This window comes from Elgaria multicarinata, chromosome 6, assembly GCF_023053635.1.
Source record: "Elgaria multicarinata webbii isolate HBS135686 ecotype San Diego chromosome 6, rElgMul1.1.pri, whole genome shotgun sequence".
NCBI lineage: Eukaryota > Metazoa > Chordata > Lepidosauria > Squamata > Anguidae > Elgaria > Elgaria multicarinata.
In genome coordinates, this window is record NC_086176.1 from 26,911,770 (window position 1) to 27,041,067 (window position 129,298).

General features: G+C 40.8%; 2 protein-coding genes across 5 annotated transcripts; one reads left to right on the plus strand and one right to left on the minus strand.

Moving 5' to 3' along the window:
• Nucleotides 1-4,273: 4,273 nt before the first annotated feature.
• On the minus strand, nucleotides 4,274-37,917 carry HSDL2 (hydroxysteroid dehydrogenase like 2). The gene is made up of 11 exons (XM_063129178.1): nucleotides 37,811-37,917; nucleotides 32,315-32,478; nucleotides 30,242-30,340; nucleotides 29,943-30,057; nucleotides 18,952-19,055; nucleotides 15,391-15,489; nucleotides 12,291-12,485; nucleotides 10,386-10,457; nucleotides 9,082-9,303; nucleotides 7,447-7,575; nucleotides 4,274-5,312 (listed from the first exon to the last, which is right to left on the minus strand). Exons 1-11 carry the CDS (start codon nucleotides 37,825-37,827, stop codon nucleotides 5,200-5,202), a joined length of 1,329 nt encoding a protein of 442 aa, XP_062985248.1. The 5' UTR covers nucleotides 37,828-37,917; the 3' UTR covers nucleotides 4,274-5,199.
• Nucleotides 37,918-58,140: 20,223 nt separating this feature from the next.
• On the plus strand, nucleotides 58,141-108,795 carry PTBP3 (polypyrimidine tract binding protein 3). Of its 4 annotated transcripts, none has more exons than XM_063129174.1 (16): nucleotides 58,189-58,232; nucleotides 68,322-68,355; nucleotides 73,818-73,911; nucleotides 80,929-81,004; nucleotides 83,302-83,471; nucleotides 86,566-86,712; nucleotides 88,814-88,978; nucleotides 89,752-89,862; nucleotides 90,613-90,787; nucleotides 94,359-94,436; nucleotides 99,259-99,398; nucleotides 99,699-99,732; nucleotides 100,424-100,516; nucleotides 101,097-101,313; nucleotides 102,340-102,417; nucleotides 102,935-108,795. In XM_063129174.1, the coding sequence occupies exons 3-16, from the start codon at nucleotides 73,858-73,860 to the stop codon at nucleotides 103,065-103,067; spliced, it is 1,671 nt and encodes a 556-aa protein (XP_062985244.1). In that variant the 5' UTR covers nucleotides 58,189-58,232; nucleotides 68,322-68,355; nucleotides 73,818-73,857; the 3' UTR covers nucleotides 103,068-108,795. The 4 variants fall into 4 exon arrangements, with proteins under 4 accessions (XP_062985247.1, XP_062985245.1, XP_062985244.1 ...); XM_063129176.1 differs by having other exon boundaries at nucleotides 99,274-99,398; XM_063129175.1 differs by lacking the exon at nucleotides 73,818-73,911 and having other exon boundaries at nucleotides 58,155-58,232.
• Nucleotides 108,796-129,298: the final 20,503 nt, after the last annotated feature.

A 129,298-nucleotide genomic window follows, 5' to 3' on the forward strand; every position in this document is an offset into this window, starting at 1 on the left:
CAGGGCTCTTAAGGGAAAAAAATCTCACCAGTATTTCTGGCAGCCCTGTGCCCACATTATGCTTTTTGCTTCCAAAGCTCATATCTGCTATGGTTTGGGCCAAGACTTTGAGCCTTTCTGTTATGCTTTGCTGTCCCTTGTTCTGGTACTGGAGCCTTTCTGAGCCTCTTCCATCACACTTGCCTTGCTTATCCTGCACCCTATACATTTTTGTTCTTTTTGCTCTGTCCTAAAGCTGAGCTCATGTTTTGCATTCCGCCTTGAAGACCTAGCCAATGTATATCATGGCCTGAAGCCTGTTTCCACCACGTTCACACCTGTCCTCCAATCCTTCTCCACCCAGATTCTTGTCCCAATCTAATTTACCCTGGAATTCTTCATCGAGTCCTGCTGTACTGTGTGCTGGCCAAAAACTCAATTTTTCTAGCCTGAATTTACGTTAAGTCAGCCTTCCCAAACCTTGTGCCCTCTAGATGTTTGACTTCAATTCCCATCTGTCTTAGCCAGCATATAGTCTGAAACATCTAGAGGGCACTAGGTTGGGTAAGGTTGACATAAATGTTGAGTATGGTTGACCCTAGTCCATTCTCATCATTCAGACATCTTGCCCCCCCCCCCTCGCTGCACATTTAAGACTCATATTTGGCTGCTAACACAGGACTAATTTTTCTATGACAATCCTCTCTCTCTCTCTCTCTCTCTCTCTCTCTCTTTCTGATCGGCCCACAACTAATTATAAAGACATACAGTAGGATACAGATCCTGGTATTTTATAGTCAATTGTTTTTGACTTGTTTTGAAATCGTTTTAAATTGTTGAATGTTTGATCATGCTGTGAACTGCCCAGAGCTTTGGCTATTGGGTGGTATAGAAATGTAGTAAGTGAAACAATTAAGCACACCCTAGCAGCAAAAGAGGCTGCTGCGGAAACCCTTCACTACTTGTAAATTTAATAGGCACAAACAACACAATCCCACCTGGAAGCTTTGCAGGAGAGGAAATTGTTCCTTCTTGCCCCTTTCTTCCTTTCCCTGCACCACACTGCTGACCCTAATCTGAATTCACATTGGTACATTTGTCTTTTGTTTTTTATAATCAGATTTAACATTAAGCAGGAAGGGAAGAACCAGATAAATCCATCTGAGGACAACACACACATGAAACGCAGACTGCACTTTGTCTTGCAGTATCATGGAAGTCACCAGACTCCAAGTGAAATGCAACCCACCCACCCCCACAGTGGAAGTCTAAAGCTATATCGCTGGGCACGTCTCTTCGAAAAAGGTCATCGCTATTCTTCCGGCAAACACAAAATGTTCAGAGTACATAAACATCACATGCACAAGTTACAAAAGGGTTATTCATGGGAAAACCACCACTATTTAGAGCTCAGATAATCCCCCTGAAGAGAACTACTTCACAGCTTTAATTGAACATAAATTGTCACTTTTTACAAGCACCCAGTTATAGAGGACTGCAAGAAGCAGCATTAACATATAAAAACATATAAACTAGAAAAACAAATAAAAAACCCACTAGGGTTCTTCAGTCAACTAGAAGAGTTGCATTCAGCGAACCATTTCAACATTAACATTTATTGCATGTTTGCCACAAGAAGCAGAGGTTTCTGGGGCATGTTGTGAGCCACCCATCTAGCTCATGTGGTTGAACGGGCCAGTCATGCTGGATCTCATTGTTGCTCTGTGTGAACTAAGAGCACATCTAAGAAGGCATCCAACATTCTCCTGGGGCTGCACATTGTGGGTTCAGATCAGTAATAAGGGTCAAGGTACCTTTCGGAGAATTGCCTATCATTAATTGATCTTATCGAGAAGCTTCTGATAATAATAAATACTATTGTTTTATTACATTGATATCTCAACTTTTTTCCCACTTACAAGAAACTCAAGGTGACCCACATGGTCTTCCTCCTCTCCACTTATCCTGACAACAACCCAGTTATGCTGGGAGTCAGGGACTGGGCCGAAGACAGCCAGTGAACTTCATGGCCAAGAGGGGACTAGAACCCAGATCTCCAAGAACCAGTCCAACACTCTAACCACTACATCACGTTGGACTGGTGCTTCATATGTATTATTTAGTTATAATGTTTATAATAAACTTATAAGGAATGTCAATATTATCATTTCCATATTGCAGATGGGAAGACCAAGGCTGCGATGGAATGGTTTAACTCACCACTATGCGAGTACATGACAGAGCTGAGATTCAAACCAAGAACTTTCTAATTCATAGCTGTCTTTCCCACTACACCACATTAGCATTTACTAGAACAGTCTGGAAATTCCTAAACTTGTAAATATAAACTACCCTATTTCTTCGATTCTAAGACACATTTTTTCCCATATAAACATCTCTAAAAATGGGGTGTGTCTTAGAATCGCGGGTGCGTCTTAGGGGTTTTTTTTTCCTGTTGGTGGTACTGAAATTAGTGTGCGTCTTACAATCGATGGTGTCTTACAATCGAAGAAATTGTTTTTTCTTTCTTTTGCAATGATTGATACATTCTTAACCACTTGGTACATTTCACTTTACAAATTCGACCTACAGACAAAAATTAGGACAAGCTAACACTATTCTTTTGCAGCCACATATGCTTCCAAGATCATGTTTGATATGTTATGTCATTAACAGTGCAATCGTGTACACGACTACTCAGAAATTCAGTGTAACCCTATACCTGGCTATTCAGAATTCAGTGGAACCTACTCTTAGGTAAGTGGACAGATTGCAGCCTTAAGTACTGCGTAGTTTGTCATTCGTTTTGCCAAGTAGCTTTTTGCTAAGTTACTAATGTAAAACACAATATATTCAAAAAATCATGTTTGAAGTGACAGGACTTTAGTCATTACTATACTTTACAGGGAAACTCCATATTATTTTATCAAAAAATGTTTTAACCCACTCTATGATCTGGATGGTATTTTCAGGTGTGGACATCAATACCCTAATAGTACAATCTTATACATATCTACTAAGAAACCAGTCCTACTGAATCCAATGGGACTTACATCTAGGTTCTTCCTGGAGATGCAAATCTGTACCCCCTTTTTTAGGATTATGTCCCATTAAATCCAACAGGACTGACTTCTGAGGAGACATGAATAGGATTGCACTGTTAAGTCACCTACCTTTTAACAGATCAATTACCTTTAATTAACTCTGTAAATTACTCAAACCCTCAGCATACATGCCATTGAGATATTGAAGGAAGTGTTACAGTTTTACAAACAAAAACTGCCATTCCCTAATAGAAGACAAAGCCACATGATATTTACTTTGACATGGCCTATTACTGTAATAAATCAAAACAGCTTTAGAAAGCCTTCACTAATTAAAATGGACCCAACCAATCTAATCCACAAAAGCTTTAGTGAATCATCTACTGGCCCCCTAAAAACGAAGAGCAATAGCTTCTTGGCTTGAGCTTTCTTTTGTACCTTGTTTCGATTTTAGTAAACCACATCTCGTAAAGGAGGAGTGCACAATCTTTTTGGTTCCAAGGGCTACATTGGGCAGCACCAAGGAGCCACAGATGTGCGCACGTCTGGGAATTCCCTTGCTTGTACTAAGCAAGGGAATCCCTTATTTCCAGTCTTTCATCGGGGTTCGGATAAGACAGGGTTTCCCTTGCCAGCGCTAGCGTGGAAAATCCCAGGCATGGGGTCAGTTGAGCCATCAGAAATGGTTTGGCAGGCTGCACGCAGCCTGCAGACCTCACATGTTGTATCCCTGGTATAAATCGATGTTACCTTGGAGAAGGTCTAGGGAGTAATTACCCAGGACATCTATCCTCCTTTTAGGAGATGATGCCCTAAAAAGGAAGTGGGCAGCCCTTCCCCTGCATACTGAAGTGGACAATCCATGCTCCCATCTTATTCTGCTGGATGCATTGACCATATCATGTTGATTGAGTGAGCTGTTCTTTAGGCCAAGACTGTAGGTGGGCACCATTTCTTTGAAACTCATCTCTCAAACACAAGCACATTCAAGATGTTCTGTTTGTTGAAGCTGAGAAACAATAAATATGACTGACCGTAGAAGTGAGATGGAGAGCCAGGCTCTGAAAAAGATACCTTCATACCCAGTATTACAGGTATTGTGCCAGAAGAAAACCTCTTCCTCTTAAAAACATTTAAAATTATATCAAGAATACCCAGAACCCTTTAATACCATTTCCCCACATTACAGCAAAGTGTCTGAAAACAAATCACACAGCACATATGGTTCATAGATTGTAAGTAAACAGGCATACACACAGAAAGATACATTTTATTTCAGCTATCTTTGTACATACAGTTTGGCAGGAACTTACGTTTTCACAGCAACAAATGCATTTAAAAATATTTTATTCTAAAATATTACCGAGATAGTCACATAGTAATTAAGGTAAATACTGGTTGTTTGGGTTTGCTTTTAAATCCTTTAGCACCTGAGCTTGGTTCAAAAGAGTTATAATTCCTTAAGGAAATAAGTGATTCTGTAATTGAAACTCATATAGGTACTGGTGGGTTTAAAAAAACACAAAAAACATGAAAAGGCACCTGTGCTTCCAAAGCATCAATACCATGAACAAAAAGACAGAAGAGGCAATAAATCTGCCATTTAACACTAGTGTACTCCTGTAAAGTTTTTCAGTCTTAATGATTCTAATAAAAGTTTGCAATGTCAGGCCTAGGTTTTGAAAAGTAACAGGGCAAAGGATCAAGTTTCCCTTCCTGGGATTTGCCTAGCTTATAGCCATGCAAATCAATGCAATTCATTTTGTGTAATCATTAGTGAATTATTTTTAAGAGAATCCAGCACTTAAGAAAACAGAAACATTGATGGGTCAGAAAAAAGAAAATAAAAGGGCAACATTTTCTAGTCCAGCACCTCTATGAATGAGAGAAAGTTGTTTTATACAATGATGGTGTATTGATTCTCATCAGAAAAGTAATGTGCCCCACCTTGATCCTGAACACTCTTCCTAGGAAATACATCTCACTTTATTCAACAGGATTTCATTCAAAGTAAATCAAGTTAGAAAAGGGCCCCAGGTATCCCACAAAAGCCACGTGCCTAGGAAACTATGTTTTAAATCATAATGTGTTAAAGAGCAGGCACTGGTATCTTGAACAGCAAAGCATTGTGTATTTATTGGAAGTTCAATGTTACACATGAATCACCCATTTATAATCACAGTTTGGCAGTGAACTGACCCATCAGTTTTTCCAACTTGATTGCTAAGGCCATGTCACCCTTGATGGTCAGCTTTCCAGACATGAAAGCCATGGTTGGCTTTAGTTTGCCTGAAAGGAGAGGAGACTTTAAGGCATCATAAAAATATTGCAACAACACCCACCCCTTTCACTGCATTTAATAATAAAAACTCTGCCAGGTTTTTCACTTGAAACTTCTCTACTTTAAAAAACAAATAATGACATAGAAAGCTTTAAATGTGATTTGAGAATTTAGACCAGGGGTGTACAATGTCCAGCCTGTGGGCTGTATGTGGTCTCAACTGCTTTAAGGAGGAGAGCCAGTGTGGTGTAGTGGTTAAAGTGTTGGACTGGGAGTGGGGAGATCCAGGTTCTAGTCCCCATTCAGCCATGGAAACCCACTGGGTGACTTTGGGCCAGTCACACACTCTCACCCCAACCCACCTCACAGGGTTGTTGTGAGGATAAAATGGAGAGGAGGAGGATTATGTACACCGTCTTGGGTTCCTTGGAGAAAAAAAGGCAGGATATAAATGCAAAAATAAATAAATAAATAAATTGCCCGTTGCACTCCCCCCAAATTTTTACAAAATAAGTCCCCCCATGGCGTTCATGGTGGCTATGGAGTGCCAAAATGGCCAGATGTGGCTGGTGGTGGTGGGAGAGGAAGAGGAAGTGAATGTGGCAGGGAAAGGAGGAAGCAAAAGCAGCAGCAGAAGCAGCAGGAATGGGAGGTAGGCAGTGTGGGGAGGTAGGTATGGGGGGTGTCTGGCAGGCATTGCTGTGGGTGCGACATTGCCCACCCCTCATCTCAGTAAATATGCATAGAATTACACTGCAATAGCTCATAATAACAACAGTGAGAAGAGCTCTCACAGAGCAGGTTGATCATCTGTATCATCTTGCTATGAACTTTACCACACATAAAGTTGCAGCGTTGTTGTTGTTGTTTTAAAGAAGATGTACAGTAAAATATACAAGAATTTATGTCCTCCCAAATATAACCCTAGGTTGTTTCTACCAACACTCTTTTGTCCTAGCTGACTTTTAGTCCTCCTGTCAACAGTATGTTTACAAACAGGAAGTGGAGCAAAGAAGTCAGAGGCTGCGGACAACACAATAGTCAATGGTGGATGAATAGTCAACTCCACGGTTATTGTCAAGGGAGTACTCCCCACACATGATTATAATCAACCGTGGTGTGGATTAAGGCCAGCGTCAACTTATTAGTCAACGGTGTGTTTGACTGACACATCCCCCACCCTCAGTCCTCCCGCTGCTATCCCATCAGCCATTGCGAATTCTGCCAGGTGGACTAGAGTGGCAGTTGCCACTTTGGACTAACTTGCCAGGGGACTCTGTAGTTGATGAAAATAACCAACTGTGTGCACCAAAATAGTCGACGGTGCCTGATACACAACACGATAACCAATGGTTGTTCAAATAATCAACTCTGCCTAGCGTTGGTTATTTGTGATGGTTATTTCAGCAGAATAACCAACCATGGTGTGAAAAAGTACCAACAGATGGCACAATAACCTACCATTGACTATTTAACCCATTGTTGACTTTTTAACCCACTGTTGGTTAATGTGTCATCTGAACCCAGTCAGAGTTATTTAACTAAGGACTTCGGAAGTCACCTTTCTTGGAGTAGATAGTCAGATCTGTATGGAGGAGTGCCCTGAAAGCGTCTTAGAATTATATTAAGAAATAAAGAGTAAAATATAGGGCAATATCCAACAATGCGGCTCCTCTTTCACTAATGACATTATTGCTAGCATACACAATCTCTAGCAGTACGCCAATTGCATAAGCTGGCATGATGGATTTTCTGGGGAAACTTATTATTATTATTATTATTATTATTATTATTATTATTATATTTATACTGCCCCACAACCTAAACTCTCTGGGCAGTTTACAAATAAAACCATAAAATCTAGATTAAAACTTTAAAATCACATAAAACCAGAATAAATTACACTACAATAAATTGCACCATCTTACACTGTGGGCATATCACTAGAGGTTCTTTTATGCTAGTAGTACAACAATAGCATAAGTGGACCAGAAGTGTTGGATACTGCCCAAAAAAGTCTACATGATCGCCAAAATTTATTAGTGTAAACAGCTGTAAGAGCAGTAAACACTTCAGTTAGTAAAACCCCAACTGAACAGAAATACATTTGGCTAAACAAGGACAGATATTTTCATCACCTACCTGAAAACATTTTTACAAAGTCACTACTAGACATGGTCATAACCACATCAACTTTTCCAGGTGGTTCTCCACTTCCTGCACTGCCACCTTGGCTTTTAAGATCAATATACCACGTTCCTCCTTCTTCACCTAAGACAAGAGTGACAAATTTAAATTATGCCATGTAAATTAGCCACGTATTTATTTCATTTACAAATCAAATAGAGATTTTGAAGTTTAAAGCTACCGCTTCAATGAAATATTTTTTAGGAAGAGAGAACTTTGGAAAAAGCCAGCATGAGATACAGTATACAGATATGGCTTAATGTATGTGTGTGATCCTGCTTCAGTTGAAGGTTAGCTAGATAGTTACTGAATCTCTTTCATCTCTCTCATTGGATTTCTCTCTGTAACTAATAGCCTACTCTTAGGACAAGTTAAAGAATCTTCCAAACACAGTCAGCATAGACCAACTAAACCCAGTAACTGAATGAAACTGACAATGTACAAGTTTTGATCCAGATTTAGTAATGTTTAGAACAGACCTAATGAAAACAAGGAGACCTAAGATAGTCTACCCTATATGGTGGGTACACGATCGGTCTACTCTGAGCATTTCTAAGTCTGGACTCACTCAATGGGTTTTTGAAATAAACATGAATAGATCCGGATCCAATCCATAGTATTTATATATCATTTTTTCTTAAGTGTTCAAAAACCTGTAAGGCAAGCTAATATTACCATATTTCTTTGATTCTAAGACACACTTTTTCCCCCATATAAACATCTCTAAAAATGAGGTGCGTCTTAGAATCGCGGGTGTGTTTATTATTTCTTAGAATCAAAGCTTTTTTTCCTGTTGGTGGTACTGAAATTAGTGTGTGTCTTACAATTGATGGCGTCTTAGAATTGAAGAAATACGGTATTATTTTCCTATCACTGATGCAAGCTGATGTTGGGAGATGGTGATTTGCTAAAGTCCACCCAGCATGTTTGTGGTTGGAGGGCTTCCTAACCACATCTCATTCTCTTAACTACTACATTAGGGTGTCCTACAACCTTCACTCCCACTCACATTACTCTGACCAGCAGGGGAAGAGATGGACTGAAGTTGAAGAGCAAGAGTTAGCCTGGTGGTAAATAGAATTTTTGTCTCATTTATCACAAATGACTTTACTTGGAAAAAGAACAGGCAAGTGTTTTCTTGTAAGAACTACACAAAATGATCTCCGTGTACCCAAGTGAACATTCACAAATAAAGTATCTCCACAAGTGTATGTTAAGTACTTTATCATGTTTATCTTTTTCTGCTCAGAAAAAAGAGAAACAGGTTCTCAGGATGCAAAATATTTATTTTCACAAAGCCCATTATTTTCATGAATATTTTGCATCCTAAGAAACCTGTTTCTCTTTTTTTTCTAACCTGTTTTGGATGCTCTTCTCTTTTTGTTTTTGGTTTTATCTTTTTCTGCTGACATAGGAGACTACACTAAGAGTGGATTATCTGATAACTGTCACAAGCGTGAAGATGTTTTGCATCTTTCCGTTAATCACAAGTGCTAGACACTACTGAATACAGAATTCTTGACTAAGTAAGGTTTCTAAGCCCGCTTGATAGAATCTTAATTAACTCTTAAATATATGCAAGACTCTTACCAGATAATTCAAACCGATAGACTCCTTGAATTGACTTTATGACGTCTTCAGTAATTGCTCCTTTTATAACTTTAAAAGTCTCTGCCACAGGCCCTGCAACATTTTCCGCAGCAAAATGCACATGAAGCTTGGTTCTCTCAGGACCGTCAGGTTTAGTTTTGTCAGGACCTTCATGCTTGGAAACATCTTGCATTTTCCCCTCTCTGAATGTCGGAGAAGCTCCTGTAGGAGCAACATTGATCAGAGGAGTCAATACATATCCGGAAGTACTAGAATCTGAAACACATGATGGCTCAAATTCTCTCAGGCAGATCTGCTCCCAGCTCCACCCCTCACCGAACAGGAACCAGATTTTCTCCAGAAATTCAAGTCTGTGCCTAGTAACTCATACTGAACAGGGAGAAAGGGTCAGCAATCATGAAAACTAAGGTGAGGAAACATACTGGATCAAGGAGTCATAGTTCACTGATACAGCGGACGCTTTGAATGCGTAAGGTCCCAAATTTAATCCATGGCAAATAGGAGAAATCAATGATTTGAATCCAGATGTGTCCATCCACCTGAGGAACAGCCATCACTGGTGGAACTGTTTCCCCCTTCCCCTTGCAGCCCACTATGCATGTCCAAATCTGTTCTGGAGGGTTGGAAACCCTCTGGAGCAGATTTTGGGGTCATGGGGTGGTGGGCAGGGAGAAGGAGAGGAAGGGGAAGCCCCGTTGTACAAGCAAGTATCTGCTCACACGACTTTGGATGGAAATCAATTAACTATTCCCAGATGTTTGAACTTAACAAAACTTGTAGAGAACATTATTTCCTTAATGTCAGGGAATGTCAGCTAATTAAGTCTGTTTGGAATTAATTTTGCAATGAAAACCGTATTGCCACATGCTTCTTTGTAGGGGTACAAGGAGAAAACTAGATACAAGCTTTTGGGGAGGGGCATATTTGTGGCCCTTAAATTACAGAACGTTGTTCTAAAAGTATGGGTTTTCAAAAGTTAACATATAAGGTTTCTGCTGAAGTTTGCATATTATACATTTCAGTTGGATATCTAGTTTCAGTAATTGGTGAAGCTCTGAAAACCCTACAAAGCCTGAGTACATTTGCTATATTGGCCTGCAATGGAAGCACAGAAGGGGCTGCAATCCAAAAACCTGTTGTAGTGGAGGGCAAGATGCTTTCTCCTGGCTTCAGATCCTAAGGCAGCCTTCACCCATCTTGAGTCCACCAGATACCTTGGACTGCAACTCCCACCCAGCACGGCCAGCAAGATCTCAGTAGGAGGCCGGGGAGTAAGTTCTCACCTTGTGCTTCCATTTTCATTGCTAACATCTCAGGATCCACATCTAAAAAGAAATCTGGCAGCAAAGGGTGACCTAAAATACAGAGTGAAATAATAAATTAAAGAAGGCATGCTTTTTATACGGTAATATCAGCTTGTGCATTTAAACAGATTTAAAAAGCAATTTAGAGCACTGCCACACCTTAGTCACAGCAGCAAATACTGGTGTTATCTCCTGCAAGAACATAACTTGTGAACATCTTTAAACACATGTACACATCCATTTGAGAAACGTGATTGGGTTTCCAGATGCAAGCACACAGATACATAAACTCTACATATTACATTTGTTGCAGGGAACACAAATGCAACGTCCGTGTTTTGTGAAGCACTTTTTAAGGTGTGCAGAAAACCCTTAGAAAAGGCACGTCAATAGCATAATGAAACACACAAACTTATTTCTTTGCTTCAAGTGGTTTTCACAGTTGTCTTTTCTCCAGATGCAGATGTTACATTCAGAAAGTTTTTGTGCAGTACTGGAAAGGGACTTCATTCACTTTGGCTCGGTACATTATTTTGGAGTGCGGGGGAAATGCACAGGCAGAGAAGTATTATAAAAGGAAAGTTGCATTTTGCGGGAGAGCCATCAAAGGAAGTCCCTTCTCAGCTTGCTTTAGTGGACAAACGTCTCACATGTTACAGCATTCCTAAACTGTGATGTCCAAGTGCAGGATCATAACATGTGCAAATTGCCAATTGCAGCTTCCCAGTGTGCAAATGCCACAAACGCACACAGCAACATACACTGGTAAAGTTGTCATGAACTACATACGCCTTCTATACAAGGGAATTGCAGAAGTGAGACAGATCACACTTGAAGCAGCTCTACAGTGAGAACTAACTGGCAAGGACCTTCTCCAAAATCTCCCTCAAAGATGGTGGCTCTGCACTATTCCTATTGTGAAGCATTTACTCCTATCTTAGATATCATGGGGACCTGAACTGAGAAACGAAGGAAGGCCAGAGTATGTAGGTGTCTGTGGATTGACCTTGAAGCATTAGCAAGACACAAAGTCCAGTGAAGGGATGGCATTTCAGAGGTATCACAGCAGCATTCAGTCACCCCCCCCCCCATATCGAGCCAAGGTCTCAAATCAAACTTTCCCTCCCATATAAACATACAGATTGGGCCATTCCCATCCCCACTGCAATATGAGAAGGGCCATAGCTCAGCAGTACATATGCTTTGCATGCAGAAGGTCTCAGGTTCAATCCCAAGCATCTCCAGGTAGGGCTGGGGAAAACCCCTGTCTGCCAACCTAGAGAGTTGCTGCCAGTCAGTGTCGACAATACTGGTCTAGGTGGACCAAATGCCCTGTATTGGCATAAGGCAGCTTCGGATGTTCCAGTAGCAGAAGCTTGTCCCTGCATAGCTCTTTTATCACCATTCCCTTGCAGACTCACATTCCACATACCCACCCTAATAAGAACAAAGTACACATTAGGCGAGATTAGGGAAAAGAGGACAGCATTTCCCCAGAAGCAAAATACTGCACACCCTGGGGAAACACATTACCACTGCAGCAGATGTGCATCCATGAAAGACATGCAAGCGGTGCACTACAAGAAAGACACAAAAGTAAATGTACTGCATGGTAAATTGGCCATCTAGAAAGAGGGTTTATTAATTCATGGTATTACAAGTAGAAATACCTACGGTTGGATCCAGACTTAATCATACGCAGAGTACACCCATTGAAACCAGTGGGACTTAAATTAGTCATGACTAACTTAAGTCCCATTTATTTCAATTGGTCTGCTCGTGAGTATTATTAAGTTTGAATCTAACCCATAGTCTACAGTTATGCATTTGCAGAACTGCAATTTTCCTTTTCTAAACACATTAAGAAAATTAAATCTAGTTTACCTGGGGCAACTGCATATGCATCAAAATTCTTGATTCCTTCTTCTCTCAACAAATTTTCATCAATAACGAAGTTTCCAGTGAAACTTTTGGGCTTTGATAAAATGCAATATGCTGCATCGGCTAGAATATCCGTTTTCCGGCACTGTTTCTCCACACCAGCTCCTCCCAACATATCCATTGCAGAAGTATATATAGCTAAAAAAAAAAACCAAGCACATAAGAAAATGGGGATTAGTTCCATGCACTGAGCAGAGGCTTAGACAAGATGGCCTATAAGGACCCTTCCAACTCTATGGGTGGAATCCCGCAAAAGTCCTGCTTAGAATACATCCACTGAAATGAATGTGGCTTAAGTTACTCGTGTCCCATTCATTTCAATGGGGAGAGTCTAAGTAGGACTTATGCTAGATTTTATGATTCTATGTTTTGATATCATCGTCTTTGTCCTATCAATGTGCAATGCTCTTATAAAGTTTGTCATTCGCTTTTAGTGCAAGAAGTGAATTCTACGGCCTCTTCATATATTATGATTTTAAACACACACCTAAAATTGTGAAATGAAAATGCAAGAAATGTGAACCGTCCAGAAAGCTTCAGCTTTAAATAAATAATTTGCCGGCTCAGGCATCATACAAATTACGCTGCTGAGTGTACACTCTGTGGCCAACCCAGGATTGCCCTTGTCATGTGTGAAAAGGGCCCTTAAAATTAAGGAATTAGTAAAGCCAACAACAAAGGTCAAGTTGGATCAACAAGAGGACATAGTTTGAGTGTTCAAAATTCAGACATATTTTTGTTTGCTACTCCTTGTGCATAAGAGAGGAGAAGGGATTTGAAGAAAATAAGACTGCTGTATATTCCATGAGCAGTATTTTCACCATGAGCAGTATTTTCAAACTGCAATCAAAGGATGATACAGCATCAATTTTTTCCATGGGAAGAGAAAGGAATCGGGATTCAGGTGACCAACACCCTCATGGCTGAAGATCCCAGGGGAAAGTGCTTATCGTTAGTGCACACGCTGGTAACTTCGAGGCTCGACTTCTGCAATGCGCTCTCCATGGGGTTACCTTTGTGCCTAGTCTGGAAAAATCAACTAGTGCAAAATATGGCAGCCAGGCTGGTCACCGGTAAACCTAGGAGGGACCACATTACACCAGTTTTAAAATCTCTTCACTGGCTGCCAATTAGTTTCCGGGCGAAGTATAAAGTGTTGGTTATCACCTTTAAAGCCCTATATGGTTTGGGTCCAGGCTACCTGCGGGATCGCCTTCTCCCGTACAATCCGCCTCGCACACTCAGGTCCTCTGGGAAGAATCTACTTCAGTCAGCCAAAACTGGGCTGAAAGAGGACCGTCTATTCTGCTGCTCCCAGACAGTGGAATAGCCTGCTGAAGGAGACTCATCACCTTGACAGTCTTTTAGCATTTAAAAAAGCAATAAAGACTGATCTATTCTGGCAGGCCTATCCAGTGGAATTTTAGAATGATTTTAGGATGTTTTAAGGATGTTTTAATCATGTATACTATGTCTTTAATCAGTTTTTATGTGTTTTATATTCACTGTTGTTCCCCGCCTCAGTCCAAGTGGAGAGGTGGGTGAGAAATAAATTATTATTATTATTATTATTATTATTATTATTATTATTATTATTATTATCTGGGCCTACAAAAGAAGTGGTGTGTGTATGTTAACTACAGTGCTACCTATTTCTTAAGAGAATTACAAAAGATCTTTCTTTGGGATGGGACGACGTGAGAGGTCCAAGGTGGCATCAATTCCCATTTTTGTGCTCAAACACAACATACTATATCAGCAAGCCCTTCACCACCAGCAGGAGCAACCATGAAAGTGGGATAGCTGCCCAGTTCAGAACAATTCTGCAAGCGATTCTGCAAAAACAGATGCTATTTATTTCAGAAGCACCTGTTTTTGTCCAGTGGTATCCAGAAGGTCTGCATTGAGGACCTCAATGGAAATGTTTACCATCACATATACACTATAATAGCATGCACTTTATTTTGTTTGGTAGGGGGGAGGTGTTACACAGTGTTAAGAGAAGAGTAGCACCAAAACACTTAGATTAATACTTGTTAACCATGTATAAGGCCCTGCATTGCTTGGGTCCTGGATACCGGAGTACTCGCCTTTCTCCTGTGTCTCACCATTGGCAGACTCGCTCTCAGGAGCAGGGTGCCCTGATGGTCCCCGCTACAAATTAGAATGTGCGGAGGGGCCAGGGCCTTTTCAGTGGCTGGCCCCCGGTTATGGAACAATGTGCCACTGGAGATTAGACAGGCTCCCACTCTCAATTCTTTCAAAAGCCTTTGTAAGGCGTTCTTATTTTCACAAGAGTTTGGGGAGGGGGTGGTTTAAACTGGTTTGAGGGCTTTTAATGGATTGAGGATGAGGGTTTTTAATGGAATTGTCTAATGTGGGTTGAGGGTTATTAATGGAATTGTTTTATATGGGATTGTAAAGCGCCACGATACCAGAAATGGTAAGGTGGCGCTATAAAAATGCTTTAAATAAATAAATATATAAATAAATAAATAAGATCTGCTCTTCTGTTCTTCATTAAAATGACAATATTTAAAGAATTAAATTTAGACACTAGGTAGCTATGAACTACTTTCTGCACATCTGGTAAAAACAATTTTAAAAAATCCTTACCACATTATTATTCCATGCACATAAGAGTACAAAGGTTTATTGCCACCATATCAGTAACCTAGGGTTCCAAGTCTATGTGGATTTACTTGATATTATGTTTAATTCAGTGGCACACATTCCCAAGTAAACTTGCATAGGAATGGGTTGCATGTCAAATAAGTAACTATTCTGAAAGAGGTCTATTCAAATGTGTACGTTTTTCACAGTCTGATGAAAACAAATTACTCTGGAGAACTAAGGAAGATTAAAAATAAACCACAAACTGCACAAGACATGAATACTGCATGGAAACTACATTGTAAACAAACTAAGAAATCATATTCCAACATGAAATTGTTTAGATCAAAACCTGGTCGATAACAGAAACAGAACAAAACACACACACACCAAGCATTATAAAGTTTAAGGTTTAAAGGGAATCAAAAACCTGTTTGAGGCCATAAAGCATTCACTGCAACATCTCCTCTAAATTCTTCTGCCATGCCCAGCACGCACATGGACATTCCATATTTAGAAATGGTATACGCTGGAATAGAACGTAAACGTATGATCTAGTTATTTTAAATAATTGCAAATATTAATTAATTTACCCCAGTATACAAACACTATATTTCAGGGGAAAGAATCCCAACGTGGGGAAAATAAAAAAAACTGGCAAGAGAGGAACGGGGGAGGGAGGGAGAGAGGGAGAGAGAGAGGAAGAATGCACGCACATGCGATAAACATCTGGTTAGGAAACAGAACCCTGGACAACATGGGCCTTTGGTCTGATCCAGCAGGGCTGCTCTCATCTACACTGGTTTTTCAAAACGGGTTTTCCTCATTTGAATGTTGCAAATGCAGTGATGATCTCATAGGTTGACCCTCTACTGTGTGCAATGCTAGTGCAGAACCCAAAAGCCTGTGAAAGGGATGAATAGACTCCTGGCACCTAAGGTACTCTAGCCCTGACTTTATCATTGGCATTAGATACCTGCCACCAGTGTTTGGGCTGTAAGTTCCAATGCACGCAAGGAAAGAAGAACCAGAGCTCATTGCTAGGTTCAATCCCTGGCTTCTCCAATGGAAAAACAAATCAAGTAGGAGGTGATGGAAAAGCCACTGCCAATCAGAATTGCCAATACTGGGATAGATGGACAAATAGACTGAAGTGGTTATAAGGCGGCTTCCTATGTCTCCCCTATGCCCAAGAAGAATCTCTCTTTTCTGCCTTTGTCTTTGATGCATGATCTCTCTTCTCTGTCATTCCCCTCCCTGCCCCTCCACACCTTCAGAGGCATCTCTGCTTTATTTCATAGGTTGGCAGCAGCAGTTCTTCTCCAGGGGAGGAGCCAATGGGCGTCCTTCCCCTCCTCTGGGCATCTCAAACAATGCAGGAGCCAGGCTCCCCATCCCTTTGCCCAGCTGCACAGAGACCAGTTTCTCCATGCACACACCACCGATGAAGGAAGAAAAAACTGCAGGACCCGGGAGCAGAGGCCTCTGCACAAGCTGCTCTGTGGAATCATAGCTAGCTTACACATTCTTGGAGGGGAAGACAGAAGATGCAAGAACAGTCAACTCGTGCCTTCCAGCTTCAACCTCCATAATCCCAGCCAGCACAGTTAATACCCAGGGATTAAGGGTTGTGGACCAAAACATCTGGAAGATACAAGCTTGACAAATCCTATATGCTCTTCTCTTCCCTCCCCCGCCCCGCCCCTTGCCCTTTCTCCTTTCTCTGATCCTCCTCCCTGGTGCTCCACGTGTCTCCAAGCTTCATCACCAACACACGATAATACAAGATTAAACATGGATGGTGACCCCCCAGGATGCTCTTTCTACTGTATTGGAGGCTGAAAATTACTGAAGAAGCAAGGAAAGGATTGGCTGGGACAGGTTAGGAAGACAGCTATAGAACACAACAGGCTTTGGCACAGCAGCAGGATCTGAACTGGCAGAATTCTCTAGGGTCCCAGATTAGGGAAGTATGGATTTTGTTAAAATTTGTTAAAACTGTCCCATCTCGGATTCACAGACCTTTCCTTCCATTATCCACTCACTGATGGTATCATTTTTTTTTTAAGGATGTACAAGACTTTTGTTCCACAGGTGCAAATTCGCACAAATCCCGCCCCCCAAAGTAAAAAAAATAATCCCAACTTGCAAGTCTGCATGACTCAGAGAATGCCATCCCACTGCCGAATCCGTAGGGTGAATTCACAGAAACCCAAATTTATTTGAATCCATTGTGGCTTTCTTCAACATCCCTATCCCAGACCCATAACCTTCCCAGGTCCCCACTGTAACTATTTGTGCTGGCACAATATTTCTGGTAGATTTGGGAATTGTTCTTCCCTTGTTATCTCCACGACCTCCTGGAATCACCCATGCAAGCAGCAGGCTGTCCAGCCCTTACATATTGTCTGCCGTTTTGTCATTTGAATGACATTCAAATGACAAATGAGCCAGCTTGATATATGCAGTCAGGAATCTGAATATACAGAATCTCCCTACAACGGTGTTAATTTAGTATTCCTCTTGTACATCTAAGAATTAAATTGCAGTGCTACTGCAGGTCCGTTCAACCATGCCAAATGTGAGAAAAGGCCACTATCATTTTCTGACCTTTCAATTAGGAAGTTAAATCAGCCTGGTGACTTTATGGGATACCTCTGTAATCAGCAATAAACAGTTTGCAAACAGTATGCCATACATAGGGGATGGCCAACTTCTGAAGCTTGGGGTGGGGATGGAGAGAGGGAGCATATGCATGAGTTACACAGAACTCAGGCAGCAGATCTTATATTGTAACTAACTCTGTGATCCCATTAAATGATTGTAAACTGCTTTGGGATCCAATCTTGGCTGAAAAATAGGGTATGAATCTGAGTGTCATCACATGGGGGTGAATCGCGTTTCCTTACTGTCGCTTTTCCACACTTCCTCATTCTTCCCAGAGGGGAAAGAGGAAGTAAACAAAGACCATGTGGCCCATTCAGAGGCTGTTTTTATCGTGCCGCTTTTCCTGCACAGAGCAGGAGACCACAGCACATTCCGTTTAAAAAATGTCGGATTAAAAAGGGTGTTTTTTTGCTACGGAAAAACGAGCGGGAAGCGGACGGCGACATCTAAAGGACGTGCGCACAACTGTAAGTGGACAGTAGCGAGCGTGCGATAAAACGCTCATCTGATGAACCTCTATAACAAGCAACATGCATGAGCAAACAGTTACTTGGGGGGGGGAATCATTTGCACACTCTACAAGGTAGGTAGGACCTGTTATAATACCAAGAAGTCACGATTACTCTCTTGCCTTCTAGAAGAGAGCAATCAAGCCTTCTAGAAATTGGGGAGGGGGATGGCTCACTATGCAAGCTCAAAGAAGAGGTTTCTGCCATAAGAACAGGAAGGACACATCTCCAGGATGCAGCCAAGATGGCACTAGCCACAGTCAGAACACCCACATTTCTCAGAAATCACTTTTTGAAATTGTTTAAATCAAACTGAATCTACAAAACAATCTCAGGAGCCACCAGCTGGCCATTTCTGCCATATGTGAAGACCCAATCGAGCAACAGAGCCTGCCACTCACATACTAGGAAAGCCTTCTGGGGAATGGCATGCAATGATGCAACACACTGGAAGGAGAAGCTTGCAGAAGTAGTACTGTGTGTGTTTGTGTGTACTTAAAAAAGGTGCTGGTAGCTATGTCTCCCCAGCAACGCAAAAAGAAGCTTAGTGCAAAAATAGTAAAGCTAGGTTTGTCCATTTCAGAACACTTCAATGGCAAAGAGGAGGGATAGGGGCAAACGCACCCTCCTTCCACTCTGTGCTTGGACAGCTGGTGGTATGAACCCAAGGTGCAACAACGTAAGAGACATCTGCCCCAACTATCAGGATAAGGGATACAAGGAGAGGAAAAGAAGGGGGAGAGGAGGACCAACGGCCACACGTCCTTGACTTTCAGAGAGCTTTAATATAAGTGAGCTCTAAAAAGTATACTTACCACAGTGGTTTTTGAACCAGACTGGATTTAAATTTATTGGCGGGCTGATATTAAGGATATGACCAATCTTACTCTTTTTCAAGTAAGGAAGGCATATTTTAGATCTGAAGATGTAAACAAACACAAGGAGATCATTAGACTTGCTTGTAAACATACTCATCATCAGCTCTGGTTAATGTTTGTCCCCACCCCATCCCACCCTTCCATCCTACATATATATATATATATATATATATATATATATGTGCTTAAAGTTGGCATAGTTTTATTACAGTTCTATTCCACTTCTCTTTAGAAAGCTATACATAGTTTATATTCAGACTTACTTGGGGAGGTTGGAGTAAGTAAGACATAATGCCCAGCAAGAAACCTCTTCTCCAGCTCCAACAATGCATTGACAAATTTCACACAAAACACTAACCCATGGTTAACCCATGGTTTGTTGCTCTATCCAAGGTTCGCCTGACACATGATCAAACAAACCAGTTTGTTTACTTAATCCTGGGGCTATTATTATTATTATTATTATTGTTGTTGTTGTTGTTGTTGTTGTTGTTGTTTGTATCCCGCCTTTTGCCCAATGCTGGGCCTCAAGGCAGACTTACAAAGTTTAAAATATACATGGAGGGGGGGGGAACAAAACCAAAAACATTTAAAATACACAACAAAATTATAAGACATTAACATAGATGGAGGGCCAGATTATTCTCCAAAGGCCTGCTGGAACAAAAAAGTTTTAGCCTGCTTCCGAAAGCCCATCAAGGAGGGAGCCAGCCTAGCTTCCCCGGGAAGAGAGTTCCAGAGCACCGGAGCAGCCACCGAGAAGGCCCTCTCCCATGTTCCCACCAAGCATGCCTGTGAAGAAGGTGGGACTGAAAGAAGGGCTTCTCCAGAAGATCTCAAAGCATGGGCAGGCTCATAAGGGAGAATACGTTCTTTCAAATAACCTGGACCCACCCTTCCTGTATCCCAAATGCCTCACAGTGCTGTGGTACTAGCATATAGAGTGTTTGGATTTATTTATTTTTAGCCACTCTTGCTCGCTGCCTCCGTAGCCTGATGAAACGACTCATGAACAACCTATGGTTTGTAGTTGACACATAATGACAACCCATGGTTTAAACAACTCAAGAGTTCACAACCCAACGACGAAGTATAGGTTTGCTTTCTGGATGTTCATGGTTATCAAACCAAGCTTTGTTAGCACAGTTGCATTCTAGAGAAGAGGGAATTTCAGCAGATGTAGCTTGTAATGCATTGAACATTTGCTGAAATTCTCTCTTCTATACAACTGTCTTCTTTTGCAACTGGCTATCCTAACTCCAGCATGTGCATTTCCAGCATGTAGTATTATTTATTTATTTTATTTATTAGTTAAATTTATATACCACCTCAAAGCCGAAGCTTTCTGGGCAGTTTACAAAAGTTAAAAACAGTGAACATTAAAAAGTATACAACATTTAAAACCATCAGAAATATTAAAACAACAGTATAAAACAACAGTATCCATTTAAACAACAACAGTTCTGGGGTCCATTAAAAAACAAACAAGCTTAGCATATGTTGTTGAAAGGAAAGGAACCTCTTGTGCAAGCACTGAGTAATTGCTGACTCTTGGAGGGACGCCAGGTTTCGCTGACGTTTTCTTGGCAGGCCTTATAGCGGGGTGGTTTGCCATTGCCTTCCCCGGCTATGATTACCTTTCCCCCAGCTAACTGGGTACTCATTTTACCGACCTCGGGAGGATGGAAGGCTGAGTCGACCCGAACCGGCTGCCTGAAACCAGCTTCCGCTGGGATCGAACTCAGGCCATGGGGAGAGTTTCGGCTGCAGAAACTGCTGCTTTACTGCTCTGCGCCACACGAGGCTGTTGTTAAATGATGTTAAATGCCTGGGAGTATCTTGTATCCTGTACTAATGGCATCTAGGCAGTTCTCAGAGCTGGGCAAGTTTCGCATGCAGATTGTATGCTGCTCATTGTACTGGTAAGCTTTTTTTTAAAAAAAAAATTTTTTAAAAAAAAATCCTGTGCAGGATATCAGTTATGGCTCAAAGTCTGGGAAACAGTCTCATACAAAAAGTCAGAAAGGAAAACTCAAGTCACAATCAAGTCACACGTATCTCCTTAATTTGCACATTCAGAAACTAGAGAAGTAGTTTGTTTCTATACATTCACCCTAAATACTCCCTATCCGCCATTAATGGACAAATTATTCCGACTGACACTGCGTGTGGCAAGGGGGTCTGTTCTGACCATGTACTGATGTTCCATAATTTCACTGTTCCATCATTTCCCTAGTACAAAGAGTATTCATATGATGTTGTAGTACTAAGTATTCGTGGCACAATGCTTGTATTTAGAATGACCGCGTATATCATCATCATCATCATCATATTTGTTTGTTACCCGCCTCTCCCTCTGGATCGAGAAAAAATCCACTTCAAGAATAACCTGCATCCCTTGAAAGCAAAAGGATGCAGAAATATGCAAGTACACTATAGCCAAAGTTAAGATGCAATTCTATACATGCTTTCCCAGTGGGCCTTACTTCTGAGGATTGTGCTGTTAAGCACTTTGAAGGCCACCAATTTCAATTAGAGAGTTGGGCATGTCCTAAACTGTCTGCTATTGAAACAGATGGGACTTCTAAGTGCTTCACTTGGCTGGACCATTCCCTTTAAAAATGTAATTAAAATAAAATAAAAATAAAAGTACATACAGATTTCTGAGCCATGTGCCAAGACAAAGTATCTGACAGAAACCAAATTAATGGTTTCTAGTGAGAAGTGGTTCGAGTGGAACAGTAAACAGGGACTAGGCAAAGGCTCTGACCCAGATTTACACAGACCTATTCATGTGTTTGTCTTTGTTAATAGAAAAACTGGCACGCGCCTGCCGCTTTATAAGCAAAGAGCCTTTCAACCGTAGATCCTGGGATGCAAAAACCACCACGGGGACACAGCAACCAACTGGATAGAAAAACTTAGTCCCATTGTGGTGATAAAACCTTAAAAAAGAGGTTTAGGTGCTAAGCGCCAGCTGAACATCTAACCACACTTTAATACAAAAGGCCTTTCTTCAGTGTCTAATTTCACCTTCACATCTTCCACTATTTATAAATTAGAATATAACAGCAATACCACCGGTGACTGTACCATTTCATACTTTTATGTTAACAGGCAATGAACGGTTTCTTATTTTCGTTATAAAGTAATAGTTTTAGCTCTTCCTATGCACAACTACAGTACATAAATGCTGCAAGTTTATTCATCGACATTATATGCCAGAAATTCCTGGGTCACTCCTCCATCAAGGGCTTTTCCTTCTTTTTCCACTTTTGGTCCATGATCGAGTTACCTAATATTCTCTGCATTTCTTTTGAATCTATTGTCTAATATTAACTTACTTACACATACACACACACGGTGGCTGGAATGGAGACTAAGCCCCTATTATCTCTTTAACAGCAACAAAGACCTCCCCGCAAGACTCCTTTATTAGTTTTCAATGCCACTAGCTATGTAAGAAAGTTCTCTCTCTTGTTTAACACCATTAGCACTTCCCTAATGCATTACTAATTTAGTTTTTGTTCCTAGGCAGAATGTAGCACCACATCGTGTAAACTGGGATAGGCATATGGTGCAATCCTGTCTACTCAGAGTAAGTCCCATAGAATTCAATGGGACTTAATCCCAGGTAAGTGTGTATAGGATTGAAACCTTAGTTACCCTTAGAGAAGACCCAGGGCCTTGCTAGACGAGGCCTTAGCGCGCTTTGAGGCCCGGTTTCCCTGCTGTGCGTCCAGATGACGCACAGGGGAATCCGGGGTCAAGCCGTGCTCAGACCTCCCTCAACGCGCCATAAGCGAATTCACTTATGGCGCGCCTTTTCCGCAGCCCCGGCCTCAGGCTGGGGCTGCGGAACGTCTAGCAAGGTTCATGGCTTTTTGCGGCTACTCACTTACTCGCGAGTAGCCAGGAAAAGCCACGGACTGGGCACAGCGCTCATACGAGCGCTGTGCCCATCAGGCCGGGGGGATCCCGGGGGGGGAGATGGGGGGAAGGTCGGACCGGCAGGAGAGGGGGAGGGCCAAGGGTGGCACAGATCGGGGACGGGACGGAGGGGGGAAGGCCGGACCGGCAGGAGAGGGTGGAGGGTGGCACAGACACGGGAGGGAGGGCCGAGGGTGGCAGAGATCGGGGACAGGACGGAGGGTGGAGGGTGGCACAGGTATGGGAGGGAGGGCCGAGGGTGGCACAGACACGGGAGGGAGGGCCGAGGGTGGCACAGATCGGGGACAGGACGGACGGCGGAGGTGGCACAGGTACGGGAGGGAGGGCCGAGGGTGGCACAGACACGGGAGGGAGGGCCGAGGGTGGCACAGATCAGGGACAGGACGGAGAAAGAGTGGGCAGGAGGCATGGGAGGGGATCAGGAGCGGATGGGGGGGCTTAAGTAAAAAAAAACAACACTTACCTTGTCCGGAGTCTTCGGGGCGCACGTGGCCCCTTTAACAACAACAAAAAATGGCCGACGCTGCAGGGCTTCCATAGTCCCTGTGCGTCGTGCGTCTAGGAGGCGGGGCAGCGTGCGCTAAAGTTAGCGCGCCGTCGCCCCGCCTCCCTGCCGGCTTATCCGGCATCGTCTAGTAAGGCCCCCAGTGAAAGTAGTGGGTCTAAATTAAATCTCATTGATTTTAATGGGTCTACTCTAAGATCAACCAAGTCTGGATGCAACCCATGTTGTTTAAGAGCTACATTAGGTTAAATGAACTACTGGATCCATTTCAGAGATTAATTCCTTTATTTTTCTGAGATTGGAAAAGAGACCCAGCTCACCTCCATTTTGGGTTGCCACAAAAGTCTTCATTTTGTCTGGAAACATCAGTGGTAAGGTCTAGTGAGTTTGGACAGCACTTCCCACTGACACCCACTATTGAAATGGAAAAGGCGTGACACCACCTTCTGCTGGCCATGAATTCACTAATGCCTAATCTTTCTCTGCTTCTTAATTCAATCAAGACAGCACTGTATCAATTGGCTACTGATACCTCCAAGTTCTCCTGACTTCACAAGTAATTAACCCACTCAGAAATAGACATCTCCCCCTTCTTTGGCAAGAAAGAAAAGAGGATCATCTTTCTTTGGTTCACCTGGAAACTATTCTTCCAGCACCACCTCACTCTTGTGAGCCTTTGTTTTGTAAAACTAAAACAACCTTAGATCCCTGAAAACCAGTGTGATTTCAAGAGCAGCCCTGCTGGCAGACACTTTGCCTGATTAGCTCTTGGAACACCCAGCTTGGTGCCCATCTCTCCTCCTCCAATGAACCTTGCCCAATAAAACTTTGCTGTTACTGAGAAACACCTTCTTGCTCTACCTCATTTTCAGATTTACCCTGATACTAAGGACTCCTGTTCTCCCTGCATTTCAGATCAAGCAAAAAGAAAGGTCTCACTTTCTCCACCCCTTCTGTATTTATCTCGCCTCCCAACTTCCTGCTTCCACATCTGCAACACTTTGCCCCAGAACATTAAAGCATTATCGCACAACCTCCCTGGCTCATTGCCGTATTGCTTCTAATTCTCCTCCACACCTTCCTTCCATGGAATAGCCTTCAACAGTTGCCCTGTAAATTTCAGTTTTGCTTTATTTTTGCAATACAAAACACTTTTTCTGGGATAGCTCTGATCCCATCTCTGTTGCTCCCTCTTGAGAACCTTATGAGGGCCCTCCACTGTCTAGACTAGTGCTCTTATGATACACATACTGTCACCCTGTACATTTTGGTAAATATGCTAGTGTTTTGTGTCTCTTCTGGTAAAATAGAACCAGGGCCATGGACATGAGAGGGGCCCCAAGCACCAAAGGTAAAAATATTCCCAGTCACGTGTGTTACAGGAGGGCTTATTTCCTGGACAGTTTTTAGATGTCCACAGAGAAACATGTCCTGAGCAAGAATGGTAACACCAGCTCGTAAACCTTTTCCCCATTTCCTCTTATATTTATCATTAGAGGAGGATGTTCTCATTAAAATATTATACATTTTTGAAAGAAGCACCTTACATAAGACCAACAAGTGTGCACACATACTATAAGGAGGTCTAACTCACGCACACTGGGTTGGATCCAGATTTAGGCATGTGCAACTGGGCTGATGGAAGCAGAATTTCTTGTTCCTCCTTCCCTTGGCATCCCCCTGAAAATGCTACACAGGGGGTTGGGGGGACCCTACTGAATGGTGTGAGCTGTGATGCAGAGGGGAAGAGAATCCCAGGAAATCAGGAGGAGGTGCCTTCCATCAATGGAAGGCAGATCCAGGATCCAACCGAGAACCAACGATTTAGACACGCTACAGTCTTATTTCATGGAATGGAAACCTTTTTAACAAAAGCCTAGCTCAAATTCTAGAGTAAGTTATTTCTGCAAACAACCCATTTACAAGGAATGTACAGACAGAACTTGGGCTACATAAAATACATGGTTAAATGGAAACAAAACATTGTATATGCACAGGATGCCTCAGAAGTTTTGAACTGACTGCCACAACAATATCAAATTGCTCCCTTTGCAAGGCATTTCTCTCTCTCCATAGCCTTCTATCTGCAATAACTCAAAATCTATTTTCCCTGTTTCATATATTATAGAATTAAAACATAAAACACCCGATACTCTCCATAAAAGCAAACTGGCACTATCAGCATTGCTCACAGATATTAGCCAGAGCAAGCATCACTGCAGAGAAAATTTAACTATCAGTACTGAGAAAAACGCCTCCCCCACCAAGAAAGTGATGGTTCCAGTGCAGGTGCTGAACTCCTGAACCGGTGCTTGGAGGCAGTTTTGAGATGGATGAGGGAAACCAAGCTGAAACATAATCCAGAAAAGACGAAAATACTGTCAGTAGGGAAACTGACTAATCTGAATAGAGGATTCCATCTGGTCCTAAGTGGGGTTGCATACCCCCCTGAAGGACCATGTGCACAATTTGGGTGTCCTCCTGGGCCGGATCTACACTACTGCTTTAAAGCGCTTTATAACAGTTATAAAGCGCTTTAACTGCTTTAAAGTGCTATAAAACTTGTTATAAAGCGCTTTAAAGCAATAGTGTAGATCCGGCCCTGGATTTGGCACTAGCTGGGGAAGCTCAGGTGGCAACAAGGGGCAGAATAACTTTTTACCAGGTTAGGGTGGTACGCCGATTGCAACCCTATCAGGGGAGGGAGAATTTTGCCTCAGTTATTCATGCCCTGCTGACATCCAGGCTGGACTACTGTAACACGTTGTACGTGGGGCTGCCTTTGAAGACAGTTCTGAAGCTTCAGTTGTTGGAGAAAACAGCCTCTTGAATACTGGTGGGGGACTGGCAGTCAGCACATGTGACACCGATTCTTCGCCAACTGCATTGGCTGCCAGCATGTTTCCAAACCCAATTTAAAGTGCTGGTTTTAACCCTTAAAGCCTTAAATGGTTTTGGCCCAAGTTACTTGAGGTCATCACCAGAGGCCCTTCTCAGCTACCCACCACCAAAGTTAGTTAGGCTGGGGAATACAAGGGAGGGAGAGAGCCTTCTCAGTGGTGGCCCCGCACCTCTGGAATTAACTTCCACCATGGCTTCATCAGGTCCCTCCTTTGCAGGTTTTCAGGAAAGCTCTGAAGACCCCACCTGTATTCACTGGAGTTCCCTTAAGTATAGGACATTGGTTTTTACTTGGAAATTCTGTTTTGATTTCAATTGGCAATGTTTATGGATTTTATTACTTGCTTTTATGATTTTTTTTTTAAATGTATCCACTTTGTGTGGGTTTTTCATCTTGTACACCGTCTTGAAAGGCTTCTACCCTGAAAGGCAGCCTAGAAATAATTTTAGATACATAGATAGATGGAGTGCTAACAAGTACCAATTGGGAAACATTTTCCTTGCCTGTTACACTATCAAAGATATTTGCTTTCCAATAAATTTTGCAGGACTGTCTTCATATTAGGAACTATGTTAAAGAAAGATTTGTTTATAACTGTAAAAACACATTTTTGTGCCATATGGTATTAAAATGTTGACTAGATTTAGTACAAGTAACGTCTGAATTTCTGGGCTTTCTGTTCAAACAAAGGATTTAAACCAAGAGTAAACATAATAATTTAAGACTTCTAATTTGGCTGTAGAGTAAAAAAAATAAGATGAAAGAATTTGCTGATGGCTGTTTCAAACGAGTGGCTTCAAAATTAAGAAGATTTTCCAGAGTCATGGTAGACAAAATATTTTTGGTTTTCTAAGCAAATTCACACAAAAGGAGATACTGGAATTCATGGCGGGGGGAACCTTTTCTATTTTAGTGCATCAATTTTGGAAGCGAATTATAACCACCAAAAATAGCCTCATGAAATGTTTTCCCCACTGACAGCTAACTTCTCAATGATTTTGATTTGATTGGGGTGAAAATATATTTTGTCTCGTATCCACAGAGCTAAAAAGAAGCCTATTACTGCAGGAAATGTGGAAATGCATTTATCAACAGCCCCCTAGTAAGTATTTCCTATGTTTATAAATGCTAGTAAACCAGAAAAATGCAAAAGCACAGTGCAATATAATAAGGATAAAACAGATTTAGAAATCTGCATAAAATAAAACACTAAAACAGTATAAAAAACACCAGCAAAGAGCAAGATCTGATGGAATACATATATATATATATATATATATATATATATATATATATACACACACACACACACACACACACATATATATATATACACATATACATACATACATACATACATAAACTAATTTTAAAAATTCTGGTCAGGGTTCCATTGTCCTTAAATTAGGGTTGGGCAGTGTGCTGTATAAACAGTATTGATTATACATGTTAACGAATGTTCTAATCAATCTGTTGTTGTGCCTGATTGGATTGATGTATCTCTTATCTGTTGCTTGGGTCTGATGGAGAACTAGAGTGGGGAAGAGGTCTGGAGCCGCTGTTGAATTAGGTTGCATCTTTGATGGCTCCCTCTCCCTCTCCTGGAGTCTTGTGCCAGCTTTCCCCTTATTACCTCATCAATGGGTATCCCGATGGTATACTCTGAGTTAACTTAAAGCCTATATCACACCATACAAGAATTTTTTCCAAATATGGATTTACTAAACTGCTCTACCATATAAAAGCTTCTTCAAAAGTTATGACCCAAAACCTATCTGAGGTGACTTTCAACTGAGAACATTCAACTATCTAAATAGTCCAACCTTCTCCAATGTAGTGGCTTCTAGATATGTTGGACTGCAATTCCCATAATTGTGAGCAATGGCCATAATGGTTGGGAATTATGGGAGTTACAGTCCAACATAGCTGCATGGTGCTAGGTTGGGGAAGGCTAGTATAGTCCCTCTCTAAGGTCAAATAATAATAATAATAATAATAAAATAATAATAATAATAATAATATACTACCTGCCTCTCCCTCTGAACACCAAATACAATATAATACATAAAATTAGTTAAAAGAGCATATAAAACCAATACAATATTAAAATAACAATCACAGCATCTTAAACGTCTTAGGTTTAAAATTCATCTAAATAATAATATATTAGCTTTCTGGCTTAAAATATCTACTTTGGAGGGTTTTTTGCTAGAACCCTAGAGCCACCAGAAATACCCAAATGGAAAATCGCAGTTTAGGGGCCAGACACGTGCTCATTAAGGCACAGGGTACCTCTGAGCACATGCTCAGCCCAGGAATTTGTCTGCGGTAGCAGAACTGAGCTCACAGTTTGTTCACCCATAAACCTATGCCTGCTTTCTCCACCCTCCCCAAACCTTCTCCATTTCAACTGCCTGATTTGGTGCACTGAGTAGCAGCTTTTAGCATTTGCTGCCATTGCTGGAAACCCTTGCTGATTTACCACACATCACCCAGATTTACCAAGAGATCCTGATCTACCTTCTGCACACCCCTGCCCTAAAGAGTCAAATAGACAGCTTGGAGTGGTGCTTGATCGTGTGTCAATTCTGGATGGCAGGTCTTGGAATGGATGTTGGGCTTGGAATAAATGTCTTCACCATCATCCAACAGTGCTTTTTGTTCAGGCACTTGGGAGACTTTCTCCTTCAGTCTGCACCAACTGCCATTTACCAGCTTACACTGGTATATCAGCTGTGCCCTTAGCCTGGAAAAGGCAGACCTGGCCACAGTCATGCTACAGGGACATCCAGGCTGGATTGCTATAACGTGCTTGGGAGGAGTTTGCCTTTGAAAAGTACTCAGAAAGCGCAGTTGGCCCAAAAAGCAGTATCTTAACTAGGCTCAGTAAGAAGCGTCGTGTGGATTGACTTACACAATGTGCTGTTTTACAGCACAAGCTTCTGTTTGCATTGCTCTAGCTGAAGGAAGGGGACAGGATCAGGCTGGAAAAGTATTTCCTGCACAAGCCCAAAGAAACAGGAAGGGAGAAGAAAGGACAAATGAAGCAAGACAAAGATAAACCTGTCTTTGGAACTGGTTATGTGCTCTTAAAGCAGAGAATTGCGAAATCCCAATCGTGGAATATGACCCCAGCACCAGAAACTGATTAACTTCCACAGCATCCTGAAAGTCTGATCTTTCATTTGATAAAAAACAGATTTCTAGTCCTCATGATTGTGGGAGGGAAGCTGGGAAGCATGAAAGTCTGCAGAAGGCTTAAAAACTAGGCCAGTCTGCAGAAGGCTTCTTTACTCCTAATACCTCCCAGCCCACCTCCATGATCACTAGATAGTCAAAGTTGTCCCTCTAGTCACCACATTCCAATTCCTAAATATCCGGAGTGTTTAGTTAGATCCATGACTGAATTCGAACTGTTTCTGTCCAAATGGTGAAACAGACCCTAAAAAGCATTTGCCAACCAGAAGTGTATTTTTTGCCGCAATACCTTTAATTTAAACCTAGAGGATAAAAAATTAATTTATACACATCTTACTTTTTTCCAAAAATATGTTACTCATAAGCACTTACGTAAGGTAGGTTCCTCTTGTGTTGGCGCTCATCATAAGGTCCACTTTCTTCATAGGTGTTTCCAGCGTGCCAGTCAAAGAGATAGCACTTGCGTTGTTCACAACAATGTCTATTCCTGATTGTAAAAACAAGCCATTTTCACATCAGAAAACTGATCAGTGAAAATAACATACCAGTGCCTCGTCTATTTAATCGAACTGTTCTGCTTTTAATTTTTTTTTTAAAAAATGGACCTTAAAACTGTGCTTTAAACATCAGGATATTCCACACAAGCTATAGAATCAAATATAGGTTGTTACCTCCAAATTTCTGAACAGCCTGATCCACTGCATCAATAATTTGATCTTCTTCCCTCACATTAACAATACATGGTAAAGCCTTTCCCCCAGCTGCTTCAACTGAAAAGAAGGAAAGCAACACGTATTGTTAGATTAAATGCAAATATTAAAGAAAACAAAAGTGTGCATGAACTGACGGCAAAGACATTACTAAACAAAAGCTCATGGACCTCTCCAAATGTTTGGGCACATCCAAAAGCTGGAATGATACGAAAGACTGGTTTTAAATCCAGACTTTGGCTGGATTTGGACATAAGTCTAAAGTTATAGTTTAGTTCACCATCCAAAACTTAAACTTGGTTAATCTTAACTATGGTTAATTGAAACAAACCAGCTTCATAAACTATGGGTTGGATCCAACACTGTCCATCTACCAGTGGAACGAAAAGTATTGGCAAAATGGATTCCCCCTCTCCCCCTGCAGCCTTCCACACACATCACAACTCTGCTCCCAAGGGCAGTGGCACAAAAAGGACTACAGGGGGGCAGAAGAGCAAGAGGAATGAGTGTATGAGTGGAAATCCACTAACTTAAAGCCTGTATCACACCATACACCATGACATTTTGTGAACTGCCCAGAGAGCTTCGGCTATTGCTGCGGTTCTCAACCTGTGGGTCGTGACCCCTTTGGGGGTCGAATGACCCTTTCACAGGGGTCGCCTAAGACCATCGGAAAACACATTTTTGTGATTAATCACTACGCTTTAATTATGTTCAATTTGCAACAATGAAAATACATCCTGCATATCAGATATTTACATTACGATTCATAACAGTATCAAAATTACAGTTATGAAGTAGCAACGAAAATAATTTTATGGTTGGGGGTCACCACAACATGAGGAACTGTATTAAAGGGTCGCGGCATTAGGAAGGTTGAGAACCACTGGGCTATTGGGCGGTATAAAAATGTAATAAATAAATAAATAGACATTGGACTTAACTGTAGAGCTTGGTGTTGGCTTACATCAATAAACCATAGTTAAGCCAAAAGCCAAAACTTCCAATCTCATGGCCACAATGCAGGATTCAGCATGTAAGCCAGAGAGCTCTCAAAAGTGCCAACACCCGTCTCTACTCTACATCGACTTAAATACATGGACTATAGTGTCTGCCTTAAGAATAAAAAGCTTCACTGAACTACAAATATGTATACATATCAATATAGATTGGGAGTCAAGCAGCTACTTTAAACATACTCAAGAGCTCTGGCATGCCTAGCAGGACTTTTGACTTTTTCCCTCAGGACCAGCAAGATCTCACCACCCACCCCCCCAACCAAACATAAGTCTGAAGCTCCCATTGGCTTGTGGAACTAGAAAATGATATCTGATATCCACGATTGTTTCTTCTTCTTTTTTGAGACCATGCTTTATTATACATCAATATCCCTTCAACGTATTAAACATTTAGCCAAATATATAGTAAATGGGGCTACATGGGACAACTCAAGTGCATCTTTATGACTTAGTCGTCCAACTCCAAACACAGATATGAACATTATAGTTCCATGTTGAGGTTCTCTGGTAGACACAATTCCAGTGGCTTTTGCATGATCTGGGTTGCAAACTTCAAATTCTGAAGCAGGAGACTTGCTTGCCCATGGTTTATTGCTGGGTTAATTCTGGGTTGTTTAAATATATTTCAAGCATTTCCTGACTTCTAATTCAAATTACTCTGCTTGAGTGTTTATGCAACATGTTTAATATATTTATTATTATATACTGTATTTACACTGGGGGTTTTATTGTATTTTATATATTTTGTAATGTAAAATAGAGATCTTAGGATATCAAGTACTATACAAGTAACTTAAATATATAAATAACTTAAAAATAACGCATGTCTATGCAGGATTCCTTAGGATATCAAGTACTATACAAGTAGCTTAAATAAATATATAACTTAAAAATATTGCATGTCTATGCCAGGTTCCTTTTGATTCAGAGAGTTACAGGATTATTCCCAAAATGATTTGGAGTTTACAGCAGGTAGCGGAGCTCAGATCATTCTTGTGTCTCTCTCAAAGCTTACTTTCTTCTGCAGCAGTATAGATCGTTCCCGGGAGCGTGCGATGCGGCACTCCCGTCTTAGCAGCTATGACAATGTTTGCCCCATCCTTTGCCGCCTTCAAGGCAATCGCTTTTCCAATGCCACGACTTGCACCCGTGATAAAGAGAGTGCATCCTGCCAACTTCCTAAAAAAATACATTTTAAAAAGGCACATCTTTAACCAGCATAAAAACAGAAGCAAATCTAGACTTAGAATCACTTGAAGATAGTGGATGTCCGAAATTCAGTTGAAAACAGGTTTTTTAAATTAGAAACTACAAATCTTGTGATGGGAGAAATTTGTATGATTTACCCAGTATGTTCTTAGTTGTGTGTACAACACTAGTTGGCAACACAGGTCCAAGGTTTCAGACAAAGGCCCTTTCTACACCTAAGGATTATTCCAGGAAAATGGAGGGATCGTCCCTGCCTGCTCCCGGGATCCCCTGTGTGGCATTTGGATGCACAGGGAATGATCCCTGGATGATCCCAGGATATAAGCATGGTGTAGACATGCCCAAAGATCATTCCAGCACAACCTGGAGAAGCTGAGGAATGAACCTTGGGCCTTTTGGGTGGAAAGCATTTGCTCTACCCTTTGGCACAGCCCTTTCCACAAAGGTGGCACCGGAGGACCAGCCTCAAGCAAGGAGTACCCCACCCCAAAATTGCTAGACTGCTGTGTAATCGATTTTCCGTTCTCTATCATTATTCAAGAGGAAGGGGAAAACTCTTGCTGCTGTTGGTTCAATAACGGAATAATACATTGGAAATTAAAATAAGGCTGCAATCCTAAGCAGGCTTACCTGAAAGATAACTCCAACAAATCTGTAAGACTTACTTCAGAAAAAAAAGATGTTTGGGAGAGGAACACTAATATGAAATATACCATTATTGCTCTTTCAGAAATCCAACATGTGGGACAGTACTTCCCCCCCCCACCACACACACTAAACATTGACCCTTCTGTGCACCCTCAATTTTTTTCCAGGTGCCTTCAATGGGTCGCCACCACTATATTGGCTCCTCTAAAGTCTGCTAGACCCTAACTTTAAGAGCCTTATCCTGCAATCATTCCAGGATATATAACATTTTATTACTGACTTTTCATTATGAGCAAACTTTCTTCCCCGAGCTAGATTTGCAGGGCTAATAGTATAATAAGTAAAATTAACCATCCTACACCTGTAAAAACAACAACCAACACTTTACTAATATGGTTTCAGGATCAAATTAAATAGTAGTCCACTATACCTCTTTCTTTTCTTTATTTTATAAAATTGTTGGTTGTTTTATTATGCTCTTCATGGTTTTAATTTTTGTGAACCACCCAGAGAGCTTCAGCTATTAGGCGGTATAGAAATGAAATAAATAAATAGAAATAAATAAATAAATAAATAAATTTAAATGACGGGTAGAGCAGCCCTATTCTTTCCAAAAGGAACGCTCCATCCTATGCTCTGTAAGCAGAAGCCCAGCAGAGCAGACAAAGCAAGGGAGGCCATTTTTACCTCTCTGTCCTCCTTGTTGCTGCTTTTATAGCCAGACAGGTTTCTGAGACCATCTAGAGAGGTGGTGCTGACAGGCCATAGGATGGTGTGTATCCTGGCCTCTCCTATCCCCCGCCCCCTGACAGAACATCCCCTTTTTCTCTCTCCTTGAAGTCAGCTCAGGAAGGAGAGGCTGCAGTTCTTTCCATGGTGCCTGCGAGGCGGTGGGGGCAAGGGTTGAGAGAGGGACTGAAACACTGTTTCCCCCTCCCAAGGTCATAGCCGTGTCTACGGCTTTGAAAGGGGGACTTGGACACTCTCCCAGGTCCAAAGGATTGCACCCTAATTAGATGGTAAATATATATATTTATCATTGTATTTTTATACCACCCAATAGCTGAAGCTCTCTGGGTGGTTTACAAAATATGAAATATTATGAAGGATTATTGTTTATAGCAGGGATAAGCTATTTCAATTTTACGTGTCGTTCTTGGTTTTAGCTATAATTCTTAGGCAGGATCTAGACTACCGCTTTATAACAGTATTGAAGTGCGCTGACAATTGTTGGGGCCCAAGACACATTCCAAACTGTTTTCAAACCGCTTCAAAGTGTTATATTCTGCTTGGTGTAGATCTGGCCTTAGTCACCTGATCTATTTTAAATGTATACACTAGATCTGTGAGGCTTTTAACTCATGAACTTTTCCCTTCAAGTCAAAGCCTCCCAGACGTATTACTAAAACCGTAATTACAAATGGCTAACACCCCCTTATAGTAGCTACAGGATCAACAATAGAATTACATTATACTTTTCACCATGTTGGAGCAATTTGGCTCCCATCATCTTAGATGTGCAGTAATTCATTTCTTTCCCATTCATTTTAATTGGGGTCTAATGGACCCCAAAGGCCTTTTAGTGAAATCCCTCCCATTGTCAAAACACATGCACACACAAGCACAAATTGTAGAAACACCACAGAACAATCAGCTCCATGATTACAGGATACGAAATGGAACAATGAAGTATCAAGTGCTCAGAAAGTTCCAATCTCATTGCCTCTCCAGTCAAATGGCAGAACTGAGAGGCAATTGACCTTCCATGTAAGTAATTGCCGCTCTTTACATATTCACTTGTCAGGACAGAACCAAGCTTTCATTATTTCTTTTTAATTGGAAAACGGTCTGAGAAAATTAGTTCCACCAGTATTGCACATCTCCCAAGTGAAGTCCCTTTTATCTCACTTATTGGTATGTAGTAATCCAAAAGCCTAACAAGAAGAACAGGTAATTTAACAGAGCTGTTCCATTTGCCCTGTCGAAATTCTGTTGGCAGCTCCACTTAGAATTGGCAACTACACAGTTGACAAAATGCAAACTACAAGGTAGTTGCAACCAAAGCGAGCCACAACACGATTACATTAGGCTCACTAACTCACGGACTCCTAGGCTTTCCTTTATGAACAGAGAGCACTTGAACAAAATGGCGGCTGACAAAAATGAAGTGTATCCAGTGAGCAGTTTCAGTCCAGAAGGCCACAGCCCTTGCAGACGGCTCGGTATTATTATTTTTTACAGGACTCCATGACGTTTTCCCACAGTATTGGACAAACACAGATAGGCAGAGTCCTCTCTCACAGATTGCAGATTAGATTTTGCAACCCTTTTTTCCTTGTGCAGGACAAGGCTTTGTGCAATAATCCATTTGTTGGGGAAATTACTGCAGGATTTGAAATAGTAGAATATCATTTGTTTTGTGTATTTAAGTAAAACACGTGCTACATTGTACTCACTATGTTACATAGGAACATAGGAAGCTCACATAAAAAAGGAGATATTCAATTACAGCCATAGAAAAAACACCCAAGACAGCTACACAGACCAATATAGTTCCCAATACGTTTCAAGGGAACTCTTCGTTGAGGGGAAAATGTTATGCTTCTAATCAAAACTGCATGGGGGATCTTTTTTCCTGCTAGAGTACACCTAAACGAGGGGTAGGCAATGTGGTGCCCACGGGCGCCTATGAGCTCCTGGACACCTTTCTTGGCACCTACCACTTGCATATATATATATATATATAATTCTTACCAGCAGATGGGATTGCTGTGAAATAGGTTTCGGTTGGTGCCAGTGGAGGCTGGCAGCTCCAATTTCAGTGGAGCTATGAATCCACTCCAAGTTTCAGTCAGAAGCCGCCAGAACTCTAAAGGAATTATCCAAGATGTTGAACCTATTTTGGGGGTAGCACCTTGGATAGTTCCTTTAGAGTTTGGGTTAGTTCTGACTGAAACCCAGAATGGATTCACAGCTCCACTGAAATCAGAGTCACCAGCCTCCACTAGTTGGTGCTGAAAACTGTGGGTTCAAAGGCGTTGTTTAGTGCCTCTACGTTTTACTCAGACTTTGGGACAAGTTACATGTTCTTTGCTTTGCCTCCCATGGCAGCCATTTTGTGGTGGTGCCCAGGACAGCGTATCAAATTGTCCAATATGCCCACAGTCCAAAAACGTTGCCTCCTTCTGACTTAAACAGACTTTTTAAGATGAGACCAACAACATTAGATTCCCATTGGAGGATAGCCAGCTGCAGCTCCTCTATTTTTCTCCAGAGGTGTACTGCCTCTGAACAAGGAGGTTCTTATTTAGTTAGGATGGTTACTAATTGCCAGTTGGCTTCTCCTCCACAAATATGCCTAATCCTTTTATTAAAGCTAACCATAATGGCCATCACCACATCTTAGGGCAGTGAATTCCCTAAATACACACTGGATTAAGAAGTCCTTTGGCCCATCCTAAACATATTGCTATGCTACAATATAAGGTTCTGCGTGGATTGGCACACAGTTCAAACAATGTGGGAAAGAGTTTTCTCTACCAATTCTTTCCACACCGGTCACAATTTTATAAAGATGTACCACAGCTTTCTCCAATCTGGTGCACTCCAGCTGTGCTGGACTACAATTCCCATCAAGTATGTTACAGTCCAGCACACCTGGAAGGCATCAGGTTGGGAAAGGCATCTCTGCCACTTCTTATGTCCATTCCAAGCACATTTTATTTAATCTAAAAAGCCTCAAGTTCCAACTCCTTGATCATTTCGGTTGCCCTTTCATATATGTTTTCCCAGCTCTACAAGATCCTTTATGTGAGATGGGTGACTAGAACTAACCACACAACGTTAAATGTAGCCACTCCGCAGTTTTATGAAAAACTATTCTGACTCTCATTGTGCTGATTTTCAACCTCTTTCCTCATAATTTCTAATGCAATGTCTTTCCCCTTGCTGCAGCACACTAAGTTGACAGTTTAGAGGAGCCATCCACCCCAACTTCAAGGTCTCTTCCTTGGGTCTGGTGCAGACCACTCCCATGTGCACGTGAAGCAAGAATGATTACTCCGGAGTGAGACAGGCATAAGAACCCTTATCTGCCATTTTATTGCCCATCCACCCAGTTTGCAGAGTTACATGGAGAGCTCTCCACACTCTGGTTATGATTTCAGGATCCTGAACAGTTTGGTGTCCTCTGCATATGTGGCCACCTGTGCAACCATTAAAGGTTTGCATTCTTGTGTGACGGCATGGGATGGCATATAGCAGCAGTGGGACTCGTGTGCTATTGCGGCTCACTAGATACAGAACTCCTAGCCAGGGAAAGGAGAAGCTATGCCAGGATTACCCCAGGCTCACATGGCAGTCAGGTTGCCAAGTCCTAAACTGCCTCTTGACTTGCAGCGATTAGCAGGTGCTTCTCCTCCACGCCGGGACACCGTTCACTTGACAATTCCTGCAGGTCGAGGTGCAGTTCAGGGCACAGGAGTACTTCACGCCGGTCAGTTGGCAACCTGACAGCCAAGCCATCCCCCTCAAGCCAATTCCACGTGGAGATCTGGGGTGGGGGTGGGGACGTTGCTGCCCTCTTGGTCACGGCCAGACAGCAGGGAAGAGGAAGGATCCGTGACTGGATTGCTCAGCCGAGCGCGCCGCTTACCCCGTGTTGGGCAGCATGGTCAGGTCCGAAGGAGACAAGGGGGGCACCGCCGGGCAGGTAGCGGGGCCCGGACGGGACGGCGCCTTGGTGCCTCGCAAGGCCGCTCAGATTCCAGCGCCCGGATTGGAATCTACAAGTGGAGCAAAGGGCGCAACAATCGGATCGGGTCAGCCGAGCCTGCGCTTGCGCTTGCGCTCGCCCCGCCCCCTCCACACCCACGGCCCCGCCCCCTTCGCTCTCCAGGCCCCGCCCACGTTCCAGGCGCCACGGACTCCGATCTGTATGGCCGGCTCGTGACTCGTGGGGCTCCCCCGCCCGGCGGAATGTGCGCCCGCCTCCATAGGCTCCTCCCCTCGCTCCGCGCGTCCGTAGCAACCGCCCAGAGCTCTATGGGGGAACGCCGGCTGCCCTGGCCACGTGATCAGACGAAGCTTCCCCCCTCGCAGCATAGGCCCCTCCCACCTTCCTTTTCCTGCCTGACCGTGATGGGCGGTGCGAACGCGGAAGGGAGCGGTTGAGCGGGGCAACGGAGGGCCCCAGCCAGCGCTCGCTGTCCTGTTTTGCATCCTTCTGTTTTGGACGTGTTTCGTGTATACTTTATTAATCATTAGCATTATGTCAGCTATTTAAAATAATTGAGGGTAATAGCAAGTCAGTCATTTAGAACCCTTTCATCTCGCAGTCTTAATTGCCAGCTGTAAAATACACTGTAAAAAATAAGTGCTGGATAGTTGGGGGATCCAGGTTTCCAATTTATACTAGGAATTTTATTAGATGTTTGTTGTGAGTGACGTAACTTGGAAAGTCTATTTTCCATTGATAATAACTTTAGCCCAAACTATACGACACCTTTGCACTGTATATGACGCAATCTTATGCATGTTTAAACTGAGAGGGAACTTGTCCTACAACTTCCAGCGTTCCCCAGCTAACCATGCTGGCTGGGGAATGCTAGGAATTGTAGGACTTCCCCCACCCCCCACCCCCGTCTAAACATGCATAGGATTTCGCCCCTAGGGAAGGTCAGCTTCCAGCGTATTACTTTGATCTTGCCACCTAATATTTGCATCAGCAGCCCTTCTATGTAAAAGAATCCTACCTAAAAAACACACCAAAGTTACTACATTGGAGATAATGTTTTTTTAATATGGCAACATCACAGTTCCCCCCCACACACACACATGTCTACACCGGGTGTGGCTTTGCAGTAGTGGCACATCATCTACTTGACGCAGCCGCCATTGCAAAGCCATCCGGGGGCAAACCCTGGAAACTCTGCTCCAAAAAAGTCGAGCATTTACCCCAACTTTTTAGCAGCGGAAGCTTGTCACAGCCCATGTCACCCCCTGATTGGTCACCATAGGCTGGACAGGGAAGGGGGTGGCCCCGCACCTCTGTAAAAGAAAAAAAGGGGGAGGAGGAATGAGTCCGTTCCTCCCTTTTAAATTTTTTATTATCTGTAGCTGCACAGATACAAATAATAAAAATAAAAATAAATCCGGCGGGGGGAGGAATGGGCAGCCAGAGGGAGGAGAGGTGGTTTGCCCAGAGTGCCTCTCCTCAGGTCCTCCTCTGGCTGCCTTGTTCCTCCCCCCCCATTTTTAAATTTTTTATTATCTATCTTCACAGCTGCGCAGATAAGACAATAAAATAAAAAGGGGGAGGAACAGCTCCATTCCTCTCCTCCCTCACCCCAATTTTTATTTTTTAAAACTTTTACAGAGCAGGAAAGTTCGCACTTGCGTTCCTTCCCATGCAGATGCCAGGAAGGAACGCAAGTGCGAAACAAGGGTCTGTTTCATACAGTTTGTTGCTTGGGAAGAACACAGAATGGCATGCGTGCACACATAAAACTTGTTTGGGATTATCTGTCTCAAAAACAATGAACTGGCCACCCTTTCTGTGTAGACCAGAAACTCATACCAAAAGGGGTGGGGGAGAAAAAGCTATAATTTAACATAATAGGTAAACACAATATAAAGTTGCAGGAAATAATATATTTTAAAAGTTAATTAAAATGTTTTACGGTGCGATACTGCTGCATAAACACTGGAAATCTCAAAAATTCATGGGAAGAATTGACAAAAGATACTTTGCAGAAAAAATAAGGTGGCCTGATCTGAACATTCTCAAGTACTTTCACCTTTTTGCCAGTGGGTCACAGACTTTAGGGTGGATTCCTGCATTGAGCAGGAGGTTGGACTCGATGGCCGTGTAGGCCCCTTCCAACTCTGCTATTCTATGATTCTATGAAATACCATTCACCTGTAGTTTGAGAAACCAAGACATCATTATATCAGTACCACATTACTTTTGATCTGGAGCTCTCCTACATACACTTTTTTCCCTTCAGCACTTGAAACAGAATCTCTGTCTTTTCTTCCATGCTGAGCAGCCAGTGAGATTCAGTAATACACTGTCAGAGAAAGGGTGATGTGGTGAAATTTGAAAGATATATAGCATCTATAGAACTCCCACAGGCTTTTGAGAGAGCTGCAAACATTCGGGGTGTAAGAAACTCATAATGAATAATTAGCAGCCCTAGATCACATCAGTGAGTCACACTTGGAGCTGGGATTAAAATACTTGGCATCTAGTTTTATTCTCATGCCACCAAATGCCAGTCTCAAGGGAAGAAAGGCCAGTCAAAAGTACAGCAGAAATGGAGTCACATCCACCATCAATAATCATTTTAGCTAAGAATTACAGCTAACATTATGTACAAAAACAACCCCATTTCTCTTCAACCCCATTCCTCTTCAACAGCTTGAAAGCTAAGGTTCAAGGCTCTTTTGAATTGTTGAGACTGATACAAAGAAAATTGTTGAGACTGATACAGAAAACATTCTTCTGAGTAGCACATTGTTAAGATTAGGAGACAACATTAATTTGTTTATTAGTGGGAGTGATATCACATTCTCCCCGTGGCATCTGGGGCACAAGCAGTGTTTCAGCTGAAATTTCAAAAGCGACTAGTAATAATAGATGACTCTTGCTTGAAAATAGGTGGGGGAAATCTAATGGTCTTGTCCTTTGAGACAATTTATGCGGCCAGGAAAAAAGAGCTCACCACCTTCAAGATGAACCCTAAGAACAAATGCTCTTGCAGTCCTCTGTATAAAACGTTTCATTATCTGAAAACATTAAGGAGCAATGGGGTAGAATAGATAACAGTGTAGGACTTGGACCTGGGACACGTGGGGGACTTCCCAGATGAAGTTTCTGTGGTGCCATCAGCCTACCGCATATACAGAATTTATGGGGGATCCATAGAACAATATTTTCCACTTGTAGCCCTCCTGTGTTTTCCCATTGCTTCATCTTTTTTCTTTCTACAAAAAACTCTTTAAGGCGGAAATGATGGACTAGCTGCACAGCGATTGTTTGGTTGTTAGTGCAAGGGGGCATTTGTCTTGAACCACCCAGAGGTTCATATCCATACATGCTGAATGATCTTGAGCCAGTTGCTAGATTTCAGTCAACAACCCTGACAGGTTGTTGTGACTTATAACATGGGATAATACCTAGGCATAGCACTGTAAACTCCTTAAAAGAAGGATGGGATAGAAACGTAATAAATTAATATTTCAGGACATGAAATTAAGTTCTTATCCAGATAATGAATGAACATGTGTTCCAATCACATATTTCACTTGTATGATAATCCTGCACTTTCTCAGAAAGGTACAGTAGTCCACATGTACTGGATCTAGGACAAGCTTCCTTTGGGGTAATAGGTATAATGTTGTTCACCCAAGATTTTTATGCACTCCAGAGGTGGAGAGGATCTTGAAATATTTTTTTAAAAAAATATCTCACAAAACAACAGCATCTTGGGACAAAGAAGCAGTGGTCATTCTCTCTTTGAGAATAGGGCTTTCCTTCATATCTGTCTCTTCAACTAATTGTAACTCAACGGATCCCTGGTAAGGCAGAGAGCAGAAGTAAAGGGGGACTTTTATGTGGGACAAACCAAATCTGAAAAGAGCTACCTGAATCACCATCTTAATCCTGTAATATACAGCAGATGCCTTCTCCGCCATGGCTTCTAATAGCAGGATCGTTTTCTCCTCCCACCCATTTTTTTAATATCAAGCCTGAGGAAGAATTCTATGAAATTTGAAAAGAAAAAAAATCTCATTGTGACACTCTTCCTATTTGGATTTTTATTTTTTTCCCTAATGGACTAAAACAGCTGCTTGCATTTGAGTCTGCCTGGCTCCGAGACAGTGGCAATACTAATCAGGTACAATCCCCTAGTAGAACAGAACGCTGTCATGCAGCCTCCATATGGCAATTCTAGCTGTAACAAGTTTTCTCTTAAACATCTAAGAATAAAAGCTTATGCCATACAAATAAATGAATAAAGTTGTTCATCTTAAGGTGCCACAAGACTCTTTGTTAGTTTTACTGCAATACAGACTGACAAGGCTTCCTCTCTGGAATGAATAAAATACTTATATTCTCTCTCTCTCCCTGCCTCCCTCCCATTTTTGTTGGACAATGCTCATCCCATGTGGGAAAAAAAACTGTGCTTAGCTTAGATGAGGAGGAGACAAGCCATTCCTGTTTCCACAAGCAGAGACAAGCCTGCTTTAGAGAACTCCTCTCTCTTGTTTGACCCCTAAGGGCTCTGAGGGATTGACATCAAATGTTAAAAGGTCTAGCATGTGCTGGGGTACAACGACGTAGATCTCAAAAGCTTACAGTGATATCGATGTTCCAGTTTCCTAATGAAAATGGGGTCCACGATAAACAGAATGCTTTCTTGCAGAGCTCATGGAGGGGGCGGGGAGGACCAGAGTACGTGCGCAGAAGATAAAATGTGCTGATTAACAAGTTTCTGTTGTATAAGCAAAGAAATGTCAAGCATGCAACCTTCACAGCAATAAATTCTAGATAAGATTAGCCTGGGTAGGGAATAGTATCATCTTGACAGATAATTTAAACAGCATTCTGGACTAGCAAAGGCCCAGCTTTTAAGCAAAAAATAAACATACCCTTTTGCTTCTGTTTGGAAGCCTCCTAGATCCCTTTAAAATGGTAGCCTTTATCTTTCTTTAGAGATCAGATTTCTTTAGAGAGCAATAAATATGCAAATCTAGATGACAAACAAGAAAAGCAGTTTCGTGGAATGCACGTGGAGATAGAAAAACACAGAGCGCAAATGGAAATGTATTTAAAGTATGTAAGTGTGTATCTTAAGCAGACTGTCCCCATGGTGTATATCTCATTGGGCAAAAAATATACATGCCCCTTCTTGTGTTTTGGAATGTGAAATAATATGACTGCAGATTTTTAGCTAGGGATGGTCGCAGCTTGTTGGCTGGATCACATGGAACAAGCAAAACAACACAGCAGAAGGAATCTTGCCGCTCAGGGCAATTGCTTAGGTGGCTTGATGGTTGAGCCAGCCTTGGTGGAAGGCAGCTGAGTTGTCCTATCTGCGTACAACATTAAGCATACTGTGGGCCTTTGGATGAAAGAATGATGAACCACAAGTGTATGGATATTGAAGACATTAAGTGTCATGGATGTAGGGAACATTACATTTGGCTCGAGCAACAAAAAAATGTAGTGAAACTGATAATCAGATAACGTTTTTAAAAAACCAAAAACTAATACAAACTTGACTGTGGATCTGTAACTTGAAACTGAAAAGCATAAAACCAGAGAAAAGGAAGATACCTCCTAATAATTAATAAATGCCAGCAGGGAAGCCATTATTCTCTCCAGCCTGCTGCTATACACAATTGATTTCATCAATAAGCCCCAGCAGGATATGCATTAGAAAGCTATCGGTGCATACTTGGAGTGTTTTATTAACAGCCTGAAGACTGTACTTGCTACCTGACAAGTGTTCCAGCTTTCTCATAATGCATGCTCTGCTATGGCTTACCAAGCTAAGGTCATTTTTCCACTGCAGGGGTGGGGAACCTGTGGTCTCCAGCTGTTGTTGGATGTCAACACCCATCATCCCCAGTCAGCATGACCAATGGTCAGGGCTGATTGAAGTTGTAATCCCAACCCCTCTTTTACAGCTCGATCTTTTGGAAAGATCAGTGATTTGTTCAGGAGGGGGTGGATTGGATTCATGGAGCAGGGAAGAGGTCTGGAATGCAACATGCCATTCCATTTTAGAGGGGGATGAAATTAGTTAAATTTAACACAATAGCTATTTTTCCATGTTGGGTACAGTGCACGAAGGTGGATACAATAATAACCAAATAGGCAAAACTGTGTTTAAAGGTGACTGAAATATTCAGGTTATCATTTCCTTATGTGAACGAAGGAGTTTGTGGCTTGCTGATGAATATCTTTATTTGGTCAGTACTCTGAAAATTTTAAAATGGAGTTGTTATAATCATGATCATCCATATATTGTCCCTGACTCGATCTCTTTGTACTTTCTTGCAAGGTCAAAAACAGAACCCAATGTGAGGTTTTGCAGATAGGAACATGTTTGATTCCTAGTGGCTTTTCTACCAGGCAAAGTAAGCAGGTTGCAAAATGGTTGTAGGAGAGCATACTGTACTCCCCATCTGCAAATCTGGGGTCACTAGGTGACACCCCCACTCCTCAAAAATCATGTTCCTGAATACACTTTGCTTTCTCCAGTAGAAGTGAATGGCTATCTTTTGTCACTGTGGGAAATGCAAAGTGCAGCATGGGAAGGTTATGGAGAAATCCTCCTCCACTTTCCATGCAGCCATGAATTTCACCGTACGATGGGCATCATCAGACGGGGAGAAAGTCGTGTTTCCTTACTGTCGCTATGGCCTCCTGCGGCTGTCCCACAATATCGATGATGCCTGTACATGAGGAAAGATAGAGGAAGCAGCAACGACCATTTGGCCCATTCAGTGGGCATTTTTATTGCCCTGCTTTTCCTGCACTCAGCAGGACATAGCAGCAAGTTTTGCTTTAAAAAAACCCAAGAGGGATTTACTGGGGTCTATTTTGTCACGGACAAAAGACCAGAACATAAGAAGAGCCATGCTAGATCAGACCAGCACTCTGTTCACACAGTGGCCAACCAGCCATCGGCCAGGAATGAACAAGCAGGGATGATCAACAGAAGGGGCAGGAGACGCATGGGAGGCAGATGACATCGTCAAAAGGACACGTAAAAAACCATGAGTGGGGAGTAATGAGCGTGCAATAAAATGCTCATCAGATGATGCCCTACATCTAACAGAAACACTTATAGTAGTTAATAGAACTTAATGTTTTAGAGAAAAACACAAAAAAGCCACAGTTTGAATCCACTGTCTTGCTTACATAAAGATAGCATTGCCTCTATCTGAATTTTATATGTTATGTTGCATCTATAATTATCACTTAGCTGCCCTTTGTGCAAATGGGCTGTTGATTTGTCTTGGATTAAAGGAAACTACACGCTACAAGGCCATCAGAGTTTTGAATGCAAGGTTGTAGATGTCATTTGCTGGGGGAATTGGTAAACAGGAAAAGAGAGTTTAAGTAATCCTTCCCTAATCTGATGCCTCTCAATCTGTTGGACTACAACTCCTATCATTCCTGGCCAGCATGTTCAGTAAATCATCCACCAATTTTCCTTTGCCAGTGTTCCCATGAAGACATTTTACCACTAACCAGGTTTATTTCAAGTCTCAGACCCCAGCTGGGGACTAATTTTGTCTGTTCTTCCCACCCTCACGATTTTGAGATGGGAAATAAAGCTGGCTGGGTGAAAACATGTTCATGGGGGCCTTTGAAAAGGGAAATTAGTGAGCCCTGGAAGGGTTCAGCAGCCCTCCTCTGCCTGCCTGCCTGCCAGTTCTTCCCTGCAAATGTTCCCCTTGCTTTTGTTTTGTGACATTCAGCAAATTTAAGTTTTGTAATATGCGCCTGCTCAACTAACAAGTCATTCTCTCCTGAGCTGTTAATGCATCACATGAAATACTCATTTATTCAAGGTCTAACTTCTCGTATTAGTCTAGCATTTTATAGACAAAAACAGCTGCAAATTAGCCATTATCAGCAGATGGTTTTAGTTTTTAGTTAAATACCATAATCCTATAAAGCAAGAACTCAGCCCAGGGTTTGCTTTCTATGCTGCTTGCTTCATTTGAATTTTGTGATCCAATCCCTTTACAATGAAGATATCTCTTAATTAGTATCAAGAGTTAAACCTTTAATTCTTCCTACCTCATACTAAACACACACATATTTCACACATATACAATTCATATGTTAACAGATTAATATGTGTCAAAGAAATGAGAAGCGTCATTACCAATGACAGCCAAAAGGATCATGTATCCACGGCTAAGAAGCTGAAATAATATTAAGTGTCTGCCATATGTTCTTTCTCCTGCACTGCAGAAACTAAGGTAGCCCATCTGCTAAACTATTTTGCTCCCATTGGGGAAAACATAATGCTCTATTTTGCTCACAAATATTATATCAAAGTGTTAGCATATCTTGAATAATTTCTTTTTTACAGTCCTAAGCAATGTAGTAGCACCCACTCACTGAGCTCAGGTATAGCAAGATGCACGTCAAGTTACATCCAGATCATAACAATTCCACAAAAAGGAATCGCCATGCTGATAATCACAGCGCAGGCTGGTTATGTCAGTGTCATCCCTAATTTGAACATTAGGGCAGGTGTTTTCAAACTGTGCTCCAGAGAGCTCTGGGGTTCCTTATCAGGGCAGGGGTCCTTTACTGAAATGCTCAGTGATGGCAGACAAGCTGCCTTCAAAGCTTGCTCACCACTACTCACATTCCTTGTTCAGTGTTCCATAGAATACACTCCCTTTTTGTGTGCATCAACTATGAAGCCCAAAGGGCCTGGCAAGTATGCAATGTGAACGGTCTGTGCAACTAATAAGTAGTGGCAGAATCTTCTACAACAGAGCCCCTCAAACCCCCTTGAGGATGATCAAAATGACTGAAGCCCACCCATCACAAAACGGCAGTGCAGGAGCGGAGCCAATCACAAAATAGTGGCAGAGTTTGGCATCAGCTGGCAATTACTGCTATAGTTTTATATTTACACTTAATCCCCTTTTGAACTTGTTCAGTTCTTTGCCACAGTGATTTCCTTGTAACAGGGTGATCCATAATTGAATTTTCCTCAAATTAAGTACAGACATTGGTTCTGGGGCTATCATGACCGTCTTCACCGTTCCGGGTTGCCACTGCCTCCCCCCTCAACCCCGCACTTTCTCTCTCCTGGGGTGTCATTGAGTAATCCCAACACTGAAGAGGGAGCGTGGGGGTTCTGGGTGGCCATCCGGTCCAGGAGCCACCCCCGTCCTCTTCCTGGTCACCTTCTACCAGGCTCTGCCCCTGGGTTAGCCCCAGATTGACTGCAAAGTGACATTACATGGTGGAAGTAAATCCCTGATTTTTTCAAATTGGAGCATCGCAGGGAAGCCCCGCAGTGGCTATGAAGCTGCACCTGCATCGTCTAACCAATGAGGCACAGCATCAGTCTCACCATTTCAGACAGGTTGCTGATCCAGAGATTGATTCTGTGTGGATGGCTTTTTATTCTGTATTGTTTTCCTCCATCCTCCCACATGCCTATCAAAGTATTCTTACTTTGAGTTTCTTTCATCCCTCCCTCCTACTGGAGGTACTGGGTGAGTTGTGACACTGAGGCCTGCCTGAAAGTGGACTGAGACCCACTAATAGTCACCAACCCACAGTTTGAAAAGTACTGTTCTACTATAAACCGCAGTCTTCCTTCACCTGGTACCCTCCATATATCTTGTACAGCCTCATTCTCAGCATTAGCTGAGAGTGCTGGGATTTGCAATCCAAGATGTCTAGAGGGCACCAGGCACCAGGAAGGATAATATACAAGATTTTGCAGCTGACCTCAGAAACGACAATAAAGAGAAACGAGGAACATTTCAAACTCCCAGGACACTGAGTAATTGACTTTAAAGCAGTTGTTCTTGAACACAGGGACTTCAAAGAAAAGCTCCAGTATGAAAGTGCTGAATTACAACTTATGAAGAAATTAATTTCTTTTGCCTGTACCTGAATCAAGATAACTCATGTTTATTCCACTACAGGTATTAATTAGCTTTCCAGGCTGTTTGTGTTATCATCAGTATTGTTTTGGGAATGGTCATTGTAAGTATTTTGTATACATTTAATCTTTAACTTAATTTTAATAGTCTGTACGTCATTTCCCCCTGAACTTATGCTCACGGTTTTTTCCATCTACTTGCCAACTTTGGATAAAGATCCTAATATATGCCACATGCACACATGCTTGCCAACTTAGGATAACATTTGGACTCAAGTGCATGAAAGCTTGTCATAATAAATTTGATAGAATTTTAGGTGTCTTGCAATGCTTTAAAGACTCTCAAGTCTCACTTTCCCTCCATGTTTATGTTTTTTATAGGGCGTTTGCAAAATAAAATGTCCAAATTATGAAACTCATTAGAACACAGTTTAAGGAGTCTGATAGCACTTTAGTGTTCTGAAATATTAATGCAAATAAGGGATTTCTGCCAACCTACTTTATCTCAGAATGGTTTTTCTCTAGCCTTTCTTCCCTTTGATTATTTCCTACCTGTGTCAACATATAAGGTCTAAGCTTATCCATGTCAACTCAGAAGTAAAGTCCCATTGATTTCAATGGGGCTTACTCCCAGATAAGTGGATATAGGATTGCAGCCCAATCCTACAAATTTCTAAAAATAAAATCTTATATATAGGATGTGACCTCTGAGTAGATGTGCATAGGGTTGTCTTGTAAATCCTATGCAACCTATAGGTTCTGGCAAAAGGAAATAGAAGTCAATCTGGTTTCCTAGCAAGGCAGTGTAGACTACAATATAACTGTCCTACTTCTTTTTATATTCCAAATATAGAAATATCCTCCATAGTATTTTAAGTCAGACTTTAAATTTAGCTTCTAATAAGAAACATCTGTGGCCTGCCATAAAAATGTGGGGTCTTTACTTTGCTAAACCTCTAAGGGAGATATTTTTAAGGATACAGAACTGAATTACATTTCTTTTTCTCTTGTGCTGATTCAAAAGCCCAGTTTTTGAGAGAAGGGGCCCTCCCGAGGGGAAAGAACAAAATAATCCCAATGATTTCTAAATTTATGTCTGGCCCAGCAGTTAAGTTTAACGGAGGGCTCATCAGTAACCACAAGGCTTTTAGATGAAGGAATACAAATGCAGATCGACACATTCTTTTCAGAATTTGTGCATGTCATAATCCATCCCATTCTCTGATCCTATCTACCAGCAATTCTGGAGCTTGCACTAGGAAACTCATGGCCTAGTATTAGATATAGGTTCCCAACCAGCCAGAATACGACCATAGGCGTGCGCAGCACATTTCATTAGGGGGTTCAGCCAGGGATTTTTTTTAAGGTAAACATTGATTAAATATACAGTAATAAAGGACTTTTTTTCATTCATCAAACAAACAAAATAAATGAAAACTGAAGTAAACTGTATTTTTTTAATTAACAAGTAATCTGTACTTTAAAAATACACATTTTAAAATGGAGACTCTGAATACTATTTTTTTGCTGTAGTGATAACCAGGCATATATAAAGATACAGTCAATTTTCACCATCTTTAAATTTAATCAGATAATGACCTAATCCAAACTTACTAAAACAGATTCACATTTAAAACAGATTCTATCACATTAACAACGAGTGTCATCTTAAATTCCAGCACCATACATAGAATACACCATACATAAAATGCCCTAATAATGATTTTAAAAGATTGTCCTGTGTGCTGCTGAGCAAAGAATTTGGAATGAGGTTCAGGAGAGAGACTTCTGGGGTGAATATAATGAGGACGAGGGGTGGCTGCGAGCCTAGCATAAGAGAGGGCTGGCTGGCAAGATTTGGAGAACTTGGGGGAGTGTAGATCTGTTCTCACTCGGAATTGCTCTGTTTTGGACTTTTCTACTGCTCACTTTCCGTTGTCAGATCATCACCTAGTTTCTTTCAATATTACTCATAATCCTCCTCCTTCACGTCCCGCTTCTCGCTCTTGTCGTGACTTGCAATCTATCAATTATGAGGCTTTTTCTCAGTCTCTAGCCTCCTCTCTTCCTTCTGTCTTTTCGGCTGTCTCCTTGGACTCAGCTGTCTCCTTCTTTAATTCCTCCTTATCTTCAACTCTTGATAATCTTGCTCCATCTACAACTCGGATAGTTCGCCCTTCTCAACCCCAACCGTGGCTCACCTCTTTCCTCCGCTACCTTTGCTGTTGTTCCCGGGCAGCTGAACGCCTTTGGCGTAGGACCAGGGACTGGGCGGACTTTGTCCATTACAAATTTGTACTCTCCTCTTTCTCTTCTGCCATTTCATTGGCCAAACAGCAGTATTACTCAACGTTGATCCAGTCAAATGCTAGGCATCCTCAGCAGCTCTTTGCATCCTTCAATTCTCTTCTGAAGCCTAATCCACCATCTCTCCCTGCCTCTCTGTCTGCTAATAACTTTGCCTCTTTTTTCAATGCTAAAATCCAAACTATTTGCTCTGATCTGGCCAGCTCTGCTCCTCTTCCAGTTCCTGTTCCTCATCTGCCAGTTCCTCCTGCAAATTTCTCTGCGTTTCCTTCGGTCTCAGCTGATGAACTGTCTACAATACTGCGCTCTTCGAAGCCCTCCACTTGTTCTCGTGATCCGATTCCTTCTCGCGTCTTTATTAATCTTATCCCTGCTATCCTCCCTTCCTTGCTTCATATTATTAATTTTTCTCTGTCCTCTGGTTCATTTCCTTCTGCTTTTAAACATGCTACAGTCTCTCCTATTCTCAAGAAACCTACTCTTGATAGGCTATCTCTGTCTAACTACCAACCTGTCTCTTTGTTGCCATTTGTTTCAAAGATCCTGGAGCGTGTGGTCTACTCTCGTTATCTTGACTTTCTTTCTAGTAACTCTGCTCTGGATCCTTTTCAATATGGATTCCGTCCTTTGCATTCCACTGAAACAGCCCTTACTAAGATTACCAATGATCTTCTTACTGCCAAGTCTAAAGGCCATTATTCCGTTCTTATTCTCCTTGATCTAACTGCAGCCTTTGACACGGTTGATCATGATCTTCTTTTAGATTCCCTTCATGACCTTGGATTTTGTGGCTCTGTCTATAACTGGTTTGCCTCCTATCTAGCGGGTCACTCTTTCAGCGTGTTGACTAATGGCAGCTCGTCTTCTTCTTTTCCCCTTTCAGTAGGAGTTCCGCAAGGCTCGGTGCTTGGTCCGTTGTTGTCTTCTTTATACATGTTGCCCTTGGGTAATCTTATTCAATCTCATGGCCTCCAATATCATCTGTATGCTGATGATACACAATTATATCTTTCATCTCCAGATCTTTCTCCTGATGTTCACGATCGTATCTCGGCATGTCTTTCAGATATCTCAGCTTGGTTGCTTCATCGTCGTTTGAAACTTAATATGGCAAAGACTGAATTGCTTGTCTTTCCTCCTAAACCTTCTCCTCATCTCTCATTCTCTCTTACTGTCAATGATGTTACGCTTACTCCGGTCAAGGAAGCTCGTAGTCTTGGCTTTATATTTGATTCCTTGCTCTTTGCCCAGTAGCCAAAGCTTTCTGGGTTACATATAATCAAAAGCAACACATTAATCAAAAAGCCATTTTCATTTTTGAGAATAGAGTTTAGACTACCATATCATTATATAGAAAATCAGTTAATATAATACGGACTATTAGTCTTGATGATTTTAATGCAATAAACACAATTACTTTTAAATATGAAAAAGCTGATAACTTTTTTTATGTTATGATGAACTGGGCTGTTATTGGGCTGGTTGTTTCAATGCCATATTCCCTTTTTGTCTTGTGCTAATGTTTTCTTCATTGGCAGATGACCCTCACAGAAATCCACCAAATGGGAGTTATAATCGGCACCAGTGGTGTCGGGTACAAAGCTGGAGGAGAGTAACATTAACCTACATTCCTTACCCCAGAGTAAAAGGCAAGAATCTTGTAAATACAGGGTGGGCAACTTGTGGCCTTCCAGATTTTTTGGACTCCAACTCCCATCAACCTCTGTGGCCCTGACGGTGCCAGGTTGGGGTGATGGGGGTTGTAGTCCAACAAGCCAGGAAGGCGACAGGGTCGGGAAGGCCGGGCTGAGGGATAAAATGCCTCATTTATTCCCCAAACTACAAGGAGGGGGCGGCGGCCTTTATTACAAATCCACACACACACACACCGACTCTGCCGGGCCTGAGGAGGAGAGTGCCGCTGAGGGGACGTAAAGCCCCCCAACCTCGTTCGCCTCCCTCCACCGTCAGCCACACAGACATCCCCGCTGCCTGGAATCTCACCGGCTCGACGACGACAAGGCCTCATTCGCTCCTCCTTTCCTTCCCTTTCCCGGCTTCGAGGCTTCCCGCGCTCTCGATTTGAGGCGGAGCCGAATGGCGGCGGCGGCGTCAGAGGCCGGGGCTGGCCTTCCCTCGTCGGCCTCCTCCTCCTCCTCACCCTGCGCCTCAGTCCCTCCTTCCCGGGCCAGCTGGATTCTGTCACCGGCAGCGATGGGGGCCAAGCGATGGCGGCGCCTGAGGTGACTCGGGCCGCCTGGGAGAAGGAGCGAAGGCGGCGCCGGAGCCCAGCGAGCGAGAAGGGAAAACCCGCCGGGCCTGATCCGGCTCCTTGGAAGCCCTCGAAGCCTTTGCTCCTTCCTTCCCCACCGCCATTCACGTCCCCCTCACCCTCTCCTTCTCCTCTCCATCCTCCTCCTCCTCAGCCCTATCCATCGTCCACTTCCCCCCATCATTTTAATACTTCTTTCTCCGCCTCGTCCTTTCCACACGACAACTCCCTTCACAATTCTCTCCCCTCCTTTCCCCCCATTTCCCCCATTAGTATCTTCTTCTTCTGCACCCCGCCTTCCTTCCTCATCTTCTTTAAACTCTCCCTTTCCCTCTCGGGGCAAACATGGCGGCGGCAGCACATTAGGGGGTTCAGTTGAACCCTCTGCACCCCCTGTGCGCACGCCAATGAATACGACTGACTTGGGCAGTTTCCCCTCTCCTAGCTTACCTTTGCCAGGCATTGAAAGTAAAAGTTAGTTTTCCAGCCCTTGGCCTGTTTTCTAACACTCAGTGTTTAAATAATTATATAAAATATTGCTGGCTTTGGATTTCTCTGCCATGGATTCACTTGATTTTACCATCTCTGGCTAAGTTTGCTCACTTCCTTGAGTGATCTGCTTTGTATGGGTTTTGACTTCCCCACCATGGATTCATTAGTTATCCTTGAGATGACTCATGCACTCAGCATCTGTGTTTTCCATCCGTAAAGTTGGCAGATGTTTTCCAGAATGTCTTCTAATGCTTAATTCCTGAATAATATACTGCTATATTAATATGTGCCTTAACAGTGCCAGCTCCAGAGGGCCCTCGAGTAAGACACCCTCGATGCCCCCCCTACATCAGTGAGTCTGCCTTCTAACTGCCATTGTCACCAGCTGCTATTGTACCGCATTCTCTTTCTCACTATTGCTACAACTTGCTTGTTTTAAAGAGAACGAGCCAGTAAGCAAGTAGGCAATGGCATCTACTGCTTCCTCTTTACCACTGTTGTTTGGGCCAGAGTGAGAAGCAGGTGAACAAGCAGGTTGCAGTGGTGAAGAGCAGGAAGAATTTCAGGGCATTATTTTCAATGGGCCCCTGCTAGGATATAGGTCCTTGACAGATGCCCAACCATGCCTACTCTTGACGCTGTCCTTGTGTCATAATGTGTTATCTGTGGCTGTGAAATCATTAGCCTGAATTATTTATTTATTTATTTATTTATCATACTTATACCCCGCTCCTCAGCCAAAAAAGGCTCTCGGAGCGGCTTACACTTGGCAAAAAAAGACAGTCCCTGCCCTCAGGCTTACAATCTAATAAAGACATGACACACAAGGAAAAGGAGTCAAGGAGGGAGGGAGGGAGGAGAGAGAAAGAGAGAGAGAGAGAGAGAGAGAGAGAGAGAGAGAGAGAGAGTGTCCAGCAGGAGCAGGCCCCGATGTTACTTCTGCCTGCTCCTGTCCCCTCGGTCCTTCTTCTTCCCCACAGGGCCAAGATGGCAGTTTGCCCTGTGGGAGGGGGGAAGAGTACAGCAGGAGCAGGCCCCGATGTTACTTCTGCCTGCTCCTGTCCCCTCGGTCCTTCTTCTTCCCCACAGGAAGAAGAATTAGGCATGCTTTTGTTCTTAATTTGTGCTTGTGGCACATTTAGAGTTTGGATTATGGATTTTTAGACCGCTGTCATTTACAGATGTATATTGCTTGGTGGCAGGCCCTTGCAATAGCTATACACCAACCTATAGCTAAGCTCTACCGCAAGCACAGGGCTCCATCCTTTGCTTCTAGGCTCCGTCCCTTGACCCTTACAGGATCCCATCTCCAGGGACCTTTCCCCTTTTTCACATTATTTGAACTGTGTGTCAATCCACACAGAACCTTGCATTGTAGCATAGCAATATGTTTAGGATGGACCAAAGGACTTCTTAATCCAATGCGTATTTAGGGAATTCACTGCCCTAAGATGTGGTGATGACCATTATGGTTAGCTTTAATAAAAGGATTATTTTTATTTATTTATTTATTTATTTAAGTATTTTTATGCCGCCATTCAGCCAAAAAAGGCTCTCATGGCGGCTTACAAAAGTATTTCTTGATAGTCTAGGCATATTTGTGGAGGAGAAGCCAATTGACAATTAGCAACCATCCTAACTAAATAAGAACCTCCTTGTTCAGAGGCAGTATACCTCTGAATACTGGAGAAAAATAGCAGGGGAGCTGCAGCTGGCTAACCTCCAATGGGAATCTAATGCTGTTGGTCTCATCTTTATGGTCTTTCAGGGAGGCCCCTTTAGAAGGCCATGTGTTTGACTTCAGCTGTGAAGCACACAGCCGATATTTCTCTTCTCATCTCGCCATCACAATGCTATACTTTGCAACTGCTTCTGCATACCTGATATGTTACAGGGGGCAGGGGCGGGGAGACATTAAAAAAACTCTTTGACTACAGTGATAAAAGAATACTCTGAGCATGTGCAGTTTTATATTTTAAACTATCATAAATCATAGCATCATCATTACTGCAGGATAAAATGGCGTTTGCTTCTGCTACCCCAACCCTAAACACATTTAATTCGGAAGAACCACAAATTTGATGTAGAAAAGGGTAGTATATATTTAAAATAAAATGAGCATCTGTAAACATTGACATGTCCAGATGGCTGCCCCATGATTATGGAATGCTTTTAAAGATAAGAAGAAAGGATACTGTTTTGAGCAGTGTCAGTTCCGGTGGGTCCGACGCCGATGCTGACACCTGGCCTGTTTACAGCTGCCTCCATCACCTGCTACTCTCTATGTGGTTACTGAGGGCGCTTGGACTGCAGGCCCTAGACTTTGGCCCCAAGACAGAGCTGATAGCAAAGAAAAGAAAGCCTGACTCACCCTTTTAGAATGCTTGTGCCTGGTAATACTGAGTACAATCTGATGGGGGAACCACTCCATACTAACAGACTGCAGGATATTCAAGGCCCAGTTCTTCAAGCCCTTTCATAAAAGCTTAGGCATCTGTTATCAAAACAAACAGAACTGGCAGCTTTGACAACTAAAACAGACACAACAAAACAGTCTTTGAGTTTCATCTCCCTTACCTTTTTTTTTTTTTGCCTCAATAACATCAAGCCACACTCAGCTGTTCTCAGGCTTCTCTTGTGCATCAGAGAGGTCTGCTTGTTTCAGTAGTGTATATACTTCTGATTACCATTTACTGGGGACAAAAACAGGGAATGCCATCATGCTTTTTTTATAGCTTCCCAGGAACATCTATCTGGACATGGGGGATAGAATGCTGGACTAGATGGACCTTTGAACTTATCCAGCAAGGCAATTCTTATGGTCTCGGGAGTGGGTGGGGTGGGGGTGGGGAGCTAAGCAACATGAATATGGATTGGCTCTCACCACTAAAATCAAATGGAAAGCTCTTTCAGATGGCATGGCCAGTGACAACACTCAGCAACTGTTGGGTGTGCAGGATCCATCCAGGGTCAATGTCTCTGGGCCTAATGTGATTTCTAATCCCCCATCCTTGCAGCTTTCTCAAACTATGTTATGCAATTACTTGGGAGTAAGTCCTGTTGAACTTAGTTAGACTGACTTCTGAGTAAACATACATGGGGTTTTGCTGCATGTGCTCAGGATGAGGATAACGCAGGATGAGTTATATGCAATGTTCTCTTGCTGGAGAAGCGACAGGTCTTTTGCTATATTTTACCCTCTCTGCAAGCTTCCCTTTTGTTGATCCACAGGTCTCAACCTCAGTGGTTTCTGTGGCCCAAACTCTGGAAAGGTTGATGATTAGATTTCCTTTTGGCCATAGAGTGGATTACCTTTGTTCTCAGGTTACAGGATGGAAAGAAAACTGAAAGTCCAAGTAAAATAATTGAATATGAACTTTCAATTTCCTTTCAGCTCTGTAACTCGAGGACTAGCAAGAACCACCTCACCTCTGACCAAGGGAAATTTAATTAGCAGCTACACTAAAAGTTGGTTTGCTGAACCAACAAAGGTAAAGTCCAAAATGGAAATAAGTATTCAATTTTTTTAATGCTATGAGAGTTCTTTTTTTGCCTGGCGAAGGCTAGAAGTTCATCTGCTGTGCTCAGTATGAATTGCTGTGTTGGATGTACTTCCTGATTGGAACATGGCATACTTAGAATAGGGATTCTGAGATGCAAATCCCCCTACCCCAATACATCACTAAATTGGTTGTAAGTGGATCATTCAGTCTTTCCGCCTTACCCAGAGACAACTGCAGAACTACTTGCCCTCAGAAGAGGTAGGTTGGAAAAAGAAATTTCCCTGGAGCCTTTATTATGTTTATTTCTTGCAACATGCATATATTTCTGTCTTCAAACTAGTGTGGCCCTGCCCAGATGGTTATGCAATCCCCCAGTATCTCCCAATGCATTCAGAAGAATAGATTGCTTTCCCATTGAGTTGGGTTGAGGAGAGTTAGTGTAAATAGAGAGGATACTTCTGGCAATTTAGGGTCCTCTCAATTTATCTTTATGACCAGTCCATTTGGGATGTGGAGCCCCTGCACAGGAGCTCCAGCTGCTGCTTGGAAAAACCGATAGGCATCCAATACAGAGATAGGCATAGTGCAGCCCTGTAAGGGTCACAGTTTTATACAAATTAGCTGTTTTAAGAAAAAACATAAGGAAAATATAGTTCAGAAACTCTTCTTGAACAGCTGAATCGAAGTTGGCACTTTTGGGGTGGTAGTGCAAGTAGATAGCCTTGCCTAGAGCACAAAATACTTTGGCACCGGCCCTGCCTATACATGTCTATTCAGAAGTAAATCCCATTGTTTTCAGTGGGGGTCATTGCTAGGTAAACTTAAGCTGCATTTCGTTATCCGCTCACCTGAGAGTAAGCCCCATTGAACTGGATGGGTGTTTGTTTTTTTCTAAGCAGCCGTAAAGGGAGTTGCACTGTTAAGTCCATTGAAAACAATGGATTTAACATACCTAACGCTCTACTAGTGTCTGACCCTGATCCTTTGGGCATCTGAAAATAGTTCACGCATTTCGATCAAGACAATCTACCAATTGTAATACACCCCGCTTTCTCTCTTCTATGCCCATGATTAGAATCCCGCATAGTTCGGTGGCAGACTGAAGCATTTCAGAGTATTCATTTTACAAGAGAAAACTTATCTTCATTACTTTATATATTTTGCATTCTTTTCAAGTCTCTTGAGAGAAGGGGAACTGGTGTTTTGGGGTTTGTTGTTTTTTACATTCTCAACAAGGAAACAAATGTGACAAAGCAGTTGGAAAACTTTTGAGAACAATTTTAAAACGCAGCTGAAATGACAGAATGACATTTTCCTGTATGTTTTGGAATCCTCCGTGATCAGATCAGCCCTGCCCGCGCCTGCCGACTTAAGCCCCCAATTCCTCTCTCCACTCGCCTCGCCTCCCCTTCCCGAAAGGCAACACACACACACCGCCCGCAGCAGCAGCTGCCTGTTGTTATTGCCGCCGAGGCCCGCGTGCACAGACCTCTCCAGGGGAGACGCGCGCGCGCGCATGTGTGCTCGCGCACATGCCTTCCAATGCTCGCGTTCAAAGAGAGGCCAGTGAGAAGCGCACGCGCCCCTTGCCTGCGTGCTCCCCGCCCCAACTGACGCTTGGGTGTGTCCCTAAGCCCTGGCCCGGGGGCGGGGAGGAGGAGGCAGACCGGGCACAGAACAGCTGTCGCGCATGCGCGCCGCCGGCAGCCCCGCCCCCTCCACCCATCCTTTCTCGTTTTTCCTTCTGTGAGGCGGCTGCTCCGCTCCCTTTCCCGTCCCTTCCCCCTCGCCCTGTCCCGTCCCTCGCCGCTTCCTTCCTCCTGTCTGTGCCATGGATGGGTAAGTACCTTCCTCGCCCCGGCGGCTGAGGGCGGACGGATTCCATCCACCCGCCTGTTGAGGGGGCGAAAGGACTCTTCTGGCCGCCGCCGCCTTTCCACCTCACGGGGCCAGTTCTGCGCTCGGCCAGTGGCTTCGGTTGCATTGTATATACACAATATCCGGGGTGCGGTTGGGGGGCCATGAAGGCAGCGGGCTGATAAGAAGGGAAGTGTGTCTGTGTTTTGTGAGAAGGGGGGGCGAACAGGAACACAAAATTGGCGCAGCAAGTCGAGTAGGTTTGTGTGTCTGGGGAGGGAGGGGGGCAGATATTACGTAGGTGGGGCAGCAAGGATGGGGGAAGAGAGGTGGGCGAAAGGAGCTGAGATGTTTGGGAGGGATGTTGTTCGGAGTCTCACTCTCCTCTCGTAGACTTCCTCCACCGCCCCTCGCGGATCCTGTTTTCTTTCCCTCCTTTCTCTCCACCCCCCCCCCCTCCACAGCCTTTCTGGGGGAGTGTGGAAAAGAGAGGTCATGTAGAGTTTGTAGTAGGAGCTGCTTTCTGGGCATGTGAGAGGCGATGAAGAAACCAAGGTTGCCTTGCCTTCCCCTCCCCTCCCCTCCCTTTCCCCCCAAACCTCACGGGGTGGGGGAGGGGAGGGGAGGGAGGAGGAGAGCAAAAAAGCCCAGCTCTTAACTTTTCCCTCAGGTATGGCTGGCCCACGCTAAGAGCCAGCCTTAAACTTCTTCCCTATGATTGTGCTCAGAGGAAAGTCACGCCGTGCTGCAGGATTGTCGGGGTTCCCCCCCCCCTTTCTGGTTCTTTTCCTTGCTAGCCTTTGTGCCTTCTGAAGGGAAAGAAAGAAAGAAAGAAAGAAAGAAACATCCGAAAGAGCAACAGATTTCTCTTTCTCTCCACCCCATTTTCTCTTCCTCTTTGGTTTCGACAATGAAGCAGGAAGACTACGTTGAGGACGCTTGGACTGAGCTCTTTCTTTCTTTCCTATTGCGAAGGGCACTTGCCAGGTGTGGCTGTTGAGTTTGGTTTTGCAGTTGCTGTTAGGGGACGTGGTAATGTTTTAATTGGTGCTGTTGGTAGAGAGATGAAAACTAATGTGCGCGCATGGGGAGGGGTAAGGAAATGAGACTAAACAAGCTGGTTCTGGGAGGGACGGGAAAAAGCACAGGCCGCTGGCGTGTTTCCTCTTTGAGCCCGGGGAATGGTGACCTCGAGGATGGGAGACACCCACAGGGGGGAGGGGGTTGTTGTCTAAGCACATTATGACTTTCCAACCCCTACAGAGGAATACAACCAGGAAATGGAGGGAGCGCCACCTTAAGTTAAAAGGTTCAGCCTTGTCCACTTCTAAAATTGTAGAAGTATCTTGTATGGCACGAACTTAAGCAGCAACTGGAGAAGCTTACTTCTTGACTTTGAACTGATGAAGTCCATTAACTAATTAATTGGAACTTTTGCCCCACATCACCGTGAAACTAGACACTGTGTTTCTTGTTGGCTGTTCAGATGCTTAAATGAACTGATAAAAATGCTTGCCTATAGCTCTTACATGCTTTTTTAATGTTATGTTGCCACAGAAGAATCCCTTGAAATTTTCTTATACTGACTCCTTTTAGAATGAATTCAAATGTACTTTAAGTTCCATTATTTTTGAAATGTTGTGAATTTTAGGCTTGGTTTAACATTTTAGATGTTATTTTATCCTGGAATGCTAAGAATGATGCACATAGTTATGGAAATCCCACTTACTTGAGGAAGTGCTCCATTGAATTCAATGGGAATTACTTCTGAGGACACATATTTAGGATTGTACTGTAATTTGAATCTAAATGGAGCTCTAAACTTTAGATGTTTCTCAAAGTTGCTATAAAGCAAAACCCTGAAACGCGTATACTCTAGAGTCTAATATATATGCAATTTCAGATTTTGCTATATAGCATTCCTTCAAGATAAATTCAGAATACTGCATTGTGACATGACATCACTGGGTTAATCTAACTTTTATTCTATGTGAAATTTATTTTACTAATACATTATCTTGAAAGCCATACTACAGAAACGTAATGTTTTATACTGCACAATGGGTAGTTAAGCACAGCAAGCCATTTCAGAAATTTAGAGAACTGTTCATCAGTAGCTAATTTTGCATGTACGGTAGATGCGTCAGTAACGTGATGTTTAGCGTCTACATTGTGTATAATTTTCAAGAAAATCCCCAGTATTCTTGTGTGATGTGGCACCTCTCCTTGTAAGCTGAGTAGTTGGTATTGGAAGCCCAAATGTTCCAAGTATCTGTTTTCTTCTTCAAAAGTCTGAAATGCAAAAATAAAGAAGAAAGTATAATTGGCCTATATTTTGCTGCTTATCTTCTATGCATTTTGGGTTTTCTTCTGTAAACAAAATATATTTGAAGCAAAGGAAGCTGAGGTTCTCAGGGTTCCAAAGGTGTCTGATGATCTTTCTGGTGGGAGAGGGTGTTTCATCTATCAGAATATATTGTACATCCTACTTGGTATAAATTTAGATGGAAGGCAAAGTTCAAGTAGTCTTTTAGGTATGAAGTTGGTGCTACCAATTTTGTCTAGATACCTAGATCTAAAATGGAGATAATAGTGAAGTTATCTCATGGTGTGGTATTCATTATGATTGAGAAGATTAAACTCATTGTGCAGAGTAGACTTACATGGCAGTTACCACATTTTTCACCTTTATATATTTGTGTGTGTGTGTGTGTTAGGAGAATGTAGGTTTTAACACTTTCTCAGTCTATAAAGCCTTTATATATTCTGTTCTCTTGACTAGTGTTGGGCCTGAATTTGAATTTCTGCGTAGCCAATATTTTGGGGGAAATTCTTAAGCAAAAGATTCTCAGCTTTAGTTCTCTGATTATAAACATGGAGTTATAGTGACCTCAGGAATCATGTGAGGATGAACTAAATCAGGAGTAGGCAACCAGGTGCCCTCCAGATGTTTTGGACTACAGCTCCCAAAATACATGCTGGCTGGCCTTATGGGAGTTGTAGTCCAAACTATCTGGGGGGCTCTAGGTTGTCTGCCTCTAAGCTCAATATAAAGGCTACAATCCAGTGACTCTATAACCCTCCTCAAAATTTGCTGTTGTAACCCCCTGTCCTCCAAGCAGCACTTTAAAGCACCTTTCAGCTGTGGGTATATTTTTCATAGGTAAGCTCAGGGGGAAATGTTCCCCCTTAAAATGTTTTAAAAGCTCTTGTTCCAAATTACTTCATCAAATTAAAAAACTTGTTTAGCGATTATTAGTATTTATCATGATTTATAAAGCGCCTAAATTTTTCTGAGCTCTGTTTAAAGATTAAAAGGACAGTCCCTGCTGCAAACACTTAGTCTAATAAATATGAAAGGTGGAAAAAGGAATGTATTTATCAATTCTTTAAAAGTTAACATAATTGATCTTTTAGTGACCAGCTGAAATGGCTACTGAGAAGACAGTTCTGGGAGAGGAGGAGCCAAAACGACAGTTGTTCCCAGCTGACTGATGGGGCTGGATTTTGCCATTTGGCCTCCTCAGACACAGCCAGGTGGGAAAAAAAAAATAGAGACCAGCTTGAGCGTGGGCAGCTTCTAAATTTTATTTTGAATTATGACAATATTAAAACACCAATAGCTTATCAGTTGTTCAATTCTATGCATGTTAGGTTGGAAACACATTCCAGTGAGTTCATTAGAATTCCCAAGTAAATTTGCACAAGATTTCCAGCTAAAAATATCATGCCAGTCGTTACGACTATATTCTGCTCTGCTATCTTCTGCTCTGTTATAATCACCTTGTGTCTAATGAGCCAGTACATAGGAATTGGATTTGCAATTTGTCCTTAAGAGTATCAGAAATTGGTTCAAAGGAGCAGGTTTCTTGCTATGAAAAGTTTGAACTAAGCTTTCTGTGTTGAGTTCAACTGGTTACAATAATTGAAGGTGAATAAATGACTTTAATTTTATTGTTTACAATAACCGGGTGAGTGATGTGGTAGTTAGTGCCTAGAATCTGTGAATATACAGTGCTTAGGATTTCTTTTAAGTAGGCTTTGGATTCAACAGTTCTAATTCACTTGAATAGGTAAAGGGAATGTTCCCATAATAAAGCTGACCTTATTCTACTTGTTGATAGGTCAAAGGAACAGTTTTTCGAGTGATCAGAGAAAATTGAATTGCCCTAGAATCCTTATAACATACAATTTGAAGAATTTTGTAATAGAATTCCAGAAGTTACATAATATCAAATACACACAAAAATGGCTTTATTTAAAAAGGGATGTAAATATAGCAACTTCGATGCCTAAATAATAGGGCTGTCAACTCATTAAAGAATGTTTAGTTGATCTGCCTTTTAACCAGTTCATTATCATGCCTGCATGTCAATGAAACTTCAACGTATATGCTTTGAGAGTATAACATTTACTAAAAGTTGTTAGGAGGAAAGACAATCTTGAATATTTTTTTTATTTCCTATTATAGTAACATGCCAGAAGCAAGTAGCCTTAAAAGTAAATAAATGTGCCAACTTATAGCCATAATATTTAAAATTGCCCCTCACTGATTAAAGTTTTAGTTGATTAATCACCTAATTAAAATGTTAGCACATTCATTTAAGTGCTTGAAAATCCATACTGATTTCAGTCATGTGTAGTGGAAAATTTTCAGGAAATTTTTGCAGTGCCTCATTTTTCTGTGAAAATTTTTCTGTTTCATAACAATGGCTGCATGCAAATGCAAATCGTATATGAGGCAAGTTTGGCAGTTTCAAAGTTGTAATTAATGCTTTCTATGTGATTATCCCTATCAAGTATGTGAGAGAATGCATATATGTCATTGAAATACATATATGTCTTGATGTGAAATGAAACTAATAAGCTGAAAGATGCCACAGCAACCTCAGTGGAAGAGAATTACACTCTGTTAAATAGATGAGTAGTTGCTAAAATTTATTAGTGTGTCAACAGTTTTCAGTACCTATTTTCTTCTCTTAAATTTAAACAATGTAAGAGAAGTGTGTGCCATTGCCTTTTCATTTTTACAAGTATTCTAATAAATTTGTTTTCATGATATAACATGTAAATCACATGAAGTTTGCTTTAACGTTTCCCTTCAGATATTTCAGGGCAAATACTTTGGGTGTATTGGGACAAACAAATTACATGGAATACTTTGTGGTTTACCTAAATGCATGTAAAATATACATGCTAAATAAGATCACTATGTAGTGCATCCCAAAATTTAGCATTGCATTTTCTGATACAAACAACCCAATGCAAATTAGCCTAATTCAAAATTCTCTGAAAAACACGCATCACTGACTGATTTAATTTTAAATATTTTTATAATATAAGTTGACAATATGAGTGGACATGATGCGTATTATGATGCTTCTTGTAGCGTACAGTATTTGTGATAGTTCCCCCCACAAGTATTAGTGAGCTTTAAACTGGGCTTGCAGCCATGATTTTTAGAAATATTTTTAATGATGAGTATGATGTCTTTGCTATAGAGGTTCCACAGATATTTTCATTTCCAAACAATGCCTACTAAATATGAGTATGAAGATAATCCTGCTTGTAATGATTCTGAAAAGGTCAGACTAAGGAAGTTCTATTAAGTCTGTAGTTCATAACTGAAATTAAAACTATGCACCATAGTGTTCTCCAGCTGTTTTGGATTGTAACTCCCATCAGCCCCAACCAGCATAGTTACTGATCAGAGATTATGGCAAGTGTAGTTGAAAACACCTGGAGAGTACATGGTTGTGGGAGGTTGCATTATGGTAATGTTTCACAGCATTAGAGTACTTGTAGTATTGCAAGCACAGATAGATATGAGAGAAAAACATTGGATTCTAGGGTATCTTCTAAAATTGCAGGTTCTTCTAAATGTTTAAAATAGATTTTACAAACATTGATGGTCAAAAGATATGTTCTGATGTATGGGAAAAGCAGATTCCTGCCAAATATTAAAGATTCTCCCTGAGATATGACTACATTCAGTGGATGCTTTTACAGCCCATGATAGACTCTTAAGTTATGAGAACAACATTGGGTTAACTCTTAAGGTCATATATGGAATCAAAGATGATTTATTATGCTAGGACTGAAACCTGTGATAAGAGGTCTTGGACACATGGGCCGTAGAGTTATGTGTCTAGTTATGTGAAGTTATTGTTTCTAGAAGAAGGTGGATTATTGTTTTCTAAATGGCACTGAAGATGCTGCAAACAGCTATGAACAGCTCACTCTTAAGAACGTTCTTGTATTTTTGCTGTGTTTACATCTTTTCTTCTTTTTATATCCCTCAAAAAACACTGGGGAGAAATCATATTTCATACGATGAAGAAAAGTTTGCAACCCCATAACTATCAAGGCAATTTCATTTGCTGCTCTGCTTCCCTGCCCTTCCCATGACTGACCTATTGGGTGAGTTGTCACACAGTGACAACCCAAAATTGTATAACCTGGGCTGGGCTGGGCTGAGGCTTTTCAAATTTAAGTGCTGTTCTTAAGTTGAGAGCACCCACTTCCATTTCCATATCTTGATTTATCACAATTAAAATTTCAAAAATTGTTATAGAAACAATTTTTAATGCCTCAAAGTGGAAAACCTAATTCTTCTCAGGATAGTAATGAAACGTCTTGCCAGGTTGACAACACTTCTCCCCCGCTCAGGGAACTACAGTGAATGGACCAGATCTTGCCCAGGGGTGGCAGCTGCCCACTGTTAATTAGAAAGTAAAATTTCTGGAAATTTGGGGGGGGAAACTGGATTTTTTCTGGGTTGTTTTTTTCCAGGAAAAACCTAGAAATTTTTTAAAAATTGAAAAATAATCAACACTTAATTTTTTTTTAGCACTCTTTAGAGATCCAAAGTCACTTTGTTGCTCTAAGACAACCTTCCCCAACCTGGTGCCCTCCAGATATTTTGGATTTCAGCTCCCATCAGCCTCAGGCTGCATGGCTGATGGTCAGGAATGTCTGGCACTGTAGTCCAAAACATCTAGAGGGCACCAGGTTGGGGAGGGATGCTTTTGAAACATAAATCGGACTTTCTGTTCCTAAAGTTATTGTATGTATAACTTAGGTTGCTCATATTTTTTTTTTAAAAAATAGTAAATTTGTAATGTATTGTCTGAATAGATTAGAACTACATGAAATGACAGCTATAGCTTTAGAAGTACAGGACTCTAGAAGAAAATCCAAATTGTCAAGAATGCACATTTACTGTCAGGAGTGCACAATGGTGACTGAACTGAAATGTTGGGAAACTGAACATAAATGTCTAACAGTAAAATATACTTTAGATCAATAATTTTAATAAGGAAAAAGAAATAACTACACTGAGAATTTTACAGAGAATTAAGAAATCATTTTTTACCATGGCGTCATTATTTCCAGACATTTTACATCTCTAGTCTTTATATAAAAGTGTTCTTATATAGTTTTTAGAAAATATTTTGGGGTGAGTAAAAGCTGGATTACAATGTAGAAATACTTTGTCTTAAATTCTAAAAGAAAATATTGCATAATCCAGAGCTTTCAAATTTTTCAGAAAAAAGCAAAAACAGACCTTGGAAAATAGTGGACACACACACCAATTTATTTCCAGGCCATTACATCTCTATTCTTGCTGAGGCCTAAACAGGTTCACAAGTATTACCTTCCACTTGACCATTGAGCCTGTGGTGATGACTTGAGACTCCTGCATACATAGCTTCCTCCCTGTGTCTGCAGTCAAGTAGATCTAAATGAGCCATTTATTGGCAATTCTTGAAATGGAACTGAAAATTTCTGTTGAATAATGTCTGGGTCAGTCAATGTTTATAGGACATGTGACCTTATTTCCTCCATGTTGCAATTCAGATGTAATGCTTCCCAATCTAGCTGTTAAGCAATTAAGAGCGCTAGGAGAATTCATGTTGTGCTCCTCTCACGTAAGCATTTCCCCTTCCCTTTCAGATCTGAAGCTGGCTGTAGTTGTTATAATATGTACTCTGGTGTTTTTACTAATCATAGTGCACTTTGCAAACAAGTTTAGCTGATCAGACAGTGTTAAGCCTGTCCTGAACTAGTTTGTACATTGCGGATATCCTATAAATTGCTTCAGTTTATCTTTGTGGTGTGTTTTTTTCAATTTGTGACTTTCTTTGCTGAGTATGTTCTGAAATATTTTCTTGACCTGCTAGAATGTCAGTCCTTGTCCATTAAGGCATGCTGCTTATGCCAAAAGAGCCTAGAATAGAAAGAGGTTGTATATCATCTGTGGAGCCATGATAATCTGCATTGTATTGTCAGCCATTCTTTTTCAGTCAAATTTGTTGCTTAACTGTAGTAGTGGTACAGTCTAATGGTCTTGTAAGTTATGAACCTGCTTCATTTTGAAGAACGTTCCTCTGACATAGTAATTCTCTACCCAGTTCATCAGTGATTGTATTGTACTTTGTGTGTGTTGTACACAAATATTTGTGGTCTGATTTTGCATTTTATCCTTGTCTTTCATTTTTTCTACACATGGATAACACAAACAGCTCTGTGATATTAAAACATATAATAGTAAGTATGAAATTGATAAATTAGGTAGCATATCATTTTGATTATGCTGTAATCTTTCAGCAAGAGCAAAGGTTTTCATTGTCAAGAATCAGTATTGTGAGAAGCATGCTGTGTTCTTTTAGTTGTTGCACCAAAAGTTTCCATATAGCATCTTTCCTGCCCCTAGGAACATATTTTGCTCCTCTTTCTTGGTATTTGGTAAATTCTTAGCTCCTCCATGTATAGGACTAAGTAAAACTATATGTTTTGCATTAACTATGTCTAAAATATAAGGATATGGTGTCCTTATCTTCATTTTATTGAATTACAGTACAGTACAGCATGCAAGGGTTGAAAATTGTGTCCCTGGGATTCCCCAAGTTTACCTTTCCCAAATTCCCGCGTGCAGCGACTCAGATACTGATAGTTACTCATTAGCAGCAAGATGTACACAGTGCTGGTAAGGAAATGGTATGGTGGCATTGTTACTATTTGGGGGAAATCTAGAATATGTTGAAAACAAATTCCTAAATATGACATCATGAACAAATTTCTAAGTCAAGTTCAATGCAACTTTATGATCTAAGTGCATGATATCTACTGAGGCATATTGATGGAGAGAATCATTTTCATTTTGGTCGAGCATGATACCTTTGCACTGAGATACAACTGAGTGTAGGAAGGATAGAAGCAATTGATGGTACTTTCACCTTAAGATTTAAATTTAGCTGTCTCAGATGCAGTCATAAAACTATAATGTCAGTTACTTAGTTACATTGATATTTTAGTTTAATGCAGGCTGTCTTTGTTTCTTGTTGAAATGTGTTTCTGTGGCTTTTGGATGTCCAGGAGTATATCTTATTTGTTAGGGAATGCTATGACTTTGCTCCTGATCTGTTTTTTCATGAGAACGTTCTCCCTAAGAACGTTACCACCCTAAACGGTGGTAAGAGCCTTACCACCATTTCCCCAGTGTCTTCTGCCTACTCTACTGTATCCTGGCTAGGATGTCATTCTTGTGACAATGGCATCCAGCAGATGGACAGAGCAATAAAAAAAGAGAAAAATTGAAAGCTTTTTATGCCTTTGCTGAACTTGATCACTGTTAAAGAGCCAACGTGGGATGCACATTGGACATTATAGAAGTAATTGCTTGGCTGTAGAAGTACCTCACTTCTGCTGATTCTATTTATGTCAACATAGATGAAGTTTTTTTCAGGAAGCAGTAGAAATTTAATTCAAATGTATATGTTGCTAGATCAAGGAAAAAGCTACTTTGCTCAATGCTTTCTTTTATGATAAATGTGTCTGAAGAACAGAAATCCTTTACTGAACATTATGTAGAGTTCTCTGGTGCTTGTTCCAATTAAACTTCTCCTTTCTCATTCTATGTGTAACTAAACTGTCCCATTTCTTTTGCAAAAACGCTCCATAACTCATTTCATTCTTCTGATATTTTTTCTTCCTTTAGCTTTATTTACCACTGCCTGTGCAATAACTACTTTTCTAACTTTTCCATTTTCTCCCATTTTTTTCACACAGTGTTGTTACAGATCTTATAGCAGTCGGTTTAAAGGTAGGCATCTTTTTCTGTCCTTTCATATGCGCTTGTTACCCCCATTTTTATTTCTGGATAACACATTGATGTTCATATGCATCATTTCTTTTCTTGTGGCGTTTCTCTATTTCAGTCTTATTTTTTCCTTATGAAGTAGATCTTAAACAGTTCTTACAGGTTCACAATTGTGTTTCTTCCAGTTCAGCTTTATCATTAGTAGAATGAAGAATAAGGATCTTAATGACCCACATGACGGTCTGATAGTCCAGCCCTTTAGCAATAAACATTTGAAATGTTGCACCCTATCCTTGTATTAATAAAAAAGTCCTTTTTAACTAACATGTTATAGCAGTCCTTGAACTTTATTGCTGAAGACCTCTAGCTACTCTGCACTCTTCAGAATTTTAAGAATAGCATTTCAATATCCATGTGTCTTGTAAAATGATGGCTACTTTGTAAGCTGAAGTTTTGATAGATACTATGTTTACCATCAAAGATAAAAGTTTTATTGTACCATCTTCAGTGTTAAATACTTCAGAGCAAGAGTAGACAATCTGGTACCATCCATAAGTTTGGACTACCTCATGCCAGCTAGCATTACTAAAGGTCAGGGAGTTGCAATCCAAAACATTTGGAGGGCACATCTATAGCACTGACATCTACTACATTGGTTGTCAGTGCTAAAGATGTGTCCAGGAAAAGGTTATGATGATATAAGCCTCAGATGTCACTTCAGTGAAAGGTAGTTCTATATGCTACATTACTTAACAGCATAATTCTAAATACATCTATTCATTGAGCTAAATGGGTCTTACTTCCCAGGTAAAAGGTTATAGGATTGCAGCTGTAGGAAACAAACCAGGTTTTGTTGATACAAAAAATGTAGACAAGATATTTAAACAATTTTTATGCAAGCCATTGAAAATGAATAAGCAACCATAATAATAATGAAATTTATTTCTTACCCGCCTCTCCATTTTGATTGAGGCGGGGAACAACAGTAAATATAAAATATGTAAAACTGAATTAAAACATAATATACATTGTTAAAACATCCTAAAAGTCCACTGGATAGGCCTGCCGGAAGAGATCAGTCTTGATAGCTTTCTTGAATGCTAATAGACTGTCTAGTTGATGAGTCTCCTTCGGCAGGCCATTCCACAGTTTGGGAGCAGAAGAGAAGGTCCTCTAGGTAATGAAAAATGAAAAACCATGACTAAAATTGGGAAAACCAAAAAGATAACATTAAAACCCTCTGTACATATTAGCATAAATTACTTGCAGTGTGAAGCAGAAATCTTTTTATTAGTGTCTTATACATTTTTAGGAGTAAAAGACTGGTCTTAGACTTCAAAGTTTAAAAGCCATAATTTGAAACAAGTTTCATTGTCTATTAAGGTATGGATTTTACTTAATGTAGCATAAGATTTAAAAACAAAACTAAAGTGAGTCTGGCAACGTATTGTATTTTTATTTTAAAAGGTAAATACACTAAATTTTACGGCATAGTTAAAAGACCTATATAGGTAGAGTTTATTTTTAATAAATACCTTGAATACTCATAAAATATAATTTTGGTTATCTGCATTGTAATGTTGGTTTTACAAAGATAAAATGGAATGTGTTCACACACAACTGGAAAGCATGACTGTTCAGGTAGTGTAGGGATACTTATGCTTTTAAACAACTTCATTGCATGCTCCTGCTATACAAATTTTATAGTTGGACTGTATGTGCTTAAAAAGAAAAGGTAACCCAAAATCTAGCCTCTGAATACACATTGTCAATAATGGATTTGGAATATGTTTGTTTTTGTCTTGTTTAAATTGGCCATCTTATGATTTAGGTAGAGTATTTTCTCATAAAACTGTGCTTCTGTGCTTGTTCTCTATAGAGCCTACAGATATAGGAAAATCCTAGTTACATGCTTAGAAAATGAATTCCTCCAATGTCTTTTAATTTTTCTGTAGCTGTTAGTTTATTCCTGCTGCCTTCTTCTACCTGGCTTGTCAACCTCTTTCATGAGGTAAGCAGTCAGCAAGTGTAGTATAGCAGGGATTAAATTCCACAGATTGGAAGATTATGTTCCCTGGATTTCGGTAGGAAAGTGATATGTGAACATGAGTCACTGGTTCTATAGTGCGTTGAGGAGCAGGAAAGGGCACAAAAGATAGCGAGAATACATATTGGCAGCATTATGAGATTTTGCCAAATTTAAGAATTGAGGAAAACTTGAGCTCATTTTAGAAGTTTTAGGAGTATGGCCTGTGCTGAAATGAGTGGGAACTGATATTAACCGGATGCTTCAGACACCCTTTTTTCCAAGGAATATTTTACATGGTTGAAATTGCTCAAACCACATGGTGAGATACATCACGTTAGCAGTTTTCCAGGTGGTCAGAAGTCCATGTGATTCCTTGTTTTGCTAGCACCACATTATTAAAATGTCAGTAGTGGGCATATGTCATCTTATACTGGATGAATGTGAAGTGTTCATGTACCATTCCTCTGTAGAATGGTAACTGAATAGAAAACTGGATTTGCCAGGCAAATGTCTAGAGAGCCACATTCTCCAGGTTCAATCTTAGTAATTCCTAATCATTCAGTGTTTGAGAAGTGTATGGTCTCTTCTTACCCCTATTCTGTGTACTACATTGTAATCAGAGTGCAACATATGTAGCAGTCTGTGAGGCATACAGAATAGGGGACACAAATGAGACCTCTGCTGTCATTCTCTCTGAATAGTTTGAATATATATGGAAATTCCATGGCATCTCAGTAACTCATCCAATAAATTCCGTAGATCTTACCACCATCACAAATTTTCATAATATATTATAATATAGATATTTGGCAGTAACAGCAGGAAGTTGATCAATATAATTAGTTTTTTTTTAGCTATTCAGATTTGGAAACAAGTATTTAGTTAAATAGTTGGAGACTTAACATCTATTGGGTTAAGAGGAGGAAAGAATTAGGCTCAGGTGAACCACATTGTAAGACTCCTGCTCGTTCTCTCCTGCTCCCTGTGATCCTTTATGCTAGGAATGGAAAATCTTTTTCTCATCTGAGGATCTTATTCTTGCAGGAGAAAGAGGGGAGGGGCTGGAGCCAGCAGTGGGTGGAGCCGAAGCCAATAAACAACCCTCAGATAACCCAACAACAGACCATAAGTTATCAAAATTGCTGTCCACACCTGCCTGTACCTACCACTTTGTGCAAACCCATCTCTGTGTGCGGAACCTGTTTTAAGCTGTGGAGTCTATCTCAAAGCTTGAAACATGTGACCTTCCAGATGTTTTGGCCTTCAACTCTGATTAGGGTAGAAACCATAGCCAGTGGTGAGGGAGGACCTCAAGTTGCCCATTCTTAGTCATCACCTTTATGTGATGGCTAGAGAAGAAGTTCAGCCACTATAATCCCTACCTTGTCTGATTTAGGGTTTGTGCCTATGCAGTGCTGTTGCCAAAGATGTAGGGCAGCAAGAGAGCACTGTGTGTATTCTACCCTTACCTTCTACAAGTTTAGGAGGGGTGTGAGTAGTTCTGGCCTCCCTGGAAAGGTAGCACAGTGGAGACTCTACCCTGCCCTATTCCATTTAGGCACAGGAAAATGTCTGCATAAAGTGCTACAGAAATTTTATATGTGAATTTTTAAATTTTCATTAGTTTCAACTGTGTGTTCATTTAAAACTGAGGTGGCCAACCTCTGCAACCCCCTGGTCTGCCCCCACTCCCAGTGTCCATTGAAATAAATAAAAAAAGTTGGGGATAACAAAAAATAATGTCTGTAGTGGCTATGTAACTTGTTTGTATGCTAAATTGGGCCCTTTTTGATGCGTTTTAACCATTGCAACATTGCAGACTGCTTTGCTGCCAAACATTTGGCAGCAAATCAGCTCTTTCCTTTTTTTTTAGTCCCCTCATGGTCTGTGGTTCACTGGAGCATCTGGCAGCCCATTAAATAAGAGGTGGATGCACCCTTTATTTAATAAGTAGCACTTTCACCTGTCCAGAGTTGTCTACTTTGAACTTGAAAACATCTACAATGTTTCAAATGGTTGAGTTGCTTGCTATTAATTACGCATTTTCATTCTGGCTTTTACTCTCTCTTGTTGTGTTCAATCAATTTGTGATCCATTTCACTTCTCCTGGTTGTGTGTACAAGACTGGTTCTATTGTAACTTGCAACATTTTACTCCAGTTAGAATAGTGAGCCTTCTAACAGATGCTCTTTGCTCTTTCCTGGCGCTAGCAGTTTATGAAACAGTAGCCTACTGTCAGATCTTTTACCTACCTATCTTGACACATTCCAGGCCAAGTCTTCCATCTACTTTGTTCTTCACTGTTTTCTCATTCTGGTCAGAGGCCATTTAATGTACAGCAGTGCTTTTCAAACTTGTTACCTTCATGGATATTTTTGTCTGCAAAGATATCCTTGCATGTCTGTCATGAAATCCCTGCACATTGCAGATGATCCTTGGGCATGTGCTAGAGCATGTACTCAGCATGCCTGTTGAGCTACATTGTGTGAACTAAGAGTCCAAACATACCTGTTTGTTGTGGCTGTGCATTGCTGGAAAAATGATTCTTTCCATAAACCTTGCCTAACTGTCTGCCGTTTCTGATCTCTGAGGAGACCTAGCATGGGGGTGGGCTGAAGGTATATCGGGATCTTTAGGGAGAACTATAGGTGATCAGCAAGGTGTTCAAACTCTCAGTAGTTTAAAAATAGCAACAGCAAAACTTTCCCCCTCTGAATTAGGCAAGAATGCTTTGGAGAAAACAGGAGTAAATTTGTATGAGAAAAAAATCTGTGTGAGCTCTAATTCTGGTACTGAAAACAAATCCTGGACTAAGGTACCTTGTTTGCACATCTATGTTTACCTTCCTCTGCCGCTCTTTTACACCTTGCTCTAGTTGGTGTACTACAGAGTTCCAATGAAAAACAGAGTAGATCCCACAAGCCCATGGCCTGCTTCACCCTGTTCTAGGGTATCATAGAACAGCCTGAAATCCTTTGATTTTAATGTACTTCAACAAAAAACCCTAACAATATATATAACTGCTTTGTCTACCTGCAGAGCTTTTTCCTGTAGTTTTGTTCTACTAATCATGTTTCTGACTATCTTCATTCCAAATCCAAGCAATACATTTTCCAGCTACTTCATTTGCACACTTAAGGCTTTGTCCTATGTATTCCTGAATGTCAGACAAATATAAATATAACTTAAATGTTCTACATGCAATGTTCTCCTAAACTTTTTCACGACTACCATGATACCCTTTTTATTATTTACTCTTAGGTGCTAAGAGTAAACAATAGAGTTGTATGTTATAAGGTTGCTTTAAGTAAGTTGTCAACCAGGATTTTTCTTGTGTAATAATACTTGCTTCTCAGGCATGATATGATGCCTTACTCTCTCAAAAACCACTTTAGATACACTCCCTAACTTTACTTTCCTTCATTTACTCCTCCAGCATTGTTTCCCTAATTTGTCTGATAGAACAGGACATAATCATGAGCCTTGTGTTTATTCCCAAGGAATCATACATGCCTATGCTGCTATGTAAAGTAAGTAGTCATTTTGTCATTTCGGAATAGTGTTTTTATTTCTGTGTCTTTGGGGAGGGGGCACATTAGTTTCCTGATATGACTGATATAACTGAGTGTCTCATTAGGTGATGATAATTCTGGATAGTCATAACTTCACCCTATTTTAAAGTCATAAATGAAAATGTGAATGAGATTGCAAGTAGCATGTTCGTATGCCACAAGCAGATTACTTGAGAAAGAAGCAGTTTCTCCCTTGGCATTCTTCTTATTAGATAGTTTGTTTATGGGAGGTGGTGGTATCAATGGGATTCAGAGTTCAAATGCTGCTTGTTTCACTTTGGAACTTCGTGATTTTGTTTAAATGTTAGTGTTGTATCCTTTCTTTGTTTAGTTGATGAATTAATCTGCTACAAATTTAGCTGACCAATTCAAGAGGTCATACTTTATTGGTAGGGTTATGAGTTAAAGTTACAGTTCATTTTTGAAGACTATTTGATTCTGCTGTGTTGACAAAGAATATGATATTTGCTTCTAATGAAAGCTACAGGTCATTATTAAGTTGCATTGCTTTTTGTTTCAATATCTTAAATATACTTATATTGAGTTCTTGTGAATATAAAAATCTGTTAAATTCAGTCAGTTCAAAGCTTCTTTTAGAATGCTTTTTTAGTATGATAAAGAAATATAAAATCCTAGGCTTATGTTGAGTGATCTCACACAAGTAGTGGGTCTTATGGAGTCACTAACCATATAGGTAAAGCATTAAAAGTTCAATTTTTTTTACATTTATAGAAATTCTGCTGCTCTTTTTTTAACTTGCCAGCTGATAAATTTGGGATTAATTTTCACATTATTAGTATAAATTTGGGGCAAGAAAGTTCAAATAAGCTGGAAGAAACCCACAGTTCTAATGGATTCATGCAGATAGGGTGGTGGTTACAAAATATGCAACCATGCAACATGAAAAACCACCTTATTTTTGATGATAAGCAAAATTGGAAATTGTTAGAGCCAAGAAGTTTGGCTCCACTGCTGTACATTATACTCCAGATATTTCTACCTTTGCTATCAGCTGTGGGAGCCAAAGGTTAAAACATCTGGAGGGCCACATGTTTCCCAACTCTTCCCTAGAGATCTGATTTAACACATTTATTTTACTTGTATTTTGTAAACAGAACAGCTAAAAAAAATACCCTATGTTGTTTTTTTGTCCAAATATACCCCAAGTATTTGCCCTGAAATATTTGAAGGAAAAATGAAAGCAAATGTAATGCGATTCAAATGTTCTATTATAAAGGGGGGGGAAACCATTAGAATACTTGTAAAAATTAAGACAATAGCATATACTTCCATTACATTGTTTAAATTTAAGAAAAAAAGAGGTATTGAATCCCAAGAACTGTGCATGATATGCTGACAACTACTTACCTGTTTCAACAAGAGTTCTTCCACTGAGGTTGCTGGAGCACCTTCTGTTTCACTGTCACTACTTATTAGTTCCATTTCACACTGAGACATTTATGAATGTCAAAGACATATATGTATTGTCTCACATACTTGCTAGAAAAGCATTAATTACAACTTTGAAACTGCCTAGCTTGCCTAATAATGGATTTGCAATTGCATCCACTCGTTGTTGCTAGAGAAGTTATGGAATGGAAAAATCACACCAATAGTGGAAGGGGTAGGAGCTGGACATGCAGCTGCAGTAGCACAGGACTGGGGGTTTCTTGGTTGGAGAAACAAAACACTGGCATCAGTGGAGAAGGTGGCAGGTCACCAGCCCATGTAAATGTATTTGCAAGGTTCTCAAACCCTGTGTACTTACAAGTGCTTATTTTTTAGTCCATTACGTAAAATCTATTCTGAGTCAAATCATATTACCAGTTTCTGAGAATGTCTTCTTTCACCCCTCTCCAACTTTGTGGAAAGAGAATTTTAAGAATATTCTAAGCTCTTTGTGATTGGTGTTCTGGTAAGAGTCTCTTCTGAGTTTGTAGTATCTTGTTTTTATTATTCCTCATAGTTTTTACATAGATTCTGAATCCATTCCTTCAATTATAACATCCTTACCACTGGCTCTTTAATTACAGTCTTGTGTGCCTTTTGTTAGGCCCACAGTATCTTGATACTGATCTAGCAGGGAGCTTCAATAATTGATATATTAGACAATGGAACTAGCTACATGCTAACTGTGCCAGTGAGAAAGCAAGACAGAAACAGCTGCTGTCTCTGTTAAGCTAACAACCCTGTTTCTAGGGAGATTGCTGATCAACCCGTTGAACCAGTAGTGAAATGGGATGGTTTTGTTGTCAAAGCTTGTTGCTATCTCATTTAGGTAATTTGGCATCATGAAATTGTATAGGTCTAACTCACCCACAATGCTTCTCTCCTTTGTCAATTTTATTTTTACCTTCTGGGTCCATCGTGCCATTTCTAAGCCTAAATAGCTTATTTTCTTAGTGAAAACACATTTACATTTCTATTCCGCTCTCTCTGCAAGGAGCTCAGTGTTGTATCTCCATAATAACCCCGTGAGTGAGTTTGGCTGAGAGTGACTTGCCCAAGGCTTCATATCTGAGCAGGAGTTTTGCATGTGGTTTTCCCACATTGAAACCCAACCCTCTGACTACTGCACCACACAGACTTTGTTTATACTAGAAAATGGAAATCTAGGAATCTAGATGTATGACACCAGAAGCTGTTCACATGGGTCAAGTTACTTCACTCTGAAGAGTTTCCAGCTGCACCTAAAATGGTACAAAAACTTTTGGCAAGGTAATTATTTTGAATCTACCAATTGCTGTGATGTTCCTGACAGCCTTTGCCTATTCAATTCAGTGTAAAATTTAGTACCAACCAAGCCTATTTTCCACGTAGGATTTTTGAAAGGGGAGAGGAGTTGCCTAATTTGCATTCTGTATAAATCTTTATGAAGACTGTATACAAAAACAAAACGTTAAAAATTGTAATTCCTTGGAAGTGGCAGGCAAGCAAGATACTTCCCAGCAGAGCTGGGTAACACTTCCAGATGAACATAGTGAAAGTGTTCCTCTTTTGGCACCATGTGTCATCGGTTTGGCATTATAGATGTTCATATAAATCAACTTATAAATTGGAAACTGAATTTTGTGATTAGATGATAAAGTATTATGCAGATTTCCAGGGGAAACCTCATTTTAAAAGAAGCAACAATAACATACCTCTCAGAAATTGTTCTGATTCTCCTAGAGGTAAGTTCTCTTGGAAAGAGTGAAAAGTGATGCTATATATTTCTCTGTATTTTATACATTTTAAAATAATATAAATGAGATTTATATCACTTCATAGTGATTTTTTTTTTAAAAAAAAGGTAAAAAAAAAGGCACTTCATAGAATTTTTTTGTATATTTCCTGAACATTATTCATTGAATAAAGCTGTCAAATTTATATATTCATTTCTTCAAAATTGTGATAGTATGGCAGCTGAAATGATTATTTTTTCGGTCATTGGATGGGTGAAATGACTGCACAGACCTAATGTTACATGTAGATGTTACAGCCTGTCCTACATGTTACATGTAGATGTAACAGCCTGTCCCAAACTGCTCTCAACTGAAGGCTGAGAGCAAAACAGCATATTCTTTCCTTTTTTTCATAATTTGTGCATTAAATCATAAGTATATGTTCAACAAAAGACATCATAACAGAAAATATAATAAAGAAAAGGAAAAATAACTACATTTGTAAAGGAAAAGAAAAAACAATATTAATGCAAAGTTTGGAGCCAAAGATATGAATTATGTCTGTAAGATGTCTAGTTTCACAGAATAAGCCATAGTGTGTCAGTTTTATCATATAGTTCTCCAAATAAATTCATGCTTATAAGGTATTTGCCATCCATTTGATTGCCGAGTCAGATATGTGATAAAGTGCCACCAGGTTGCTGTAAAATCTGATGGATCAGCTTCACCCTGGGAAGTTACTGATGTTAACACTTGATCAAGAGTAATAATTCTAGGCTTTTCCTTGATGTTATCACTCCATGGCCTCTGGGGGTGCATTTTGAAGGATCCACTTCAGTGTTCTCTAAAACTTGGTCAATTTGCCATCTCACTTTATTTCATACTACTTAGTGGAACAAGAATCTGTGTAACAAGTGGCATCACACTATGCCATGTATTTTGTTACCAAGAAATTGCTGTTAATGATAAGGCATTTGGAGGGGTCACTATAACAATTGGTTTATTACATGAAACTACTTTTGCCACAAAATGTAATGTTGTTACGTGTGTCCCACCTTTCCCATATGTAAACTTAAAAATGAGAGCGTGGCAGAAGTGTGGCATTTGAACTACCTGTGTTATACTCACCACTATTCATCTAACTATTGATCTTAATAGTAGAAATAGGGAACATGGCAATATTGAAAGTTGTCGTTGTGAGTAGTTGTAGCAACAGAGGAATTTGCAGCCCAAGTAAAGTGGATCCTTTGTACAGATTTTTCTCCCTCCCAGCTTGTGAAGTAAATAGCAGTATGTCATGTTGAACTTCCAAACCTGTCACAATGTATTGTATCAGTTTTCAGGACAGAATGCTTCTGTTTTCTGCCCTACTTTTTGGAAAAGTGGTGTGTGGGTGTACAATGGTTTGTTTAAAACGAACCTTTCCCTTCCTACATACTTTTCCTGAACTTAATTGTAAGACATTTTTTTACCTTGCTGGGAACTGAACAGAAATATTGTAGTTCTTATTAGCTCCATAACTGATGAACTTCAAAGTTGTCACTAGGCTTGGACAAGACCTTTTCTTTTGTTGAAGCGCAGACTTAGGTGGCTTAAATTAAAACTGGTTCCTTTTGTCTTTTTATTTTTGTCAGACTTCATTAGTTCAATTAAACTGTTATTCCTTTTTCCATAGTTAAAAGATTTGTACATATAAACATAATACTGCTGAAATGACTTGACTGTTACCCAGCTAGTACTTCCAGTAAATCTCCATTGTTGTTTAGTCGCAGATTTAATAGGCTTTGTGGCAAATGCTAAGTAAGATCAGAATTTGGATTACAAAGTCCCATTGCATGAATAGAAGGCACTTCTCACATAGGGTTGTCATTGCTGTTGATTCTCTCATATGTCTGTGGCCTCTTGTATCCCATTAAAAGCTAAAAATTCTCTGGGTGGAGGTAGTGTTCCTTCAATTTAGGGGAAATCGATGAGTGTTGTCCTGTCCCCCCATCCCCTGTAATGAGCAGAAAGACTTTCTGCACTGTTCAGTCAGATATAGAAAGTTCTATGATTTCATGTTTAAATTTTTTACAGCCATGTATGATTCAGCAAAATACCTACTTTAGCTCTCACATAATTAAGGTTTCCTGTTCTTTATTGCCCAAGTTAGCAGGTTGTTTTATTTTCAGGCAGCATGGCATACTTTAATTTTTTCTATTTGATCATTTAAAAAACAAAATACCAATGGCAACTTTTAACTTTGAGTTTTGATGCACCAGAGGGGATATATGAAGGACTTAATCATTCTGGAACAAAGTAATTCTTGGAGAGAAAAAATGCTTGAATCATTGACCTACATCTTGCATTGATCCACATCTTATTGTACATCCTAGCATGTATCTTATTTCACCTTGTCACACTAAGTGGATAAGGTTGTTCATATTGAGTTGCCTGCCCATTTTTCTGGAAAGCTCTGCCACCATTACATGGCTTGCTAATGTCCCAGCAGGGCTAGCTATCACTGTTATAGTTAGGTCACCAGGTGAATGAGGTGGCTTATTTGGATGCAAGAAGCAGCAGCTAGGGAAGTGGATGTGAGTGGTTTGTACCACATAACACTCACCCATGTTGATAACGCATGGCTTATTTAACTCAAGGGTTCTTGAATTGTGCTAACAACCCATGGTACCAGCAAACCATGAACAACCCAGAAAGGGAAGCCATAGTTTGCTATTGTCCTGTGAACTCTCAATTACTTAAACCATGGGTTGTCATTATGTGTGAAGTCAGAATCATGGGTTGTAGCCAGGCTACAGAGGCAGCGGGCAAAAGTGGTAAAAAAACAAAAAAAGCTCCAGCTTCTTGGTATGACAGTACTACATGCCGCAAGGACATTTGAGATACAGCGAGGGAGTGGGTGAGGAAGAAGGGGAAACAAACAACTTCCAGGGTTAAGAAAACCACGTTTTGTACAAACATCTTCTAGACAAACTCTGGGTAGCACAACAAACCATAAGTTTGGACCTGGTTTACAAGTAAAGACAACCCAGAGTACAGGTTGTTGTTGAATCATGGCTTATCACAATGTGCAAACCCTGTACTATGGCTTAATTATGGGTTGTTAACCACAAACAGCTCAGAGTTTACAACCCAACAACAAGCCACGGGTTCTCTTCCTCGGTTCATGGTTAACAACCCATAGTTAAACTACAATGCAAGTTTCGCATGTAATGACAAGCCCTGGTTCAATTACAACCCATACTCAACTCTCTTGTTTAGAAGTGCTAGTGAAAAGGATAGATTCTTGCAGACATATTTTTAACACAACATCCTAGAGTGACTAGAAGGTTGTATTGGTTGTTCTGCATCCCTCAGGGTTTCGTTATTTTTTGTTAAGCATTAGATTGCTCAATGATATATGAAAATATGAATGAAAGTTCTATGAGCAAAGTAGTGATTTGCTTATCTGACACAGGTGATTAAAAAGAAAAATGATCTCAGATGCAAATAGGAGGAGTCCAGCTTCACTGATCTGTTCATTTCTGTGTAACCAACAAATAGGTGGGGAAATGATCTTTGTGTGGAATCCCTCTATTTGAAGTACTTGTTTTCAGATACTAGTAGAGTAGAATTTTTTTCTTTGCACAGTATCTTAAAACATTTGAAAATATATTGTATAAATCTGCTTTAAAAATAAAAAAATACATTTGTACTCCGGCTAAATCTTCCTATCTTAGCACCTGTTATCAGAAAGTTATTATACATTTGTAAATATCAAAGTTAGGCAAAGGTATATTTACATTTTACCATTTTATGGTTTTTCCCCCAGCGTGGATCTGATGAGCTTCTTCCTTCTGGTTTCGCTTACGGGCCTCTTACCATGAGCAATTCTACTCCTGCTACAGGTATGATTAAGAACACATTTTATGGCAGACTTAAAGATAGCCACTTGCCTGGTCGCCCATAGAAAGAATAAATTTGTGGGCTAATCACTTCTGAGGACTTACTTGCATGGTTGTTCTGTGGTGTATAAATATAAGTAGACATAGACTCTGCAATTGCTACCACCACCCAAATCTGATCAACCTAACAACCCTTAACAGATGGGTTTTCAGTAGTCAAGATAGGAGGTATGGGATGTAGTTGGGCAAATAATAATAATAATAATAATGTCAACAATTCAGTTCCCATTGTCCTGTATTGAGTAGCATTGCATCTACTAATAGAATCTCGTAATCATGATTAGAATGTAAACCTCACCCCACCCTCCACAGGCTTGCATGCTCCTTCTTCCCCCTTCTGGTGCTGAGCATTCTTTCTCTCTTTCCTTTGTGAGCTAACTATGGTTAATTTTATGCCTCCAACATAATTTTCACTAAGCATAATTGGCGCCAAACAGTTTTCATAGCAGCTTCAAACTGAAAAGGAAGGGGAAATGGGGAGGAGTTCAAGTCCATGGGGCAGTTCTAATCTAATCATGGTTAGAAGATTGGGTAACTTACATATATACCAAGACTGCCATTAATTGTCTGTCAAAATTGTAAAGTAGTAAATTTGCAGATGCCATGAAATTATTAAAACTAGCTTAGTTTAAAAGAGGCTGTGAAAAATCTTGTACCTGGAGAGCATGCATGAAAATATCAGATCCCCTTGCATCTTGTTAAGATAAAAAGCAATGTGCATTGAGAAAGATCTCCAGCTATAGCTAATGCTAACTCTTGAATTTTCTTAATGTTTTTTAAAAAGGTCTTCAGTCAGCACTTCCAACATGCTATAGACATTTGAAAGCTTGAGAGATAAATGGGAACAAGGATATCTTTGAGTACAATCTTTCCAGTTAATAACATCTCAACAAATAGAACTGTAAATAACACAGGAGCATTAAAGTATTTTACTTTGCAATTGGTGTTTTTCCCCATATGTGAGTACATTCACTCTGGCTTCCATATTGGAAAGTACTGGTAGTACATCTAGAGTAGCTGCAGAGAAGAGCATCCAATACTGATTGGCGAGTTAAGCATGTTTCTTTCAGGTGTACCTTTGTAATCCACCTCTGAACAAGTGACTTGCATTGTGTTCTGCTATTTCTGAAATCACCTGGATCTTCCCCCAGGCAGATTGGGCTGGTCATGGTGGGCACATGTATAAACCGTATAGATGCAGTAGGCTTAAACCCAGTGACCGCTTCTTTTGCTACCACTCATTAGCCTTCCAATTTTCCATGTCAGCAGCAATGGAAGCTTCCTCACTTGAATTAAAAGGGTGGGGGGGTAAGCAGATGTCTTGCCATCCTCTGCCTTCCAGGCTAATATCAGCCATTTCCTGCTAATGTACTGTACATTAGTTGAAACCCTCTCCCATTTTTGTGAAATGTAGAGGACTTTTACTGAGTAAAGCTATTTTATGTGATCTGCCAAATGCCTTTGTAGTCATGCTATTGACTAGCAAAAACCCCATAGTTAAAATGGAGAGTAGCATTGCTGAATCAGCTTCATTCATCCTCTCAGGCCCATAGCCAGGGATGGGAGGACCCTTGGCGCCCCCCCCCCCCCCCGATTTTTCTCTCCCTAATTTTTTTTTTACAAATATTTTTAAAAAGTTTACAATTTTGTCTTTAAAAGGCATGCAAACCAAATGAACTGTCGTCGTCCCCTACATTTTCCACACACCCACTCCCAAATATTTAGGCTGGCTACAGGTCTGCGTTCTCTGGCTTTCATACTCTTATTCTGCTGTTTACCTCTGATCTCTACCTGGTCTACCCCACTTGATGCTTTTATCAGTGTTAGTGGGCCTTTGTTATGCTTACTGTCAAGTCTCCAAGGAGTCAGTTGCTTGTTCCTATGCTTGTAAAACTTCTCTATAAAATAAGTTTGGTAATAGCACACAGTCTTTTTGGCTGCTGTTGGCTCAGTTGCTAGGGTTTCCTGAAGTGGCTTGCAAGCCAAAGAAAAAACTCCTTTAAGTACTGGGATTGGAATAAACCATACAGTTTAAATTAATCTAAATCAGAATTCTAAATTTACCCTTTTCATAACACTTGAACTAAGGATAAGTGAACAAACACAAGAATAAGCCAAAAAAAAAAAAGGCTAGTTAGTATTGCTTTACTGCAAATGGCTCAAATTTTTAAATTGTCACAGCAAATGCCATTTGATTGTGCCTAAAATATACCTTATTCTGAAGCATTTCTTTATTTTAGCTAATGGGAACGACAACAAGAAATTTAAAGGAGACAGAACTCCCTGCTCCCCTTCTCGAGTCCTTCATCTTCGTAAAATTCCAAATGATGTCACTGAAGCAGAAGTCATTTCTCTAGGTCTACCCTTTGGCAAAGTAACCAATCTCTTGATGTTGAAGGGAAAAAGCCAGGTATGTACAAGTTTTGCAACATCCGTACATGGTATTTGTCTTGTGCAAACTGGCATTGTTAGAAGGGTTATTTGCTGCACCCCCATAACTCGCATTAGTTTTGACCCTTGATACAAGCCAAACATTTCCTCCTGAAATTAGGAAGTAATGCAGTTCATTTCTGAGCCAAAGCTGAATTCAGCCCCCAACCCCAGCTCCCAAACTATAAATTGTATCTGTGGATCATGGATGGTTGGGCCTCTCCTTGGCTGCAAAGAGCTGGCTGGCCTTTGCATCCTGGGTTTAGTGGTGCTTGCAAGCCCTCAGTGCAAATGAGAGCTTCCTTTGGCAAGAAGTGACCATACCAACCATGAACTCCCCTGGCTATGCAAATCTGTTCTGCGGGAGGTTTGAACCCGAATCTGCAGGAGACAAAACCATTAATTTCTCTCTTGCTCAGAATAGTTTTTGGCTCTAATGCTTGCTATCTCTTTAGTGTGGCCAGAATTTAACCACTGCCAAATTGCAGATTGTCACATCAACTTTATATTCCTTATTTTTATGACAACTTTGACTCATTGATAAACATGCTTTTATTTTATTTTTAAAGTGAACTATTCTCAATTTCATAAACTAGGTCCATGTTTTGTGGTTTGGGGCAGTCCTTTGGGTATCATCTTCCAGTGTTTAACAATTATCTATCTACTAGGCTATTTCAGAACAATTTGAGTCTTTGGCTGTGTGCTATGGTTTGGTTAGGAAAGAAGATCTTGCACAAAAAACAGGTGTTGTCCTTAACCACAAACAGTATACTAGAAAACCAAGGAGGTTAAGGTGATAGATTTCAACAATTTTTTTTTGTAAAATAAGATAAAATATACAATCAAGTCTATAGAGCACTTACAATATACAATAAATCACACATTTAAAAATACAGTAAAAAAAGTGCTTCACAAGCTTGATTGGCATGGCCAGACACGTTTCGACTCAGAAGTCGTCTTCAATGGCAAGTCACTACAAAATATGTATAAAAGCAAAACATTTACTGTATGAGTGCCACAAATAAAGAGAAAGGAATTCTTATAGTCAATTAGTGCACTAATGAATCTATTTGTAGTGCAAAGTTGGCATACCACGGCTGATCCACAGTCAGAGAAGTAACTGCAAAATAGGGGGCTGACTGGAAAACTTTCAGGCGTAGAGAATTAAATATATGTCACTCCCCTCCAGTTGCAAGTCAAGGGTAATCTAAAATAAACAAACATATCATTGCGCTAGGGCAGCTTTTTATATTTTTGGTTTACCAAACACCATATCAAAGTACACAACTGCGGATATTACTTACAGCTTTTCAGCAACTGCGGACAATAAAGCTATCATCAGTGCCAAACAAATTCAAGGCGAGGCTTTTTACTCGTATGTGGTTAGATGTTTATAGCATACACCTGTGCTCCGAAATAGGCGGTAGTCATTATGTAATGACATAAGAATTTCCTACATTATCAATTAAGGCACTCACCTTGATAAGAATAACAACCACGACTAGTTAGTACAGAGCTAATGATTTACAATTAATAAGGCATGAAGGCTTAGAACTATAGAGTAGGTAGCCAGTTGCATAAATTTAATTCTCTACTCCTGAAAATTTTCCAGTCAGCCCCTATTTTACAGTTACTTCTCTGACTGTGGATCAGCTGTGGTATGTCAACTTTGCACTACAAATAGATTCATTAGTGCACTAATTGACTATAAGAATTCCTTTCTCTTTATTTTTGGCACTCATAAATGTTTTGCTTTTATATATTTTTTGTAGTGACTGGCCATTGAAGAAGACTTCCAAGCTGAAACATGTCTGGCTAAGCCAATCAGACTTGTGAAGCACTTTTTTTTTTTACTGTATTTTTAAATGTGTAATGTATTGTATATTGTAAGTGCTCTATAGTCTTGATTGCGTATTTCATCTTTTTATTTATTTATTTATTTATTTATTACACTTATATACCGCCCCCATAGCCAGAGTTCTCTGGGTGGTTTACAGAAATTCTAAAATTGAGATAAAAACAAGTATACAAAATTTAAAACTCTAAAACACAGAACATACACACATAAAGCATTAAAAACCGTTAAAAAAACTAGACATTTATTCATTTATTTATTTATTTCACTTATATACCGCTCCCATAGCCAGAGCTTTCTGGGCAGTTTACAGAAATTCTAAAATTGAGATAAAAACAAGTATACAAAATTTAAAACTCTAAAACACAGAACATACACACATAAAGCATTAAAACCGTTAAAAAAACTAAACATGTGGGTGATTAAGATGTGCTGCCATATGCCTGGGCAAAGAGGAAAGTCTTAACCTGGCGCCAGAAAGATAGCAGCGTTGGCACCAGGTGAGCCTCATCAGTGAGATTATTCCATAGTCTGGGGGCCACCACCGAAAAGGCCCTGTCCCTCGTTGCCACACACTGAGCCTCTCTCGGAGAAGGCACCCAGAGGAGGACCTTAGATATTGAACGTTGTTGAAGAAGTTTACTATAAAATTTCGTTGAAATCTATTTTTTATTTATTTATTTAATTTATATACCGCCCCATAGCCGAAACTCTCTATCACCTTAACCTCCTTGGTTTTCTAGGAAAGAAGATCACCAGAACTTGCAAGATAGTCCAGATTTCTGTTAAATGAGTAAGCCTTGAAAACCTGTAAGCCTCAAAAGCACAGTTTCAGATCTTGGCTTGTTCTCAAACATTAGTTTTAAACAAACCACAATTTCCCAAGTTTGGTTGTCATAGGGAACCGTGGTTGGTTTCATATCAAAAGTGAAGCTTTTGATCCCTTCCTTTTGGCAACAAAAGAGGAGAATGAAGAATGCAAGTCCAAGGCCTGTAGTTGTAGTGGGAACCAGGGTTTCACATTACATCTGAACTCAGTTGTTGTATAGTAGTGAAAGAAACAGCTTTGCAAAAACCACTCATACTGTATTTTATTATTTAGATATATAAAATTGCTTAGTGTGTTTGTAAATAAGATGTATATAAAGCAGTTTGTTTATATATTTTTAGTGAAAGTAGTTTTACAAACAAGACATTCTTCTATTTGTGTTAATTGCAGGCTTTCCTAGAAATGGCTTCAGAAGAAGCTGCTGTTACTATGGTGAATTACTACACTCCTGTTACTCCTCACCTCCGCAGTCAGCCTGTTTATATTCAGTATTCCAATCACAGAGAACTTAAGACTGACAATATACCCAATCAGGCTGTAAGTATGCTACTTTCAAGAAAAAAATACATGACAATCATTAAAGCTATTAATATGTCAAATATTTCTGAACCCCTTAAACATCCTATTTTCATAAGGCTTCAGGTTAGCTACATGAAGGAAAGCCAATACTTTGATTTTAAGCAGCGGAAGTTGAGCTTCAGTTACATTTTTGTCTTTGCACATGAAGCTAGGAATGTTAGTAGTTGTTTGAAGCTGACTAACAGATGATGACACAATTATCAATCTTCCCTGTTCTGGATACAATACTGTACTTTGTACTAACACTATTACTTTGCAAAATCCAATATGTCTCTCATTTTGCTACACTCCTCTTTTTGCTACCCCTCAGCAAATTATTATCTGACTTGAACATGTGTTCTTGACATGGCAGGGCGAAATTCTAGGACTACTCTCACAAGAGATTAGTGTACTCCTGCTTTCCTGCATGAATGAATGCTGACTGTTTCTGTACCAGGCACTCATGCTTACAAGAAAAAAGGCTCAGCCTCATGATATTGGAGCTGCAATTCTTTCAAAATCAAACTACAAAACATAACAAGTTATACTGTTTTTCCCCAATACATGATATGAAAAGCATGGGCCAACATCCATAGTATTCCGGTATTATGTGGAGGTTAACCACTTTCACAATCAAAGCAGCTATATTCTGTTCATTTCCAAGCACATGTGAAGCAGATCTAGTCAGCCATTTATTAGTCGGTTTACCTGGAGAAATGGCTTATTAAAGCAGCAAACCTGTGAAGAGGGCAGATCTCTTTGAATTTAAGAGTGGAAAAATTAATGGTACCCTAAGGATTCTGTGTGCTTCACTTTATAAATCCACAAGGGTGCTACTACTACTCAAGGTCTACTACTCTAGACCTTAAGACTAAACCACTGCATGCTTGGTGTTGGAAAACACCTCACCCTACAGGAACAAGGAAGGGGTGAATTGGCAATCAGGATTCCAGAAAGATGAAGCAAGGAGCCATGCATTGTTTTAGCTTAGAATAAGTTCATTATCTGTACTCTAGGTAAAACTGATGTTCTGACTAGGGGAGCAGCAGAATGGATAGCACATGTGATACAGAAAGAAGCTTCCTATTTCCAGGAGCTAAGGCACAGCTTAACTATAGTTTTGCACAAAGGAATCTTGATATAGTTATTTTAAATAGTCATATTTTACTGATAAATTTAAGTGAATATGGGAGTTAGTGAGGTGCTTATTCAATTTTATATGTTAAGCGCTTTGGCTTCTCCTGATATTGGCCATGCTTAGGGCAGAGAATAGTTCTTGGCATAAAGGCCAATTGAGCAGTATGAGTTATAGGAACTTCTAGAAGGCAACCACTTTTGTAGAATTGAGTGCAAAATATGGAAATCGAGAGACTTGGGCCTGTGTGGACCCTACTAAGTCACAGATAATCCGATTTCCCACAGAGGCCAGCATCCATATCATCCATTCCATGTGTCTTCTGACTTCCCAGTTCTTATTGATGGTGCTAAAATATAGTTACATAAGCACATAAGCACCTGAAAGAGCATAACCCATTTGGAAACAAATGATTTGAGAACAGATTCATTTTACTTTTTTAACATAAGTTACTAAGTTGCTCCAGAAGCTTGCCTTCTTTTGGAACCCATTTAAAATGTTTTTCATAATAGAAAATTGGTGACCCTCACTAGTGTGTGCTACAAGTGCAAAGACTGGATTGACACAACATGATAACCCACACTCAAGGTTGAGTGTGGGTTGTCTTTGAACCATGGGGTTGTTGTGTTGTCTGAACCCAGCTGTAACAAACTCTGGTTAACCTCAAATAACTCACAGTTCACAACCCAACAACAAACCATGGGTTCAGAGACAGCCCAGCAACCTATAGTTCAACAACCCATACTCAGCCCATAGTGTGGGTTATCATGTTGTGTCAACCCAGTAATTGTGTGCAGTGCAGTGAGAGGAAAGCTATGCTCTTAGGTCCCATAGGTTTCTGTAGGATTTAACTTGTAACATAATTTGTATGCAAGTTGTTACAAAGTTGTATGTGATACACAAGCCAAGTTCCTTTTCTATCATTTCTTCTGCCACCTCCCTTAGAGAGCTCAAGCTGCCCTGCAAGCAGTGAATGCTGTGCAGTCGGGAGGCCTGGCCCTTACAGGTGCTCCAGCTACTGAGGGTGGACTACCTCCTGGTCAGAGTTCTGTTCTTCGGATTATAGTTGAAAATCTCTTCTATCCTGTAACTTTAGAAGTGCTGTATCAGGTAAGAATCTCAAACAAAAAAATCAGATTATCTTTTTAAATTACTGTGTTTGGCACTGAAGAACAAGATGTCAGGCGATTACTCCTCTAGTACTTTCTTCCCATGACCCTAATACAGGAGTGATCTTGCATAATAGGCTGCTCATCTGTTCCAAGGCAAGAGTCTCCTTGACAAGGGGAGAGCATCAGGTGAAGAATATTTGCTAGAGAGAATGCATGCCTGTAGAGATAACAGCGAAGAGCAGGGATGATCTGTTCAGTGGGTCATGCATATGCATTCAGGATACAGGCTTCCCAGTCCCTCCCTCATAGACTCCCTCTGCAGTAGCTACTTTTGCACATGGATGCAGATAAAGAACAATTATCATTAGTTTAAAACAAATTACTAAGTTCTGTTAAATCATATCTGTAGTGTACATTTAATCCAGGTTTAGTATGGGTTATTTATGTATTCATTAAAGAATATCATAGTACTCTTTAAATGTATATTTATGTAAACCTTCTCTCCCTATGTGGATTTTTTCTGTTCTTTCCCTTACAACATATGTAATGATATATGGACAATTTATTTAATAATGAAGTATAGCTATGTTTCCATTTAGAGAACCTTTTCACTTAATGGTTTTACTATAATATCCAGGTGTAGCACTCTTAACACAATGCCTACATGTTTAGGAACTAGCTTTGATTATTTAGAATATCCATGCACTTTACATCTCACCGTTTTCCTAGAAAATATTGAAGTATGAATTGACTAGCTGAATTTTTACATAGATCTTCTCCAAGTTTGGGACAGTCTTGAAGATTATCACCTTTACAAAGAACAATCAGTTTCAAGCCTTGCTTCAATATGCTGATCCAGTAAATGCACATTATGCCAAAATGGTAAGTGCATAACTGTGTGCCTGATGTGTTTTAAATTTGATCTTCATGTTAAAAGCATGCTACCTATGACTTTAATTACAACATCTACCTTTTTCTGAAGTTTTGTTACACTTTTCTCCTAATTAGAGTTGCTAGGCTATGCTAGTCCAGGGATAAGTCTGTGGCACATTTCAGTGCAAATATTGTCAATGCAGTTCTGTCTTTGTATATCAGGAGCAGCCCAAAGAATTAAAGTGGTTGGACATAGTTGTAAACTGTAAAACTTTTCATTTAAATGCTAAGGAATTCCCAAACAGTTTTACACTGTAACTTGTAATCTCTGAATTTTTGTATTAAATTATATATGATTGACAACTGTAGCTAAATACTCTTATTGGAAAAACATTAATGATGTGCCATAAACAAGGCCAGTACAGAGCATAGAACACATGCTCTGCATTGGCCATATTTATGGCACATCTTTATTACATTTGGATGTATAAACTATCTCAGCGCTCAAGGAATGTAGTGGTAATATACTATATAAATTACACAGTTCCTTAACACTACAATGCACTTTAGAAAAGGATTTAGAAAAACAAAGGCAATGACATAAGAAATATGTACTAGCCGTCTACTTGCCCCTTGTGCTCTACCCAAAGTTTGCTCAGGATTGTCATAAGGATTGACTTACGTATATCAGTAAATAATTAACACTTTGTTAACGTTAGGATTTCAACATTTCCATTCAACTTTTCTATCTTCTCATAGGCTCTTGATGGTCAAAATATCTACAATGCTTGCTGCACTCTTCGTATTGATTTCTCGAAGCTAACAAGCCTTAATGTAAAATACAACAATGATAAAAGCAGAGACTTTACTCGTCTGGACCTTCCTTCAGGTGATGGGCAACCTTCCCTTGACCCCACTATGGGTGCTGCTTTTGGTAAGAACTCTTTCTTTATAGATAGAGAATGGAATGGAACAAATTGCTTTCACCTTTTAGCATTGAGATTTAATTTGCACTGAAGAGAAATAAGTATTGTATCTTCATCACTTGGAAGAAACAGTTTTGAAAAATATTGAGTAGTATCCAGTGTGCCAGTAGGACCCATTGCCGGCACAAAGGGAAGTTAGTGTTTCCTGAAGCAACTGGAATCAAGCCAAAACATTTCTGAAATAGAACAGGTCAGCAGAGCTTGCAGAAGAGAGCTCTGTTGACCTGTCCGGTTATGAAAATGAGTTTTTCAGGTTAGTCTAAGTTTATTTATTTCATTTAATTTAATTTCTATACTGCCCAATAGCCAAAGCTCTCTGGGCAGTTCATTAGCTTACTGTTACACTGGCAGGCAGTTACACTGGCACAACACAAACAGTGGAAGTTCAGAGGCATCAATAAATACTACCCATTGATTCCAAACTAGATTGTTCTGTTGTAAGCTGAGATAATATAAAAAATACTTTTTAAAACTATAGTGCTAATGTTTAAATGAAAATATGAAAACTATCTGAATAATGATATTAAATAACATGAATAGAATGACAACTCCCTAAGAGGTCTCTAGCAAGTTGCTGTTACAACACATGCATCTCTAATGATATGATGGGTAGTGTCCAGTCTCTAACTTGGTAAACATGGGATTCTTGAAGTAGTTTACTAGTGAATGGGGAGCATGAACCTGTTAGTTGTTCTAGAGCCAGCTGGCAAGGTTTCCCTAGAGCACCTTCTTTTGCAAGAGAAGAATCATCTTGAGTCTCTTCTCCACTTAGCATAGGAGGAGCTGAGCATGTATTTTGCTCCCCCTATTCCCAATTTCTGCTGAAAGATGTCTTGCAACGTAGAGAGGTCAAATAAGATGTTTGTAGGGTGATACCTTTCACAAGATGGTTCTGGCCTAGAGAAACTGTTGTTGCCATTCTGGAATGTGGGACTGAAGAATTAACAGGTTCAGGTTCTCTGTTTTCCCATCTCTAACCAAAGACATTCCATCTATACTATCAGTGTGGTCCTAGTTCTAAAACCTGACCCCACTCCCCAAACCTACTGAAACAGATCAACAAAATTATCTTCAACAATAAATGTCTAGTGTTAAACAGCAAACACACTGGCTCAGTTCAGACAACATGTTAGTCAACGCAGTGTGAAAACTTCATTCAGCCGTTAAGTTTTTAGGGGGTACTCACCACACAACATGTTCTAACTCCAGCATCGTGTGACTGTGGGCTACCGTGGAGTTGAGTAAAATCCATCGTGATGTTTGACAGTTCCTCTGCCCTCACTCCTCCCCTGATCCTCTCAATGGTATCCCATCAGCCGTTGCTTAAAAAAAAAAATCCTGGCAGCTCTCCTAGAGTGGAGCTTCCTCCTTTTGCCGCTCTTGCCAGGGAACTCTGTAGCCACTGGGGAAAAACTCAGCGCAGTGGAAAACTCCATGGAACCTGCCACGCAACACAACAATTGTGCAGGAACTCTCCTCTGCACAGTATTGATATTCTGTGTGGAGTGTTTTCAAAAAAAACAAAACCTCCACTGTTGCGTGGAGTTTTCCCGCCAGACAACACATTTCTCAATGGTGGTGTAAAAACTCCACTGTTGAGTTCTATAACTACTGCTGAGAAACGTGTTGTCTGAACTGAGCCACTCACCTTGTTCAGACATGGTAAACTTAAAACTGGCCAGTCACTTTTTGGTTTATGTTTGATGGGCTGCCTTTCATCCATAACTTTTCCCAAGACAGTTCACAATACAAAGAAATTAAACAATCACATCTGAGAATTTCTAAATGGATCTTGGTTTGAAGGTTTTTGAGAAAGGCTCTTACTGTTGCTTCCTTAAGATGCAGTATAAACCTCCCCTCCTATCGGAAGGTGTTAATAACCCTTACCAATGGGACTACTCTTTCGTGACTAGCCAGGGTAAAGTGTAGCTTAAAGAAGTTGACCAGCCCCAGAATAAAACAGAAGAAGGACACTTTTTCAAAAAAAATATTGGTCTCAGAATTGCATCTGGCTTTTCAGCTCTTCCTCCAGATTTATGGGCTGCTATGTAAATTACTTATCATGTCAGACTTAAGCATTTGAGAATACCACATGAGTTGTGTACTGGCATAAGCTGTATAATATCAGAGAATTCATAAAACACTGCATTTCTATTTTTGTGAACAGGGTGCATTCTAAACGCCAGAATTACTGGGCAATTGGATAAAGCTGAAATGCTGTATTTTATGAATTTTCTCTTCTAGTGTTTCACTGTTAATGGCAGTAGACTAAATACACAAGACAGCCATGGTAACAATCTAGCTCCAGGTTTAAAGAATTAGAAGTGGAAGGTATGTGACAGCTGGTTTCAAATGGGGTGGGGTCAGTTCAGTGTTAAATCTGAGAGAACTAATTCCCATTCTGTTCCAAATAGTCAGGCCCAGATTCCAGTTTTTCGTGGGTTAATTATTTCATTAGGATGGCCATCTCAGTGACATAGAGCAAAGGTGTTTTGCATGTTGTATGCTTGAATTCTTGCCATTTTAGGTGGGTATTGTATGTATTTGGTATCAGTATTCATGCAGACACCATTGAGCTGAATAAGCTCTTTGTTGCTAGATGTTTGTGTAATGAATTATAATGGAAATCAGAACTGTGAATAAACGATTAATACTTATATTGCCAATACTAGTCATGATACCGATGCATGTATTATAGGTGTAAAATATATAGTGTTCTGCAGTATTTGTCTAACTGCCATATTGTGACTAAAGATAAGAGGTATAAGAAGCTGCTGAGTTCATTCAGATGGGAGGACAGGTTGCAGCTGTTAACGTGACAATTTGCTGCTAATTTGAAGTATTGCAATTCAAGGGTGTGAACATGCATCAAGAAATTTAGCTAACTTGAGTTTCTTTGTTCAGTTCTCTCTTCAGGACCATTTCTACATATGATGAATTCTTTCTTTTTTTCCCCTGGCTTTTTTATACATGTTTTATTATTATTTTAAAACTAGGGGTCCATCTAAACATACAAAGTTATGATTCCAGTCAGATACTAGTCCCTAAATAGCCCTCAGATTAAGTAGCAAGAGAATGGGTCTGTTGAAAATAACTGTTAGATATTTCTATTCTTTCATCACAGTTCGTTTGGTTACAGAAGTTGAATAGTATAACTTAAATTGATTTATGATCAAAAAGAAACATGTACCACCTGTTAATGAAATGTAAACGCAAAGATGAAAGCCTTGTATGCATGGCTTGTTCCTGCACTTCCATCTTGGTTCTTTAGTCTAGTACCAAAGAAGCATGTCCTCAAATACCTGTGTATGTGTGAAATCCATACTGACACAGTAAACAAGGACGTTGTGAACAAAGTTGTGCAAACTGCACAGCTAGTATTGATCCCATGATTTCCTATATGGTCTTGAAGTAGGGGCAAACCAGCACATGTGGACTTAAGTGACCAGAGACACTGAATGAGCATGTCCAATCTCATCAATAGTCTTGCAATCTTAGTTAATTTGTTTTCCTCTATAGGCACTCCAGGTATCATCTCCTCACCATATGCAGGAGCTGCTGGTTTTGCTCCTGCCATTGGCTTTCCCCAAGCTGCAGGCAAGTTCATTTTTAGTATTTTTAATGTCTAACTTTCTGCTGATAGTATTTTGTCCAGTTTTTTATAAACTATATTAATGTAGTTACTAGAAACTAAGAATAGGCAGAAGAGCTATATTTTCTGTTGTTCCATCTTTCTTGATTCTAGTTCGAGAATTTGGAGTGTTTGGTCATTCATCTGTCTTAGTACAGGAAAATGTTTTTTTTTTTGTCATTTTAAGGTGAATCATGTAGTGGAGTTGTTTTGTACATACGTTTAACTACAAGCATGAAGAATGATAACCTTGCATAACTTGGTCTACAGAAAGAAGTCGAATCTGTCAAGAAATTAGAGGGAGCAGGGAAGTGTTATAAGATTGGGTTGAGAGTTTACTTTTATTTGCCTCGTCAAAATTGACTGAGAAGATTAATATGTGGTCTAGAACACAGTGAGGAAGAATTAATTGAAGAGCATTTTTTATTAATAAAGCATTTATTAGGTAATGTTCCATTCTCAGTCAGCGAGGGAGTGGAACAGGCAGGAAAGGGTTATCGCCACCTCCACGAAAAGCAATCAAACAGACTTCTTGCCACCCAGAAGGGGAGGAACTCCTCTCAGTCTTGGCTCTGCCTTCATCAGAAGTGCAGGGTTGATCGTTTGTTCCTGAGTGAGATTTGGAGTAGTGACTTCTAAGTTTTTATTAGTGTGTTTGGTTAAGAAGTTTACCTTAGAGTGCTTTATTGGTGTAAATCCTGGGGTTTCACCTTGGGCAAGCGTGGGAGACCTATCAGTGCTGGCAACTTCCGCAGCCACTAGGTTTAGCAAGCCTAAATTGACACCAGAGAGTGTAACATGGCAACTCTCAAACCCTCCATAAAGATAAATGAGAGAAAGATTGAGGGGAGACATGATAGCACTCTTCAAATACTTAAAAGGTTGTCACACAGAGGAGGGCCAGGATCTCTTCTCGATCCTCCCAGAGTGCAGGACACGGAATAACGGGCTCAAGTTAAAGGAAGCCAGATTTGAGCAGGGGTTGGACTCGATGGCCTTATAGGCCCCTTCCAACTCTGCTATTCTATGATTCTATGAAATGTCTGAATTAATTGTGGGGGAAGGAAGTTGGAGTAGGTCAGAGATTTTGTTTTTCATAAAGATGGTTCACATTCTTCCTCTCCTGATTGTAATATATCCTTGGGAAAGAGATCAAGAAAGGGATAAAGCCCAGCACCGGCATAAACATTCTGGCCATGGTGCTTGGTGACACTGCAGTGAGGGAAAAGCTCCTGCTGTTCTACTTACAATCAATTGGCAAAGCTATTGCTTCTTTGTCTCACCAGATCAGTGATATTCATCACAAACACTCTGAGAGGCAAGCCCTGCTGACATCACAGGTGCATGGGACTCTAACCCCAAGCAGTGTGAGAGGAGAGAGGGAGTTAAAATCTGATTTAGAGGTGATTTCTCAAGCATATTCAGAGACAGGGGGAAGGGAGTTTTTAGAAGAGGATATCCCTGAAATTGCCCCATCCCATTGGCGGCTTTCTCCCCCCCTCCCCTCCCATTTGAGGCTTTTCCCATCTTAATCAGCAAGACCTTGAAACTAAAAATTCCTCCTGTTCAGCCAGCAGGATCTGCTATGGCTAAAGAGGGGTTGGAAGTAGTTGCAACGGTTTTTCCAAGGGAGGGCCCCTCGGTGCCTACTGTTCCATTCTCTGGTATGTTTTCCAAAATACTTGACTTTTGAGTGGAAGGATCCAGAAAAAGTTAAAACTTCACATATGCTTCATAAAAGACTATATACTATGCCACTACAAGTTATGGAATCCAAGTACCAAGAGTAGATGCACCTATGGTGGCACTATCCTCCAAAACCATATTTCATAGGGAGTGAGTCACTGTCTGTTGCGGGGGACCACAAGAATGACAATACTTTGAAGCATCCCCATGAAGTGACAGAATTAGGAATTAAGAGCAGCAGCAGCTAATTCTCTTGTGGCACAAACCTCGGTGATGTGGGCAAGGGAACCAATCAGCCATTTCATTCCAGGCCTTTTCCTGCCCCTCATCACTACCACAGGTCTTTCAACAGATCCTGGGCTAGTCAGCAGTCATCCAGACTAGCACCAAAGGATCATGGACACCAAAAAGCATCTTTTTATCATTGGCGCCATCAAATTCGTAACTTCCTCAGAAAGAAGCTCAGGCGTGTTTTAGTTAAGAGATTTCTGGATCTTTTTATCATTCAAAGAAAGTTCAAAATGGAGACACTCAAGTCAATCTTGACAACTCTTCAGCTTGGGGACTTCAAGGCATCCATTGACCTTATGGAAGCATATCTACACATTCCAATTTGAACTGCTCGTTGTTGTTACCGTTGTTTTGCAATCAGGCGAAGAGGCACCTTCTTCCCATCCAGATCTTAGAAAAAAGTACCATGAAGGTGAAGCTGCCTTCAACAGTTTTGAATTCTCTGACATGGTGGCTAAGTCCGCAGCACCTGACCCAAGGCTGTCCCCTCAGAGATTTGGTCCAGATAGAAAAAAATACAGATGCCAGTTTTTCAGGCTTGGGAACACATTGCTTTTCAAAGATAGCTCAGAAGAGGAAGCATCCTATCCCATCAGTTGGTTAGAGCTGAGGGCTATCAGGCTAGTACTGTAGTCTTTTACAACCCTGATTCATTTACCAACACGAGACATATGTTATGGTGGGACGTGGGAGAGGGCTTTCTCTATTCTGGCACCCCACTTGTGGAATACCTTCCTCTTAGAGGCATGACTGATGCTGACACTGGCTTCATTTTGGCGCCAAGTTAAAACATGGCTTTTTATCAAAGCCTTCAAGGGCTAAATTCTCCATGGTTACATATAGTTACAATTGATTTTAATTCTTTTATTGCTTTTTAAAAAATTCTACCGGTTTTAATTTGTTAACAATTTAATATATTTTTAGCTGTGTAAATTATTTATGTTTATATTCTGATTGTATCTGTACGCTGTCCTGAGATCCCAGTGATAACAGGGCAGGATACAAATGTTTTAATAAATAAATGTTCTTATAAAAACAGACAGTGTAACGGCAAAAGCATGTCTAATGCTGCAGAGAGGAATGCACTCAAAAGCTGTACAGCAGAAGGCAGATATGCTCTTGGCATCAGTCACAGTGGAATATCTACAGGGCTCAATAAATGTGCAAGTGGACTGGCTGAGCAGGGAGATGGTGGATCACAGTGAATGGGAACTTCACCCTCAAGTATTTCATCTTATAGTGAAGCAATGGGGTCAGCCGATCCTCAACCTTGTTGCCACTAGGACCAACAGGAAGGTAGAGAGATTCTTCTCTTGATCCCAGGGACCCTGCAGCGGAGGCTACAGATGCACTTCAGTCAGATTGGCCTCAAGGACCACTTTATGCCTTCCCTCGTCTTCAGGGCACTCTAAAAGAGCAGGGACCTAAAAACCAATGTAGTGATGGTAGCCCTGAGATGGCCCAGGCAGCCCTGGTTTGTGAATCTAGTGGAGCTCAGTTTGAGTCCCCCCTGGACTCTCTCTATACAACCAGATCTGTTATTGCAGGGTCCAGTTCCACACCAGGATCCAGGTGGACTCCAGTTAAGCACCTGGAGATTGAGAGACAACAACTCCTAGGGCAAGGTTTTTCAGAGGAGGTAGAGATAACCTGCAGAAAGTCTACTATCAACATATATGAATTGTCATGGAAAGTATTTCAAAGATGATGCAAACATCAACGAATAGAACCAGAACATGCTAGAATATCTGACATACTTAATTTTCTGCAGGCTGGTCTGGATAAGGACCTTGCTATAGCTGCATTTAAGAGGCAAGCAGTAGCACTAGGGAGCATTCTGAAGATCAACAGTGTGACTTCTATATCCTGTCATCCCTAGGTCAGAGGGTTCTATGTGGAGCAGCCTCCTCCCCTGGTGCTGAAGGCTCTTACTGCCTCTCCTTTTGAGCCTCTTTGCTCAATCCCAATGAAAGATTCCAAGTTTGTCTCTAGTTTCTAGATCCACCATTGCTAGATGGGTAAAGAAGTGCATTGTTTTAGCTTACTCAGCTCAGTCCAAGTCTCTCCCCCCCCCCCCCGGCCTAGGAATTATGGCTCACTTGGTGCACAGTGCAGCAGCCTCCACAGCACTACAGTCTCAGGCAACATTGGAAGATATTTGTAGGGCAGCTATGTGGAGCTCCCCCTCCACGTTCACACAGCACTATAAAATTGATTGGTATGCTTTGGCTGAAGCATCATTTGGGCACAGGGTCCTGCAGCAAGTTCTGTAGCATATGTAGTTGACCCACCCGTGAAAAGATACTGCTTTGGGGCATCCCTTTTCTGCCTGCTCCACGCCCTCACTGACCAAGAATGGAAAGTTGGATTTACCATAAAGTGGCGTTCTGGTCAGCGAGGGATGGAGCAGGCAGCCCCACCCAGTTTTATTATGCATAGTCTTGGTTACAAGGAGTGTGTTTGCGTGGTGCCCTATAGTTAGTTAGGGACTCCGCTCAACAATCCTCTGATTTTCAAAGTTGATAGTTTCTCAGTTAATGTTGGACAAGTTTCCTCTCCTCTAAGCTGAGGCAAGCCTGACAACTGAGAGGGGTTCCTCCCCTTCCAAGTGGCAAGAAGTATGTTTGATTGGCCCTGCCTTCCACGGAGGTGGAGATAACCCTTTCCTGCCTGCTCCATCCCTCGCTGACCAGAACACCACTTCACGGTAAGTCCAACTTTATGTTTTGTGTTCACTTTTTAAAATGAGAGAGAAATGTTGAGCTGGCATGTGTATTTTCTGAAACTATGGAACTATTTTAACACTGTCAGGTCTGTCAATCCCAGCTGTTCCCAGTGCACTTGGTCCTCTTGCAATCACCACCTCTACCATGACTGGGCGGATGGCTATCCCAGGAGTTACTGGAATGCCTGGAAATTCTGTTTTGCTTGTTAGCAATCTTAATCCTGAGGTAAGGTTAATACATAAAATACATGTTATAACTTAACATGCAATTTAGTCTGCAACACTTGCCAAAATCTAGAGATTTGAATAATGACATCAAGGAAAAATTTATCTGAAATCCCGTATTGTGAAGAGTTATTATAAAGCAAGCATGACTTCCAACACACACCAAAAAATGTTCTCATGTGTCTACTGATGGTTTAGCCAACTGTTAAGGCTCCCTGGCATCCCTGCAAGATAATTCAGGTAGTTTTCCTTTTTTAATATGTTATGGCTTATAAAAATCTTGCCTTATGGTTTTATGCAGGCAATCACACCAGATGGACTATTTATCCTCTTTGGTAAGTTGATTTTTGTTCAAAATAAAATCAAAACCATAAACCGATATTTGAAAATACAATACAAATTATTTTTTTAAATCTTGTGAAGTCTTCTACATGTGATTATTTGCAGACTATGGCATAGGTAACCTTACAGCAGGACTGGGGAACTCTTATTGACCTAAGGGCCAAATTGGCACTGTGCATTCACGTCAGGAGCCACATGCCTGCAGTGGTTGGGCAACCACACTGCTGGCATGCAGCCCGAAACACGTTTGCCCAGACCCTATTTACACTCTCTCTTGCATTTTTGCACATGTGCTCCTTCACAAGCACATACAACATGCACACGCCCCTCCAAACATGGTATTTTTGTAATTTTGCCCCCCAACCCCTTTGCCTTCGGCACCCCCCCCCCCAGCACTGGAATGTGGCCCCCTGAGAGCTTATCCAAAATTGAATTTGGCCCCTAGCTTAGATTACAACAAATTTACATATATAGATGTATGCATTTAGCTCTCTCATAAGGACACTTTTACCATTTTAGGCTCTATTTCTTTTTTAAAAAATGATACCAGTTTCTTAATCTTTAAATGCATTTTCTTTGAAACTCTCTTTAGCATAATGAAAACGTGATATTCCAGTATAGAGCATGATAACATGAATGATTGTGCAGCATAAGTTGCATTTAAAACATATTTTACTTTTGCAGGTGTTTATGGTGATGTCCATCGTGTAAAAATCATGTTTAATAAGAAGGAAAATGCCTTAGTTCAGATGGCAGATGCAACCCAAGCCCAGCTAGGTATTAACAACGTTAATAAAACATAGTTACTGTATTTCGCAGAAATAAACATGGTCCATTGTTATAGAAATTGTGTTATTCTACATTTTCTGTTATGTAGTTCTTGGATACAGTTAAGTCATTCTTTTTCCAAAGGCCAAAGAAAAACCCTAACTTGTTAAGTATTTCAAACTAAACTCCACTGCTTCTTTAACTTTACAGCACAGCGTGGATTCCCATTTGATAAAAGTTGAACTCATTAAATTAGAGAACATTGCTTAATGTGATCTGAGATAAATGAATGACTAATTTTTCACATTTAATTTGAATTATATATTCAGAAAGATAATAGGGGAAATTTCTTTCAGTGAAAATAAGGGTATGCTGGTGTATCAATATCACATGCTTTCAGAAAAAAATATTTTGAAAATCTGAAGCTCTTTTGAAACACAAAATGTAATTGAGAATGAAGGGAAAGCTGAAGTGTATATATAATTAACCAGCTGATGATTGATACAGGTATTTTAGAAGTACAAGTTCTGTAGAGTAGCTGTTCCATCTGTTCTTTTTAGGTCTTAACATCTTAACTTAAATATTTCAGCCATGAATCACTTAAATGGACAAAAACTTTATGGAAAAGTGTTGCGTGTTACACTCTCAAGGCATCAGACAGTACAACTTCCTCGTGAGGGACAAGAGGATCAGGGTCTGACCAAGGACTATAGTAATAGCCCTTTACATCGCTTTAAGAAACCAGGCTCAAAGAACTTCCAAAATATCTTCCCACCATCTGCCACACTGCACCTCTCCAACATTCCGTAAGTATCCAGATACAAAGAGGGTCAACCCAAGACATTTTGGTGCCCGGGGCAGAACAAAAAAATCCAAAACGCTCTGTCCTCATTCCCTAGCAGTAAACGTAAAACAATACAACACAACACCAATAAACAACAATTTGTTACCTTTTTCATGATTCCCAAAAGCAGATAACCTGAAGTGATCTACCTAGCAATAGAGCCAACCCCGGACATGAGCAACTAAATTTGAAAGACTTGAAATAGCATGGAACATCTGAGTTGCAGAACAACTGTTCAGAAAGTGTTCTTTGCATTCTGTATAGAAGAGTCAGAAACCATTGTACGGCACTACTTAAAACCTGCATTATCGTGATATAAAATGAACTAATTTGGAGATCAGACAAAAAAATTGCATAAATTCCTCTTTTTCAGTAGCAGTTTGCATTATAAGATGCTGTGTCAGAAGCTGTATGTGTGCACACATCAGAATTGTTGTGTCTTGTAACAAGCCACACAGTTTCATGTGCATGAATTCCATAGATTTGAGGAGTGCCTCAAATGTTTCTTTACAGGGTTACAGATGTCAAAAGTACCAGAATTCTGAACTAACAGACATGAAAAAATGCTGAATATAACAATAGTTTTCACTCTCATACACAAAGTGTATATGCTGAAAAGTGCCTTTTAATTTCTCACTGCAATGTTATATACTGAATATTGTAATGCCACTAGAGTATAGAACCTCTGATTATCTGTGAAACTGTAAAACAGATGTCAAAGCAGGATTGTTTCAATTTGTTTCAATAAGGTAGCTGTGTTGGCTTGATGCAGTAGCAACACCAAAGAGTCTTGTGCAACCTTAAAGTTTATTGTGGCATAAGCTTTTGTGGACTTGCATCCATTTGATATATCTGATGAAGTGAAGTCTAGTTCAGGAAAATGTATGCAACAGTAAGTTTATTAGTCCTAAAGGTGCCACAGGATTCTTCATTTTTTGTTTAGAACTAGATATTTAGTTAATATTAAGGGCTTAATTATGTGTTTCAGACCTTCTATCACGGTTGATGATCTGAAGAATCTTTTTGCTGGTACTGGATGTATTGTGAAAGCCTTCAAATTCTTTCCGTAAGTTTCCACAACTTAGTAAAATTATGCAAGGAACTCATCCATTTCATATTAATGGATAGATGAATAACAGAATCAAGTTATTGAGTGAGTCTTGTATCAGACAAAATGTAGTTATGTAAACCACCATAGCTTAATTATGCTCTTATTTTTACACCTCGTTTCCTGGAAATAAAATTGCTGGAGGTAGGAAGCTATAGCTGAAAGATTTCAGTAAGCAAGAGCTTAGCAGACTGACATGGAAGGAAGGGAGATAAATTTTGCTTGGAGATCATCCAGCTAGTAACTGAGCTTCCTGGCATTGTTTCTCTCTTGATATAGACCGGATAAAGGGCCAACATGCCTACAGACTATAGGCCTATATCATGCTGAATGTCTTGTGTCTGGAGTTGCCTTGTATTCCTCTTTTACTGGTTATCCAGGCACTATGTTCTTGTATGTATGACCTTAAGATTTTTGAAAGTTAAGAACTATCAATATGAGGTTGAGCTTAAAGCTGTTTTCTTTCCAATTTCAGAAAAGACCGTAAAATGGCTCTTATCCAGTTGGGCTCTGTGGAAGAAGCAATTCAAGCTCTTATTGAGCTTCATAATCATGACCTTGGAGAAAATCATCACCTCAGAGTTTCTTTCTCCAAATCTACGATCTGACACTTCTGTGATCTTTTCCTTTTTAAGACTCTGCCCACAATTACCAGTAAAATCTTCAGACAGACTGGAGTAGCCAAAACCAACGCTGCATCCTTAAATGAAATTTGTGTAGTTCATGTGTATTTCTATACATGGTAACAAATCAAGGGGTGATCTTTCAATATCTTCTTCTGTTCAAATAGCTAATAGTCCTACACAAAATTTTCTTCTATAGAATTTAATAACACAATATTTTTAATAGAAGACCCTCCTTTTTTTTTTTTTAATGATTTCAGGAACATAATTTTTATTTTTTTATTCCAAAACAATGTTACACAACATTTCTGTGCCCCATTAAACTATGCTATCAAAAGAATGTTTTCAAAATAGACTTAGTGGATGGCTTTAAACACGAATTATTTAGAATGGGGTTGGGGGGCGGGATTTTTTGACCAGTTACTAACATTTTGATCAGTAGCTTTTGAAAATGTTGGAGGGAAGGCAGTGCCTTCTTCCATGGACTAAAATAATAAAATCCAAATAAATTGTATAATTGACACAGATAAATTGTCTTAATGTGATCATAGTGACAGTTTTAACTAGGTATTAAATCATGGTGTGAGGTTAGTACTATGAAATTAGTATGAAATAATGTTTTATTACTGTGAAATGATGTGTAATAAGATTTTGGAAAAAATGAAAGAAGAAATATGTCCTGATTTCAAGTTTTGTACATTTCTTTCAGAAAAAATGTTTACACTCTTAAGGAAAAAATTCAGGTCTGTCATATGGTTTGACAAATTTTTAGAAAGGTTATTTTTGGTAAGGTCTTGTTTAAAAATATAAAATTAAACCTCAAGGGTTTTTTGTACCACTATAATCTCTAATACTTAAATCAGAATTACTGTGTATTTACTTAATTTCTTATGTGCCTTATTATGTGCTTATAATGATACAATAGTTTAGAGTTTTATCTGAAGTATCTTTAAACTGTATTGTGGCTTGGTGACTTTTTTCCCCTTTGTATTAGTTTTTAAACGTTTGGTGATTTTAAAGGTGTTTTTAATAACTAATAGTCAAATCAGATTTTTGGTGCTTTGGTACAGGGATGGGGAGATGGGGACTGAAGATAACTCAATGCACATCCTTATTAGGCCTCTTCACAATATTTTGGGGGTTGCAGTTGAGTGTCATCACTGTTGGGCTCTAAAGAATGTTCTCCAGTTTCTCGATGATATCTAACCTGTTGAGCTGTTGGCTCTTTGAGAATATTTTGCCTCAGGATTCCTTTTCACCCAACAGTACTGGACTTGCTGTACTAAATGTAGACTGGTTTTCCTTCATAAATGTCATAACTTCAGTACTGAATGTTCACTCCTGAATGGAGAGCAAGATGAGATGCAATCTTACTATTTTTTGTGAACTATAGGTATACACAAGTTATTTCTATGATTGTAATACAATATTTTTAGAGGTGTCTCAAGATGTTCTGTCTACTGAATTTTTCATTGTTTCATGAGGTATTCCTTTTGAGTATAAGAGTGGTTAATTCTTTTAAAAAAATTGAGGATGGACACAAAGGCTTACAAAATGAAATGGAGTGTAATGACTTGTAGCATACTCATTGTCTTTGGGATTTTTAGCAAGTCAGTTTGTTCTGTGGATCCCAGCTGTTGCTTGGAAAATGAATTCCGTAGTTTTAGATCTAGCTCCTTTTAAAATGGTAACTTGGTAATTTAGCTTGGAGATGCAAGTTTCTTGGTAACATCATTATAATACTGGGTCGGGCAAATTGTGCCTCTCCAGATGTTTTGGCCTACAACTCCAATCATCCCTCACCATTGGCTATGCTCACTAGGGCTGATGGGAATTGTGGCCTTCCAGATGTTTTGGCCTTCAAGTTGTCCACCCGTGCTATAGCATGAAAGGATAGGCAGTGAGACACTTGCTGCCTTAAATTTGTATAGCTATATTTATAGAAGATAGCTGATAATCACCTTTGGACACTTGGTTAGCATGTGTGCATTTTGTTTTGTCAGCAGATATGTTTCTCTATGTAAAGCTATGTTAGCATCCAGTAATAACTGACCCCATTTTCACCATGGCTTCACAGCTGTTTGAAAATAACAGTGGGGAAAAACCCTAGTCTACCAAGATCTTCTTTCAGTTTAGTAATTAGACTGGTGCCTAATTCCGGTATGGCACGAGCCAAAATATGCCTCTTCCATTCCATGGATTTCAATAGATCATGGCTCCAAATAAGCATGTTCAGGATGACAACCTACTTAGGCATTAGTTAAATAGCTTATTGGATTAGACTCCCTATGAATATGCCTCCTCCTTAGTGTAACTTGCTAAGTTACCTTTAAGCTTGGTCACCATATATGTTTAATGCTGCTACAAAGGGGGATGTTGTTGGGAGTTGATGAATGTAACTAAGCAGGAAAAAAAATCAAGTTCTGAGAATGAGCATTAGCATGTATAATATCAAGAGTGGTGTGCGTGGGTGGGTGTATGTATGTGTGCATGTGTGCTGTGTGAAATATCCTATGTGTATGCTGATACACATTGCAAGCATTTAATTTATTGATTTAACTGATCTAAAAACAAAAGAGCAACTTTGTAGTGTTAATGGAGAAATAAATGGTCAACATAACAAGAAAAATAGCTTCACTAAGTCCCTAGAAAACATAATTTCTGTTCTACTTGCAGTCTGAATTGTAGGGCATACAATTATAGTTACATACTAGCAAACCTTTCCTTTAAAAATTATTTTGGATATACTCATATTTTGTGTGGTCTTGTCATAATTATAATATCTTATGTATAAATCATCTTGGTTGTAGTGCACGTGTGTTCAATGTTTTGGGGTTGATTTTATTTTGCAAGGTTATTTTTCCATGAAGTGCAAATATGAGAAATGGCAGTACACGCTTTGTTTGCATTTAAAACAGTAATTCCATTTCAAGCAATAGTAAGCTTACATTTCCTTTCCCGATCAAATGCTTTAGAAGGCAACCCCTTGAATTTGGATTAAGATAAAAGCTAATTTTATCATTTTCTTGTCCTTTTTTAGTTTGTTGCAGTACACTGGCATCAGATTTCCTTGCTACTTAGATCTACAGCAATTGTCCTGAAAAATTGAGGTGCTTATGTGTTATTGAGAAGCATCCTTCTCTGTAAAAATCAAGCATTCTGGTATAGAATAACCATTTTCCAAACTACTTGATCTTTTCTAACATTTCTTTTATCAAGTTAGTCTTTTCTGTTCTCTCACCCTTTGAGCATAAAGGGATTGAGATTTGAAACTGTCTGGCCCTTGCAATTGCTTTGGAAGTGAATGTTCTTCAGGTCACCATCTAATGTGCATTAGGCATTTATATATTCTGTACAGTTTTAGGTGTGTCTTAAAGCTTTGAATATATTGGCTTTGATTCAAATTTAAATACTTTCACATATTGTGCAGCCTCAGTGAAGGTGCCCTTTTAGTATACTGGTTGAAGAGAACATTTTCTTGAGTGAGGACATGTAGTTTAATAAATAAAAGCTTCTCACCATATGAAGGGAAACTAAAGAATATAGAATATTTCCAATTTTACTAACACCTCAGAGCTGAAATGGCTCCTTGGTGTTGTGGAAGGCATAGGATTAAAAACAATATTGGTACTGATTTTAACCACGTAGTGACTTACAGTTGCCTGGAATTCTTACTCCTAGAGGCTAAGCCATAATTGTTTTCACCCTGAAAGACACACTGCTGCTAACTTTGGATACAAACTGGAAAGAAAAATGCCTAATTTTCTCTTTCAAAACTGGCTCAGGAAGGACAGAGTGCATTTTTATGTAGGCATAGCTGCAGATTATTTAAGAATCGTTGGACTCTTAACCTAATGAAAGATTTGATTGCACCATTAACAAACTAAAGACTTCAGCCCAAAATCTTTGCAAGTTACAGAACTTCAAAGAAACATTCATTTCAAGCCTTGCCCAAACTTGGTTGCCTTTTGTGTCTCCCACCAGTTACACTATTACTGTGCCTGGAGAATATATTGAGGGCTCTTTGTGCCTATATATCCAAAAGTAGCCTTGAGTTGTCTGTGTGGCACCTCTGCTTCCCAGACTTGAGGGACTGTGTGCAGTGGAATCTTGTTGTAAAATATAGCACAACATGTGAATTTTACAAAGAATAAGTCCATGTCTCTACTACACAGTTTAATATGACCAAGTAAGATATCTAGATATGGTCTTTCTTCTGGGAATAACAAACCTGAGATGTGCTGTTTCAGTCTTCATCTTGTTATATGTAATATGTACTGCTATTTTCAAAGGAGAGGGGCTGAATAGTTAACTGTATTAAAGCCATTTTTGTTTGCCTTGACTTTTTTGTGAACTGGTAACTTCGACCAAACTGCCAGATTTAAACAGTTGTGCTAAAAACTGTTCAGGTTGCACAGAGACTTCCTTGAAACAAACTAACTCCTAATTGTCTTTGCAAATATCTGTACATTGCATATGAGACTGTTCTTTAATTTTTAAAACAAAACCTTAACAATTAGGAATTATTTGAAGAAATGGAAAACTTCTAAAATTTTAATTTCAGGGTTTTTACAAAGTAGAAAACAAAATGGGACCAAAGTTTATGTGCCTTCAGTAGACATGTAATTTTTTTGCTATCTCTTTCAGTCTTTAGAATCAATACTCTTGTTTTCAAGAAAATGTGTATTTATATAGTAAAATACCAAATGACCCATGAACTATCCATATGTGCAGTCAGTTGCTAGTTGTTTCAGTTTGGATTGTTATCCTTTTGCTTTCTACCATTTTAACATGAATCATGCTGCACCATACAGGAATCCAAGTTAAACTCTTTGACATCTGGCTTGTGGTTGTCACAATAGCTTTTAATTGGGGAAATAATAAAATAGTGGAACCTTGACTCCAGGGATCCTCCATTGTAAATGAAGGGTGCATGCTTAGTCAGAACTTTCAGCTCTTGGATTTATGTGCAGTATTAGTACAATAGTAAAAAAAAAAATCTGACCAGCTATGTACTTAGATTCATCTCCTTAACCATGTTTTTAGTTCTTTTCCTGATTCATTCTCCAGTTCCTGAAAACAGCTCATCCCACTCCCTCCAAATATGGTTGCTGACCAAGAAAATTGTTCCATCAGATTGTCACCTCATTGCAATGACCAAAGATTGTCTGCTCTGGTTTTACTAAGACATCTTGCCAGTTTCTCTCTCTCTCTCTCTCTCTCTTTCATGAAAGACTCAATGTAAAGTGGCCTTTTATGTGAATGCTGTTGGTGAATGGACTACTTAATGGATTTTTAAAAATGTGAACCAAATGTAATGGCAAAAGGCAAGAGGCTAATGGATACTTAGTACTGTATTCGGAGAAAAAAGGCTCACAATTACAGGAGTCAGACATTCCCTAACTTTTCATGTGTTCATGAATCCCTTTTTAAGTTTGTACAAATATTCATCTAACACAAAAAAATTGTTGTAAATATTTGTAACAACATTTTTTACCTGGCTAAAAAGGTTTTTGGGAACAAGTATAAAATGGTTTTTATATTAAAAGAAAAAAACATCAATTGTCTTGTATATTTTGATAAGCAAACAGTACCAGCTTTCATTTGTTAAACAGCTTGTGGCATTGGAGGGGGAAAAGGATTCCATGTTGTTGAGATGACTTGATGTTATAAATGCAAAGAAGTTGAAATATTAAAGAAACCTATTTTCTAACTGCGTAGTGCATGGTTAATTTGAATTTCTGTACACTGCCGTATACTCCATTTCTTTTAAGTTTTGTGTACTTGCTGATTACTTGAGTATCTATACTTAACTCTTTTTCTAACAACTCTAGTTGTAGCATGCCTCTTAATAAATGTCATGACATCTGTACTCTCAAATTTTTCTGCGTTCTTGTCTATTACTTTGGGTTTCCCCTTCTAATTGTAATGCCTAATGTCTGTCTTTTTATTTGTGTTTCTTTCTTCTATTGGCCATCTACACTTGCTCTTTCCAGATTGTGTCTGAAGTCTGATCACATTTTCATAGAACATCCTTTTGATATTAGTAGCATTACATAATTTTAAACAGACAAGGGATTGACTTTTTTCCAGTGGGCTGCCAGAACATGTCTAAACCAGCAATTGAATGAGCAGATTCAAATTTTAACACAAGTCCTCTTGAAATTAGTTGTCCACTTTAAATTATATTTGCACCTGAGTCTTCTTAACATGCAATGTAGGTATTACAGCACATAATTGGACAAACATAATTGTCCTGTAAACATGCAGTTCTTGCCTGTTGCTTGCGACCTTCCCTGACCCATCAACCTGAGAAACCTTTACAGTTCATCAACATTCCCATTTCTTCTGTCCTAATTCATTTTTTAAACTTCACCCATCAACAGCTGGCACTCACGCATATTGTCTTTTCTCTTACCCCACTCTGCTCCATTTGAGATTGTGAGTGGAGGGAGATGGGGCCAGGTTGTACAGGATGATTCACAAAGGTGGTTGGTGATTGTTCTTGCCAATGGGATGATGGTCCTTGGTGAGGGAGGAAGATTGGAATTGCTATACAACACAAGGCAGCAGCTACTCTAGGATTGAGTATGGTGCTGGTAAAAAGAAGGTGTTCTGATTAGGGTATTTTGCTCCATCTTATTTTTACACAACCTATTCTTGAAAGTAGCATGCAGAAAACTAGTTCAGTCTGTTTCAGCCCATTTTATAATGTTGGTTTTCCCGGTTACGGTTCCACTTCCCAAGGGGGGCTGGTATTACAATGGAGTAGAGAGAAGATTCTAGATGGAGATGTGTTTTCCAGACACCTCTCCAACAATAACATTTAAATTCCATGGTAGATGCTGTTGCTTGGACTTTTCTTTTTCTTTTGTTGGCTCCAGTTATGAAAATGCCAAAGGGTGATAATACTTCACTAAAGAGGGACTGACCTGCAATTAGTTTAGACAGATGTTTGCCAATGCTGGCTATTGTCCCACCCAACTCCTACTCCCCTCACTTTTAAAAAAATGCATTTCTGCTCCGTATACTTCAATACCAGTCATTACTAGGATGCATGTGGGTGTAATTGCACCTATCCAGCAGTAGTGTGTATCTGGGAAGTGCACATAGTTCAGCATTAGAACACAAATTGAAATGGAAAGAAATCAGAAAAGGATGCTGTTGCATTCATACCCTTTGAAATCTATTTGAAACCTTTCACCTGTTAAGACTTATAAAGTACAATTTCCTAATACAAGAATATTCAATGTGTTCAGTAAATGAATTGTCTAAATGACTCTTAGCCAGTAGTCAAGAGCTAGACTGCTGTCATATGTCATGCAGAAATTGCAATGCATGAAATTCTTAATGGCAGGGAGCAATCAGCAATCCTTAAACTTGACCAAAGACATAAAATAGATCTCAGAACTATTGCAACCCTCATGTACAACTATTCAGTCTTATATAGCTGTTCATATGTTTCAACTTTCTGCGGAGTAGTTCATCATGCCTCTTCCATGGCATTCCGTGTGCCTGTATATATCAGCTATTTTAATTCATGAGTGGCCTACACCATCCCTTTTTGATACCACAGTTGGTAGTTTTTACTCTTGCAAGTGAGTTAGAAACGTTTATTGGTAAAGACTTGGGGTATTTAAAAGGTAATATTCTATGATAAACTCTTTTTTTAGGTTTGACAATTGGATGGATTATTTAAGGCTACTTAAAAGGCTCCTCTTCAAAGATTATAAATTTATTATTTAAAACATGCTGTTACTCTGCTGTTTAGCTCCTTTAATAATTTAAAAATAACTGACAGCTCATGCCTTCACTCTTCCGGTCTGAAAGACATGACACACAAGGGGAAAGGGTTGGAAGGGGAGGGGAAAAAATTGAATTTCAGGTACCAGAACTTTGTTACCATACTTCTTGTGACCAGCTGGGATGGAAACAGTTCCAATAGCCTGAAAAAATGGTGACAGCTAGGTGACAGTTGGGAAGAGAGCCAAAGGCTGCTGGTTCTTTAGCAAAGTTATTGATTGAATAACTGCTTCTCCCTTGACCAATGGAGGATGTTCCAAACTCCAGGAGGAGGTGAACCTGCTGGACATTCCCCTCCCATCACTACCACCACCACCACCACTATGGCCTCCCAGATTGGCTCTGCCTAGTCTTAGCAACGCAGAGAACAGGAACACTTGGCAAGTAATTTCCATTGCTCTCCCCTCTTCAGCCTGATGGAATGGCTGTTGACTAGGTGACCAATTCTTTGCCATGTTGGCAGGGAATGATGAGAATTGGGAGGGCACCCGGTTGCGTATGGCTAGTCTAGGGTGTATATGGGAAAATTAGAACAGGAAACTCATGAGCAAACGAAGAGCTTGTCAGATAATGAGTGGTTGCTTCATTATCTCTATTCTCAGAATTCTAAAACGGTTTCTTCTACTTTATCTCCATCCTCTCCCACCCAGCTCACAGTGCTGAACATCTCAAACTATGTTTGAGCAAATGCATCTATACTCCTATATTTCCAAATTGGCCAGTGCCATCCATGTTTATCAGAACAGGAGTGGGGAATGTCAGATTCAAATGCCCATCCACTCATGAAACACTGGGTGACACTGAGTCAGTCCTCAGCCCAGCCTACCGCAGAGAATAAAATGGGAGGGAAGAGATACCTTTGATCATGGGAGATTTGAGATCTTGCTGGGGCATGCCTTTTCCCCAATTGCTGAACTCTTACACTTAGAACATTAAAATTACAGTGTGGCAGCCTGTGAAAAGCAATTAGCAATGGTGCAATAATAATTGCATTGTAAGTTGCTGGCTATAGCTGTAGTGATTTAGCAATAGTATCCTGTTTTGACAAACTACATTAGGCAATGGTGGGAAAGTCGTATAATATCATCTGACAGTCAAGGCTAAAACAAAAAATGGACTTCTATTTTTTTCCTTTTTGCCAGGAGTTTTTTAAGATAGTGAATGCCAATGGTGTGCCAGGCCGCACCAGTGTACTGTAAGAAAAATTAAGTTGTGATTTTGGAAGTGTCCACCACTCACCACGGGGATGCTCCCTTTAGCGTGGGCCACTCACTCACTGGCTCATATCCGGGCAGTGACAACTGAGGGAAGAAGGCTGCAGGTTGTGCTATAGCCAGCTGATAAGCATGGGAGAATTGCAGGTTCATCTCTGTTGCCTGGAAAACATGGTCTTATTCCTGAGGCTGCCAGCTTGGGCAAAATATGAGGGTGAGATGATGGGATACAATATTAATTGGGCTGTTTTGCAGTTGCAAGTAGGGGTGCAGTGTTATGGGAGCAGTTAAGAAGATAAATTGGGGAAAGGGGATGGGGAAGAAAAAGGTGCCATCTTGTCCTTTACTTGAGGCAGCAAAATGTTTTAGGCTAGCCTTGTGTTTGAATGGCCCTCTTCAGACAACACGCTAAACCATGATAATTAAGTGTTTTGAGATAAGCATTATGGCTAAGAGTGTTGTGTGAACCATTCCTAACCATGGTAGCTACATAACCATAGTTTAAACATGCTCACTAACTACTTGCTGCAAAGGAGTTAGCAGCTTTACCATGGTTTAGCGTGTTGTCTGAATAGGCCAAAGTAAGACTGAAGTGTGCTTTCCATTGTCCTAATGACAAAACTTCTTGCCCTTGATATTTAAATTTAGGCAACAAATGCTCCAAGTGTTGCTATTGCCTGACTTTGAGTGATGTTCCTGTGCCATCAACAGTTACAGACACTATTTATTTATTTCAGAAATTTTCTGTACTGCTTTTATTTAAAAACAACCAAAGTTGTTCACAAGATAACATGATAAAATTCCATAAAACCCATCAGAAAAATAATAAAACAATGATAAAATGATTCATAGAATCATAGACCAATAGAGTTGGAAGGGGCCTACAAGGCCATCGAGTCCCACCCCCTGCTCAGTGCAGGAATCCACCCTAAAGCATCCCTGACAGATGGTTGTCCAGCTGCCTCTTGAAGGCCTCTTGATTCATTAAAGGAGTAGCTGGCAATGCTAGTGGTCAAGAAATGCCTGGACAAATGTACTGTATCTTCACAGTTGTCAGTAGAAACACTCCACACCGCCAGGAGCACATAATGATTTCAATGGGGAGGTCATTCTACATGGTGGATATCACACCATGGCTAAATGAACATCAGTAGGCCATTGTACATTGAGAAAGACCTCCCTTTCAGAATGTAGAGATGACAAAGACATTGCCTGATGTCTCCTTTCTGTCTTCCTAGGCAGCATCCACTCCACAATAAAACACCATTTCTGCAGCAAGACCATTTTTGTAGCAAGACCATTGTCTATGGTGTATATAAATTATGCACATTAGGCAAATGTACATATTTAACATGATTTATTCCAGTATTCATGGGGTGGAACAAGGAGCTATGCAAGGCAATGAAGTTCTGCCTCCTGACAGTTTTTCTTTTGCCACCTTTGATTTTAGTGTATGCAAAAAAATAATATAGGTGCTGCCTTCAGAGACTGATAGAGGTGAAGATAACCTTGTTAAAGTACACAGGAGCTTAACTGACTAAGCTTCCTATACCCCTTTTATGTTATTGAAAGGAGTTTCCAGGCATACACCACCTCCCTTAAAAAAAAAAACTTAACCATGTAGTATAGAATCATGTGGGTTATGGGAATTCTGCTGCATGACAGCTCAGAGTTATTCTTAAACAAAGAAAAGGCTTTGAGGAAGAATAGCACATACACCAAATATTCAGACATGTAAGGACATGCAAATACATTCTCACAAATCCACTGTATAACTAATAAGATGCTTTAACATGTTATTAGTTTTTGGTTAATAAAACACAAAGCAAGCACGCAGTAAATGCAAGCATGCTTCTGTAACACCGTCATAACCTTGAAGGACTGGAATTTATAAGCACGTAATTTATGTAAGAGTGCAATCCTATGTAGGTTTAGACAGCAAAAAGTCCTTCAGCTCCCAACATGCCCCATTCAACCATGCTGCCTGGAGAATGCTGGGAGTTGGGGGACTTTTCCCTCTTCTAAACCTAAAGCTGCATAGGATTATGCCCTTTAAAAATATTGTATAAATCCTTATCATCCATAGCTTTAAGGTATGCGATAGATGATAAGAGGACATATATAGACATAAATACACAATTGTAATGCAATTTTGCATACAATATAGGGAGGGTCTATCACCAAAGAGGAAAGGAATGTCCTTTTTAGTAAGTGTCATTTTCTTTGTACCCACTCAGGGTACTTCATAGTTCATAAACTTGTCATCTTTCAGCAACCAACCATGTAAATTTATCTTTTCATTAAGATGGCAAACATTTCACCTGGATCCATAGAAGGGCACAGCCTCTTGAGGGCAACTTTATAAACTGAGGACATGTAGCAATGTTCTGGTGTTTTAGGAAATGGCCTTGTGGTACTGAGCGAGCACAGTGCCTCCCAACCACTTGCTGCTTCTGCTTTGTTTCCAGTTTAGCAAACAACCCAGGAGCATCCACCCCTGTTTGCTGCAATGTACAAACTCTGCCCTCTGGGTTGCCGAAGAACAAACAATCCAGAATTGTTTGCTGGATTAGAACACTGGGTTATCTGTCCCTCAACAACCTAGAGTGCCTGGTCTGGCGGTCACAGCAAACAACCCAACAACAGGACATTTCTGGGTTGCTTTGTAATCAGGAAGCAAAGCAGAAGCAGCAAACAGTCTGTGAAGAGTTTGGGTCTTGGGGTGGGGCCCTGTCCTCAAGAGGTGGAGGGTAACCTTTCACCACTGAATATTTTGTTCCTTCAGTTCTGTTGCCACCATTAAACTATGCCCCTTTTATTTAACATATGGGGTTTCCCTTAATGTAACTGGCATTAGGCATGAGACAAAACACAAGGGCAAGAGGTGGGTACAATCTGTAAATGAGGAGGGGAAAACAAGGAGGTGATCCTTCCTGAGAAAATGGGCAAGTTACAAATACCCAAGAACATCTCCCTATTTTATCTGTGAAGTATTGGAAGGTATGCACAGTTCTTTTTCGTGGTCTCTGTGCATCACACTTAATGGGGCTCTGCGCCTGCGCGGAGCCTACGTCGGACTTCTAATAGCTGAGAATCTTTTGGGGTGGGAACTCCTCCCCCACCATCGTGGTATATATACAGTGTTCCCGTCCACTCCCTCAGTTCCTCTTCGACCGCCGATGCTACTGCCTCGTCGCGACTAGAGTTTCCATACTCACCTTGCTGAGATCATCTTTTTTTCTTCTCCATTCTTCTCTTCTTCTACTATTCATTTTTTTCTCCTAAAAAAAAAAAAAAGGAAAATTCCTTCAGTTTTTTTTACTTGGCGTTCTTTCCTCTGCCACGCACCTCCAGGCGCATGGCCTCTAAGGCCCCATTTACAAAATGCATCCAGTGCGGCAGTAAATTGCCTCCCTCCGATGGACACAAACTTTGCCTTTTGTGCCTCGGAGAGGGCCACGTGATCGAGACTTGCAGGCATTGCATGTCTTTTTCTAGACAGGCCAGAAAAAAAAGAGCAGACAGACTAAAAGCTCTCCTCTGGCAGGAGGCCCTCCTCGCAGTCGATTCCAACCGACCACCTAATATGGCCGCCGTAGAAGACCCCTCGGCATCTACCTCTCTAAACCCGCCCATGAACACTCCTATATCGGGCATGTCGACGGCACAAACTGCAGCTAGGAAGCTCACTAAAAGAGCAAAAACCCCGAAACCTTCTTCTGAAAACCAACCTAAGAAGAAAAAGGACAAGTCTAAACACCGGAGTCCAATAAGAATTACTCCGTCACTGCCGCCACCCTTACTCGACTCTCCAATTCAGATACTGGTGCAATCACCTCTACCCCCGCTGGCTATTGAACCTATTTCAACAGCATCGGAGGGAGAAATTAGGGAGCACTCGCCCCAGAGGCAACCTCTCAATTTAAGAGATCAGTCTCGAGAAACATCTGCTGATCGACCGATCCCACCTAATCAGGCTGCTGACACAGTAGCGCCTTGGCACCGACAGTCGCCGTCTCCACCTCGAACCCAACCATGGAGCAGATCCCCCTCGCATCCCTCTTCTCGGGATAGGGGAAGACAGCAGTATTCCGACCATGGTCGATACCGCACCCGTTCCCGTTCTCCACACGGGGACTGGGATAGTTCCTTCGAGTATTACAGACCACCGAGTCGCCAGTACTACGAATACTGAAGAGACCATTTCGAGCGGACAAGCTCACGATACCAGGATTGTTATTACGAACCCGTATCCCCACGGACTCGACCCAGGCAACCGACACCACCACCACCGGTTCCGCCTAGAGGCTCATCCCTCACCAGCTCACACAGACCTCACCGCACTCATCCACAGGACCGTCCTCTACCACCTCCACCACCAGTGGTTACTCAAATGCTCACATCCCGTGCTGCACACCCCACATCCCCCCTTTCAGAGGAGGATTATGAATCGGATTCATCTTCTGTGTACTCGCCTCCCCCTTCCCTTCCCTCCCCAGAGGACACGGTACTGACTAAGGGAAGAGCATCTCCATCCGAAGAACTTGGGGTGTTTTCCGACCAGATCCTCCGCATGTCACAGAGCCTCGGTATCGAAGCTCAACAGCAACTGGACCAGGTTAATTATTATTATTATTATTATTATTATTATTATTATTATTATTATTATTTATTTATATAGCACCATCAATGTACATTAAGGACCCCGTTTACGATGCGGTGTACACAGAATCCACCGTACCAGTCGCCGTTCCTTTTTTGCCAGCCCTACTCCAAACCATCCAACAATCATGGACCACACCCTCTACAATAGCCCCAACGTCAAGACGTTTAGAGGCTATGTACAGAGTGCAAGAGAAGGATGCATCCTTCCTATTCTCACACCCCAAACCCAATTCTATAATAGTAGAATCGGCTCAGGGGAGATCTCACAAACAACACAGCGCGCCTGTTGATAAGGAAGGTCGTCGACTAGACGCACTGGGAAGGAAGCTGTATTCCACATCATCGCTCGGGCTCAAAGTGTCGAATTATGGTGCCATGATGTTGAGGTACCAGCTCTTCCTTTGGGACAAGGTCAGATCTCTTTGCGACTTCCTACCAGAAGACCAAAGGGAACTTGCGCGAGTATTTCAAGCAGAAGCAATGAAACTCTCTCGACACCAGATCAACATGGCCAGGCACCAAACGGATTGCCACGCAAAATCCATGGTAGGCTCCATAGCGTTACGGCGTCATGCTTGGCTCCATTCAGCAGGTCTAACACCAGAAGCTCGATCTAGAATCGAGGACCTCCCATTCGACAGAGAGGGTCTATTCAACGCTGGAACAGACGATCAAATGGATTCAGTGCAGAAGGCACGTACCACAGCTAAAAAGATGGGGTTGGGACAACAACAACAACACACCCAGCCGACTAACAAATCACGCAGGTAGTTCCGTAACCAGAATCCATACTTTAACAAACAGTACACTGAACGCCCAAGATACCAAACACAACAACAGAGAAAACAATATCAACCAAACAAGCCACGTACAGTCCGTGGTCGAACCGACCAGCCTCAAAGACATCTACTTTGACGATCTACCAGCTGCGCCCACGATATTTGGACACAGACTATCCCAATTCATTCACACCTGGGACACAATCACCACCGACTCTTGGGTTCTTGATATCGTCAAAAATGGATACCGTATCGAATTTATCTCCCTTCCTCAATTAGGCCTTGTAAAAATTACAGCTCCATCAAAGGTACTCATCACAGAAACCTCAACTTTACTCCAAAAAGGGGCAATAGAACGAGTCACCATCAACCCTTACACCAGTGCGTTCTTCTCCCGCTACTTCACAGTTTCCAAACGAGACGGAGGACTTCGCCCCATTTTAGGCCTTCGCCATCTAAACAAATTTAACCAACCCAGAAAATTCAGACTCAACACATTGGGAACAATACTACCTCTCCTTCGTCAAGGAACTTGGTTTGCATCAATAGACCTTCAGGACACGTATTTCCACATCCAAATACACCAGACATACCGAAAATACCTCCGCTTCTCAATCGGTCCAGATATATTCCAGTTTACAGTCCTTTCATTCGGCCTTTCATCCACACCGAGAGTCTTCACAAAGTGCATGGCCCCAGTGTGCGGGTTCCTTCGAACCCAAGGCATCGAAGTGTACCCGTATTTAGACGATTGGCTTTTCGTCGCTTCCAACAAGAACAAACTTCAAGCCCATCTTTCCTACACACTTCAACTCCTAAATGCACTTGGTCTGTGCATCAACATCGAAAAATCCAGTCTACAACCCACTCAGACTATTCAATTTATCGGGGCGCAGCTAGACGCACGAAATGGAAGAGCTTATCTTCCCCAAGACAGGGATGCCAAACTCTGTTCCATGGTGACATCAATCTACAAAAACAGACAGACAACAGCCCACACTATCCAGACACTGCTAGGATATATGGCAGCAATGGTGTCAGTTGTACAATGGGCCAGACTCAAAATGAGGCCCCTCCAACTCTGGTTACTGAAAGTCTTCAACGCTGCATCCGACGGACGCCGAGTCCAACTTACTGTACCACCAAACATAGCAAGATCTCTGCTATGGTGGATGGAACCTTCCAATCTAACTCAGGGCATTCAGTTCCTGCTCCCTACGCATACCAGGATCCCTGAAAGGATGGGGAACCCATTGCAGCACTCTCCAAGCACAAGGTCTATGGTCCCTATCCGAGAACCGACACCACATCAACGGACTAGAACTCTTGGCAGTATGGAAAGCCCTACTTGCCTTCGAACCTCACATCATCGGACACAGGATTCAAGTCCTTACAGACAATACGTCCGTCCTATGGCACCTCAACAAACAAGGGGGCACACGCTCCCCGAGACTAGTCAAATTGACAATACAAATACTTACCTGGGCCATACAGAGGAACATACAGATTACTGCAGTGCACATTGCAGGCACATCCAACACCCTTGCAGATGCACTGAGCCGCTCCAACACAACATCCCACGAATGGGAGCTTGCTCACTCCATTCATCTGATTATATTTCAGAAGTGGGGACACCCCACAGTAGACCTCTTTGCCTCGCCACAGAACACAGCTTGCAAAAAATTCTGTTCCAGAGGAGGACTTCATCCATCACTGAGGGATGCCTTCTCCATTCACTGGCCGGGGACACTCTTTTACCTTTTTCCACCCTTTCCATTACTAACGAGAGTAATGGCCAAGATCAACAAGGAACGGACCAATGCCATAATCATTGCACCATGGTGGCCTCGACAAACATGGTTTCACACACTCCTTCGATTGTCACAGGGACATTACACACATCTACCCTTACAGAACAACCTCATATCACACAGTGCGGGCAAGGTTCACCATCCGGATCTAGAGACTCTGAAACTAACCACGTGGAGAGTACAACAGACGTAGACACCGGTCTCATCAATGACCAGATCCAACAGATACTACAAGCATCCAAACACCCATCAACCAGACATTCATACGCCTCCAAATGGAAGACCTTCCTACGATACACAACCGACAACGGATTCGACCCACAACCCACAACATTCTGGTTGCTGACTTGGAGCTGAGCAGAAGCAGGGAAAAGCAGCTGGCCCAGCTCAAGGAGGAGCTAGAAAAGTAAGCCAGATTCCCAGGGAGCGAGCGAACAGGAAGAGCAAACAGGAGTTTGGCAGGGGGAGTTCGGCAGGGGAGGCCAAGGGGGAGGCCTCTAAAAAATAATAATAATAAAAATAAAAATAAATAAATAAAATAAAAATAAAAAAGAGGTGGGGGAAAAAAGAAAAGCATAAAGAGAAAAAAAAAACCCCACAAAACCACCACCAAACAAAAGCAAAAAACCCCCCAAAAGATTACTTTCCCTTAAGACATCCTCATATAGTTGTGTACCTTCAGAGAGGACACAACAAAGCAAAGGCAATTCTACTATAATCAAAAAGGAAAAAAACAAAAGCAGAAATCTACATTATGGATGGAAAGGAGTCCCTAGAGGTAGTGACCTGCAAAGGGTGTGCAATGTTCGTGTTTCTGCCTGAGCTCAACATGGCGTACACCTGCAACAAGTGCAAGCTGGTGGCACTTTTGGAAGAAAAAGTGAGAGGACTTGAGCAGCGAGTGTCCACCCTCCAAGGAATAAGAGAAGTCGAGGAGTTCTTAGACTGAACGGTGGAACTGCAACAGCAACAAGAAGCACATGAGATTGAAGAACAACAGCCAGCTGAAGCAGAAGTGGAGTATGCTGAGGGGAGGAAAGCCAATGAAGAGGAAACTCCCTGGAAAAGAGTGACAGTTAGAAGAGGAATTAGAGGGCATTCTGCACCGGTGGAGCCATTGCAGTTAAGCAACCGCTTTCAGCTTCTGGAGAATGAGACTGAAGGACAGTTTGCAGAGGAAGAAGTACAGGAGGCACCATGCAACAGTGACCAAGAGACAGAAGGTAGGTCAACCAAGAAGAAGCGAAGAGTAGTCATTGTGGGAGACTCCCTGCTGCGTGGGATTGAAACCCAAGTATGTCGTGAAGACCCATGGACTCGCCAGGTGTGCTGTCTCCCTGGAGCACAGATTAGAGATGTGACTGAAGGGTTACCGAAGCTCATAAAGCCCACGGACACATACCCCTTTCTTCTCATCCATGTGGGAACAAATGATGTCGCCAAGCAGAGCTACAAAGAAATCATTTCAGACTTTGAAGTTCTGGGAAGGAAACTGAAGAACTTTGGGGCCCAGGTAGTTTTCTCATCCATCCTCCCGGTTCTTGGAAGAGGATTAGAAAGGGAAAGAAAAATACTCCGGATGAACGACTGGCTTCGAAGGTGGTGCCGTCGTGAGAGTTTTGGATTCTGGGACCACGGGCTACGCTACTTGGAACATGGACTGCTGGCAAGGGATGGGTTGCACCTCACAAGGGCTGGAAAGAATGAGTTCAGCCACAGCATGAAGAACTTCATCAGGAGGGCTTTAAACTGAATCTTGCGGGGGTGGGAGACGTAAATTTTGAGGCAACAATGGATGAAGGCCAATGCACCACAGTACAGAGAACAGCTCCAACAGAGTCCCAAAATATTGTCTGCAACAAGGTAGGAACAAAGCCAGACTATAAAACACATGGTCTTCGATGTCTATATACTAATGCCCAGAGCATGGGAAACAAACAGAATGAACTTGAACTCTTATTACATGAAGGCAAATACGACTTGATAGGTATAACTGAAACTTGGTGGGATGACTCCCATGACTGGAATATAGCAATTGAAGGATATAACTTGTTCAAAAAGAACAGAAGAAATAGAAAGGGAGGTGGAGTTGCACTATATGTTAAAAATACCTATCCCTGCACAGAAATACAGGCGGATGAGATTGGGAGCCCCGTCGAGAGCGTCTGGATTAAAATAAATGGGGCTAGGAATAAAAAGAATATGATAATCGGAGTCTACTACCGACCACCCAATCAAGGAGAAGACGAGGACGAAACTTTTGAGAAACAAATTGCCAGTGTTTCAAGAAAGTGTGATGTAGTAGTGATGGGGGACTTCAATTACCCTGATATCTGTTGGGAGACCATTACTGCCAAAAGCGGCCCTTCCAAGTAATTCCTGACATGTATGGGTGATAACTTTCTCCTACAGAAAGTGGTGGAAGGAACTAGAGGGTCAGCAATCCTTGACTTGTTATTGACCAATAGGGATGACTTAGTGGATAAAGTGGCAGTTACGGGAACTCTGGGGGAAAGTGACCACGTCATACTTGAATTCTTGATTATGAAGGAGACAAAAGTCGAGCGTAGCCATACACGTACTCTGGATTTTAGGAAAGCTGATTTTAATAAACTCAGGAATATAATAAGTAAGGTCCCGTGGCAAGGGAGCCTAAAAAGAAAAGGAGTGCAGGATGGGTGGGAGTATCTAAAAAATGAAATTTTAAAGGCACAGTTACAAACAATTCCAACAAGGAGAAAAGATAGAAGACAACAGAGGAAACCAATGTGGCTCCACAAAAAGCTTATTGATGAACTGAAAACAAAAAGGGATACATATAGGAAGTGGAAGGAAGGCCAGGCTACAAAAGAAGAGTACAGACAAGTGGCGCAGAAGTGCCGAAATGGCGTCAGGAAGGCTAAAGCTGTGAATGAGCTGAGATTAGCGAGGGATGCTAAAAGCAATAAAAAGGCTTTCTTCAGATACGTGAGTAGTAAAAGACAGAGGAAAGAAATGGTGGTTCAACTGCTTAATGAGGATGGCAAATTGATAACAGACGACAAACAAAAGGCTGAAGTGCTCAATTCCTACTTTGCCTCGGTCTTCTCCCAAAAGCGGATCTATGACCCCCCTGGAAAAAGTGAAGCAGAAGTTGAGGGGGCAGGATTGCAGTTTGAGATTGATAAACAAATAGTCAAAGAACACCTAATTTCCTTGAATGAGTTCAAATCCCCAGGGCCCGATGAACTGCATCCAAGAGTAATGAAGGAGCTAGCGGAAGAACTCTCAGAACCTTTGTCTATTATCTTTGCAAAATCATGGAAGACGGGTGAGGTGCCGGACGACTGGAGGAGGGCTAACGTTGTCCCTATCTTCAAAAAGGGCAAAAAGGAGGAACCTGGGAACTACAGACCAGTCAGCCTGACATCCATCCCTGGGAAAATTCTGGAGCAGATTATAAAGAAGTCAATCTGTAAACACCTTGAAATCAATGCAGTGATTACTAGAAGCCAACATGGATTTGTCAGGAACAAATCCTGTCAGACTAATTTGATCTCATTTTTTGATAGGATAACCTCCCTTGTGGACTGTGGGAATGCTGTGGATGTCATATATCTTGACTTCAGCAAAGCTTTTGACAAAGTACCACATGACATTCTGATTAACAAACTAGCTAAAAGTGGGCTAGATGGAACAACTATTAGGTGGATCCACAGTTGGCTACAGAATCGGACTCAAAGAGTACTTATCAATGGAACCTTCTCAAACTGGGGAGAGGCAACGAGTGGGGTGCCGCAGGGCTCAGTCCTGGGCCCAGTGCTCTTCAACATTTTTATTAATGATTTGGACGAGGAGGTGCAGGGAACGCTGATCAAATTTGCAGATGACACCAAATTGGGTGGGATAGCTAATACCCTGGAAGACAGAAACAAACTTCAAAGTGATCTTGATAGGCTGGAGTGCTGGGCTGAAAACAACAGAATGAAATTTAATAGGGATAAATGCCAAGTTCTACATTTAGGGAATAGAAACCAAATGCACAGTTACAAGATGGGGGACACTTGGCTCAGCAATACTACAAATGAGAAAGATCTTGGAATTGTTGTAGATCACAAGCTGAATATGAGCCAACAGTGCGATATGGCTGCAAGAAAGGCAAATGCTATTTTGGGCTGCATTAATAGAAGTATAGCTTCCAAATCACGTGAGGTACTGGTTCCTCTCTATTCGGCCCTGGTTAGGCCTCATCTAGAGTATTGCGTCCAGTTCTGGGCTCCACAATTCAAGAAGGACGCAGACAAGCTGGAGCGTGTTCAGAAGAGGGCAACGAGGATGATCAGAGGTCTAGAAACAAAGCCCTATGAAGAGAGACTGAAAGAACTGGGCATGTTTAGCCTGGAGAAGAGAAGATTGAGGGGAGACATGATAGCACTCTTCAAATACTTAAAAGGTTGTCACACAGAGGAGGGCCAGGATCTCTTCTCGATTCTCCCAGAGTGCAGGACACGGAATAACGGGCTCAAGTTAAAGGAAGCCAGATTCCGGCTGGACATCAGGAAAAACTTCCTGACTGTTAGAGCAGTGCGACAGTGGAATCAGCTACCTAGGGAGGTTGTGGGCTCTCCCACACTGGAGGCCTTCAAGAGGCAGCTGGACAAGCATCTGTCAGGGATGCTTTAGGGTGGATTCCTGCATTGAGCAGGGGGTTGGACTCGATGGCCTTGTAGGCCCCTTCCAACTCTGCTATTCTATGATTCTATGGTTCTATGGTCCCGTGACCGATGTACTCCAATTCTTAACAAGTCTGTTCAATAAAGGACTTAAACCTTCATTAAAGTCTACCTCGCAGCCATATCTGACGCACGCCCAACTAACCAAGGTTACACTCTATTTTCTCATCCCCTTGCTAGAACTTTCCTTAAAGGTCTGAGAAACCTCGCACCACCTCAGAGGATACAATCCCCTTCGTGGGATCTGAAATTAGTTCTAAGGGCCCTTATGTCAAAACCTTTTGAACCAATGGCGACTTGTTCACTCAAACTCCTCTCATGGAAAGTTGCACTCCTGGTAGCCATCACTTCAGCTAGGCGGGTTGGTGAACTAAGAGTAGACTCGCCTTACCTTATTTTTCACAAGGAATCCGTGTCTCTTCGCCCAGACATTACATTTACTAGACGTACGGAGAGCTCTAGCCTTTTACAGAGCACGAACACAACCTTTTAGGAGTACCCAGAGGTTATTTGTTTGCTACGGGAAACCTAAAAAAGGCTCTCCTGTCTCAACACAACGCATCACCACTTGGATCCGTGAGACAATTCAGCTTTCCTACCAGATAGCCAAAACAAATCCACCGATCCATCTCAAGGCGCATTCCACCCGAGGAATAGCTACTTCCATCGCATTCGCCAAGGGCATTCCTCTTTCAGAGTTATGTAGAGCAGCCACATGGACATCACACTCCACATTCACAAGACATTACAAGCTTGATGTCCACGCCAGATCCGACGCACGCTTTGGAAGGGCTGTGCTCTCATCCGTCTTGTAATGGGATCAGCTCGCTAATCGCCCCATTAAGTGTGATGCACAGAGACCACGAAAAAGAAATGCAGGTTGCTTGCCTGTAACTGTAGTTCTTTGAGTGGTCATCTGTGTATTCACACTACCCCCCCCCCCACCATCCCCGCTTCGGTGTCAGTAATCTGTCAATACCGAGGATGGGTTTCTCCCGAATCCCAGGATCGAGGAACTGAGGGAGTGGGCGGGAACACTGTATATATACCACATGACAGTGGGGGAGGAGTTCCCGCCCAAAAAGATTCTCAGCTATTAGACGTTCGACGTAGGCTCCACGCAGGCGCAGAGCCCCATTAAGTGTGAATGCACAGATGACCACTCAAAGAACTACAGTTACAGGTAAGCAACCTGCATTTGCAACCCCTCCTCACAGTTATGGTGCATCAAGTGACACTCAAAAGCCTTCCTCCTCTTCAGGAGAGGCTTTGGGGAGACATTGGGGAATACAGCAGACATGGGGGGAAGAAGAGAGAGAAATCCAGGTGTTCATATGGAACACTCTTTGGATCCTAACCTTTAGACTGAACCATGAAATAATTAAATAGAAATTATAGCAGTGTGTGTTTAAGCCAGAGATTTTTAAAAAAAATTGTTTTCTGTCTATACCAAGTGCTGGGGAACATGGGCAGCAGGGTGCTGTTGCACTCATGTCCTGCTTGCGGACTTCTCACAGGCAGCGACTTGGTTGGCCACTGTGTGAACAGAATGCTGGATTAGATGGACCCTTGTTCTGATCCAGGATGGCTCTTCTTCTTTTCCTATGTTGTGGCAGCTGCTGCTGCTGCTGCTACTACATCTTCTCTGATTTATTTCATTTTCTTATAATAACAACAACCTCCCCTTTCCTTTGTCCTTGTGATGGCGGTTCTGTGTGTTTAGTCCTGGCTGGTCATCACTTGTTCTGTTTGTGTATTTTATTCTATTGTGTTCTGTTTAAATATATTATTCTATTGTGGGTGGATATTACTGTGGTTGTATGTTAAACAGTAAATTAATGTCTGTGGACTAGAGATGCTTCTAATACCATAAGTGATACCATATTCTTTTTGAGTGAATGTTATTAATATTATTACAGCAAAAGGAAAAACACTTAGGCAACACAATAGTCACTGAAGCATTTTGATGAGAACTAGAGGCCCCAGGCTCAGTGATTATTATTTTTTCCAGTTCTATCTGCTCCAGCACACTTTATTGCTTATGCTTGCCCAGTTGCCTAATACGAGAACCAGGAAGCAATTGTTAATTAATCTGATTGCAAATAGGCCAGGAGGGACAGTATTTGCTCTCTATGCAAGGCACACAAAGGCAGCCTTCCATCAGGTTCTAGCTATTCTCATCTCAGCTGTTCAGCAGGCAGCCAACTGACAGCAGAGCATATAAAAATAAATGTACATGGCATTGTGAATGGGTAATCTATATTCACTGAGCTCACTTCCATTCATTTAAGTTCCTGAAGGATGATTTTCATTATAACGCCCCACCCCAACACATACACACACGCTCCTGCTACTGAAGCCATTAAAGTCTTACATATTTATTTGGTGCCTTTAAATGTCAAGATTAATACCTTGTGTTTTATTGCTGTTGTTGTTTTTTCTTGAAAAAATGTAAGATTATGAAGAGCACAAGAAATAATTTGAGGGTATTATTTTTTAAAAGAAGGGAATGTGATCACATACTAACAGAATTGAGTGCTAAAGCTCTCCTACTTCCCAATACAAAAGATGTATGTAGGAGCTGCCTACTTGAATGTTAGTCTATGAGGAAAAATTACTCCCTACTTCTAGAAAACTAGCACATCAGGGAGAACTAGACTGAATCTATCTCCATGATGTGCTAGTTTTCTAAAAGCAGGCAGGTTGTTGGGGTCAACATGTTCAACTATCCACTTGCGGCTGTAGTCAAATCGAGGAAAAATTCTATTGAATGTATGAATTGGCCACAAAGATATTGACAAGACAACGATGGTACACCATGGCAAGTAGAGCTTTTTATAAATCAATACTGACTAAGAGAAAGTATATACAGAATGTTCTACTGAGATTAGGGGACTCACTTTATTTATTTATTTATTTCATTTTTATACCACCCAATAGCCGAAGCTATTGCAAAATATAATGAAAATAGTGTGTATTTTGACACCCAAAAGGAGAAACTAGAAAAGAGCAACTAAGAATATCCAGACCTTCCTTCTTTGTGAGGAAGGAATACCACATAATTTTGAGCAGTGTGAGTAATTATTCCCTGGTTTGGTATAATTTCTGATTAACTTTTTTTTATGCTTCATAATGTGCTCTCATGTCATTAGAGTAGCTTTTTTTTTTAACATGTCCTTCTCTGTCTTTATCAGCTGATTGATATGCAGAAACGTAAGCAGTGGAAGCAATGATCCTAAGTACTGATGTTGTGTTCCTTTCATTTCACGGTGAGCAAAGGGTATGAAGTGGCCCTTTTAGGGAAAAAGAAAAAGGCTTGATGGGGAAGTTAAAGCGTTTTTTCAAATTCATGACTGCCTATTCAGGACAAATTTCATGGCCAGTTCTTTGCAGGGTTTATGCAGTGACAGTGCGCTACTGCTGTTACTACATGCCAAGGCAATCATGTGATCAGTGAAGGCATGCACAAAACTGTGCATATTGAGTTTCCACATGCCCCTGCAAAAGATCCTGTCCACAGGATTCTTAGCATAATCTTACCCCTTATATGACTGTCACTACTTTTTGGAATATGAGTTCTGCCTTCTGCAATTGGATCTGACTGTAAAAAATGATAGTTTTTTAAAATGATGCTTTGAAAGTCTGTCTTGATAACATGTTGCAACTGGTCATTTACTTTCTCTTTTTAAAATTCAAGCACATGGCCTAGTCACATGATCAGGGTGCGAACATATGAGCGAAGAACTGACTGAATACTGCGTCAACAACTTCCATGATGAGAAGTGCTCATTTCCTGATAATGGATGTTGTAATATTTGCTGCTGCAATCTTTGTGAAATAAAGTGTGGAGCAAATGTTACTTAAGACTGTGCATTTCCTACTACAAGTGATCTCAAAATTAGTGTCTCTGTCTAATTGGTATTCTTATCATTCCCACTCCAGATGTTATGGAAGACAGTTGAAGGCCAATCTACATATGATGAAGTACATCTACACTCCCAACATCTCAAGATAGTTGTCTTTTTTAAAAAAAAACTTCAGTGCCCCCCCCCCATGCGCATTGCTGCTTTTAATTGGAACTACAACGCAGGCATTTTTAACCCTTTCAGCCGGTACTATTTTTTCCTGATCTAAATCAAACCCTTGCAGCTGTTTGTCCTGCTAGAGGAAAAAAAACATACAAGTAATTAAGTTTAAAGATTAGAGTGCCCTTATTCCTAATCAGCCTTTTCCAGACCTTCAACTGCATATCACTTTTGTGTGTGTGATTCACAGTTTGAACAAGAAAAATAAGGGGATTTACACAAATAATGACCATATTATGTGAAATAATATAGCAACTAGTATTTACTATTTGGCTGCTAGCTGAAAATAAGCAACTTTAATCCTTATCAGTGCAGCCACTTGTGTGTTTCAAATGGGAGACTTTGTAAAGGATGATGTATGCAAAGAGGATAGATGATATTCAGGGAAAGAACAACTCAGAACTGAAACCCCAACAAATGTTAAAACAAAAACAAACAAAATTACTTCTCAGATGGCCTTAGTCATGAGCTTAAATATGATCGTTAACTATTAGTAATCATGAATAACAACAATGACTAACAATACCTTTGTAACTTCATGAGTTTCTTCAGGAATCTCCACACCTATTTTCATAAGCAAATCAGCTCATGCAGTATAGGACTATACGGGGAAAGGCTTCAGTTGAGTGGTGTATGAAGTCCTAGTATTTCTCAGCCCTAGTGTCTTATTTTATAAATGCCCAGATGCATCAACACTGCACAAAAAATATACACAAGTGAACACCAATTTAGAGCTTCCTTTTCATACTCAACCCTGCTGTGTATATATATTGTCCACCATCACATATGCACTCCCAGGCAGGATCTACACTACTGCTTATAACGGTTTATAATGGTTATGACAACTGTTCAGGCCCAAGACACATTACATATACAGTTTTCATGCTGTTTTTAAAGTGTTATATCCTGCTTGGTGTAGATCGGCCATCAGTGATTAAAAACAATGCTGGTTTAAGACCAGAGTTAAGGCTATCTCATGTTGGCTCAAGCTCCACGAAGCCAGGAAACTAGAAGCTAAGACTGGTGGTGCCTTAACTGACATAGTCTGTGATCCATAATGATGTTGTGCAATGTCACAAACCATGCTTTAGGACTAATTTATTCTGGCACAAAAGCATATGCCATAATAAATGTTAGTCTTTTAAGG

What these genes read in the sequence shown, in the direction of transcription:
- PTBP3 (XM_063129174.1), top strand. Translation starts at nt 73,858, where the DNA reads ATGAGCCTTGTGTTTATTCCCAAGGAATCATACATGCCTATGCTGCTA. An exon ending in CTTTAGAAGTGCTGTATCAG is followed by an intron (nt 88,979 to 89,751) that starts GTAAGAATCTCA and finishes ATTTTTACATAG; the next exon opens with ATCTTCTCCAAGTTTGGGAC. An exon ending in TTAGCAATCTTAATCCTGAG is followed by an intron (nt 99,399 to 99,698) that starts GTAAGGTTAATA and finishes GGTTTTATGCAG; the next exon opens with GCAATCACACCAGATGGACT.
- HSDL2 (XM_063129178.1), bottom strand. An exon ending in CTATACTGCTGCAGAAGAAA is followed by an intron (nt 30,341 to 32,314) that starts GTAAGCTTTGAG and finishes CCTTCTTTTCAG; the next exon opens with TTGAAGCAGCTGGGGGAAAG. An exon ending in CTATCGGTTTGAATTATCTG is followed by an intron (nt 7,576 to 9,081) that starts GTAAGAGTCTTG and finishes CTCTTGTCTTAG; the next exon opens with GTGAAGAAGGAGGAACGTGG.